Source organism: Glycine max, chromosome 13 (assembly GCF_000004515.6).
Source record: "Glycine max cultivar Williams 82 chromosome 13, Glycine_max_v4.0, whole genome shotgun sequence".
NCBI lineage: Eukaryota > Viridiplantae > Streptophyta > Magnoliopsida > Fabales > Fabaceae > Glycine > Glycine max.
Genome location: NC_038249.2, coordinates 13,575,823 through 13,707,112, shown reverse-complemented (window position 1 = coordinate 13,707,112; position 131,290 = coordinate 13,575,823). Strand labels below are relative to the sequence as shown.

The 131,290-nt window shown below is 32.4% G+C and overlaps 12 protein-coding genes and 1 long non-coding RNA gene across 21 annotated transcripts; 6 read left to right on the top strand and 7 right to left on the bottom strand.

The window, feature by feature from the left end:
• Nucleotides 1-8,914: 8,914 nt before the first annotated feature.
• LOC100782635 (zinc finger protein CONSTANS-LIKE 2) lies at nucleotides 8,915-11,933 on the bottom strand. Its single transcript, XM_003541149.5, has 2 exons — nucleotides 10,548-11,933; nucleotides 8,915-9,496 (listed from the first exon to the last, which is right to left on the bottom strand). Exons 1-2 carry the CDS (start codon nucleotides 11,277-11,279, stop codon nucleotides 9,143-9,145), a joined length of 1,086 nt encoding a protein of 361 aa, XP_003541197.1. The 5' UTR covers nucleotides 11,280-11,933; the 3' UTR covers nucleotides 8,915-9,142.
• Nucleotides 11,934-21,707: 9,774 nt separating this feature from the next.
• Nucleotides 21,708-22,103, top strand: LOC121173267 (E3 ubiquitin-protein ligase ATL31-like). The gene has a single exon (XM_041007919.1). It carries the CDS (start codon nucleotides 21,708-21,710, stop codon nucleotides 22,101-22,103), a length of 396 nt encoding a protein of 131 aa, XP_040863853.1.
• Nucleotides 22,104-29,144: 7,041 nt separating this feature from the next.
• Nucleotides 29,145-33,574, bottom strand: LOC100305388 (NSP-interacting kinase). Of its 3 annotated transcripts, XM_006593254.4 has the most exons (11): nucleotides 33,180-33,574; nucleotides 32,924-33,056; nucleotides 32,703-32,774; nucleotides 32,451-32,594; nucleotides 32,289-32,360; nucleotides 32,141-32,200; nucleotides 31,902-31,999; nucleotides 31,614-31,763; nucleotides 31,123-31,464; nucleotides 30,373-30,752; nucleotides 29,145-29,758 (listed from the first exon to the last, which is right to left on the bottom strand). In XM_006593254.4, exons 1-11 carry the CDS (start codon nucleotides 33,280-33,282, stop codon nucleotides 29,438-29,440), a joined length of 1,875 nt encoding a protein of 624 aa, XP_006593317.1. In that variant the 5' UTR covers nucleotides 33,283-33,574; the 3' UTR covers nucleotides 29,145-29,437. The 3 variants fall into 3 exon arrangements, with proteins under 3 accessions (XP_006593317.1, XP_006593318.1, NP_001238448.1); XM_006593255.4 differs by lacking the exon at nucleotides 31,123-31,464 and having other exon boundaries at nucleotides 33,180-33,568; NM_001251519.1 differs by lacking the exon at nucleotides 32,289-32,360 and having other exon boundaries at nucleotides 29,438-29,758; nucleotides 33,180-33,282.
• An 8,470-nt stretch (nucleotides 33,575-42,044) lies between these two features.
• On the bottom strand, nucleotides 42,045-42,982 carry LOC121173375 (stress-induced protein KIN2). The gene is made up of 3 exons (XM_041008684.1): nucleotides 42,876-42,982; nucleotides 42,717-42,785; nucleotides 42,045-42,323 (listed from the first exon to the last, which is right to left on the bottom strand). The coding sequence occupies exons 1-3, from the start codon at nucleotides 42,927-42,929 to the stop codon at nucleotides 42,249-42,251; spliced, it is 198 nt and encodes a 65-aa protein (XP_040864618.1). The 5' UTR covers nucleotides 42,930-42,982; the 3' UTR covers nucleotides 42,045-42,248.
• Nucleotides 42,983-44,005: 1,023 nt separating this feature from the next.
• On the top strand, nucleotides 44,006-48,776 carry LOC100789548 (stress-induced protein KIN2). Of its 3 annotated transcripts, none has more exons than XM_041008682.1 (3): nucleotides 44,006-44,112; nucleotides 44,203-44,271; nucleotides 48,610-48,776. In XM_041008682.1, exons 1-3 carry the CDS (start codon nucleotides 44,059-44,061, stop codon nucleotides 48,682-48,684), a joined length of 198 nt encoding a protein of 65 aa, XP_040864616.1. In that variant the 5' UTR covers nucleotides 44,006-44,058; the 3' UTR covers nucleotides 48,685-48,776. The 3 variants fall into 3 exon arrangements, with proteins under 3 accessions (XP_040864616.1, XP_040864615.1, XP_003541208.1); XM_041008681.1 differs by lacking the exon at nucleotides 48,610-48,776 and adding an exon at nucleotides 44,659-44,923; XM_003541160.4 differs by lacking the exons at nucleotides 44,006-44,112; nucleotides 44,203-44,271 and adding exons at nucleotides 47,967-48,020; nucleotides 48,325-48,393.
• A 1,710-nt stretch (nucleotides 48,777-50,486) lies between these two features.
• LOC100792187 (ecotropic viral integration site 5 protein homolog) lies at nucleotides 50,487-59,944 on the bottom strand. 2 transcript variants are annotated; one of them, XM_041008680.1, is made up of 10 exons: nucleotides 59,471-59,944; nucleotides 56,938-57,124; nucleotides 54,134-54,352; nucleotides 53,822-54,023; nucleotides 53,167-53,337; nucleotides 52,974-53,090; nucleotides 52,586-52,783; nucleotides 52,446-52,505; nucleotides 52,263-52,361; nucleotides 50,487-50,837 (listed from the first exon to the last, which is right to left on the bottom strand). In XM_041008680.1, exons 3-10 carry the CDS (start codon nucleotides 54,271-54,273, stop codon nucleotides 50,724-50,726), a joined length of 1,101 nt encoding a protein of 366 aa, XP_040864614.1. In that variant the 5' UTR covers nucleotides 54,274-54,352; nucleotides 56,938-57,124; nucleotides 59,471-59,944; the 3' UTR covers nucleotides 50,487-50,723. The 2 variants fall into 2 exon arrangements, with proteins under 2 accessions (XP_040864614.1, XP_006593712.1); XM_006593649.4 differs by lacking the exon at nucleotides 56,938-57,124 and having other exon boundaries at nucleotides 59,471-59,943.
• A 2,758-nt stretch (nucleotides 59,945-62,702) lies between these two features.
• LOC100814196 (probable inactive ATP-dependent zinc metalloprotease FTSHI 3, chloroplastic) lies at nucleotides 62,703-67,867 on the top strand. 2 transcript variants are annotated; one of them, XM_006593651.3, is made up of 5 exons: nucleotides 62,703-62,862; nucleotides 63,009-64,133; nucleotides 65,802-66,125; nucleotides 66,432-66,732; nucleotides 67,468-67,867. In XM_006593651.3, the coding sequence occupies exons 2-5, from the start codon at nucleotides 63,045-63,047 to the stop codon at nucleotides 67,668-67,670; spliced, it is 1,917 nt and encodes a 638-aa protein (XP_006593714.1). In that variant the 5' UTR covers nucleotides 62,703-62,862; nucleotides 63,009-63,044; the 3' UTR covers nucleotides 67,671-67,867. The 2 variants fall into 2 exon arrangements, with proteins under 2 accessions (XP_006593714.1, XP_006593715.1); XM_006593652.3 differs by having other exon boundaries at nucleotides 62,705-62,862; nucleotides 63,006-64,133.
• Nucleotides 67,868-78,205: 10,338 nt separating this feature from the next.
• On the bottom strand, nucleotides 78,206-81,927 carry LOC100797464 (proline dehydrogenase 2, mitochondrial). The gene is made up of 4 exons (XM_003541173.5): nucleotides 80,974-81,927; nucleotides 78,924-79,569; nucleotides 78,440-78,680; nucleotides 78,206-78,342 (listed from the first exon to the last, which is right to left on the bottom strand). The coding sequence occupies exons 1-4, from the start codon at nucleotides 81,532-81,534 to the stop codon at nucleotides 78,303-78,305; spliced, it is 1,488 nt and encodes a 495-aa protein (XP_003541221.1). The 5' UTR covers nucleotides 81,535-81,927; the 3' UTR covers nucleotides 78,206-78,302.
• Nucleotides 81,928-86,254: 4,327 nt separating this feature from the next.
• On the bottom strand, nucleotides 86,255-89,925 carry LOC100799056 (protein YIF1B-A-like). Its single transcript, NM_001255276.3, has 5 exons — nucleotides 89,772-89,925; nucleotides 88,975-89,150; nucleotides 87,913-88,011; nucleotides 87,663-87,814; nucleotides 86,255-86,882 (listed from the first exon to the last, which is right to left on the bottom strand). The coding sequence occupies exons 2-5, from the start codon at nucleotides 89,143-89,145 to the stop codon at nucleotides 86,495-86,497; spliced, it is 810 nt and encodes a 269-aa protein (NP_001242205.2). The 5' UTR covers nucleotides 89,146-89,150; nucleotides 89,772-89,925; the 3' UTR covers nucleotides 86,255-86,494.
• Nucleotides 89,926-91,110: 1,185 nt separating this feature from the next.
• LOC100802258 (tryptophan synthase beta chain 2) lies at nucleotides 91,111-94,523 on the top strand. The gene is made up of 6 exons (XM_003541179.4): nucleotides 91,111-91,354; nucleotides 91,676-92,006; nucleotides 92,316-92,532; nucleotides 92,883-93,420; nucleotides 93,836-93,934; nucleotides 94,036-94,523. Exons 1-6 carry the CDS (start codon nucleotides 91,288-91,290, stop codon nucleotides 94,290-94,292), a joined length of 1,509 nt encoding a protein of 502 aa, XP_003541227.1. The 5' UTR covers nucleotides 91,111-91,287; the 3' UTR covers nucleotides 94,293-94,523.
• A 6,983-nt stretch (nucleotides 94,524-101,506) lies between these two features.
• LOC100804373 (cell division cycle protein 27 homolog B) lies at nucleotides 101,507-112,504 on the top strand. Of its 3 annotated transcripts, none has more exons than XM_006593653.4 (16): nucleotides 101,507-101,809; nucleotides 103,301-103,373; nucleotides 103,559-103,668; nucleotides 103,943-103,989; nucleotides 105,341-105,438; nucleotides 105,992-106,296; nucleotides 106,545-106,700; nucleotides 107,390-107,600; nucleotides 108,533-108,738; nucleotides 108,891-108,956; nucleotides 110,166-110,285; nucleotides 110,673-110,749; nucleotides 111,105-111,224; nucleotides 111,318-111,537; nucleotides 111,655-111,936; nucleotides 112,148-112,504. In XM_006593653.4, the coding sequence occupies exons 1-16, from the start codon at nucleotides 101,705-101,707 to the stop codon at nucleotides 112,202-112,204; spliced, it is 2,253 nt and encodes a 750-aa protein (XP_006593716.1). In that variant the 5' UTR covers nucleotides 101,507-101,704; the 3' UTR covers nucleotides 112,205-112,504. The 3 variants fall into 3 exon arrangements, with proteins under 3 accessions (XP_006593716.1, XP_006593717.1, XP_003541230.1); XM_006593654.4 differs by having other exon boundaries at nucleotides 101,520-101,809; nucleotides 108,590-108,738; XM_003541182.5 differs by having other exon boundaries at nucleotides 101,530-101,809; nucleotides 108,512-108,738.
• Nucleotides 112,505-119,049: 6,545 nt separating this feature from the next.
• On the bottom strand, nucleotides 119,050-119,676 carry LOC121173374 (uncharacterized). The gene is made up of 2 exons (XR_005888108.1): nucleotides 119,538-119,676; nucleotides 119,050-119,411 (listed from the first exon to the last, which is right to left on the bottom strand). It is a non-coding gene; the product is annotated as an uncharacterized lncRNA (long non-coding RNA).
• Nucleotides 119,677-123,491: 3,815 nt separating this feature from the next.
• On the top strand, nucleotides 123,492-128,000 carry LOC100814731 (protein trichome birefringence-like 19). The gene is made up of 2 exons (XM_003543854.4): nucleotides 123,492-124,185; nucleotides 127,088-128,000. Exons 1-2 carry the CDS (start codon nucleotides 123,694-123,696, stop codon nucleotides 127,895-127,897), a joined length of 1,302 nt encoding a protein of 433 aa, XP_003543902.1. The 5' UTR covers nucleotides 123,492-123,693; the 3' UTR covers nucleotides 127,898-128,000.
• Nucleotides 128,001-131,290: the final 3,290 nt, after the last annotated feature.

Here is a 131,290-nt window from a genome sequence, read left to right as displayed (position 1 = left end):
ACCAGGGCAAGCCCATTACCATTTACGGGGACGCTTCCCTTGGCCCATCTGAGATTAGCCACGGCCAAGTTAAACGCCTGGTCTCAACCTACCAAATAGCAGGCCTTTTTCATCTCCAGCTCCAGGCCACACACCCCATCACTGCCGACAACCATACCCCTCATTCCCCGATATGCACCCTCCTCTCTAAATACCCTCGTCTCTTCCAACCTCTCCATCACCTTCCCCCTTCACGATCCACAGACCACATTATTCACCTCGAACCTCATTCCAAGCCCGTTAATGTTCGTCCCTACAGATACCCATATTTCCAAAAAACCGAAATCGAGAAACATGTTCAGGACATGTTACATCGCCAGTTGATCAGACCCAGTCGGAGTCCCTACTCATCGCCGGTGCTCCTTGTCAAAAAGAAAGACGGCACATGGAGGTTCTGTGTCGACTACAGAGCATTAAATTCCATCACCATTAAAGACCGGTTTCCCCTCCCCACCATTGATGAACTCCTTGATGACCTGGGCAATTCCTCCTGGTTCTCTAAGATGGATTTAGCTCAAGGCTTCCACCAAATTCGTATGTCTGATGCTGACATTTTCAAAACTGCCTTCCGTACTCACGAAGGACATTATGAATATGTCGTGATGCCTTTTGGGCTCTGCAACGCGCCGTCGACTTTCCAGGCTACTATGAACTCCCTCTTCCGGCCTTTCATTCGCAAGTTTGTTTTGGTCTTCTTCGATGACATTTTAGTATATAGCAGTGACCTCCAATCCCACCTCAACCATTTGGATTGCGTCCTGCGTACTCTGCAACAAGCTGATTTCCGTTTGAAAGCTTCCAAGTGTATCTTTGGTCAACGAAGGATTGAATACTTGGGCCATTTTGTTTCACGTCGAGGTGTCGAGCCCGATTCTTCTAAGATACAAGCTATGCTCCACTGGCCGCCTCCGACAACAACTAAGGCCCTACGCGGTTTCTTGGGCCTAACCGGGTTCTACCGCCGTTTCGTCAAAAATTATGCTCAGATAGCCGCTCCGTTGACTCATCTTTTAAAAAAGGACCAATTTGTGTGGACCCCTGAGACCCAACAAGCTTTTGAAGCCTTGAAGTCAGCTATGACCACTACCCCGGTCCTTGCCCTGCCGGACTTCAATATCCCATTTACCGTCGAGACCGACGCCTCTGGCTCCGGCATGGGTGCAGTCCTCATGCAGAGGGGACATCCCCTGGCTTTCTTCAGCAAGCAATTTTGCCCAAAATTGCTCCGTTCATCCACGTACATTCGAGAATTACATGCCATCACCACTGCCGTCAAGAAGTGGAGGCAATACCTCCTGGGTCACACCTTCATTATTCTGACGGACCACAAGAGTCTTAGGGAATTGATGACTCAGCCGGTGCAGACCCCAGAGCAACACGTGTATCTAGCCAAGCTCCTCGGCTACGATTACACTATACAATACAAAGCCGGCCACAATAACGCCGTGGCGGATGCCCTATCTCGTGTCCAGGAATCTCCTCTTCCGGCGGCAGAAGCTTTTTATATTTTGTCCATTCCCCATTTCAAGTTCCTCGAGGAACTAAAAAGGGAATTATCAGCATCTCTTGAATTTCAGACACTAGTGGCCGGAATCCGCAATGACCCCCAACAATACTCCGATTTTTCCTTCAGAGACAGCCTTCTCCTCCATAAGGAGCGCCTCTGGCTCAATCGCGGCAACTCGCTCATTCCATCCTTACTGGAAGAGTTCCACAAATCTCCGTTAGGCGGTCACATGGGACTATCCAAGACCCTTAGTCGTCTTCAACAGAACTTCTCTTGGGAAGGCATGCGCAAGGATACCCAGACCTTCATCCGACAATGCACTGATTGCATGCAAACCAAGTACATTACCCAGAAGCCGACCGGACTCCTTCAACCCATTCCACCACCGACACGCCCCTGGGAAGACTTAGCAATCGATTTCATCATCGGACTACCCAATTTTAAGGGCCACACAGTAATCATGACCGTCGTGGACCGTTTTTCTAAGGGAGCCCATTTTGGTACCCTCCCTACGCAATTCACAGCTCACATGGCGGCCCAATTGTTCCTCGAGCTCGTCTGCAAGCTCCACGGCTTCCCCCGGAGTCTTATCTCGGACAGAGATCCCATTTTTATCAGCAAGTTTTGGCGCGAGCTGTTTAAACTCAGTGGCACCCAGCTAAGAATGAGTACCTCCTACCATCCTCAGAGCGATGGCCAGACGGAGGTCCTTAACCGCGTCCTTGAGCAGTACCTGCAAAGCTTCGTTCATGGCAAGCCTTCCCAATGGGGAAAATTTCTCAGCCTCGCAGAGTGGTGTTATAACACCACTTGTCACTCTTCTATGAACCTTTCCCCATTTGAGATTACTTACGGAAAACCCCCACCAGCGATTCTAGATTACCTCCCCGGAGCTTCTTCAGTGGAGGCCGTCGATTTCCTCCTATCCTCACGACAGGAGATGTTCGAAACTTTGCGCGGCAAATTAGAACGTGCCCAATGTAAGATGAAGAGGTATGCTGATTCCCATCGCCGCGACGTATCCTTCGAAGTTGGAGATTGGGTGTATGTCAGATTGCGTCCTCACCGTCAAACCTCCATTGCCAACAAATATCAGAAGCTCGGAAAGCGCTATTACGGACCATACCAAATCACAGAAGTCATCGGCAAGGTTGCGTATCGTTTGGCCCTTCCTCCTACCGCGAAGATTCACCCAGTATTCCATTGCTCCAAGCTCAAGCCCCACCATGGCCCTTTAACCACAGACCAGTCACTACCGCCCACTTCGTGGGACAACAATCCCTTGATTGAGTCGTTGACTATACTAGATCACAAGTGGGATGATCAAACTCCGCCGTGCCTATCGGTTTTGGTCCAGTGGACCGGGTTACCACCCGAAGACTCCACGTGGGAAGATTGGACACAACTTCAAAGCATTTACCACCTTGAGGACAAGGTGTTTTCCGATGTTGTAGGGGATGATAAGAACGGACCTAGGCCCAGAAGAATATCCAGAAGACCCTCAGGATGGGAGGAGTTCATCCATTAGAGCCCTTCAAACAAGTTTCACAAAAACAGAATCACGAAAGGGAAGAAGGCTCACCACAGCAGGATTTCCCCCTCTTTAGAGTTTTCCTATTTTGTAATTTTGGCCGTTAGTGCCACGTAGCAGGGCCATGTGCCTTAGATCCTTCTCGAATATTGCTTGCATTCTCCGAATCTATCTAGCGAATCTTCATTCCTGAGCTGGCAAGACCGTTAACATTTGTCATTATGTATGCAAGTTCTATATAAATACTACTATGAATAAAAGAGAGGGGCACCAGAAAATTCACCAAATTTCCTCTTCTTCTAAGTTTTAGGAGGCATTCCTGACCTCGAATTCAGGAGCATCATTTCCCTTCCCATCACTCCCCCCACTCAGTAGTGTAGTTGAATAAAGATGTTTATGGAGAAAACATTGTTCGTTTATACAAGCTTATTTCTATTATATTTTCAAACTATAATATTTCATCTGATGACAGTGTATATACGTAGCCTGCTAATGTTTGACAGAAAAGCCCAATGATAACAAATTAATATTTCAAAAATTAACAAATAACTATTTGATTTTTATAAAGTGAAAATGTAAAAACGCATCTACTTTTTATTTGAAAAAATTATGTTTATAAAGTTTTTTATTTTAAATAAAGGAATAACATACCATTATAATTTAAATAAAGATCTTTAATTCATCACCATACAGTATATGGATCAACTTATATGAGATTAATCTAATTTAATTAGAAGTTTTGAATTCGAATCTTGAGTATACAATTACGTTAACTCGAACATGTGTATATATATATCACATTACACTATTTTTTATTTTGGAAGGGTGAAATAAAACAAATAATTACCAAAGTAATTAACCATATTCGTTTACATATATGTTGCATTAACACATGAGATTATGATTCATGGTTGATTACACAAGAAACTAGAGTCAAATCTTGTCATCTGCCTATGCCTACAGTGTGAACTGAGAAACGGGTGAAATATTGTATCCATGGTCAAACACATGTTAGATACGCATTAACCATTTTCATTAACGTTAACAAAAAATTTGAAGGCCAATTTTATTTATTAATTGAGGGTACACACTCCAACCCGTAATACTCACAAATTAAGTGTGTTTAGTTTTCTGTTACTGCATATATCAATGAACGTGTTGAGGTCAATCCATGAGTTTTGTGTCGTTTGAGTGCAACTGAAATTAATGTGAGGCTTTAAATCAAACATGCCCTAATAAGTTTGATACATAAAAAAAAAAAAAAAAAAAGTAGGCTTGAAACCAAAATGCATTGATCCTTGGACCAGCCTCGACCAGGGAATTCTTAGCTTGGCTTCAACCATGACATCCTTGACCTGACCTCAATTAGGGTATTCTTGACCTATGTATCTTTGGTTAAGGTATCTTCGACTCAGCCTTAACTAGGGAATCCTTGACCCAATAAACCTTGGGTAGCTACAACAATCTTGCCCTGAGCATCTTTATCTTGGTCTAGACTAGGGCATCCTCAACCCAAACATTTTTGACCCAAAAATATTTGGCTCGATTCAACTAAGACATTTTTTATCCAACATGTCTACAAGGACTCTTTGACTCGGCGTTGACAAGAAAATACTTATATATAGTTTATCAAGAAAAGCTTGCATATGATTACTTAAAAAATAAAAAAAAAAGTATGTCAAATTGTTAAACTTTAAGAGGTCTATGGGCTAACTCTACTTCAAAGCCGAAGGGTTACATGGGCTTTTTACTTTTAACCCTACTAATTTTCTAACACGAACTTTTTTATTTTGTGGGTATTTTAAAGCTTAGCCTAAGTTAATTAAGATTAAATGGCTAGGAACATGTCATTTTGATTATTCTAATTTATGGCTATTGCATCTTGTATTCTCACTATTGTATATTATATCTCGTATTACATTTTGAAAAGTCCATTTCAAAATGTAAATTTATATTACAAAATATATTTTCCGGAATACAATGAGAAGTACGGGATATAATAGTGAAAGTACGGGGTGTAATAGTGAAAGTATCATAAACAAATGTTCTAATTTATATATGATTTGTTATTTATTAAAAGTAACAAAAGGATAAAGTGAGATCTTACACATTCTCATCTCTCAACCCTTTTGTCGGGCGTTTGCAATTCTTGACTTCTTGTGCAATTTCTTTTTAGCCAAGAACTTTGAATCTTCCTATGAGTGGGGGAAGAATTGTGACTTCTAGCTAGCACTACCAATTTAACAAATGTGGTTGCAGATATAGATCATTCCAATATTCCTAACCATAACAGCCTTAAATTTAAAGTAGAAAAGTGCAAGTAAACTTCTCGTTTTTCTTTCGCTCTTTCAGATTTCAGAATATTAGTAGTACCTTATCACATAATGGGAATAAAGCAATCTCGAAGTTGTTTGTTTTACTTGTATCTCGTGCCTTCCCTAAAGTTAAAAAGTGCAGACACTTTTCGAACCACAGCCAGCTGACTCAATGATTTTTTAACAAATAGTAGTGCCAATAGTTATTGTTATTGTTATTTTTGTTTTACATAGAAGTGCCAATAGTCTCAATATGACTAGATCATTTGCTACTTTGGGACATTTTTCTAAAACCTAAGTTGTTTTGTTAATGGTTATATAATTAATGCTCCATATACAAACTAGTTGTAAACCTGAATATATATATATATATATATAATCAATGTGAAAGATATAATTATTATTGGAATACAAGAACACGTTTAGATATCATTATATCAATCATATTGAGACTCCTATTAATTAATGGAATGCAAAAACATGTATAAACTACTTGAATTTATAAGACGACTGTTTATAAAAGACACAAGTTAATTGGAATGATGATATGACTCTTCGTGAAAGACATAAATTTACTTTGAATAATCTAACTATTCATAGAATATATACCAATTGCTAGGATGACATGACTCTTTCATAGAATGTATTAATTGAAATGACATAGTTCTTACACAAGTTTTTATATATATGGACATCCTATTCACCAAGACAAAAAAACGGGGACATTCTCCATAAATAAAACTCACCGAATGTATTCAATATACTCGCGATATATTCATAATTTCATGTGTTTATCTATTAGTACATAAAATTAAATTTTAAAAACTATTATATTGCCTTCAGATTTTGGTAGTTCATGCAATACTCAATTTAAGTTCTTCATTATATCCTAAAGATAATTCATTACTAACTCTCAAATACACCTGAGGTTTAAAAATAGGCAGGGGAAAATTAAACCTACAGCAACATGAAAATGTTTCTCCATGTATTAAAGACATTATACACAACTTTCCTTTTATCTCTTTTTCTTCTATCTTCTACGGTCCACTCTCCATTCTCTGAACACGAGAGTTGAATTTACAACAAAATAGTTACAATATGACACAATACGGACATCTTCTAATATCATTGAACTAAGGGCCTGTTTCTATTGTAAGTTGTTCGCTGCAATGGGGAAAATGCTCAAATATATTTTTTGTCCTTCAAAATATTATGTATTTAAGTTATATTACTCATTTCAATTTTATTTATTTTTATTCTTTATATTTTTTAAAAATAATGTGTTAATTTGTAGTCTCTTAATAAAGAGTAAATCCAAATAGTAATTTTCAAAGAATATAAATAATTAAAATTAAAATAGTTTAATTTTAAAAATGTCATTTTTTTAAGCAAACAAAAAAAAATATTTAAATAAACACAACCCTAAATCAAAGATCATTTGACACTACAATAGGGTTACATTTCGTGAGGAGAAGAGAGAGATGGGAAGAAGAGAAAAAGAGAGTGACAAAACAATAACTGTAATGGCAAAAGGAAGAAAAATAGAGAAAGAAATCATTGCGAGAGGAATTTAAACTCGTGACTTTTTCTTATTCTTTCATCCTTAATTAAGTTCGATCTCTTTTCCGACCATCGGATCAATCCTATATATCCTAGATAAAGAGTCAGCGTAAAAATGGGGATATGGAAATGCCATTTGCACTTTAATATAAAAGAGGGTCTAAGTATATTCTAACCACTGACTCAAACCCTTTCCAGTGCATCAGTACCTCTTAGTGTCACTGCTTTGCTTGCAGCCATTAAATGTGAATCTTCCTCTGTGTGGAGGAGAATGGCGAGTATACTAAAGGGAAAATGTAACCAATAGCATTGAAGATATAGATTATTCTAATATTCGCAGACCATGACAACCCAAAATTTATGCTTGTAAGTTTCTCTTTCAGATAACATTCTCATCAACACAATGGATATAAAGCATTATTGCCCTGGCAGACTTTTCCCATATTTCCATTTAACTCTTCTGCGTGTCTTGTTCTTTATGTGAAATATTCAGTTCCACGATGGCTAAAAGTGCAGCTAAACTTTTTCTTTTTGGCACTTTCATTCACACTATGTGGCATATACCATTTAGAAAGAGCGCAAAAGATTAACCATTATATGCGAGGGTCATATTGATACCCCTAGGCATCACATCATGTTGAAGCATTATTATTATTATTATTATTATTATTATTATTATTATTATTATTATTATTATAATATGTGTGTGATATTATTTGTGTTCAATTATATTTAATTTATATTTACTTTTCAACCTAGAAATTGATATGGGAATTGAAGCAGTAGTGTATCGTATTCATGTTTATATATTTTCTTCAAATCCAATTGTGTTGTTTTTTATCAACAGATATTATATTAGTTAAGTTGTTAGGTTTTTTTTTTGTTATTTGGAAAGGTTCCAATATTGTGCGTCTACCATAATACTTAAAATTAGGAATTTGACTACATTTGAAGATTTTAAAGTTTGTTTATACATTTTTTATGTAGATCCCATTAGGCCATTACGCATGAGAGACATTTATTTGGTAGAAAATGTCAATAAGCTTTTAGATCCATTCACAGTTAATATTCCAAATTGAACGGTGACGAATCTCAATGCATTCATGTCAGCATGCATGAAAGAAAATCATGAAAATAAAAAGAAAGTCAACCTAAGCATCGGAACAACATGTTTTGACTTATTTCGAAGAGTAAAGGAGCAAATGTTTACTATTTAATTATAACTTGTGTACTGCGTTCAAATGATCATAAAGCAAAAGATATATAGTGCATGCGAAGTTCTCCTTACAAAGAGTATTTATGCACATCTATGAAGATGCATAATTAAATATAATTAGCAACATCTTGGAATTTGCTTGGATTTAAAATAACATTGAAGACAGTCGATGAAAAATGAAGTGAACCTTGTTCATGTTGTACTTTAAATTTTATATAATTTTTTTCTAGGGAACTAATTTTTGAACATGAATTTTGTAAACACAATTATATGGAATTATCGATCATTATCATTGATATTGCATGGTAGATAAAGAAATTGAGAAGAGAGAGAGAAAGATAAAGGAAACAATATTGTAATGGTTTGATTTAAGTAAAATTTATTTTTGTTATGTGCAACAAGTGAAGAAACATGGAAAATTGAACTACCGGTGCAAAATTAAACTCCTGAATTTCACTTTTCGTTTGGATTCTTTAAGACTTCAACTATAGTCTAATTGATTAGTTAATACAGTTTAAAGCATCAATAAATGAATTGAAGTTATAGCTTTCATTTTGAGGTGGAAGCGAAATATTTTTTTGCCTATACAAGTGAAAATTTTAAGTGTGATCTAGTCGTACTCATTGGTTTAATTTAATCTTGCCGCTGAATGTTACTTCAGTAGTTAATTAGATGAATGTCAATTGTACCTAGACGAGATGATTAAACAAAAATTTGTTGAAAAATATATAGATCGACACAGACAATAGAAATTGATCAGAAATTAAATTATTATAAGGCAAAATTTTGAGAAGGAAGGTGTATGTAGACAATATATTTAACGACATAAAACTATACTATATATTTATAAAGCATAGTATAGAAATAAATATAAGACCAAACTAATTAGACTACGTAAAAATGACATGAAGTGCTTCCAATGATGTGGTTCTCAACCTTCTCTTTTATGGCCTGGCCATTACTTTCTTTCCATTCTAGAAAGTGGGAAAAATGCTACCTCCAACTTCAGTGAATAGTGTTGTGGAGAACATCTGGTCCACTTCAGCTTCTACATCGGTTCTCTTTGCAAAACGACCCTTTATGCGGGGTCTAGTCTCTGCATAGGCCTTCCTTGAGGCATACCTTATTTTCTTCTCAAATTTTCTTGTCTTCTTTTTCTCCCTGTATCTTAGGACTCTTGCCTCTCTGTCCATTGGTGTGAGATGTGAAGGCATGGGAAGGGGAGGAAATAGGTCAGTTGTCCCTATTGGCGACTTTGAGTGGGACATTGAGATGTCACTTATTGTTGATTCGAGTACAACACCAACATCCATCGATGAAACCGAAACCTAAATTAAAAATGAAATATAAAAGATTAACACAAAAACGTGTATGAAGTTTGAGAGATTACAGGTAAGGCAATAAACTATTAGTAGCTAACCAATTTTGTGAAACAATAATGTTTGTCCCCAAAGTAAGAAGAAAAAGGTGAAAATATATCAAAGATGATGTAATAGAAAAAAGAAAAGATATATTAGAAAACAGAGGAAATGTAAAAGAAATATAGAAGAAAGTTTTTAAAATATTAAACCCCCCATTGTTTGGCTTTAATAAAACAGGCACTTAGGCTCAAATTTTTTAATTGAAGCTGAAAATTATGGGAAATTAATATACAATTGATCAAATTATAGTTGAAGAAATGAGGAAACAAAGTTTAGGGAAGTCTAACTATGTATGGGCGAAAATTGGTGAAAAGCTAAGTTACCCTATAAAAGTAAGTATCTGTTTATGAGGAATCACAACTATAACTAGCAAATACAAGACATCAAAAAGGGAAAGCTATTGCATACGAAAAAAATAAAATAAATGTCTCTCAAGACAGAAAAGTAGTCAATGGGAAAAGGGTAGGCAAAGAAATACGAAACGTTGTGGAATGGATCAAGGTCACATGTATGGCAATGGATCTAGAGTAGTTGACTTTATTGCTAGTTTTTCTTGTAAAAGAAACTACTTATGAAACCCACTTTGGTTTCAATCAAGATTTTTATAGAAGGTATGCGATTGAGATTTTTTAAACTTTTTTTTAACTTTTTCACGACGACAATTACAGTACAATTGTATTACAATGCTAATGTTTTTGAATAAACTATAATCTTGACTATGACTATGACTGCAGTTTAAAACCTTGGTTTCATACGAATGGAGAAAAAGAAACTGTCAATTAGAAGGAAGAGTTAGCACAGGTTTCAAGGCAAAATCTAATAAAGTAGTATAATCCAATGGATGAATGATCCAAAGAGTTTGCAAAAAGAAAAAAAAAAAAAAAAAGAAGGGAAAACCCCATTGATATAAACAACAAACCAAAAAGAAACACATAGAAGTAAAAAGAAGGTAACTTACACTTTGACTAAGAGAACCATCGTAACTGAACCCAGCTTTTGATGAGTCAAAGTCCAAACCCGGTTGAAAATGCTGCGGCACCTGAACTGGAACCACTGCATAGTTCTGAGGGACAGTGTTGCTGTAATTCTGCTGGTGCTGATCATAAACGTTGCTAAACTGGTTGTTATTGTGACCACATGAGTTACAATCAACAAGGTTGTCGAAATACTCATCACCAAACAAAAAACCCTTATCACCACCATTCTCGTCAATTTTATCATTTTTCATAGGATGTGGCAACAACCACGAAGCTGCTTCAACCTCATCATACTCATCAAAAACCTCTTCCTCTTCCTCCTCCGCTTCCACTTCATTCACGAACGCGTACACGCGTTCATGCTCTGGTTCCCCGAAGAGGGAACCAGAGATCGGGAGAATGGGCACGCGGTGGTGGCGGCTAGCGAGAGGGTTTGCTGAGTGAATGTCAGCATCACAGGAAGAACAAAGAGAAGCTGCGTCGGCTTTGCATAGAAACGCTGCGGGAGCACGTTCACACGCTTCGCACACCCACACACGCTCGTGTCTTGAGGCCACACGGTTAGCCGCATGGACACGAGCATCGCAGGATGAGCAAAGGTATGCTGAGTCTGCATGGCAGTACAGTACGCATGGCGCTGACCGGCACGTGTCGCAGACATGTGACCAGGTGCCGGTGCTGCCACCAACGTTGTTGGTGCCTTCCTTCAACATGTTGTGTCTGAAAATATTGTATGAGTAGTGAAGTGTTTGTAGAGTCTTTCTTTGCTTGGTTTATGTATGTGTGTGTGTTTGTGTTTGTGTTGGAACTAACTTGGAGTTGGAACTAATTTGGAGGAAGAGAAGTGAGTGTGAGTGAGAAGTTGAGTTCAGTGAGGAGAACCAAGTAGTGTTGGGGGAGAATCAAGGGTGCCATCGTGGCAGCAAGTTAGTGGCGTGCACAAGTTCTTGCTTATCTTGTGGTTGGTTGTGTTTTGGGGTTGAATAGGAGAGAGGTTTTTTTTTTTTTTTTTTGTTGGACCTGTGCATGTTGCTTCCTTTGCCTTTTGGAATCATTAAAGAGATGTTGAGGCTTTGTTCGTATTGCTATGGAGGCACAACTTGGAGACACGTGTAATTTTGGGTCCATGTAGATTCTATATACATGCACCAGTCAAAATCTCATGTTATCCCTTAATATATATGCTTTCCTTTCATGTAATCTTATTGGCTGTACGTAAAAGGATTAAAGCACGTGTTTAGATGATTACTGATTTTGCAGATAGAATGTGGAGTCTTTGTGATTATGAAAATAAATAGTAATTTTTTGTTGGTGGAGTTAGAAGAACTGTCAAGGTGGAATGTTTCAAATAACATGGTGTTCAAATATTATTGTTCATAATAAATTTTGTTTGGTGTACTTAGGAATAACATAGTAGCACCATGGTGGTTATAAAGGAGGGGTTTGATGGTCGCTACTTGTAAAGGCATCAACGTTCAAGTTAGCTTTTGTAAGAAATAGGCAAGAAATGAAAGATTAGATATGAACTTGAAGTTATAAGAATGCCTTATATGTATGTAGAATGCATAGGAAAAGTTGTTGATGGTTGTTGTAAATCGCAAGCCATGTGACATACAAGCAATTAATGTTATCAAACTCAGATAAGGTCGAGCTTCTTCTTGGATCGGATTTGCACTTTGAACCAGCATAAGCTATATTGACTTGGACGATCCTTAACAAAATTGGCGACTCAATCGAACGAGTTGTTTTCTTTTCGTTTTTTTTTCTTCAAAAATGCAAGCATGCCCACTCATAATCGTATCTAAGAGTTTCACACATGTCCCAAGGGAAGTTCTAACTATTGCTATCTTCTGCTCAAAGTCGTCTATTAGTGTACTAACATTTGTTGAAGTTTTAAAAAGAAAAATGTAAAACAAATTACCTACCAACAAAGAGTCAAACTTGTGTTCAAGAAAACCTTTTCAATGTACTTACCACTAGACCATCTAAACATTTTATTTAATACATGACACAAGTAATATATATATATATATATATATAACATATTATCATTATATCATATCCACCAATTTATGTGGTTTAACCAATTACTCGCTCAACTGCTATCCCATTAATCAGGGACCAATTTAGTTATGATAAAGTACATGAAAGTTAGGGTATACGAAAGATGTGTGACTAGGTCGAATTCGATTTGGGATCCTTTGCGGGGCACATGTTGGTCTTCAAAAAGGTCAGCCACCAAAAAAAACCTCTAAAGCCTTCAAGACTAATCTCATAAGTAGGTATGCCCTTGATAACTTAACAGGCTCGAATCCAAGTGAGGAATATTCCATTATTAATTGGATACTCGACAAAGTTTTGTCTAGAGTTAAGAGGACCCTGCATTATTTGTTAGTTGATTTTATTCTTTATTCATTTTATTAATAAATGAATTGGTTTTATATGTTTGTCAATTTCTGGATTTATATTTTTTTACAATATAAAATAAGAAAAAAGAAAAATAATTTCAAGCAAAGAAGTTATACATACACAAATTATCTCATTAGGGTTGAGTTGCTTGAAGAACAAATTATTAAAGAAAAAGGGAACCAACAACAAGACTTTACCTAATCTAACTCATTTGTTGATGTTCTTCCTTTACCTCAGCTTGCTTGTCATGAAAAACAGAATAGAGAATGTCAAAGATAGTCTATGGGTACATAACTATGATGGTAAATTGTGTTATTAATTTAGAAGATTATAAATAAAATAGGATTAATTATAAATAATTTTTTATCTATTTGCAACATTAATGCATGCTAATCATGACTGTAGCTACTTGTATGTTAATATGATTATCTTTAAGATTAATGCTCCGAGGGAAGCTTCACTCAATCTAGCCATAATCATATAATGTCTCCCATTGTTGTTGCTAAAAAGCCTAGGTTGTATGTTGAAAACTTCTTGGTTCTTCGATTAGATTTGTCTCAAAAAATGATTATTAGATGAGCATGGAAATATGACGGATTGTGTAGAACCTTCTCGACGAATGTACTAGTCAACAAGTAATAAAAGTGATAAGTAAAGTATTGGCTCAAAAAGACTTGATTGAGTGTCGTATATTAATTAGGGGAATTAGGAAAGAGAATATAATAATTGGAGCATTTTAATTTCTCATAAATCCATTTCAAATTGGACATCTAGTGTTTGTGCATATCTAGTGTTTCCAATGTTTGTAAATTTCACTACTACAAAATATAGATTTAAGATCGGGCATGTAATGTCAGTTTTAGGAAAATTAATGTTGACAACAAGGTTTAAATTGGTTTTAGGAAAATGGATGTTGTTAGAGGCAGTTTGACATCGGTTTTTCTAAAATCGATGTCACTAGAGGCATTTTGATATTGATTTTAGAAAAACCGATGTGGCTATAGGCAGTTTGACATTGGTTTTGTTAAAATAGATGTTGTTAGAGGCAGTTTAACATTGATTTTAGGAAAATCGATGTTGTTTTGAGACAGTTTGACATCATTTTTTGTAAAGTATATGTTGACAATTTTATATTTTTAAACTTTAAGTACATTTTCACTCTCTCGTTCTCTCAATTCGTTCCACTCAAACTCCTCGCTCTCTCAATCCGCTCCACCCAAAAACATTGAACCTTTCTCCTCTATCGTCACCACCGCTTGACCCATCCTGTTTATCGTCGTCACCGCTTGACCCATCCAGTTTATCGTCGTCACCGCTTGACCCACCCTGTTTATTGTCGTCACCGCCACTTGAGCTAAGAGCACATAAACTTTCGCACACTCCCATGCGTCCAAACCACCCTTCTCCTTTGTCGCAAAACTGAAGTCTGTCATCGAAGCTTTTTTCTTCTTCACATCTTTGGTCCCATGTTTGCATCTTTCACAAAATTGAAGTAGTTTTTTTCATTTTTTGTTTATTATAATAGTAGTTTTACATTTTGTTGACCCTTAAAGAGGTTTGTTTCTTTTTCTGTGGGGTGATGTGTAAAAGAAATTGTAACTTTAAGGGGTTAGATTGAAAAATGTTATATTGTTGTGGATGTGTAGAATAAATAGTAATGGGTGCTAAAGTTATGTTTGGTGAAAAAAAAGGTAAAATATGAGTGTGGATGTTTTATTACCCAAATTATTAAAATCATAGACGACCATTGCAATTTCAAAATTTGGTCTAAAGAATTAGGCATATAAATGAGTTTATTTTAATGCAATTAGGTAATGTACTTCAAAAATTAGATCTTATCTGTTGAATGTTTTGGAGGCAAGATTATAAGTCAAACGTTTTGGAAAAGTTGATCTTCAAGTTGCTTGTTAGTATTTTAACTTCAAGTGATGAATCTGTGTAGCCATCAATGAATACTTGGAACCTCAAGATGCATATTACTTGCTCATCAGTATGGTCTCAATATGTCCACATTTTTTTTTATCAATTATTATAGTTATAGTTTCTAAAGATATATCAATTAATTGTTGAAGTACATGCCACAACCTCATGGGTGCTTATTTTTCCTTGAGTTATTCAATTCAGGCCATTGCATCAAGTTTGAGCCATATATATATATATATATATATATATATATATATATATATTGTTTTGTGTTTCACTACAAAACAAGTCTATCTTTAAAACCTTCTCTCTATTCAAATCCCTCTTGTAATGCCTCTTTTTTAAAAATAAATAAATAAAAAGAGTTTTATTTAAAAATAATGGTGTTTTTTAATTAAACAAGTGGGTGGTAAAATGCACTAAATGTGACACTCTCTACCTCGATATACATATCTATATAATAAAATATATGGAAATGTGGAATTACATGAAAGAGATTTTATTTCTAAGTATAAAAGAGTTCATGTGGGTAAAAGATTCACATCCACGTTAATAATCAAATTAAAAACTTATCAAATAAGGGTATGAAAGCATCTCTGACTCAAAACAAGGTCATCCAATTAATTTTTACAAAAGGAAAACAAGTTAAGCAACAAAACAACATAAGTAACATGTTCAGAACATTATGCAAATAATATAGAAACTCATGTCCCAATGTCACATCCAATCAGAAACATTTTGTCCCAACGTCCTCTAGCATGAGATTCTTTAAAGTCATCCACCTAACCATTTGCTCCCACGAATACAAGATTCAAGATCATCATAGGATCCAAACATAAACAACACACAAGGAGTGAGTTATCACATTCCTAAAAAATACACATCCTTCTAAGACGGTTCTTAGCAAAGCACTGTCTTAGAAGGGTATGATGACGTCGGGTACTAGGCACAGTTCCGCCATGTCAGTAAAAGGGTTGTAGTTGTGGTTGTAGGCGATACTGAGGCCCCCCCCAAGGTGTTTGGCTGGGGTATGCCACCAAATGCTTGCCCCTCAACGACATATCCGGGGTAAGGCTCGAAGTCGGCCAGAGTGTGGTCTCGGGGTACTTCATGTGTCTCCCCCATGGGTTGAGCGACCTGTGCATGCCCAAACTGAGGTTGTTGGCTCTCAAGGGGTATAGGAGCGGAGTGGTTGACGTTCTCATCAGGCACATGTACAGCATTGGATGGTGCCTAGTTGGGAGGCAGGCCATATGGGGGGGAAGGATGCTTGCTCTGGACCTACGCAAAATGGGGGCTGCCCATACTTCCCAATACTTCGCCTCCCTGACCTACCATATCCAGGACTAAGCAACTTACTTGATTCATACCAGATGGGTGAGTTGGGTCTACCTCAATGGCAGTACTTGTAGTGGCGACTGCAGCTGCGTTGACCTCCATCATTTTCCTCATGCTCATCATGGCCTCCATCATGGTGGTTATTTGGTCTTTCATGACCTCCATGTCGGCCTTCATCTGTTCCTGCAGTTCCTTTATCTTGCTCATGATTCTAGCCTTGTCACGTGTTTGGTAAGGGTGTCGTAAAGCGCATTCGTTCTTTTTAGTTACTATGATTACTTTTTGATGACGACAATGACTGTTAAAAATAGAATGCAATGAGTAATGCAACAACTAAATAAACGGGAATGCTTGACGATGATAAGTTGCTAAAGTATTGAATTCACACAGGACATTCAGTAGAACATAGGGTCGAATCAAATCCCATTTTCATCAAAAACAACATTCTTTATCTTTTCAAAGCCAAAGTATAAAACACAACGCAGATGCATCAATGATTCCTAATTATGTGGGTCATTAGTTTGACCATGTGTTGGCAGTAATCGAAAAGATCGTGAACTTCATCTAGAGCAGAATACGTGTCAGTCATTGCCTTGGCTCTGGCTAACAACCTTGGAAGCTCTTGACTTTCATTCAAAGTGAGAGCGAATCTATTCATCCATTTCATGGCTTCCTTGTGCAATAACTCTATCACCCCTTCTCTTGCTTCCCTTTCAATCTACAGAGCTGATACCTTTGCCTGTTCATCTTCCAGCATCTGCCCGTGACTAGTAGCCAGGTTCACCTTCTCCTTATATTGATCAATGATTATCAACATATTCTCTTTTGTTTTTCTCAACTGCTCTGTCAAACTTTCCTTTGCCTGTTCATCTTCCAGCATCTGCCCATGACTAGTAGTTAGGTTCACCTTCTCCTTATATTGATCAATGATTATCAACATATTCTCTTCTGTTTTTCTCAACTGCTCTGTCAAACTTCTCTTTGACCTCTGACAACTCTTTAACTTATCCTCTAACACCATGTTTTCCATCCTTGATTTGTCATTCTCGGCCTTTCTAAGTTTGAGCTCATTACTGCTGCCCCACAAAGCCCCTCGGAACTTGTTCCTACTCCATTCTTCCTTTCAAGCATTTTTCGTTTCCCACTCTTACGCTTCAACCGTGGTCATGTTGATATCTTTCAATTCATCACATTCTTTCCTGACCCTAGTGACTGCCACCTTCAGCTTCTCCTTCACCACTCTTGTCCTTTCGAGCTCCGCTTTCAAAGCTTTCACTTCTTCGCTCTCCTTAGGAATTTTAGCCTCTTTTCCACTCAGGCCTTTTAGCTTTGGAAGCCAAGTTATCCCTTGCTTTCTAGGCTTCAATCATTTGTGATAGCCGCCTATGACGCCATTGCTACTTCTCCTAAGCTCCTTATCTTTTCTTTCCACTCTATTCCATGCTTTACGAATTCTTTAAAGTATCTTCGCATTAGCTTCATTGAAACCTCGCGCGATGAAAGGCGTGATGATTTCCTTCGTCAGTGCACCTCTCATAAGGTAGTCTAACTGTCTTATGACCAACACAGGATTATAATTAATACACCCCTCGTCCCTATCAAGAAGACATTTGAGAATCCTTCACATGAGCATAACACTCTTACCCCTCTTCCACCGTGGGAACCAACTAATGGACGTCCTCGTCATGCCTGCCAAGGAATCCAATAGTTAAATTTTAATCTCTCTTAAATAAATATAAAAAAATAATGAATTATTTAATAATAAAACTAAACTTACATATTTTTAAAATTTGAAAACCAAATTTATCAATATAATAGTTGGTGGTGGAAATTAGCTTACTGCGAGAGGGTCATGGCCCTTCCAGAAATTTTACAAATTTTACATAATTTATTGGTTGGTATGTGAAGATAATAAATTATATCTATTGGCTGGTTCACTTTGTATATAAAGGTAAAGCATTTTTGGCTTTTTGCCATCATGTGCATGAATAAGAATTGGCTTTTTGTTGCATTTTTCAAAAGCGGAAGAAAGAGAAAGAAGATAAGTTAAATTAAACATCACGGTGAGCAATTAATTATATGGAAATTACTTAATAAAAATCAAAGGTAAAAATGTCCAATAAAAATGTGTCAAAATGAGATATCTCTATTGTATTCTAATAATTTTAGACAACATATTATTATCTTAAATTCTTAACTATGTTAGTCCTAAGAATTCAAATTTGAAAATATAAATAAAGTATAAAAAATATTAATGAAATTAACTTTATAATCTTAAATATATTAATTAATTATAGAGACAAATTTAAGTGCAAATTTATTAATTTAATTAATCATCAAGAGGGACCCACAAAAAATGGGGCCGTGCAAATTTAAATGCCAACATTTTTTACTTCTTGAATTGTCTAATAATAATAACAACCCCATAGAAAAACACTCAGCACTTAAATTCACTTACAGGAAAGGATAAATTCTCCGGGGTTATGATTTATGAATTTAAACTCTTCACCTTTCATCACCCCGTCTCATGCTTCTTTTTCATCACTAATAATTATTTTCCTTTTTCTTTTTGTTAAGATAACTTCGTTATATAGGGATGGTGATTCAAAATAAATAAAATAATTTTGAACTATAATTTGTTAATAATCTTTGAACTATTCTAAGAACAATCCAATTTTCAATCTATTATAAAACAACAACAATAGTAGAATATTTGTTAATAAAATAAGCAACAAAAATACAGAAAAAAAACTAAGTAATTAATTTAAAACTATACCTCATTTATTCTTTTTTTAAACTTGCTCTTTATTTGTCTTTATGACGTCCATTTTCCTTTAACTCCTATTCTAGAGCTTGATGATAAATACTAGACAAACTTCAAAAGGACTTGCTCAACAACAACAATTATAATATATTATGACAAGAAAACAATTATAATACATTCTTTGGGTCTCATATGACTTCTTTATTCAAACATTAACAAAAGAAAAAACACATTTTTTAAAATCTAATATCATGTTAATAATTATGTATTGAGTTTGCCAGAGAAATTTTGAACATCTATCCATGTAGATCTATAAATTAATCTACTCAAATTAACTAAGCAAAAAAAAAGAGTAGAATTTAGATCATATCAGTCTATAAATTATAAGAACTTAGGCATAAAACCCAAAACCCAAAAACCCAAAAATCAACAAGAACAACTTCTCTAATTTCTCCATAAAACCCAAAAATCTATTTTAGTTCATCATTCAGAAAGGGAGAAAGGAATTATGCATATATGAGAAGTTATTAAGATGATACCTTTGGAATTCAAAATATCAAAAATGATGCCAGGTGATGCCGCCATTTCAGTCTTCCCTGAAAATTCAAATATAGAAATTACTTTATCTGGAAATTAGTTACATATTCAGCAGATGAACTGCTTATTAATGGAATACAAGTAAAGAAACATAAATATGGATACATAGAGATGTTACTGCTTTCAAAATTAGCATGATTAAAATAAACAACAAATTCTTAATAATATTTATACCAAAATCATGCATAAGCTCCAGTCCAACAGAGGACAGCATCTAAATTCATGAAATCACCATTAATTCCGCAAGCAAACAAAACATTTATAAAAAATTGGAACAAAAAATGAGAAATATTACTTTGAAATATACAACCATATTTCATCTGAGACCTGAGATAAGTAACTAAAACGAATTTATACTAATAAAAAATACTAGGCAATGAGACTTTGATGAATAGTGTGTGAATATCATCCCTAAAACTAATTCATGTGAACTGCATAAAAATATAACTAGGCAATGAGGTGAAAAGGTACCTTATAATAAACGCATTCATGCTGCTGCTGGGAGAATGGATGATGGCACAATAGAGAGTCACTGCAAAATGCTAATCTTTTGGTGGATATATAGAGTGTTCCAATTAAAAGTCCAGCGTTTGTTGATATGTAGCAAGCACATGGCTGTAAGAGCTTCTCTCCTAGAAAACCCCCAAATGTTTGTTGAAATAGCTTATCAGGACCTCCTGGTGTAAGCACCTTTGTTCCTTGAATAAGTCTAGCAATTGCAGCATCAGCTGGCCTAGAACTAACTCTTACTTAATACAAAAAATAGATTTCCATTAGAATTGAATCAGGATGTCAAGCACTTAAATGGATTCCATATAAGTAAATAACTATTGTCCAACTTGGATTAGCTTCTAGCTTATGTAAGCTTTTAGTCAAGTATTTTATTCTTAACTATGAGAAAAGTTATAGGAGTACAAGTTTTCAAGAAAGTTAGAGAGTATAAGTTAATTTTAACCTAGTGACATTTTTTTGAGAATCTTGGAAAAAAGTATTTTCTTTCTTGTAAAGTGTTTTTATCTTTGGGATTTGATACTACACCATATGTTTAAAATATTTGGGGATCTACTTTATTACATAAGTGGATTCCTGACTTTTTTATCATGAGATAAGTAGATAATTTTTATTGTATAGAGTCAACCTTAAGCACACACACAACTTTACCTGTTGGCTAGTTAGATTAAAATTTGGAATGTAGTTGGACATGGCAAGCATCATCATCTTTCGCGGACTCACGGTAACCCTTTTTGAACTAAATGAACTCAGCTCTACGCATGCATACAGAACATTCCATTAATGGTTTGAAACGTAAAACACAAATTGATTCACAATCACAGAAACATACTCAAGCCCTGTTTGGATAACTTTCAAAAAGCACTTTTAGGAGGAAAAAAACAAGAAACTGAGGACTAAAGCCCTGCATATTAGTTCCAATCATTTCGAAAGAAGTCATAACATAGTAGTATTTTTTAACACTATTACTTATTTTTTATGAAAAGGTTTAAATGGAATAATTCAATTCTTTATTAGTTGATACTTGATGGTATAAATTTATATCCACCTGTTAACAACTATAAGAAAAATATTGTGATATTTTAAGGTTTTCCATGGACTTGGTGCTGAAATCACCATTCATTTCAAGTTCTCAAAATGGAAATAATTCAAACAATAATCTGAAAAAGTAAAATACAATATAGGCTCTATGTTATGTTACCTGTAGTTTGAGTGAGCTCCAGCTCCATTCCAATCTCCCTAATAGCAACAATGTAACCAATAAAATAAAAAATAGTGAAATAAAAGAATAATAAGAGCACACAATACTTCAAAACATTAGCTCGTCAAAATAAAAGAATAATATGAAAACATGTTTTGCATGTTATCTACTCTAATTTCTATCCATCATAAAAATCATCACGACACATCCAAAACCACTTCTTATCCTAACAAGTTAAACAAACAAAATATTCCCATGTTTCTTTCTCTTCTTACCAAACTAACTATGACAACACATAAGCACATACACTTATTTAAACACAACAAAAACCACTCTCACTCAAAATATCATTAAAACCCAACAACCTTAATTTTTCACACACACTAATTAAGAATCCAAATGAAATTCATTGTACTCTTCTTCCTCCTAGCATCATCATCATCATATTCATATGCTCAATCCCCTGTAGCACTAGTAGTGGCTCATGTCCCTTCCACCAGAGCAATGCTCCCCATGTTACTCGTGATCTTCCTCTTCGCCCTCCTCTTCACCGCATTTTGCTCCATCTTCATTCGCTACTGCTCCCACGAAGAACAACCCCAGGCGCTTCCACAAGCCACGCGCGTGCTCGCCACGTGTCCCGTCACGTCCTACTCCGCAGTCAAAATGAGGACACCGCAAAACCCTGCATTTCAGTGTGCGATGTGTTTGGCGGAGTTCAACGACGCCGACGACGCGCTCCACTTGCTACCCAAGTGCGGTCACGTGTTCCACGCGCACTGCATCGATGCGTAGCTCAATAGTGTTTTATCGAAGAAAATCGAACAGAAAAAAAAATTGTGGAACGAATCGATGGCAGTAATTGTTGTGGTTTCATTAATTTCTCCGAAGGAGTTTCGATTCGAAAGAAACAAAAAGAAAAACCTAAAGAATTGAAGAGAGAGAGAGAGAGAGAGAGAAACCTAACCCTAAGTGGAAGTGAAAAAGGGGGAAATAGTAGAGAGAGAGAGAGGTTATCTCTGACAACACCACAACGTAGGGCCTTCCTCTGCGTCGCTCTTCCTTTCTCCTAAGGAGCATATTTCTCCTGGAAGCTTTTTAGGTTTAGGGGTTGTGAATTAATGAAAGTGAAAATGAATAAAATAATTAAAAATGACTTCGATCAAAAACGGTTTTTATAAAACCACATTTGTAACGTTAACATCAAAGGTGGTTTATAAAAAATTGTCATTAACAGCATAATATAGTTGGCATTTATTACAAAAATGTCACCGCACCATGTATTACATCGGTTTTTTGATAATCGATGTAGATATCGCGACGTCGAAAGCAATTTTTCTAGTAGTATATATATAAAAAGATCATGTAATAATATTCAACAAAATTTAATGAAATTAAATTTTAAGAAATTGATCATATTCTTTAAAATAGTGTCAATTTAATTGAAAAATTAAATTATAAGGAGCTAAAACAATCGTAAATGAAAGAAAAGTTAATCCAATTAAAGGTATAGAGTTCGTTTCTTGTCTTCAGAATCAATTTCGGGGGTGCAAGTAACTATCTGAAGCTCATAAGATAGTTGGTGAATATTTAGTGAGATATCCAGCAGAAAAGCATACAGAAGAGTATGAATCCGTACAGATATGTAACAATAACATCCACATTCTTTGTCCAAACTTCATTCCACGTGTACTTCATGGCTTTTAAAAGTGAAAAAGTGCATTCACTTTTGAGGACCGCCAAGTGACTCAGGCTACACTTTATTTCTTTAATATGGCATTTGAACTAACAAATTTATAGAGAAAGCAAGGTTAAACATATTTTGAATATTCAAATAAAAGGTCCTACATTTTGTACAAAAAATTATATTAGCAATGATCTCATTTTTTAGACGATGAGTATCTATTTATGCAACTAAATGTGAAGGATCACTTTAATTTGCATTAGGGATTATCTAGTTTATGAAAACTTAATCTAAAGAAGATATATATATATATATATATATATATATATATATATATATATATATATATATATATCGCCCTTCACGTGGGAGTATTTATATATGATTGTCTGGAGCTAAACTAAGAATGTTCTAACCACACAATACTTAGCTGTGCAACCGTACAAATCTGGTTTGGTTTCTTCATTGCTTTGCAATTGCAACCGTGAAGTGTGAATCTTCCACCGTTTTGGAGAAGAAAAGTGAGTGCCAACAGCAACATGTAACAAATGACATTGTAGTTTTAGATTATTCTAATATTCCTAGACCATGACAACCTGAAATTTAAAGTGAAAAAGTGCAACTAAACTTCTCTTTTTCTTCCGCCCTTTATGATTTCAGATTACCAACAGACTCTCACAATGGGTATAAAGCAATCACATGGCCGAATTAATCTCCCATGACATTGAAAGATATATACTATTATTTCAATCTTAGTTTTCATTTTTCTATTTTCGCCAAATATTCATGTCGACGAGAAGACCAAAAGTGCAAGCAAAATTTTCATTCGCACATTCAATCGTACAATATAATTGGCATGTCCCATTTAGGAAGAGGGAAAAACAATTTCCTTTATTGAAAGTTTGATTCCCCGTAGAAGAGCTCACTTTATCTAGTGAGTGTTATATTCATCTTTGTGTTATTTTTGTCTTTTATCTGGAGAAGCAGTTGTATAGTATTACTTCTCCTAAGTTGCATATAACGAGATTATTCTCTAAATAGTAACAACTCAAGTAGTAATTAAAATTGTTACGGATTGAACTTATTGCCCAACCTATATATAAGACAAACCATATTGATCTAAATCATTTTAGGTATCTTAAGAACAGAGTTGTAGAAAGAAACAACAGGCCTGTTTGGATTCAAGTTACAAGTGCTTTTAAGATTTTTTCTATTGAAAATATAGAATTTTTTTCAATAGAGAAGCTCTTAAAAGAACTTCTAGCCTTAAGATATCTTCGTAAACAGTTGATGATGCTTGGTCTAGAATAAAATTATTCATATGTTGGTTGGGTTTGGGTGGGTTCGGGCCCAAACCTATCAATCTAGATGAAATCAAACTCAACAATTTTTGGCCCACATCCGACCATTTGCATGTTCGGGTATTGTGGATGACGGTTTGGGTTATATGGATACATTCAAATTGAATCCAATTTGGGTTTGAATAATTTTTTTTTACCAAAAAAATCCTTTTTTTTAGCTTTTTAAGGATTTTGCTTATTTTTTTTTAAAGGAGGAAAAACATTGGCCATTTTCTAATATACTATTTGGCCCTGGGCCAAAATAGATTTTTAACACCAAAACACATTTTTTTTAAGGATGTTGCCTTCTTTTTTAAAAATAACAAGAAAGAAAGAAATATACCATTTTCTAATTGTACTGGCCCATAGACTAAAATTTTGTATATAATAACAACAATACTTATCAATTTTAATGAAAATAAATATATTGAAGGAAAAAATGATGAAAATAATCAGAATTACATATATTAAGAGACTAAACCTGCGAAGAAAGTATACAATATAAGTTAACATTGCAAATATTTGATCCACAATACATCCATAATGATCATACATTTGAACACACTAATTAACCACATAATATGCTTTTTGTAAGTCCTCTAAGTCAGCCTTGAAGGACCAGCCTGGAATTCATTACACTGGTTAACACTGCAAAAAAACATAATATCAGTATAAACTAATAAATCTCTAGCAAGAGTGAATGATATGAAGACACCAGAAAAAAAAAAGTACATAAATCCTCACCTTTACATGCTTGGCTAGTACATTCATTTCAAGTAGCATAGAGGAAGGGCAGTCTGCCAACCATTGGCAATAGAAATCAGACTTCACCTATCTAGAGGTAGAAAAATCTTGTTAACTAGGTTTATAGTTTTTTACCAACACAAATCAAGGAAAAACAAGAGAGACATCCATTTTGGTCCTAAAAAAAATACTTGTATGTTTATGTTCAAAACCCTTACATCTTCAAGTGCAGCTTGAAAATAAAATGTAGAATAATTCTCAGCTATCAATTAGCCTCAAGCATAAAAAAGAAGGATAAACAGAAATGTAGTAAAACTTGTTCAACTGGAGATCAATAAATGCCTAAATTCCTTAGAGCGTTTCTTTATATATTCTTCCAACTTTTCATTTCAGACTAACTGGTTAAAAGGAAAAAAAAATCCACTAAATAAAAATATTCCAAAAACAAAAGAAAAATTATTGAAACCATTAACCCAATAAAATCAACTAGCAAGTGATCAAATACAAAATAGATAATATTCCAGAAGTATCAACAGATTTAGTCTTGGCCCTGTCTCACATATTGGCTTCAAAATGACACAAAAAGTTACTTCCATTGCATTAAAAGATGAGAATCATGCTAGCACTTATAAAAAACAGTATGCTTTGTTGTCTCTCTCTAAGGAGAGTAGGCAATTTCTTTCTATTCTCTTTTCAAAGCCTATGAAAATATGTATCGATGTATTATCTTTTCTTTTATATTCTTTTTAAAAATTAAAATTAAAATGTGTGTTTTTTTGGTTCATTCTTCTTGTATTGATTTGGTTCTTGTTACACTTCATTGCTCCTTTTTTTTTTTGTTCTTGTCATGGTTCATTATTTTTGTTTTCTTTTTTTTTTTTGGTCATTCTTCTTGTATTGATATCGATCATTCTTCTATTTTGTTTCTTTCCTGTTCTTGAAAATTATGAAGCACGATTGGTGGTCATGGAAAATCCTTATCTCGAAACATTGAACCACATTGCTGTGACAATCATTTTTCTTTTTACATTTGGATTCAACATGTACAAGTTGTAATTGGTATTGTGGAATTAGAGGTTGACCTAGGAGAACTATAGAGTGCGTCGATCCAACGAATCTTGAGGAGCTCAAAAAATTATTCTAGGGACCTTTCAAAATCCTATATGTGCAACAACAGAGCTTAATTATGACATAGGGGGGTCATGGCTCCCCAAATTTCTTTAAAAAAATTAGGCTTAAATATATTTTTGGTCCCTAATAAATACTTATTTTTTATGTTTGGTCCTTAATAAATTTTTCCTTCGGATCGCATTCCTAATATTTGAAATTTTTTGTCTCAAATCCTTGTCGTTAGTCCGAAATCATTATCTGCCTACGTGACCGTTAAATGGACACGTAAGATTACATGTGTGTTGCCACATGTAACCTTTGGTGTTAATGGTTTTACACATATGATTAATTTTTTTAAAAAAAAAACAAAGAAAACGACGTCATTTGAATGAAGGCCACTATAGGTTAAAAAAATGACGTCATTTGCATCATATAGAAAAGGCGTAACGGCATTGCTTCAGAAGACAAACATGTTTCTCTGTTGCTTGCTAGGTTTCCATCAAAGTTCTTGACAGAAGGTTATTAGGGTTAATGATTTGGTTTGTTGTTGCTATCCTAGAGGGTTTGTTTAGACGACGCGTGGGTGTGACATTTGGTCTTCATCTTCATCGTTGTGGTCCCAAAAGTGAAGATCGTGATCAAGAAAGGTACATCATTAAGTGTTTTTTTATTGCATTTGTATTGTTTATTCTGTCTTTTTGTTTGCTTTTTTTGTCAGTATATGATGGGGTGCACATGGTGGCTGTGCTATTGATTAGAATAATTTTTTTTGGTGGGGGGGGTTAATTTTTTTTTATGGTTTGGAAAAGATGCCTTTTTTGTGAAGGTTAATCACGCATAGTACATTATACAACATTAATTTTTTTTTACACCTCATATCTTCCTGTACATTATATAACAAAGAAAAAACACACATATCGAAGAAGAAGCAGGAACACACACCAAAAACAATAGAAATAGACCACAAAAACACACTAGAAACCAAATATGTCAAAAGTAAACTTTTCTTACATTCCACTCAGCACATCGCCAAAATATCTTGTCATGATGCTTTTTGGTTCGAGATGTTAGTTGAATCGTCGGCTTGTTGCAAAAACAATGAACACAATTGGACCCAAATGAAGAACAAGAGGCTCACATAGATGTCATTCTCTTCTTTGGACCGTGCGAAGCCCTAAACAAAACAACCCAAAACTATACGGAGGTGTAATAGTGTGAATCTCAGACTGACATACTCATCTTCTATATCGCAATTGACACCCGATGCGAGAAGAAGACACACCAGACACAACAAACAACAACGTTTTGGCACTGCCTAAAATCCTAAATATTTTTTGGTCATGTTTTAATAAAATTATAATTTAATTAAAATATAGCGTTACATGTCAGCAAACACTTTGTCAACTTACGCGTGCATCTATTCCGACGTGTCACCACACATCACAATCTTACATGTCCAGTTAATGGTCACGTAGACAGATAACGATTCGGACTAACAGCAAGGACCTGAGACCAAAAATTTCAAATATTAGGGACCTGATCCTAAGAAAAAATTTATTGGGAACCAAACGCAAACAACAAGCATTTATGAGGGACCAAAAACATATTTAAGTCAATAAATTATTCATGTGAGTTAAGGAGATTTAACCATTTAGTGACAAAAAAATCCAAATAACAAAATATTTAGTTGTTCATTCACACACCATAAACTACAAACCGAATCTAATTAATCTAAGGATGACAAGCAACTACAAACTCAACTTATCTTGAAAATTGTGTGCGCGCATGCTAAATGTAATTTTTTATTACAAAAAATAGTAAAGTATAAATGTAATTTGATAAATTTAATTCTATTATTATTATTATGTAATCTTAAATAAATTTTAATTATTATAATCCATATATGATTATACGTTTCATATTTATGTTTATACTAATTTTTTAACAATAAAATAGTTCTTATTTAATACTTCCTTATATATAAGTATTACCATTATTTATATTTGTAATCAACAGTACTAATAAGTTTTAATAATATTTATAGACAATATATTTCACTAAATTTTTAATTTTATTAATGACATTACATCAGCCCTTAAGGACTGATTTAATAACACCTTTTCATGTAGATTTCTTATGTAGTTTTTTCCTATGAATTTTGTCTTTTTGTTTTTTGTAAATTTTTTCCATGATTTTTTAATTTAAACAGTTTTTCTATAATTTTTTAAAATATGATTATTTTATTAAATTCAATAAAAATATTTCTTTCAACTTATCCTTACAAATTTCTCGGACTCGGATCATAGACCTATATCATTCAACTTTTCGCGTAAAATTACAAACTGAAATAAAAAAATAGAGTTTTTAGGGTGCCCAAATAATTTGGGATTATGATATTGTTAATTTTTTAACCAATCAAATTACATATTATCTTCTTATTAATTACTTTTTTGTTTTTTCAAATTAGTCCATCATTATTATTTTTTAAAGCTTTAAAATTGTAACTTTTTAAATTAGAAAATATGATTAAAGATATCTTTAAAAGTTTAAACTCTAAAATCTTTTTAGTTACTTTTAACACTTTTTTATAAAATCGATGCTTAAGAAAGAATAATAAGAAATTTTTAAACCCTAAACCCCAAAAGATTTTTTTTATATAAAAAGTGTTGAAAGTAACAAAAAAGATTTTAGGATTTAAACTTCTAAAGTTATCTTTAATCTTAAAAAAGTTAAAAATTTAAAAATTTAAAAAATAATAATCAAGGACTAATTGGAAAAAATGAAAAATAATTAACGAGAAAATGACATATAATTTGATTGATTAAAAAATTACCAATATCAAAACCCCTAAAATTATTGGGAACACCATAGAAACTCTTTAAAAAATAACATAAATGACAAGTATCTCTAATAAATTATATTGAGCATCAAAAAATGAACAAAAGAAGGCAAGTAAGATCATTTAATTACTAGTTTCACTGAAAAACTAGTAAAGATTTTCATTTTCTCTTAACTTTACAAAAAATTTCACTACAAACTCATCTTCAACAAAGTCTATGTACATTAGAAATAAGTAAAACAACCAAAAGCCTTTCCAACTTTGAAGGCTTCTATATACCATACAACATACAAATGGACTCAATTATCATATGTTCTTCAATTTCATATACTTTCTTTAGTAAACTAGAAAACCGATCATATGAAAGAAAAATAAATTAAAAGTAAAAGAACTAAACAAGACTATGAAAAATTCACCTAGGGCCTGAGAGTTCCATGGCTTGGACTAACAATGAAGAATCATCAGTGAGGTCAGAATACCTATCTGATGAAGAGAGTTCTTGTGGTTTGCAGTTAGAAGTGTCAGCACTTTGTGAGGCTTCCCATTTCTCTGCCAGCCCATCACCTTCAAGCATGCGTACAACTTCGGACATTTTGGGCCTGTGGCCCGGAAGATATTGTGTGCACAAGAGTGCCACTTGAACAATTTCCTCAAGCTCAATCCGGTCATAGTTGGTCTTGAGATCCTTGTCAACGAGCAACTCAAGCTTCTTCTCTTGATGAAGTTTCCTTACCTGAATGAATGTCCACATATAAGGACTTATTACACTTTTCAGAAGAGCATAGTTTTCTCAAACATTGTTGCTCTTTATAAAAGGTTTTCAAGGAAAAGAACATCTTTGGTTATTTTTTACCGTTGGTGTGATTTTGGTCCCAAACTCAGATTAATAGTGTGTTTGGACGCGTTCTAAAGTCACATAAATTGGTATTTTCACATCAAATGTAAGAACAAATGCAGAAACTACTTAGGCAAGACACAAGCCACAACATGTAAATCCAAACATGCACGTATTTTACAATAAATAGGTGCATGTTTTACAAATCTAATGGTCTCAAAGCCATTCATTAGTTTGGAATTTTACAATAAATTTTACTATATGCTGGACACACATTTGGTTCAGCCTTTCTTTTTGCACAAATAGTCGTTTTATTTTTCAAAATTTCTTGTAATTTTTTTTTGACAAAAATAAAGGATAACTTTTTAAAATAAACTTAACAAGATTTTAACCAAAATTAATTTAATTTTGTAAAATCAAGTTTGCAAATTTTCATCCAAAAAGACAATTACTCTTCAACTTAGCAAAGTGGGAAAAGAACTTTGATGAATGACAAAGGGAAACAAGCTTACCCAATCAAGCATGGCTCCTTTTTGGTTGGCTGCTTTGCCAAATTCTAGTGCCCTTTGGCCTGTGATCAATTCAAGAAGCAGAATGCCAAATCCAAAGACATCAGTCTTCTCAGAAGATTGCCCTGTGGAAAGGTACTCTGGTGCAATATGCCCAACTGTACCCCTCACTGCAGTTGTGACATGTGAATCTTGGTGATCTAAAAGCTTTGCCAGCCCAAAATCTCCTACCACTGCCTCACAATAGTCATCAAGCAATATGTTTGCAGCCTTCACATCTCTATGGATTATCTTTGGATCACACTGCTCATGAAGGTATAGTAGTCCCCTTGCTGCTCCTAAGGCAATTTGCTTCCTTGTGCCCCAGTCCAACACTGGCTTACCTGCAAATATCCATCACTGGTATATGGATCAGCCACTCAACTTACATAGCACATGCATGTTCATTTTAGTTCTGTTTAGATAAACTTCTCTATATGCACCTTTGAGAAGAAAATAAGAAGTTAAAATCAATTTATGTACCTTAGTTTTTGGAGAAATCAAGTGATGAGGGAGGTTCTATAAGAGTTGAGTAGATAAGTTGATTTTAATTTATAGGAGAAGCTTAATTTATTTTACTTATTTTAATCTTCTATAAATACTTAGTGGGAAGTTTATCCAAACAGGGCTTAAGTCTGATACAATAACCATTATTTACTCAAAAGCTCTATCAGGGACTGTAGAAAAGGTGTCTCTTTCTACCGTTGAGCTTACCCTTGAGCCTAGAAGCAACACTGCCATTGGACATGTAAGGATAAACCAAAAGCCTTTCTGTTGGTGTCATGCAAAATCCATACAGTTTGAGGAGGTTTCTGTGCACTGCCAAGCTGATCATTTCAACTTCAGTCTGAAATTGTATATCTCCTCCAATGGCATTGCCATCTTTAAGCCTCTTGACTGCTAAAAGAGTGCCATCTGAGAGAATTCCCTTGTAGACATTTCCGAAACCACCCTTTCCAAGAATGTTTTTGTTGCTGAAGTTCTTGGTAGCAATCTGGAGTTCTCTTAAATGAAACCTCTTCAAGTTTCCAAGGTAGACTTCTTCATGATGCCGGTCTATAGTGATTCAGAGTTAAGACATAAATTGGAGGAACTATTATAATTGGACCAAATATGTTCAAAGTTTAAGATATGTTGCACTAGCACAATGTTTTGTATAGTATAGTTATGCATAATTTTAAGCTTCAATTAAATAGGAAATATACCTTTAACATCAAAGAATGCCTGTTGTTTATGCTTGTGCCTCCTCCATAGAACAAGTCCAACACCAAGAACTATCAAGCTGAGGCATCCCAAACTTAAACCAAAGGCTATGGCCATTTTGTGAGCCTTTTTTCTGCCTGATGGTGAAGCATCTAGGGAAGCAAAGAAAATTGCTGTCAACATTAGTACAATGATTATGCAGAATGTATCAAAATGCAACATAAGGAAAGTGATGTAAGGAAAAATCATTCAATTGCAAAAAATCATGAGCAAATCTGAAAGTATCTTACCCTCAGTATTGTTCAAGTTCATTGGCATAGGCATAAGTGTCATCCCATGGCAATTTTTTTCTTTTTCTGTAGCGCAAACGAGGGGGTTTCCTACAATACTGAAACAACACAAGGGAATGAGAAGAATTTTGAAGTCAGTACAAAATTCTTCTGTATTTTGCAAACACAGAAATACATTAATTAACGTCATCAAAGTGAAAGGCCAAGAGACAGAGAGAGGGAGGGAGATAAAGTTTTACCTGAATGATTTGGCCAAAATTTTAGGTATAGGGCCACTCAGATTGTTGTAAGACAAGTCACTGAAATGATGATCACAAAGAAGTCATTAGAAATACAAAAAACAAAATAAATGCAGAAGAGAAAAACAAAATTGGTCATGAAGATTACAAGAAAGCAAGCTGTGCCATGTTAGCTAGTGACTCTGGGCATTCTCCATCAAAACTGTTATTATTAAGCCTCCTGAAACCATTCAAGAAACCTGGTTAGTTTACACTGATAATATGACATATTCTAAGCTTCAATCATTGCTCATAAATGCTTTATGCTCACAAGTATTGTAGTCTTCTCAGATGACCCAAAGAGGGGGGAATTTCCCCACTTAAGAAGTTATCAGAGAGATCAAGTGTTTGAAGCTTGGAAAGTTTTCCTAGCTCTGAAGGGATTGGTCCAGTTATGTTGTTATTCTGTAGCACCCTGAAAAGTGATCCAGAACACCCAAACTAGTATTAATGGAAGTAATAAATATAAGAAGAATCGATCTTGAGAATTCTAAAATGCATAGTGTTTTCTAAGATTACTTACACAGTCTGAAGATTTGTTAGGTTTCCTATGCTTGGAGATAGAGTGCCAGACAAATTTTGACTGGGAATGCCCCTAGAAAAGCAGGACCAGGTTCATCAAACTGTTAAAAACATTTTACAACACAACCTTGATATTTGTTGTGGAATGTTCAACATTTTAAGCTTTTTGTTTTGCAAACATTCCAACTTGAAAATGCAGCAGAAGATTGAAGAGAGACTCACAGGCTAATAACAAGATTCTCAGGGGAACATGTGACCATGTTCCAGCTGCATGGATCAACTGCATCCCCATCCCAATTATCTAGAATACCATGAGGATCCACAAGAGAAGCTTTTATGCCCATTAAAGCTTGCACTACATCAAGAGAGACATAAAGACTCAGTTCAAAATTCTCACTAATGAACTGATTTGAAGACATGGAATTTTATGCTTTTGTACAAATCTGTGAAACTATGAAGGACAAAAGTTCAAATTTACCTTCAAAGTTCACACCCTTTGGAGAAAGCAAAGCATTCGAAGAGCTCCAAAACCAGAAGAAAAATAAAAAACAAAGAATCGCTTCTCCTCTTGGCTTCCCCATTCAATTGGATTGGAAAAATATCAAAGAACCAATTACAAGTACTGGAAACACCTCATGGTAGTGTAGTACTAAAGGATAAAGATAATGAGGCTATTATAGTTCCTCTCAAATGAGTGTTCTTTCAATTCTTCTGCAGTGGTTTTCAAAAAAATTAAGTGCCAGAATCCCATTCACCAAAAATCTTGTGTCAGACCCAAGAAAATAAGACAGGCTTTTGATAATATAAAGGGAGAACTAGCATAGCATGCCCTGCCATTGAGCCAGGTTTTGTAAAACAAGATAATGTGTTGTTATGGCCTTAAAATTAGCCAATTGAAGTTAAAATTTGAATGACACATGGCAGGGGAGAGAATATGCCAGGGACAGAATGGGAAATTCAGTTGTGCGTTAATCATGCACATGCCAAGGAAACAGAAAGAGCTTTTTAACAATTATTTATTCACACCAAAGTAAATAAAGCCAAAAAAACACACTGGACCATGAGAGAGAGCATATTATTTTACTAGTATAAGTGAAATTATGCAGATTCACATAACATAACAACGTTTTTTATCCCTTGTTTTTGGTGTAAAATGGTCAAAATCCTTTCATATTTTTATACATTAGTGACAGTGTCTGTTTGCCTAGATATGGGCACTTGCAAGCTACATGCTCAGTTGAATTAGTCAAAAAACTTGACCTATAAGTTGATTAGCTTATGTATGAGATGGATAATATGTGCTTGGGGCTTTGCAGAATCCAACATTCCCTGGGTTTGGACACTCAGTAAAGTTCCAAGCCCCAAAATTTTTAAAACAAAAGTATTGAGAATGTGAGAATCTCGAGGAAGTGGGGGGTTATGGGGGCTCGAAATTGATGATGAATTTGGTCACCCACTATGCCATGACCCATGAATAATTCTTTGTTGGCTTTCTATTTTGTTAAGAAAAAATTATATAAATGTATGTTTGGATGCATTAGAATTAAGTGTAAATATCAAAGACGTAATTTTAGGTAAAAAAAATTATATGTTTAACTTTATATTAAGGAATTGATTTTGAAATTAAATAATTCTATGAAGCTTTTCCATTGAATAAATATTTGAGTAAATTATAGCAACATTTTCTGAGTTTTTTCTTTTTTATCAAATTACATGTAACTTTATTTTTTGTATTTTCTTACACTAATTTTATTTAAGTTTGAAACATCTTCTATGGTTGAAAATATTACACTCACCCCTCAATACTCTCTCAAATCTTGCACTTACATTTCCTACAAGAAAGATAAATGTAATGGTTTAGAAAACAATAAATACTTATATAATTACGTGAAACATAAGAAAATAATGTTGTAATTTGCTCTCAACATTTTTAGATTGAGTTTTACTATTGATTTACTTTTATAATAAAAAATAATATAAATCATATAATTTCAAAATCACTACTTAATAAGTTAACAAGGGATCTTCAACCCACTTCTCAAAGTTGGAGAATATTAGACATCTTGATGGTAGAGTTTGGAGAACTAAACATTTTTGAATGATCTACTAGCATCTTAACCGTAGATGACAACGTGACAAATTCAACAACTATAGTTAGGATAGACTCTAATATTATCTTAAAATTATGCTTGTACCTAATTAAATCCTATAGAATTAATTTGTAAGATGAAAGTTGTACCTACTTATATATTTTATTTTGACAATATCTTTGATCGACATGAGATCTCTAACAAATATAAAATTATTTTAGATTGTTAGTGTAAAGAAAAAGTAACACAAAATAAATATATATTTTTATTTATAAAGATAAATATATTTAGTTGAGCTGTAAATGTTGGGTCATGGTAATGGCATAGATTGGAAGTACTTTATTTTAGATCCCGTAAACCACTATAAGATAACCATCAAAGTTGGGCCACTTCCGTGTATTCCCTCAGCAAACAGCCATTCCCCTAAATTTGTTCAAAATGAGTAAAATTTTCTAAAGTAAAAGCTGCCATCCCTCTCTCTCCTTTCAAAGAACCACATATATATTTTTTTCCATTAATCATGTTTCTTTCTTTTGATATCTAGTCAAGTCCACTTCAAGCTCAACCAAGGCGCATGCTCAATTATAGTGGGACAAACTTGCTTTGCTTTTATACTGGCACCAAGAAAAACAAACCTCCAAAGTATAAGTTTCGTACATAGTTTTAATATTATATGTTACCATTATATATAATACCGATATTTTTAAATATATTGAACTGATTATGATCAAATTAGTAATGATTAAATATTATATTTTACTTAATATGTTAAATAATATAATAACATATTAAAGTAATAAGCCTAACAATGTAAGTAAGTAAATTTGAGTTCAGAATATTAACACCAAAAATAGGGCCTTAATTTTTTTTAAAATTAGCAAAAATAATATATAAAAAAATTAGATACAAGTACATGGAGTACCCCAATCCATATAAAAAAAGTTCTTTTTATAAAGCTTTAGACCATTCATTCATAGAAGAAGAAAAAAACTTCACCTTGAGAGTTAACCATAGCAAAGACCTAAATATAATAAATTCATCACATACTCTACATTTGATACTTCACTTTTGAAGATAATACTATTTATAATGTATAAAAAAAATCTTATAATGCTTAAAAATTGAGATAAAGGTAAGTTATAACCAATCTTCCCTTACCTTCGTTATCAAGACATCTTTTTATAATACAGGAAAAATGTGTGCAAAGAAAAGTGGTAAAACAAAAATTCACTCCGATCCATCAATCCGCGTTTACTTTACTATAGAAGATTGATTGTAAATTGATGTGAATGTTTTGTACGAAACCGGAAGCTAGTATATGCTATGACACTATGAATGGAGTACATGTGGGGTTTGTCTAGCTTCAAAACAACGCAGTTCAATTATTGTTCTAAGCAAATGTTCGTTTGACGGTGTGACAAATTCATAGAACACCATTATTAGTCTTGTAGGAGAAAATCATTGCTTTGAATGGAATCGTGATTTGGAACATATCTTTGCTATCTTTTATGAGTTATAAGACTAATATGTATCCAAAGTGTTATACCACAAGATATATATATATATATATATATATATATATATATATATATATATATATATATATATATATATATATATATATTGCCTCTCTTTGAAATAAAAAAATGAGATGAAAAGAAATTGCAGCGACTCCGTTTAGTCCTTTTAAATTTGTTCTCTTGTCGTTTCTTAAAATTGGGATAGTTAATTACAACAATCATTTACATGGGCGCGTATGAAGATTGAGCGTATGGTTGAAATTGATAATTAAATTTTATAATAAAAAATATTATAGTAAAATAGACACGACACAGCATTAAAAAAGTTGTACAATTTCCATTTGATGAGTATGTACTTGGACTTACAAATTAGGTAAAAGTAAAAAATATATATATGTTTTGTTTTTGAAGCTATATATAGGTTCTTATCTAAAAACAGTACTACTTTGATAATTTTATTTGATTTATACCTAGATTATATATTTTTTATTAAGCAATGATTTAAAAAATTCACGGAATAGATTGATTTCTAACTAAAAAGTGGTTAGGTATACAGTTTATATAACACGAAAAATTAATGGTGTGTTGAAGAAAAGAAACAAAGTGGATGTAAATATGGAATAGAGAAATATGGTGGATGAAAATATACGAGAAATAGGAAATTTTTGTGATATTTGGTTGAAGAAAAATAAATAAAAATAGATAAAAGAAATAAGAAAAAAAATAAAAAATTTTGATAGATAAATAATTTTTAAAATCAATTATATTTTGGTGGTATATGTTTGTGAAGGTTTCAAATTACAAAAAAATGCTAAGAATCATAAAAAAAATGTCAATATCTAGCCACCACAAAATGTGAAACATATAACAAGTATATTGTTAAGAAGATATTAACAACACACTCTAATATATTATTTTTAACACACAGTTATATACTTTGTTATTGATTAAAATTTATCAAAAATTACAAAATTAATAAAAAGAATCATTAAATAAGAAGTAAGACCACAAAAGTTCTTTATTTTCAATAAACTCTTATCTATAATAAAAAGTGTATATTAAAGAGAGTGTTGTTAACATTTTTTACTGTTTATTTTTGCACACTTTTGTTGAGAAATTAAAAAATGTGAATTCTAAGTTTTGTTATTCCTCTCATCTTTCCCCTCTACAAAATAGCCCACATTTTCTATCTCTTCTTTATATCATTTTCTTTCTTCCTATTTCAATGCTACCAAATAAAATAGAAGTAATAATAAAAAAAGATAATAATTTTTTAACACTTTCAATTCTTTAAACACTTAATCAATACTTTTGATTTCTTTTTATCTCTTTCTTCTTATCACATCATATCGTTTATCACATTTATATTTTTTTCTTTCTTATCTCTTAACCTTAAGAAAATTATGCTCAATATAGTGAAATGAAGCCACATCAATATTATTATAACTTAGATAATTAGATACAAGATTTTATTTGTTGTTAAATGATATCATCCAATCACATATATGCATGTTGAGTTTTTTGACTTCAATAATAACTATATTAAAAATAATTATTTAGGACTCAAATTTTAGTTCTTATATTTTTTTATATTTTTCCCGTTATAGTTACTAAAATTAAAAATATACAAATTTATAAGGAGTAAAAAAAATCTCACAATCAACAAAATTAAAAAAAATGAACTTACATTGGCTAAATTTATTACTAAGCTAAAAAGAAAATTGTTAATTACATATGCCTTCATAATTTTCACACGCATTATTTTATTACGTAAAACTTTACATATGGTGGGGTCACCGGTAATTAATGAGCGGGTTTATGTTACAAAACGGAGTTCTCATGTTATTTCCTTAACAATGAGTATGACTGTTAGTGACAAATTTTTGTATTTTTTAACATCCTCTTTATTATTTATTAATTAAAATTTATTAGAAATTATAAATTCATGAAGTTTTACAAGAAGTGAAATTTACAAAATTTATATTTTAAAATAAATTTTAATCAATAATAAGTATATTCATATAAAGAGTATGTTACAAAATATTTATTTTTTAATAATAATGAAAATAAAATTTAAATTTAAAATCTCGTACAAACTACTCCAATTGCCCACCACTAAATTATATCATAATATGTATCGCTACTTCTATTTCACTAACTAATTAAGGAAAAAAAAAGTAGGTCTAATACGTTCCTCCTTCCCCATTTTTAGTTTTTATAAAATATTACAATCTTACAATATATTAATTAATATAATTACATATATTAATGTTAATTTTATTTTGTCCATTTCCCAAATATATATTTTTATCCGTATTGTGTCACTAATAATTAATAAAATTGGTGTTAAAAAATATAAAAAGTGTTATTAGTATAAGGAATTGCATGATGGCACTTGACCACTAAAAAATGAACTTCTTTTTCCATTTGCTTGGGGTGTGACCTTGCGTATTCTTCCAATGCAAATCAAGTAGTGCTAGCTTTGTACGTTGGAGTCTACATGCATATGATAGGGTGCTATATTTAGTTTCCCCCCAAGCAAATTAAGGAAGATGTGATTGCTTCCTGCATATGTTCAGAAGGTCGGATAAATGATGTACCAAAAATAAACTTCAACATGAGTGTTAATTAGAAGTAACATATAGACGAATCCTACTTTAGCATGAAAAATACACTCTCAAATTCTTTCCTTAGCTCCAACATACTCATTTCCACAATTAAGAAATTATATATCCTGGGAAGGATTTACATTACCTGAGTTTTACATGGTTGTAATTAGTTAATCTTAATCATTGCATTTTAAGAAAATGAAAGATTAAGACGAAGAATAAATTTTTTAAAGTTATTATTAAAGTAACTTAATCTCTCCTCACACAATAAATAATCATTTTCAACATGCTTGAATATGATCTATTGATATTATATCATATGGGTATTTGGCACAATATCATATGTTGGCAAGTGTCCGAATAACCAAAATACTCTTTAGTTGAAGGGTAATGCCACATTAATCAACTAAACACAAATAAAGAAGACATCTTGATTAATTGCAATAATCATGGTCAAGGAGCATAACCCCAAGGTAAAGTTGGGTTACCTAAAATGGTAATCAAACATAAAAGTCCACATGGTCCAAGGCCCATTGAAGTATGTATAAACGGGTGTGGGAAATTTGATGAAAGGCATAAGGATCGTATAGGTCATAAGCTAAGTATGTACTCTAGAAGAAGGGCCTAGATCACTCTTGTCCCTTGTGGGGCTTGTTCGGTAGTCACAAAAGTTCCATATCACTTAGGAATTAAGACCAAGGGTCATTTTATAAACACTTTTTCTCTCAACCCACCAAGTTGTAATTTACAAGGATAAAACCGTGATGGCCACCAGGCATATAAGTGCATAATATCTCGGATACGAGGATTATAACGATGCTTGTGGACTTGAGGTTAGTACAACATGTTTATTTATTACTCTAGGCCAAAATCTTATTTAAGCGTCACAGTATCTTTGTAGGTATTTCATCCTCCAATAAAACATTTTATGAAACTCAGTAAAAGACCTCAAAGAGAAAAACACTAAAAAGAGAAAAATATCCAATCATATTTAGACAAAAACATGTATCTTCCTCTTATTTGTCTTTCAAATTGTGTTCATTTTACAATCTAACAGACTAAACATATTTTATATTAATTTTTTTCATCTTATTAGATCATATATATTTATTCAAATTAACGGATATCACTTTACATATACATTAGAGTACTCCTTATACTCTATTTAATATAAGCTTTTCCTTAAAAAAAGATTAAATTAAAATAGAGTTAATTAATATAATGAATTATTTCTAGAAAACTTAATCCTCATAATATATAAGACATGATATAATTAATAACTTATGATTCTGAAAACTTGTGGAAGTTACAAGAGTCAACTACAAGAAATTAATTAAAGTATTATACGTACCGGTAAAAAAAATTCATTATTAATAATTTTTGTCACTAATATTTGTGTCATTAAAATAATATTATTAACGATTTTTCAAAAAATACATATAAATTGTTTTGTAACTATTGTTAATTTTTTTTAGTTAACAACTAATTAACCATATATCTTCATAACTGAATTAAAAACTGATTCGTCTACTTGATATATTCCTAATTTTATTTCAATCACATAAATTAATAAAGAAAAGAAGAGAGTTAAGAAATTAAATTAAATTAGGGCCAACACGTCCGCATGGTGTACTAACTAAGAAAAGTTCAGTTAGGAAATTAAAAACAGAAAGAATCGGAAACTAATGACCAATATTATATATACCTAGCAATAGAGCATTGAACAAAATTGACCCAACGTAAGAAAAGAATTCAACAATTAAAAACTACAAACTGACAAAATAGATACACAACCTAAGGACGAATCTGACGAGACAACAGCTAGACTGACAGTGCCCCTTCCTCGCACCAACTCGACCATAACCTTTGATGAAGTTCCAAGTTAAACCATATGTCTTTATTTTCTGTGTCTTATCTTCTCTTGTCCTTGGCTACAATAGATCACTTTTATGGTGATATTCCAATCACAGACATCACACAAGACATGCATTCTATGGCTGCCATGTGTGGGAATGCACTTGAACTTTACACGTGGCCTATTTTGATTGGAGAGGTAGCTTCTTAAAATTAAGTTGCACTAGGTCATCACCTATTCATTAGTAGAAGTACCCGCATTGGAAGAGAGAATGTAGCATGCCAAAATCAATTTTCATGGAAAAGGGCATGCATTGGTTATTATGTTCATTATCAACGTAGAACTAAACAAGGAATGTGCTGTTTGTATGAAAATTACGGCACGAACGATCCCCATCTCTAGTATGGTACCCTGGAATCCCAAGGGTCATCATGGAAGTTTGTACAATACATATGGTTTAGCTAAGCATGCATTGGATTTTGTTTTGATAAGCTAGCCAAGTAAGGATGATTTAGGTTATACATTTTCCTTTTTTCTAGTGATGTGTAAAATATTTAAGACTCACACAAGAACAATTGTATTTTTTAAGACTTAAATATGTTTTTCATCTATAATAAATATTTAATTTTTATATAAATTTTTGTTTTGCTTTGAGTATTAATAAAATAATAATTTTATTTTTTTTTATCTTTGATGCTTTTTTTAGTTTATGATAAATTAACAAATTTTGTATTTGTTTTATGATAAAAGAATTTTATTTGTAATTAGTCAGAACTAAATTAAAATTCACTAATTTATTATAGAATAAACACAAAATTCATTAATTTATTAGGATTAAAACAAAATATCAAAACCAAAAAATAAAATTATTATCTTATTAGAGAGACGATGAAAACAAAAATTTATAAAAAAATACATGTAAAACTTGAGTATTTATTTGAGATAAAAAATACTTAAACCTTGTTTTAATTAAGTAGCCATGTCCCATATTAGAAGACACAAATTAAACTAGCTGGCTAGATGTGATAAAATTTAAAGTTGAGACATGTCAAACTTTTATTGAGCTAACCGCACACAAATCTATTGAGTAGCTCGATCTAATTGCCATCCCTACTGTCACAAATTTTGGATCACATCTTCATAGTCACTTTTTAGTGTTAGTCAGTGTGTTTCCGTATGTTAGAATTTAGAACCAATACAAAATTCACCAAAAGAAAAAAAAAAGATAAAACTATTCAAATTGAAACTTGAATCTTGATCATTAACGAAACTGGTTCCGCTAAACTAATGATGGAAAATGATTACATTTGAAATAAAATGGAATCATGTTAATGTTTCTGCAAAATGAAATAAAATGAATACATTTGAAACAAAAATGAATCTCGTTTCTGCAAGATACATCAATCAGCAGTGCATAACAGGGTTTATTTCAATGGAAAACCAAGTCCAACATAATGATCCCCTAAAGCTTCATTAGTTGTTCATCCCTGTTGCATTCTTCACAGCATCAGCTGCTCCTTGTGCTTTAGCCTGCATTTGCTGCCCTGCCTGTGTACACAAAAATTTAAAATAAATTAACTTAATTTTAGGGTGTCCAATTTATTAAGATTTTAATTTTCATGCCTTGATAATGTATAATATTTTTATACTATTAACTATTTAGAAATCATGATAAATTATAATATAATTATTATAAGATTCAACAAACATATTATTTATATATATATATATATATATATATATATATATATATATATATATATATAAAATAATAAAAAAATTTCTAATCGAACGACCGTGTAATTCTTTACACGGTGTACGAATATATTTATTCATTTATTAATGAATGTAAATATGGATTGAACATGTGCATGTTATCACATCATTATTAATTAATCTATTTGATTTGGACAAAAGTTGACAAAATCAATGTAGAAGAACCTGTTGCATGGAGTTTTGAGCAGATTGAGCAGCACTGCTAGCCTTGTCCATCATGTTGCCAGCCTTTTCCTGCAATAGCACAAAAATACTTGTGCGTGAGTTCTCAATATCATCGAGCACATGAAGAAACTATTCAGATAAAAAGTTAAAGGCATATACTTGAGCTTGGCCCTTGGCTTGTCCTGCATTGTAGCTCATGTTTTGGGAGTCCATATCTTGATTCTCGTACTAATTAAACTGTTTGTGAAAATCAAGTATTGTTTTAATTTTTCGATTGCATCTTTTCTGATTCTCTGTTGTAACTTATATAGTTTCTCAATGCACTGAAGCATTCAACACGTGTTTCTTCTCACATTTTGTTACACAAACTATGGTTCTCAGTTTACTCCTTCACTTATGTTTTCTAGGGCACGTGCCATCCCAATTTTGGAAAGTGGCTTCCGCATTTGTTGATCATCATATATGCATGTGGAGGAGATTCATTCATTATTTCAATCTCCCACTTAATTAGCTAAGACGAGTTCTTATCTCATTTGCCAATAGAGAAATCTTAATACCATTTTTATAATCCATTTTTATAATCTCATTTGCCAATAGAGAAATCTCATTTGCCAGATAATGGTGATGCAATATAATTATGTTTAACATAATACTAAATATTTAAAAATTATTATTTTTATTTATATAAATAAATAAATATAAAATGATATATATATATATATATATATATATATATATATATATATATACATATAATTTAAAAAATCCTGTGCAAGGCACGATTTCAATGTCTAGTTAATATAATATAATCACATATTAACTAGTAATTACACAATCTTGTTTATTTTTCTTAACAACTCGTCAAACAAAATTAACGGTATTTACACACCTAGTTACCTTGGATAGACAGATAAATGATACTCATGCATGCATCACATTTAGTATGTCACAATTTGTTATACGTGTGTCGACCTTTCTACTAAAAGATTATAAAAATGGTATTAAGATTTCTCTATTGGCAAATGAGATAAGAACTCGTCTTAGCTAATTAAGTGGGAGATTGAAATAATGAATGAATCTCCTCCACATGCATATATGATGATCAACAAATGCGGAAGCCACTTTCCAAAATTGGGATGGCACGTGCCCTAGAAAACATAAGTGAAGGAGTAAACTGAGAACCATAGTTTGTGTAACAAAATGTGAGAAGAAACACGTGTTGAATGCTTCAGTGCATTGAGAAACTATATAAGTTACAACAGAGAATCAGAAAAGATGCAATCGAAAAATTAAAACAATACTTGATTTTCACAAACAGTTTAATTAGTACGAGAATCAAGATATGGACTCCCAAAACATGAGCTACAATGCAGGACAAGCCAAGGGCCAAGCTCAAGTATATGCCTTTAACTTTTTATCTGAATAGTTTCTTCATGTGCTCGATAATATTGAGAACTCACGCACAAGTATTTTTGTGCTATTGCAGGAAAAGGCTGGCAACATGATGGACAAGGCTAGCAGTGCTGCTCAATCTGCTCAAAACTCCATGCAACAGGTTCTTCTACATTGATTTTGTCAACTTTTGTCCAAATCAAATAGATTAATTAATAATGATGTGATAACATGCACATGTTCAATCCATATATTCATTAATAAATGAATAAATATATTCGTACACCGTGTAAAGAATTACACGGTCGTTCGATTAGAAATTTATTTTATATATATATATATATATATATATATATATATATATATATATATATATATATGATATGATATGTTTGTTGAATCTTATAATAATTATATTATAATTTATCATGATTTCTGATTAGTTAATAGTATAAAAATATTATACATTATCAAGACATGAAAATTAAAATCTTAATAAATTGGACACCCTAAAATTAAGTTAATTTATTTTAAATTTTTGTGTACACAGGCAGGGCAGCAAATGCAGGCTAAAGCACAAGGAGCAGCTGATGCTGTGAAGAATGGAACAGGGATGAACAACTAATGAAGCTTTAGTGGATCATTATGTTGGACTTGGTTTTCCATTGAAATAAACCCTGTTATGCACTGCTGATTTATGTATCTTGCAGAAACGAGATTCATTTTGGTTTCAAATGTATTCATTTTATTTCATTTTGCAGAAACATTAACATGATTCCATTTTATTTCAAATGTAATCATTTTCCATCATTAGTTTAGCGGAACCAGTTTCGTTAATGATCAAGATTCAAGTTTCAATTTGAATAGTTTTATCTTTTTTTTTTTCTTTTGGTGAATTTTGTATTGGTTCTAAATTCTAACATACGGAAACACACTGACTAACACTAAAAAGTGACTATGAAGATGTGATCCAAAATTTGTGACAGTAGGGATGGCAATTAGATCGAGCTACTCAATAGATTTGTGTGCGGTTAGCTCAATAAAAGTTTGACATGTCTCAACTTTAAATTTTATCACATCTAGCCAGCTAGTTTAATTTGTGTCTTCTAATATGGGACATGGCTACTTAATTAAAACAAGGTTTAAGTATTTTTTATCTCAAATAAATACTCAAGTTTTACATATATTTTTTTATAAATTTTTGTTTTCATCGTCTCTCTAATAAGACAATAATTTTATTTTTTGGTTTTGATATTTTTTTTTAATCCTAATAAATTAATGAATTTTGTGTTTGTTCCATGATAAATTAGTGGATTTTAGTTTAGTCTTGACTAATTATAAATGAATTTTTTTTATCATAAAGCAAATACAAAATTTGTTAATTTATCATAAACTAAAAAAAACATCAAAGATAAAAAATAAAATTATTATTTTATTAGGTGCTCAAAGCAAAACAAAAATTTATACAAAAATTAAATATTTATTATAGATAAAAAACATATTTAAGCCTTAAAATAATTAATATGTTTACCAATTGTGATGTACGGGATACATGGTCGCCTGAAAGGTGCATGATGCATTACATAAGCCAAACAACATCACTTTGAACTCATAGTGGTCGTGATGTGTGTGAAATGCGGTTTTGTGGATATCTTCTTCCGCCATCCGAATTTGGTGGAATCCCTTCCGTAAATCTAACTTGGAAAGCCAAAAGAAGCATGACCGAGTTTGTCCAGTAGCTCGTCAATGGTGGGCATGGGAAAGCGATCCTTCACCGTAATGGCGTTAAGGGCCCTGTAACCTATGCAACACCTCCAACTTCCATCTTTCTTCTTGACGAGAAGGACAGGGGAGGAAAATGCACTGAAGTTGGGCCGTATCAACCCTGATTCTAACGTGGAAGCGATTTGTTGTTCAAGCTCTGTTTTCTGGTAATGTGGGTACCGGTAAGGTTTGATGTTTACCAGGGCTGAGTTCGGAAGAAAATGGATATGGTGGGAAATTGGTCGAGTAGGGGGAAGGGAATTAGGTTTGTGAAAGATGTTTGTGAAGTGGTCAAGGACAGAGGTGATGAGGGTGGGTGTTTCAAGGTCGTGGGGGGGTGTTGTGTTGAAGGAGAAGAAGTGGGGTGGGCCGAGATTGGTGTTATATAGAACAGGGCTGAGATACTCTGTGTTTAGGCGAAACATTTGAGTTGTTCGGCTGAGGTAGTGGATAAGGTGAGGGTACATCAGCAAAAAGATGAACAGTTTGGCCCAAATGAACGAAGGACATGGTGAGAGTGTCATAATCAGTGGCTAATTGGCCTAGTGACTTAAGGGAAGATAAAACATAACGAGAGTGAATCTATGACCTTGGATGTCCATGTTCACCTATGGGGAAGTGGTGTTACACTCAAGGACGCTTCCATTTCCTACCATCACTTGGAGGGGAGGCGTTGGTGAAGACGAGAGAGTGGGAAACTTGGTGAGCCAAGATTGAATGAAATTATACGTGCTACTACCATCTATCAAAGTAATGATGCGGTGATGGCAAAGAGTTCCGAAAACATGAAAGGTTTTTGGTGCGGGCATCCCAGCCAGAGCATTGAGACTGATCTAGGGAATAGTGCTGGAGGAAGGTTCAATGGTAAGGGAGATGTCGGTGTCAGTGGTAGGAGCAAGGTTTGTGGGTTCGTAGTTGTCGTCGGCAATGAATAAATGGAGACGGGGCTTGCATCGATGATTGAGAGTTCATTTCTCGTCAAAATGATAGCAGAGGCCTTTGTCTCTGCGCACCTCCATTTCTTCCGATGTCAATCGCTTAAAATAAATTTTGGGGGGTGGGTTTCCGCCCAAAGATGGAGAAGGCAGAGTAGAGGTGGTAAATCGCAGACTGCAGTGGTAATCGTTAATTTTATCTTCTTGAAGGCAGGCTAGAGCGATAGCTTAACTAAGTGAGGGAGGTTGATGGGCTTTCACCTCACGGTGTAGTTTTGGCATGAGGTCAGAGATGAAACAACTCAACAGGAACGTCGAGGCAAGGCCGACAATCCGATTAGCCAAGCGTTCAAAGTCTGTAAGATAATCTGTAATAGTTCCCTTCTGCTACAACTTAAACACAGCTCTTTGCGGGTCACCGTAGACGAATGGAGCAAACCGAGACTCTAGAGCTTGGAGCATCATGGGCCATGAGGTGAAGAAACTGTTGCAGTTCATCCATTGGTACCACGATAACGCCTGACCTTCAATATGATTAAATTACATAAGTTTGATTTGGCTTAAACCCAAATATATAAGCACAAATTGCACTAAAGGTATTAATTTAGTTTGAATTTTTGGGTTTATCGAGTTTTTCAAAATTAATGGACTCCTCCATTTATGCCAATGCAAATTGTTTTCTGTTACTAGCTAGCTTGATGTAGCATGCTGATATGATATACCCAGGATAGATTTATTAATGCTACCCAAGCATGACCTAGTATCTCACACTTGGATGTGTGGACTTTCTAGCCAAGATTTCAGCCATTATATGGAACTGAAATTTCCCTATTATTAGTAAATAAGATATAAGAACTCGTCCAAAGCTAAGGTAGGAGATTGCAATAATGAATGAACCTCATCCACATGGATATATGTTGATCAACAACGGCCCAAGAATCGAAGAATGGCATGACATGTGCCCTTGAATACGCATGTAAAGGAGGAAAATGTGAATCACCATTGTGTATAGCAAAACGTGGGAAGAAACACGTGCTGAATGTTGCAATGTACTAGTATTGAGAAACTATATAAGTTACGACAGAGATTGAGAAAATATGCAATTGAAAAACAAAAACAACACTTGGTTTTCACAAAACAGTTTAATACAAGAATCAAGATGGACTCCCAAAACATGAGCAACAATGCTGGACAAGCAAAGGGCCAAGCTCAGGTATATGTCTTTAATTTTCTGTGTCAAGTAGAAACTGCTCAAAACCGTAGTGGTTCCGAATTATCTAATAATCATTTTATGCAGGAGAAATTATTAGATAATTTAAACCGTCAATGTCTCAATTAACTCTTCACAAGACATATAGCTAAATATTATTAATTTTTTCTTATAAATTAAAATTTTTAACCGTGTCATATAAATTAGTCGGGATGAAGGATACTTAGTCCAAGACTACCCAATAATTTGTGCTACATATGTGCTCAATTTTGATAACTCTTAGACAAGGTTTTTTGTGCTATTGCAGGAAAAGGCTAACACAGTGATGGACAAGGCTAGCAATGCTGCTCAATCTGCTCAAGAGTCCTTGCAAGAGGTTCCTATATATTTTATTTGTCTAAAAATAACTAATGCAAAATATATAATAGATTCATATAACAAATAACTTTAAAAAATTGAGCTTATAAATAAAAACGAAGGCAGTAATTAATAATGATTTCATAATGTTTATATGTTCATCAATCCATATATATATTCAATATTAAATTAAATTGCAGCCCCTAAAAGTAAGTCTATTTTGTTGTGTATATAGGTTGGACAACAAATGCAGGCTAAAGCACAAGGAGCTGCTGATGCTGTGAAGAATGCAACAGGAATGAACAAATGAAGCTAAATGGATAGTTATGCTGGACTTGGTTTCCATTGAAATAAATCCTGTTGTGCTGATATATTGATGTATTTTGCAGAAACATTATTCCATTTTTATTTTTCAAATTAATGTAATCATTTTCTAAGTTCAGCTAAACCAGTTTAAATTCAGTAATGATCAAAGTTCCAAATTTCAATGGTTGTAATATTAGGCAAACAAGCTGGCTAACACCAAAAAGTGACTAAAATTAAACAATAGCGATCCAAATCTTGTTAATTATGTCGTTGGAAATAAGATCAAGCTACTCAATATATTTGTGGGACGTTAGCTTAATAAAAGTTGGATTTTGGCTTAATTTTAAATTTTATTATATTGTATACAGTATACTCAAGTTGTGATGGATCAAGTTGAGAAAAAATTTGAAAGATTCAAAATAATTAAGATATAATATATCAATCAAATGTAATGATTTTGATAATATAATTACTTGTGAGTGATTTTAAACATTTAACGATATATTATTTAAATATTAATTACGTTCTTAGTTAATTGTCTTTATGAAATTAAAATACTTTTCTACTTTATTAAAAATATTTCTTAAGTTCTCTTTCACGACTTTTATATTCTCATTTGAATAAATTAGAGAATTCATCTATAAAATCTTTTTGTAAGAAACAAAAAATCTGTAAGAAACATTAGGTTTTTAACATACAACAAAATTTAAACGAGAATATGCAGAAAAAAAATAATTTTTCTATAACCTTTTTACAATTTAAGAAATAATCATATTTTTTTCAAAAGCATATGCAAAATAAAAAAAAATGTAAAATATATTCACAAAAAAAATCATAAAATTTGTCGAAAAAGTCTACATAAAAAATGCACGAGTAAAATATTGTTAATGCTTAAAATCAATTATGAGGGCTGATCTTATCAAAAGTAAAAACTTAAAATGGATAATAATAATAATAATAATAATAATAATAATAATAATAATAATAATAATAATAATAATAATAATAATAATAATAATGAAATGACTAAATATTATCTTCAATTAAAGTATTGCTCTATTTTTTTCATTGACTTAAAACTATTATAATTGAGGAGTAAATAGCTTTAAAGAATATTCAAAAGTAAAATTAAAAAATATCCTTATCGATAACTGATCAGGTTGGATTTTATTAATTTGATTGAGGCGGATCGAGTAAGCTCAACTCAATTTGATTTTTATATACAGAGAGAAAGTCTATAAATGAGGACTCTTATTATTATTATAATTTATTAAAAGTTGTAAATATAAATTATTCAATCATATTTAAAAAGGTCAAAATTAAAAGAAAAATACATCCGCCTTTTTAAATGATTATGCAATCACTAACTTTTAATCTTAATCATCTAGGTAAAATTATATGACCCAGATTTATAATTCTCTTTTCATTTTGAAGATTGAAGATTATTTTTACTACTGCTTGGTTGTGGTATCTATCATGTATTTTTGTCAATGGACTTTCACTAACAAGTAATTTATGACAGTTTGGAATTTGATACTGCTTTAACAAACCTCTAGAAAATATAACATGATTTACACAATAATATATAGTAGTTTCACACTTCCTCTGTTTGCCTCCTTTTTTGGTGTGCACATATTTTACCCTATCAGCTGAAAACTAATTCCTTTCACAGTTTCAATGAAAAGGATACAATCTCTTACAATAAAGATTTTCTCATTTTATAATAACAATAACCACAATTAATAAAACAAATTCATCTTTAAAGAGTTGAAAGCAAAAGAGAGAAGACCCATATCAGTCTCTATATATGCAATAGATTTTCATCTTCATTGAAGCCTCTTAAAAACACCGAATTTTGACCAAGAGTGAGCAACTAATACAATTGTACATAGTATGCAACATATGTAAACAACAGAATTTGAGGGTATGATTTTCACACTGGATTACTTTCCAGCAGAAAAGATAGACCTTTACTCGGAGGTCCTCTCAGCTTTACCAAAAGTTTTACATGTCTAGCAAATGTTGTCTGCATATGCTCCTGCTTCAGTTGCCCTGGACACTAGGAAGTATTGGATTTTCAGAAAGTTCTCTTGATCGTCTTATCTTTCCATTCTTCTTCTCATACTCTTGTTTTAATTCTTCTAAACGCTTGGATATCTGATGAGAGCCATAATCAGATGTAAAATTATATCTGACTTGAATAAATATTATATAGTCTAGTAACATCCTGGCCATGCATTATTGTAGTGGCAATTATGTAGTGTGTAGGCAATTAGTTTTTTTTATTGGTACAGAAGAAACAGAATTATTAAAGGAAGTGGAAACAATTCTGAAACAACTTGTAAATATTCAATTTATATATGGTAAAGAACTAATTAAGCAATAGTGTAATACATTTCTCAATAAATGTCATACCAATATCTCCTCATATGCAATCACTTTGTATCTTGTCCTTTCTAGGGTAGCCACACATCCATCTTATCATTCTCATTTTTGTTACTCCCACATTTTTTTTCTTCTTGTCGCTTATAGTCCAACATTTACTATAATAGATAGACTACAGTGGTACAATAAAACTTCTCTTTGAGCTTTATATAAATTCTTATTCTAAGAGTTGGCTCCACTTTAAGCTCCTTTTGTAGAGGAGCTTAAACTGCAGAAGAGTTTATGTAAAGAATTCTACTGCCAACATATTTTTTACTTTCAGGGTTAAACCATCCCTTTGATTCACCAAAAACTACTTATGTTACCCTCTAAACCCCTTATCCTACTAGCAATCTCTTCTTACACTAGATTTTCAACCCCCAGTGTCCTCAGAAGGGATTCTGATAAATTTCTCTAAATAGTTATCCTTCATTCAATCCTATATTTTGAAGTTAGTTTCATTTATTCATTCGTATTCATGGCATGCACAAAAAGAACTAAAACCCCATCATCCTAGGTAGTTCGGATCTCTCTTGTACGCGTTGGCAATCCTTGCAAACCCTTTTGTCCCTATCCCTCACTTGTGTTTCTGTCATTGAAAAGACTAACATCCAATTTGTTTTACTATGAATTTATGAAAAATGCTAGAAAGCTGAAAAAATATGCATCATATTGTCAGCCAAGAAGCAGAACTTCTCAATATACAACTACAACTATCTTGACATGGAAACTACCAAATTAAAATGGTATTTAAACCGTGCTCTATATTTGAGCTGCATGTTCAAGGTAATGAACTGATCAAGGTTTGGCCCAGTAAAACCTTTTTTGCTCAGACTCTGCAAAAAAACTAAATGGAGACACATTTTCTACACATGGATTTAATGTAGTTTGATATCTTGGAACAAGACCAACTTTTAGGAGAATGTATCCGTAATACAATTAACATCACTTGATCAACTACATCAATAAATACGAGATTTAAAAGTAACAGATTATGTAACATTTAATTTTAAAAGTAACTTTGGATTTGACAAATAAAATGTATGCGGAAGTTACGAAGTGAAGGAAAACGTGCATCCTGCTCCAATTCATATCATTCATAGTCCATAACACAGTTTTTTAAGTGAAAAAATTAAAATGCAGAGAAAGGACGAGAACCTTGATAGAATAAGCCAGTGGTAACAATGTATCTGGATTCATTGCATCCTCGGGGAAGTTTTTCAAGGCATATATGAGTTTTTCGAAAGGTAGTTTAATCTGATAAAAAAAAAACAGAAACAGTGAGCAGAAATTTGCTTTGGTTTATAAAAGACACGGGTCACAAGGTCACATGATACTAACCAAGTCATCATGGCAGTACTTTAATAGGGCCAAGCCAACTTTAAAGACAATTTTAACACCCTGGAAGGATAAGAAAGTCATCATTATAGGTCCATATTTCTAACCAATAAATGGTTCTTCAAATGGAAAGCATAGCTAACCTCATAGAGAAAGACATCCCAAATTCGAAGAGCCAAATGAAATGGAAAGGAGTACGAAAAAACAGTTATGAACCACTGGCTAGCATACATGCTAGGATTTATCATTTCGTTCGAAAAATGTTCTCCCAACTTCAGTAGATGCTCCCTCACCAAGCATTCAAATTGAAAGAGGTATTGCTGTACCAGAGGCAATCCTGCCTGCAGTCAAAAAACAGTAATTTTGCTGAGAGTTATTATCATCAAATAGTATATAATATTAACAAGAAACGAGCAATTTAATACATATCCAGTTCTTTCCTCATAGAATATGTATCTTATATAAGGCAAGGATAATACATTGACACCATCAATAATCGAAACAAATAAATGCATGAAACAAAATAGCTACCAGATACAAGCCCTCCATTGGAGCATGAACGGCTCCTTTTAGCAATGCCACCAACAACCAAAATGCATCCTCCTCGCTCATATAAAGAAGCAAAAGTCCCGCTAAAAACCCCATCCCCTGTAGTTTTAAAATGATCAATATTATGAAATACTTTGTAACAAGCACAGAAAGGTGATGGGTTCCTGAGTAAAACCTGAACATAGCCTACATCTCTGTCAAAGACAGAGTAAGCTTTTAGAACATTGTAGAGGGACCGCTGCCCAGGTCCATGTCTCTGTTGGAAGAATACATGTGAAGGGAAGGTTCGAGAAATATCTCGAATTATATCCAGTTCAGAGGCAGATGTCTCGTATATGACTAGTTGCTGCAATAGGTATAATGTCTTGTCAATGCAGACTCCAAAACGTGGAATAGTAGGGTATTAAAACCCAAGATAATTTCAAAAAGTAAAGGAGGAAACCTCATTATAAAAAAAATGATTCTTTTAGGAAACAACTCCTGACTAGGATTTCATTGGAACAGCCAAATTAAATTTGATCAAATAACTTCAAATAATGTACACATCCATATTCAAGATAGTCTATAAGCTATTTATTACGATGACAAATATTGTTCAACTTAAAACACCCAGCATATAAACCATGATGATGGGACTGACAGCAAACACAAATACATACAGTGATAAAATAAAAAACGAAAGATGTGCAAATTAAAAGGATGAATATTCTTTAATTAATATTTATAGAACCATAACAAACGATAGACAAGCATTGAATCACTGTTCATATCTTAAAATTTATTCTACAAAATATATCTCAATTTTTCAAAGTATAAATTAAATTCATTACCTCATAAACTCCAGGGTTCATCAGCAACAGGTCTCGACTTCCAGATATCAATTGCCAAACAAGGCCCCTTAAGCAATCAGGAATTCCTTTCCTTATACGCCTTTTAACAACATGAGGTTTTCTCCTTAAATAATGCTTCCAGTCACTGCCACCAACCCCAATCATCTTCCTCCATTTTCTAACCCTTCTCTCCTCCCTATATCTGATGAGAGGTAAATGGTAATACAGGTAAAATCACTGGCCATATTTTATATACTCATTCATGCTTAAAACACAGAAAAACACAAATCAACAGGTGAAAAACAAAAATACCTCTCATACTCATAGGCTGCTCTATTCTTGAATAAGCCTTCAGAAGTATTAACATCCTGTTTTACAAACCCAAATCTATCTAATGCTCTTGGTGAAGGAACAGGACCTGGTTCATAGTCATCTAATCTTTTCTTTTCCATTCAAAACCACAAATTAGCTCTCTCAAACAAAAAGACAAATGAACTAGCTGGCTTCCCTAAACATCACAATGAGGAAAACCTGAAAAATAGAAATGCAAAAACCAAAAAATTGTGTCATTATGATTATCATTTTAAATTATTGAAAAAAATAATAAATAAGTTTTCCATACACAGTTGCAGTATTTGCTCATTTAATCTAAAGCATACACAACAAGTATGCAATATCAGAATAAAATGTACACGAGATTACAGTTTGCTCTGCCATAACCCATAAGCGTAATATTAACAAATAAAAACAGTGAGAATCCACTGGTTTGCCTAAAAACAAACAAAAATATCAAAAGGGGTGTAACATCCCAATTTTTCGTAAATAAATTTAAAAAGCTTTTTAGTAAAATAAATAAATAAATATAGAGCAAATAATAGGCTGAGTACCCTAGGTATAAATAGTTATGTTAAGTCAGCTGCCTCCTTTTGGCCTCATTTTCGTTTTTCCCCTTCTCCTCTCAAAACCCTTTCTTTTTCCCGCAGCCCACCAAACCAGTCTCAGAAAAACGACGATCTCGAACCCGTTCACCGTTGGATCGTCGTGAAATTTGAGTATCATGTTCGAAACAGAATTCCGAGCATTCTCACCGTTGGGAATTTTGATATCATGTCTGAACTGAGAGAAACACCCTTCGCATTGTAGCCTTTTTCTTTCCCGCAGAAACCCAGAGCTGTCTTGGTAAAACTACGATCCCGGTTTCGATAACCGTTGGATTATTGTGAAATTTGGATATGTTGTTCGAAATTCAATTCCGCACGCTTCCACCGTTGGGATTTGCGAGATAATATTAGTGGAGGGAGAAAAAGGAATCGCATGAAGACAGTATAAGTGGAGGTTTCAATCTCTTCTCCGTCTCTCTGACGTTTGGGAATTCTATCGGAGCAGTCGGAGGAATAACTGAAAGAATTTCAGGGAACCGCTAAAGATGTTGCTATCCCTGGCTGAAGACACGTGAGTCCGCTCAGAGGTAAGGGATGAGTTATTCACAGTTGGGGATTAGTGAGAACATGTGTAGGGATCCTTAGAGGATTAAATTGGGGTTTTATTTTGAGATGTTTATTAAATTGCAATTTTTCCTTTATGATTATAAATAAAATATTGATGTCCTAATGAAAATTGCTTGATAAATTGTGTTCTTGATATTTGTATATTTTGACCTATGATTTTGATATAATTGTGTAATATTAGTTAAGGGGTTTTAGTCCTAATGTTGTGATAGTGTTTTATATAAATTGTTATATTGAGGATATGAAATGATGATTCAAATTGTGAGTATGTGATGAATTGTAGAAGAATATGTTGCTTTGAGATTATAATATTGTTATTGAGATTGAGTATAAGTGTAAAGTTTAACATGTGTTAATTTGTGAGATACGTGTAAACATGTGATAGTGGATTGTCACACTATGAGAAGTGAAATTGTGAATGAGTTCTAGTTGTGGATAAGTGTGTAGTTAACACTTGATGTGAAATTACTTGTGTTGTAAGCTATGAATTGTACAATAACCCGACCAGTGTTATCTTGAGAAAAGCGTTGATGCGCAGTGTTATAGAGAAAATGTAGGTTTCCTATTTAGGAGCCAGTGTTAAATCATAGTGCGATTGTGTTGAACGTGTTTAAAACACGAGTGTAAGGTCGTGGGTATTGTATAATTCATGAGCAGTGTCTGCATGTAAAAAATTATTTTAGGGGTTGGACCTGAATCAGGAGGGAGAGGCCCTGACGGACTCTTCGGAGTGTAGGCCTTGGGGGTCACCGGGTTTGAGTGCTCCTTTAAGCCTATGCTGATCTCATATGGTTGGAGCATTCTCGCAAAAACATCGTGACCCTGACTGGTCTCCCTATGATCTTACTTAGTGAGAGTGACCTGACAAACCCATTGTGTGGTGTGTCTTGTTATGTACTCCTAAGCGCCCCAGGGTGGTTTTTCACTGACATGGTACCACATTGCATATAGGATTGAGTCTTAGCATAACTATTGCATATGCTTGCTAATTGATGTGTTATTATATCTTGATCGAAGTGTGGGATTCTTGTGTAATGTGATTGATAATTGAAAAGTGAATTTTGAATGATGAAATAGTGAAGTTACGTGAGCTATGTTTAAGCAAGTGGTATCTCATTTATATAATATGTATATTTAATTATCTTGTTTCTCTATTAGCTAGGAATGTGATAACTCACTCCCTGTGTGTTGTTGTGTTTGGATCCTGTGATGATCTTGAACTTGTGTTCGGGGGAGCAGATGAATAGGTGGATGACTAAGAAGAACCTCATGCTAGAGGACACGGGAACACCACGCTCTGATAGGATGTGACATTAGGATATAGGTTCTATATTAATTGTATGAGACTTATATGATTTTCTTTGAGTCGAGATGACTTTATTATTTATTTGGACAAATTTGAATATGATGTAGAAGAAAGTGAATGTGAGCCTTTTATCCATTTGAAAAGCTTGTATTTAAAAATGTTTTAAAAATACTTTTAATTAATATTTGAATTTTTATTCCTTTATTAATATATATGTGAGGGGTAGAGGGTGTCACAAGGGGAGTCGGAGATTGAATCACAAAGAATCAAAGACAAAATTGAAGGAGAACATAAGCTGTTACCAGAGCAATCTGACAATGCATGTAGCAGGATTGGGATTTGTCGCAAATGAGGCCGTGGAAAGGAGGATTAGGTTTCGCTGCTTAGTCAATTAGGGTTCATAGCAAATGAGATTGCAGTCTGGATATTAGGGTTCTTCATTCACTTTAGATATGCAGCCACAGGCTCCTCATCATGCCTCGTGAAGGACTGAAGGGTGTGTGTGGTTACTGTCTAGTTAGTTGATCTATACTTTGGAAAATCAGACATAAAACAAAAAACATTTGAAAAATAAATGGGTCAGTCTAAATATCCCATTTTGAAAACATGAACAGCCCTAATACTCAACCATTAGACAATGTTAGCATATTGTGAATGTTGGGCCTTTAACCCATGTTTATAAGAGAATGTCTACATGGCAAGAGGAGATTGGAGAGGAATATTCTGCCATGATGGGAAAGATAGTGGAGGACATGTTATAGGGGAGAAAGTGTAGGGAGTGTAGTTTGGTAGGGGAGAAATTTTTGTATGCCCGGGAATCATGATTCTTGGGAATCGTGAATCCTGGGAATCGTGTTTCTTGGGAATGAAAAAAAATTGTTTTTGTTGATCATTGGGAATCTTTAAATAATTTTTCTAAGAATCAAAGAGTTCTCTCTAACATCAAGAAACCAGAAAATTACTAAAGAACAAAATATATCAATAAAATATTTTTCAAATCATACATGAAAGTGAAACCCCTAGTGAGATATAGACTAATATCAAGTGCACTGCTGGTTGGATGATTAATGAGCATTAAAAGGCCAAGGATTGAAGAACAAAGGGATGTGATTTATGCTGTGGTGATATTGTCCCATGTGTCATGCATAAGCAAAAAATGTGTATTTTGGTATGTGTCTATAAGTTAGGTGTTAATGCATTGCCCCTTTGATTGATTTGAGCTTAACGAAAAATAGAATCCTAAAACATTGGTAGCCTAAAATTGATACAGGTACTAGATGCCATAGACTGATGCACAGATAAAAAGTAAATGTATTTTTTGCAGGGGGGGAGGGGGGAGTCCTCTTCCAACAGTAATACTTTCAAAGATTGCCAGAATAGATTCTTAACATCTAAGCCCCCTTATTCACTAATTAAGCATTCTGTCATCTAACACAGAATACATTGAACTACAGAATTCACTCTCAAAAGTTCTCCAATAGCAAAAATCAAAATCTATTAAAATAAAAATTGTAGCATCACGTATAATACTTAATAGCATGTTCTGCAGCCATGTATGCTACTGTGTTTTATTAAATTTTTCAAGGCATACTTAACATGTGGACATAATAAAAATAATAGAATAACTACTTACCAATCCTAATAAAAACTTCGTACCCCATTGCCCAGAGGCTCTTCGCTATGCGAAGGTATGGGGGAGGGATATATTGTACGCAGCCTTACCCTTGCATATGCAAAGAGGCTGTTTCCGGATTCGAACCCATGACCAACAAGTCACCAAGGCACAACTTTACCGCTGCACCAGGGCTCGCCCTCTACTTACCAATCCTAATACCCAGAAATAATTATTAGATGGTTAGGTGATTTACACCTTATTATAAGCAAAAAATACATGATAGAAAAGAGGATGGTAAAGCATAATTGAATGTATCTAGAGTAGCAAAAAACACAAACAGACCTGTTAATTTCAATCCTTTTATGAACCAAAGTGCTAACTTAAGGTTCCATTCTAAAAATCCATGCCCCTCCAAATATGATTGGTACAAAAAAGAAAAAAAACACTACTTTTCCCTCTTTCATATTCTTCAGTTTCAGAAAGTAACAAAATTTAGGTGAAGTTAGAAGGAAATTTGACAATTACACCAATTATGTAAAAGTACTTAGTTTCAACAACACTGATTTTTCCCAATATTCAAGAACTACAGTGATTCATTCATCTATACAGCTAACACTAATTTTTCTTCATAGTAGAACATGCATAGGTGCACTACAGTAAAAGAAAACTGTTTTTCTCTCTTTCATATTCATAATTTTCTTTCACACATTGCTCAAGCAAAAAACAAATAAATAAAAGACTAGCACACGCTCATATCTTCTCACCCAAGCACCACCGGAGCAGGGATCACTCACATTTTTTTTTGTCTTATTCAATCTCATATTCTTGTATCACACAAACATTGATCCAAAAAGGAAACATATTCCACATCATTGACCAAAATATTCACTTCAAATATCAAATGAATTCAAACTGATTCCAATATCAAATTCTTTGAAAAAATGAATTCCCCATCTAAACTACCCCATCCAAACACACTATAAGATCATTAATGAAAAACATACTTCTTTATTCTTCACTCAGTTACATACAAGTGAATGCCTGTTCTAAACAGAAGAATATGTATATGATGTGCTCCCAAAGACGCCTTATCTCTAAATTTCAGTTTTTTTTTTTCCATTCAACATTAAGCACAAAACCCAATACAGATAGAACAGTAACGGTGCTAAGAAAACAATACCCAACTAAAAAAGCTTGAATTTTTCATTAACCATACGTACCATCATTCCGTTGGAACCCAACTCCCGTTGCTTTTGTCAATTGAAGAAATTGCAGATTATACGGTCCAATGGTGAGAGAAGAAACAGAAGGAGCACCCAAATTGTGAATGTTGCGAGCAAAGAAGAAAAGGGTGAAAAGATCAAATGATCAAAGGTTTTGAATTGGTGAATATTGGGAATTTCAGAAATGAATGGAGGACTGTGAGGATTGTGATTGTGAATTTTGAAGAAACACACAAACACAAGAAAAAAAGAAAGAAAGAAGATAATGGCGTGAATTGGGGTGGCCGGCAACAACCTCGGAAATGGGAACGGAAGGGGATGGGGGCGTTTTCAACAAGAACGAATCAAAATACTAAAATTAAATAGGCTTAAATATTTTAGACATCCTCAAATATATATGAATTTTCCAACCAATGCCAAAAAATATTATGTTCACCTGAAACTTCAAAAAAAGGTTTATGGGAGGTCTTCGTTCAAAGCCTATGACGTGTATGATAGTTTCACATGTCAGTCATACACGACGGAGCCAATATACTTTTCACATGACGTGTCACATAAATTTTTATTATTTTATATTTAATTTAATTTAATAAAGTTAAGGGAAAATTGCAAATTTTTTATCTCCCATTTTGTCTTTAATTTTGGATTTTATCCCCAGATAAATTAATTTATAAATTTTGTTCTCGTATTTATTAAAATCATATAATGTTGGTCCCTCAAGTCACAATTGAACTTTAATCGTTAGCAAGTGACGTTGACTCACACATGTCAACGTCTAAGAGGCACGTCAACGACAGATATGCAATGTGCTTCAAACACTTCAGCAGCGGCAAAATCACCAAATTGGGTCCTTTTTACAAATTAATTATCAAAATGGGTCTGTTTCATTTTTATTTACCAAGGGGATCTGTTATTTTACTACAAAGCGCTTACCTGAGGGGCGCGTTCTACCAGAACGCGACACGTGGCGTGACTTGACAGGACGATGGGACATGGGTGGAAGTGGTGGCCTGCCAGGCACGACCACTAGTGGTGGCCTGCCAGGCGCTACCAGTAGTGGTGGGGCCCCAGGCGCGACCACTAGTGGTCGTGCCTGGCAGGCCACCACTTCCACCCCTGTCCCATCGTCCTGTCATGTCACACCACATGTCGCGTTCTGGTGGAACGCGCCCCTCAGGTAAGCGCTTTGTAGTAAAATAACAGACCCCCTTGGTAAATAAAAATGAAACAGACCCATTTTGATAATTAATTTGTAAAAGGGACCCAATTTGGTGATTTTGCCCTTCAGCAGCAGCTATTGAACTCATGCCCACCTTAAGTTCATGACCACAAAGGGAGATCTCAAATCCTGCAAATTATAAGATAAATGAAAGTAAATAAACAACGCATTAATATTGAATAAATAATTGCAGAATTCAAGTGCAAATCATTTGCAGCATTGGTCTTATCCAAACCCAAATGGCTTTGATCCCCTTTATTTGAAGTTTCTATTTGAGGCTCCACCACCTCACTTGTAGCCCTAACATCTTTGAGTGCAGGGATTTGTTGACTCTCATCTAACTCATCATTTTATATTGACTTGTCAACATGTTCATCATTTTGTTTAGTATCAAATAGTAATAGAATGAGAGCCAAAAGCAGTTTCAATTTTTCCTGATGCATTTTCTCAGAGATCTATGGCCATTAGAAGAAGTAAAACCACTATGAGGTGATAACTCATCACCGTTTTTAGATATTGCAATGCTCTCTTGTTCATTTTTATCAACTGCAGGACAACTTACATTAGATTCCTCTGTTCAATTTTGAATCTCCAATGAAGAACCTATATCTTGTAAATAAGCATTTCTAGCCTGCTGACCAAAATCTTGTAGCTCCAAATAGCTTTTGAAAACATTCTCCCTCTTGATACTTGATGCAACCCCTTCTGAATCAGTTTTTAGGGTTTTCTTTAGGGTTACCGTAAAAAAAATTACCACAATGGGTTAAAAAGAAGGAAAATTTTTAAAAACAAAAAATAATAAACCAAATAAAAAAAACTCAAATCATTTTTTGAATTGAGTTTTTTTTATAAAAAAAGGCATGTTTAGAAATAGATTTTCCAGGGGCCGATTTCGTGTGTTAAAAAAAATTAAAATATAGTTTAGAAATTAGGTATGTTTTAATAAATGCAAGTAAGAAATTGATGTAGAAGGGACCGATCTCTCACTATCAATAATAAAATGTATCATAGATACATATATTTTTTGGGATATATTATTTAGATAAATATTTTTTTTATATTTCTGGGATGAAAAAATCCAAACCAACACCCATTACAAGAATATAGCAACACTCATAATCATGAGGCTTAATTATATAATTAGTCTCTTAATTATTGATAAAAATTTAATTGGATCGTTTAATTCTTAAAAAAAATCAATTAATCAGATCCTTTAATTATTAAAAACAATACAATTGTATCATTTTCATCCAATTGGAGCTGATCCCGTCAGTTGCAAGTTTTGGCGGTTTAAAATTACTATTTTACATAGTTTCTTATTTGAACATATGTAAAATGAGCACATGTGCATCAATTTATATAAGAACCGGTGTAATATATCTTTTAGAACTTGCCTCCCACTTTTATTTTTACCTGCTACATTATACCATTTTATACTTTAACGACGTGTCAGTTACAATCGTCCATTTTTTTTTTGTCAATGTTTATCATTTAAAAATATCATTCCACCAACTGATATAAATAAGGATAAAATTAAAATGTAATATCTCAGTAATCCTTAAGTATTGTTCTCCAATTAAAATTAGAGTGTTATCTTACTAATTTAAGTACTATAGAGTTGAATTAATTATTAGATAGGTTATCAAAGGTAAAACTTAATTTTGATTAGAGACCAATAAAAATACATAAAAAAGTTTAATTAACATACATGGACAATATAAAATATTTTTTATATTATTATCCAATTATAAATTATCATGAAAGATAAAATTATTAATTTTTAAATAATCATTTTAAAATTCTAATTTAGATAATTTTTAACTATTTAACAATGTAATTTTTTTATACTTTTTTTGGGTGAAAATTAAAGTCTACTAAGAAATTACATTTAGATTTTATACTTAATAATGGATAGAGTAACACTGATGTATCGATGCTTTTACTAGATCAAATGGAGCGATTGACATGTGAAAGATTGAATCTTGGAGTCCCGAAGACTCAGGTACGAGATTGACACGTAATAGACTAATAATACTACTAGACTAGATATACCCAAAAAAGAAAGAAAAGAAAAGATATACCAGCATTGAAGAAGCACTCTGTTCACCTTCCTCGTCCACTAGAAACAGTTCCTGCCTTCATTTTACATGACATGATATCATGAGATCAGGTAATAATAAATGCCCTTCTTGTTAATGTTCTTGTTCATGTTACTGTATAAATGTTTCTGTGCAATTCTTTATCTCCTCATCCTCTTGTGTTTCCAAGCTTCAAACTTTCTTTATGGGGGTAATGCTGTTTATATGCCACTAGCAGGTTTTATGGGTTTATAGCTTTGATTGTGGAAGAAGCATGGCTTGTTTTTCTCTACCTTGCAATACTGGGTCATTTGCTACCCCAACTTTGACTCAAAGAAGATATTTGGGTGTGTGTGGAGGTTTGTGCACTAGGTCATTTGTTTTTACTTCTCTAGGGTTTAACCAATGCTTCAAATTTCAACATGAGTTGGTGTGGAACAAGGAGCTAGGGTATTGTGGTAGTAGAAGTAGAATTCCCTCATTGAGGGTTCCTTATTGTTGCAAGACTCCACATGGTGTTTCAAGTAAAATTGAGCCACTTGTGAGTAGAAGCAAGGGTGAGAGGAAGACTCACTATGGTAAGGGTGGAAGTGATGGGCTGAGGAAGAGATTTTCGTTGAGACTGCGGCCAAGGTTACGGTTATTGGCTATGAGAATGAAAAGGGCTTCCATTAGGTCCATTTTGAATGAGGTGGGGATCTTTATTCGTAAGAACATTAGAGCAGTGACATTTTCTGCTTCAATTTCTACCGTGTTCTGCCTTTGTTTCTTGTTTCTAAAATTGACTACACTCCCCCCTCCTAAAAGTGTTCCATATTCCAACTTGATCATCAGCCTTCAGAATGGATATGTTGAAAAGGTTTTAGTTGAAGAGGGGTCGCGACGCATATATTACAATATGAAGTCCCAGCATATTGAAAATGATGGGGTTTCTGGGGAAGAATCTGAAGTGGCAGATGTTTCAATTGATAAGGATGTTGATAAGATTGGGAGTGAGGGTACTTCTGGAGCTGGCCAAACTCCAGTGGGGAATGTACTAAAGAAATTCTCCAAGACTCGAGCTTCAATCCCTGAGTGGCAGTATTCCACAAGAAAAATAGATCATGATGAAAAGTTCCTTGTTAGTTTGATGAGAGAAAAAGGGGTTACATATAGCTCTGCCCCTCAATCTGTACTAAGGTCAATGAGGAGTACTTTGATCACTGTGATAACACTGTGGATACCTTTAATTCCATTGATGTGGCTTCTGTATCGCCAACTTTCTGCTGCTAACAGTCCCGCAAGGAAGCAGAGACCGAATGGTCAGACAGTTGGATTTGATGATGTGGAAGGCATTGATTCTGCAAAAGTAGAGCTCATAGAGGTAATTATTTCATACTATAATGTTTATAAATTATAATAAATATGTAGCATACTTTTGTTAGTTTGGCTAAGAAGTGACAGTTACTGCTGACATGATTTCTTTTTCCTCCACTGGGGAAGTATCCTGTATTCCTGTTGTATTCACAACTAAGTACGAGTTGGGTTTGCAGTTAGCAATCCTTTGGCTTTGTCAATTAGTTTTTAAAAAGATTAAGAACGCTGGGGGTACTAATTGGTTAATAATGCTAGTATTGTTGTACTTTACTTTTTCTTTAGAATTCTCAAAACTATATGGCTGAAAATTATGTGGCTAACTGACTTGGTAGTATTATAAACTGATAATAGTGTCGGTAGATAATAATAGTTTGCTAGATATGATGAGCATCTTTTGTTTTTTATTTCATTTTGCATTTCTATTAATTTATCACTTGGAAGATGGAATCAGTGATCAATAGTACATAATTTAGCTTATGACATGGTACAAAAGGCATAAAAGCTTTAGTATCAGGAGCTAAGAAAGTGCCACTAACTCCATGGTTTATAATTTATGAGATGTGACAGTATTTATAGATAATATTCTGGTTTTCATATAACCAAATCCAGAATTTATTATCTTCAAATAATAATTGTGTTCAAATCCATTTGACTGTCCAGATAAAGAAAACTGTTATCATGCAATTTTTTTTGCGTCAAAAACAAAATCATTTCTTCCTAAGGTTCTGTTATGCACTTATGTTAGTTCTTTTCAATCATAAAATATCATGTAGTTCTCTGCATTGATCTTATCTGCTTTACTATTGAAATATTCTAGGATTGGCTCATACTTCTTGATGTTGCCGTATGAACATACTAAGTAGGGTTGGAAAATTAATTAAGACATTGAAACAAGGTTTCACTGCCAATTAGATATGCTTAGAGGTTGTCATTTAGAATTACTTTTGCCTCATAGTTATAAGTATAGCCTATGGCAAATAGATGCATTATCTTGAGAGTAAACTTGAATGCATCAAAATATTGTAGTTGAAATGTTTTATTTGTATGAACTATGAACTGAATAAGGACAGGTATTAGAAAGTTTGTCCATTGGCTTGTTAGTTACAAATGTTTGATTAGGTACATAGGGGAAATCAGATTTGAGGGATTCATTATGTGAGTTTGATAGTTTTTGTGTGAAAGTAGAAATCTTAGTGAAGGGGAAAGGTAAGCCCTTGGAGAAGAGACCTCAGACCTCTTTCTTACTCTCAATGATTTAATAAAATTGTTCATTTGGTTTCATTTGTTTCTATTGATTTTCCATTTCTTCTCTCTTGGTTCATAACATATTCGCTGATTAATGACCATTGACCAATGTATATTGCTTTGAGATATGTAACCATTTTGTTGAAAAATATTAGATAGAGAAAGTAATGGTTTGGAAGAGTTAGGGAGAGAGAGATAGAAAAACAAACAACATGAAAAGGTTAGGATGAAGCATGGAAGAATATTATATCATATTCTGTTAATTAATTGGCCGCATCCAATCATTGAGTATGGAGGACTAAATTGTAACAGCGGGAAAATGGATTTCCAATCATATTATAGTGGATTAAAATACTTTTTAGTAGAATTTTTCTTATCAATGGTTAAGCAACTTTTTGTGTTGTTGTTATCGACATAGTCCCTTTTGTAGATAGTTTCATGTCTGCAAGGGGATATAAATTATCAAAAGCTAGGGGCAAAGTTACCTAGAGGTGTGTTGCTGGTTGGTCCTCCTGGAACTGGGAAGACACTACTTGCACGTGCAGTGGCAGGGGAAGCTGGTGTACCCTTTTTCACTGTATCCGCCAGTGAGTTTGTGGAGTTGTTTGTTGGAAGAGGGGCAGCTAGAATCAGAGACCTTTTCAATGCAGCAAGGAAATTTGCACCATCAATCATATTCATTGACGAACTTGATGCAGTTGGAGGCAAGCGTGGAAGAAGTTTCAATGATGAACGTGACCAGACGTTAAATCAGGCAAGTTTACTTATACATTGTGCCTTTAGCGAAACCAATGATCTCCAATAGGATATGGCTCACTACTGAATACTCAGGATTGTCACATTCTGTATATATTGAGTTGGTGGGAAGATAATGTTCAAAAGTCCTGTTTCTTCAATTATTTCACAGTACTAGTATATTAGCATATACTTTCTACATGAAGAGCAAATACTTCATATGTTGATTGTAATTTGAAGCATTGAAGATAGAAATGTGTCATATGCTCTGAATAGTTGTTATATGCTCTTAAGCTGAAATTCAAAGTATTTTCTGTCTATGTAGTTGCTGACAGAAATGGATGGATTTGAATCCGAGATGAGAGTGGTTGTCATTGCAGCAACTAACCGGCCAGAAGCCTTGGATCCAGCTCTATGTCGCCCTGGTCGTTTCTCAAGAAAAGTATATGTAGGTGAACCTGATGAAGAAGGAAGGAGAAAGATATTGGCTGTGCATCTAAGAGGAGTTCCTTTGGAGGAGGACACTAGCATCATTTGCCATTTAATTGCTTCTCTTACTACTGGTTTAGTAGGTGCTGATCTGGCAAATGTTGTCAATGAGGCCGCTTTGCTTGCTGCTCGTAGAGGTAACACCAATTACAATTTTTATATTTAATGTATGATTGCTTCAATTTACTTTAGAGAAATAATCACCTATTTTTTTTAGTTTTCTCAGAGAATTTTCGAAAAATAAGCGATTATTTCCCCAAAATTAATCCAAACCATACATGCTCTAAATCACTAGTCACTAAGCTTGCTGCATTCACAAATTAGCATTTCTCAATAGATTGTATCTCAACTAATGTTTAACTATTTGACCATATATATCAAGTGTTGTGACATCTAATCCTGGATAAATTAGTTTTAGCTGCCTATAAAGAGGTGACCAAATGGGCTGCCTGACTTGATGAGGGTTGTGGGCTGTAACAGGCTAGGTAAAAAAAAGTCTAGATTCAATTCAGGCCTCTAAAATGAAGCCCAAGCCCAATGAAAGTCCAATTTTTTGGACTTTTGACGGGTTTTGTGGGCTAAGCCTGAATCAGGCCATGATCAGATAGATCAGACTAAAAGGTTTGTGTTTAACCCAGGTCAAATTTAAAACCCAAGCACTACATTTCATCGAGCAGGTTCAGACCAGCCGCGTTAACCTGATCCATTTTGCTGCCTACTATCTTCCCACTACACACATTCCTTCTGCTCTCTCCACCTTTATTGACGATTTCTTTTAGTTTGCTTTTGCTTAAACAATGAAATGTATACACTTTCAAGTCTGCTGAATTTAGGAGTGACCAGTAAGTCATGTATATATTTGGACTTTGCAGGTAGTGAAACTGTGGCAAGGGAAGATATAATGGAAGCTATTGAAAGAGCGAAATTCGGAATCAATGACGAACAATTGAGGTCTAGTAAAATAAGCAAGGAGCTAAGCAAGCTATTCCCTTGGATGCCATCATTGATGGGAAAAAGTGAGAGGAGACAGGATGACCAGCAAGGACCATTAGGTTATCAATCCCTGAGTTCATGAATTTGCTTATATTTTCCCTCAATATTTATTCATTTCATTGTTACCCTTCACACGATGCTCAACAATTTTTGCCTCTACCAACTTCATTATGCTTTTCTAGGATTAGGATAGGAGATTCTTAGCACCCAAACGCTCGTTATACATATCACTAGCTGTACCTTGTCAAGGAAGAATATAAAATAAGAAAGGGTTAAATATGTTTAGTTGTTGCAAATAGGGAAATGTTCTTTTTTAGTTCCTAGAAATTTGCCTTATTTTAAATTGTAATTTATGAAAATGTTTCAGATGTGGTTCTTGTCTTTCCCTTTCTCTTCATGTAACTGTTATTAATAGGAATCACATCTAATACATTTTCTATAAAATGAAAGATGAAAAGGAAATGTTTTTTTTTTCTTTTTCCTTCCTTTAGGAACTAAAAGTGAACATTTTTTTATTTGTAGATATTAAAAATATATTTAATAAGAAAACACTCATAGCTTGACATTTCACTACGCAGCTGTGAATAAGTTCTCTCCACTATGGTATTGAATAAGTTCTTTGCTATAAGGCATATGGCCACTTTGGCTGTTCTAGATTCCACCTTCTCTACTGATTTACAAAATGTGGTGTCTGCATCAACAGGTTTGCCTTATCGTTTTATTCAAGGTCCTTGACATAGAGCTTGTTCTATTGGTTTTCATGGGGTTAGCATCCCCCCTTGATATTTGGTTGCACATTTCATACCACAAATTTGATAAAGAATTGGTCTCTCTAGATAAGTGAACCAGTGTAGTTGTGCGGCAATTGCAACGAAATTTAAGTAATAATGATAGTGGCAAAAAATAAAAATAAAAATCTAGTCCTTGATTTTGTGGTAGTGGGGTAACGTAATTTTTGGCACACACCTGACATACCAATTAATTTTATAACTTACCAGTTGTAACCTAGCTTTAAAATGTTAATTTAATTATAATGCACTGATCTAATTATGGATTACCATTTGCACGTTTCTATAATAATTATTTTAAAAGTTATTTGGGATTATTTTAATTAATAATGTAAAAGTATTTATATTCAAAGATAAATTAACCATAGCAAAAGTCATTGACACACTAAGTTTTGTATTTGGTTTTCTTAATCCAAATTTGGGATTTGATCTTTAATTTGGATATGGACTCGCGATTGAATGTATTATTTTATTTTAAAATGGACCAACTTAGAGTCTTAGACGAAGGGAAATTAGTTAGATGTTATATAGAAATTGTAGATAATTTCTTATTATGTAAAAAATGATTTATTATCTTTTTAGTTTTTAAATTTTTTAAAATTTCTGTTTTTAGTCTGGGTAGGATAGGGGAAGAAGGGAGAGAGTGGTGGTGATGGTTGGTGATAAACCATCGGATGCAGTGGAGTGGGGGCCAGAGATGGTGGTGACTGGTGAGGGAGGGAGAGCAAGGAGGATTTATAATAAGAGTGCATTTCTTAGATTAATCTAAGGATTTGGTGTAGAAGGTGTATAATAATAGCGTGTACCTTACATTAATTTAAGGGTTCTTAATAATGGTGCAAGGTGGATCACTTAGGAAGGTGTTCCATCCTAGAAACCATCCTAAAAGTAAGGATAAAAAAAAGTTAAAGGAACTAAAAATAGAAATAAAAAGTTTAAGGATTAAAAATAGAATTTAAAAAAAATTAAGGGATAAAAAAGATATTTAGCTTAAGCTTAAGGGAGTGTTTGGTAGAGGAGAAACTTTTAGTTTCCTGATAGTTTTAGTTTCTCATTTTTTATATTTATTTTAAAAAATTAACATTTTTGGGAAAGGATGTTTATTGGAAATGTTTTTAAATACTTTTCCACAAAAACTTTCCCATGTGGATGTGAAAAACTTATTTTTTTGAGTTTAATTTTTTTCTATAATAAAAATATCATATTATTCTTATTATATTAAGGTAAATGATAAAAATAATATGTAACTATTTAATTCTTGGAAAACTTATTTAAATATTCTCAATGATATATCTCACAGATTTTATTTATTCCTTGGAAACATGATTCTCAAACATTAAAAAAATTTATTCTACCAAATGCTCCTAAAAAAGGGATAAATTAACCATGACTAAATAAGTGGATATAAGATTCCATAAAAAAAAAATGGATATATAAGATCAACTCTATTGAATTGTACTACATTGATTTATGAGTGCAATCCTTGTATTAAATGACCCAGATCCAAACTGAACATGATGCCTAACCCAAAGTTGAGGCGCATGTTTTTCCAAATTTGCTTGATGTTTCACTCTTCTTAAGTGTTGGGAACATCGATTAGAACACTGATTGTGCAAGTTAACAGGCAATTTGGCCAAACAAACATAAAGAAAATCAAATCGTCTTGTCAAAAATAATGTATGATTTAATAAAAATAATGCATATCATAATGTTCGGCCATCATTATTGAAATAATGCATATCAAAATAGACCCCACTTTTGAGAGACCTTTATGCCTAAGCTAGGAATGAAATAGAAATTAGTGGTTAGAAGTTAGGACAGAGAACTCGTTTTTATTTATTTATTTTTATTTTGACAACTCAGAACTCGTTTGCTAAGAAAGTGTTATGTTGCAAATTGCAATACGAAAATTCTCTCTTGCAAATTTCTCAGAGAACTCGAAGGTGGCCAAATGGTATAATTGGTCCCTAAAGCTAATCAAGCCCAATAAATGTTCGTGTGGTTTAATCTATTTTAAAATAATTATTGTTTTTAAATTCTTGAAAGAAAACAAAATGATTATTTTCTCTTGACAAGACTTTCTCAAAGATGCACTCAAATTTTAACTGCCTAAGAAAAAGGCAATTAAAGGAATATATATTAGCTGAAACTTTGTCATTTAGAATATACTAATTTAGGAATATACTAACTTCGCGCGGGTTGTTATTTTTGGTTGTTTAGTATAAAAGATGTTGTGTATATTTAGGATAATGTTGCAAAGAAATTTAGAATTTTAAATTAGTTTTTGGTTAAGGAATTTGTTAATAAATTGAAATAGTAGGAGTTATATAATTGTAGGGACAATTTAAAAAAAAAAAAAACCGGAATAGTTTTTCAAATTTTGGAATCTAATCTAATTTGATTACAATTTAAATGATGAACAAAGGTGTTTATAAATTATATTACAATGAAATAACTAAATCATGATAATAAATTTTTTTATTCAGTTCTCATGTTTTGGAAAGTTAAACTTGGAAAAATTTATAATTGGTGGATATAAAAAATCTCTAATGAATAAAATAAGTAGATGTATTGTTTTGTTGGATATAAAAATATATAATACCTATTCTATAATTATGAAGTTTGCAAAATTTAATTTAATGATTGGTAAAAATAGAAATTATAGGTGTGAACGTAGTAATTGGTATTTTAAAAAGGTATTAACTAATCGATAGTGTGGAAATGTATATAGAAGGAGATAGAACCAAGATAGCATATTAACAGTGGATAACATATTCAAACCCTTGGAGAGTTGGAGTATTTACCAAGCAGTACATTATTAATGTGTAGAATATGGGAAATCCAGTGGTAAAAAATGAAATAAGATGGGGCTGTAATTTTGCATCGGTAATATACTGGTTGATATAAGAAATAAAACTTTATATAAAAAAGCATGCCAAATGTTTGTTGAAAATTAAAGAAACCATAAGCAAATGTAAAGTTGTTCATATACAGCAAAATAGCAAATACAGATGCTGAAACCCAACAGTTTGCCGTGCAGATGTACAGATAAGGCTGGTCGATATGCATTTTTTTATGAATACAATTATTTGTTTAAAAATAAATAACTAAATATGAGATAAAACTAAAACATTTTGATCAAAATCAAACCATAGACGCATCTTATATTATTTAAATCTTTAAAACTTAACATGATTGAAAATGAAACAAAATTTTCAAAATAATACTTATATGTCTAATTAATAAATTTTATTTAAAAGTATCATTTTATAAGTTAGTAACAAAAATTAAGTGTATTATATTTTTAAATAAAATTTTAAATTTAATTAAAATATTTTTTTATAAAGAATATTTTTTACAACATACAATCATTCTTAAATTGAATTAAATATAATTATTATAGACAACAAAATTTTATTTTAAATGATTAACACAATTATATTTATAGGACTCGAATTTAAAATCTTTATTTCTACAATAATCCTATGTCATATCAATTAATACATGCAATAAGTGATTAAAATTTATTACATAACAAATTAATTTAAAAGTTTTCTTTTAAGTATTTAAGTCCACTATATTAATGCATTAATATTTCCTATTGAGTAAACAAATTAATTAATGAAATCTACTTTATTTAATTAGATATTTAAATTTAAATCCTTAAAAATTAAACTATATAAAAATGTATCACATATTATAAATTATAATCTTATAAGTAATTAAATTTAAAATAATTATATATTCATTTTCACCGTATGTGATGAGTACAGGGTTCCGTAGCAATATGGTCTAGGTCACAAAAAAAAACTATACTAGTGTCTAATATTATTTTTGAACTATCAGACATTTTGATGGTTCATTGCTCATAAATGTTATTATAATATTCAAGAGATGAGAAACTAGCTATTAATTATTGTAGAAAATTCACTATTTGTGATTTACTTATGATTTATTATTTACTTTACTTCTGTTTTAACCCTTCCTCCCCCATCACCCACCAAACCATATTTTTCTTTTCACGATGTTAAATAAAAGGAAAAGAACGAAAAAATATATCAGTAATACCATATGTACATAATCATGATTTTTTGTTTCGTGGGCATAATCATGATTTATTTTGTAGTTTATACTATGTTTTCCCATCAACATAAATCCCGTTTGCAAAAAGTTGAAAATTTGTTTGGCATCATTAAGTTAAGTCTCAAGCCAAACTTGATTCTAAGACCCTAAATGTGAAAGTTGTATTTTGTTAATTTATAAAAAGTAAAAGCACATTTGTATGCATATTTAGTTTTATCCTTGTAGTTTGTTTTTTTTTTGTTTCTTTTCTCTGCGTTACCAAAAAAAAAAAAGTACTAACAAGGATGTCCTCTTAGATAATATTGTATTATAATTTTAACCATTATTTTTTTTTAAAAATGTTATCAAAGGTAAATCATTAAAATCTCTTCTAAATAAAATTAGTTTTTTAAAATCAAATTTATTTAAAACCAAATTGTAAAGTATAATTTTAACACACTAAGGCTGCTATCGTTGAGTTATGTACAATGTTTTACACAAAAAAGATAATTTTCTCAAGATTTTGATGTAATTTTCATAATAATAATAAAATAATTTTAAGGTTGTTAAAAAATACAAAAAAAATAACGTATAATATAAAAATATTTATGTTGTAAATAATATATTCCAGATATTCAAATATAATTAATCGCAGTTGTCTTGACCTCTAATATATCATGCCAAAAAAATGGATCTGGAAATGCATGTGCAACTGCCGCTCTGCGTCTGACCTTGGACCTTCTTGTCGTTCAAAAATCAAAATAAAGGCTACAGAGATAATCTTTTTTATGTTTCCCCCTTTTAATATATTATCTCATCAAACATATATAGGAGTACAACGGAGTTTTTTTCATCATATTTAAAAAACAACTCATTGTTTTATAGCACAAATTCTAATCATCAAATTATACAATAGTAATATAAGATCACTTTGAAAATATATATATATATATATATATATATATATATATATATATATATACGTTGAGTAGAATTTGACAGAGTTGAATTAACATATTCTGAATACTCTGACACTGAAAATCTTCCAATCATGTTGGATTCCCATGAAAAAGCACCACATGTTACTAATGTTAACTAGTGGAGAAGGTATTTTTCTTTTCTTTTCTATTTCTGCATGGAGCAACGGAATGTGGAATCCAATTCAGCAATGGTGGGCGATGGAATCTGCAACTTGGACTTCAACTTTTGTCCTTTGAATTGGAACTATGGAATATTGGAATTCAACTCCTTGAGGCTATGCTTTGTTTACTTTTCGGCTGAGAGTCACTTTCCTAACGTAGGAAAATTTGCAAAAACATTCGCCTCACCAACTTTGGTTATTAAATAATTAGCTTAATAATATAAAATAAATATTTTACTTATTAATTTAAATTTAAAGACATGTTTTTAATTATCTTTACCCACTTAATTATATAAAATAAGGATTTGAAATAATAACATTTTAAGAAAATAATAGTTAGTTATTATTTAGAAGAATAGGATATGTATATGAAATTATAGTTGAATTCTGATTTTTAAAGTTAAAAGTATAAAAAATTGGAACATAAAATATAAAATTGATTAATTGTCGATGCAATCATCTTGGGAAAATATGCAATAAGAAGAAAAATACTTGCAAAATAATAAACAATAAGTAATATTTTAGCCATGTCAACGAAAAAAAATGCCAATGGGAGTAGAGATCCTATTAAGAGTAATCTTCAAGATTCTTTGGTAGAGATTAGTAATCACTTTCCTGTCAAAGATTAAAATAAGAGAGTTTCTATGGTGCTTCCAATAATTTTGGATTTTTTGATACTGATAATTTTTTAACCAATCAAATTAATGTTATATTCTCATTAATTATTTTTTTTCAAATTAGTACTTGATTATTATTTTTTAAAATTTTAAAGTTACAAATTTTAAAAATTAGAAAATATGATTAAAGATTACTTTAAAAATCTAAATCCTAATTTTTTTTTAGTTACTTTCAATATTTTTTTATAAAACTTATGCTTAAGAAACAATAATAAAAAAATTTTAAACCCTAAATTAAACTCTAAACTCCAAAAGTCAAAAGATTTTTTTTATATAAAAAGTGCTAAAAATAATTAAAAAGATTTTAGAATTCACGTACACTTTTAAAGTTATCGTTAATCATATTTTCTAATTTTAAAAAGTTACAATTTTAAAATCCATAAAAAATAATCAAGGACTAATTTGTAAAAACAGAAAAATAATTAATAAGAAAATGACATATAATTTAAGTGGTTAAAAAACTACCAATATCAAAATCTCTAAAATTATTGAAGAAACCATAGAAATTCTCTTAAAATAATAAAGAATAAGTGATATATATGCATTCTGGATTAAGGGTCAAAGATTAATAAACAATAAGAGATCAGCATGTGATAAACAATGAGTAAAAGTGACATTAGTTCCACTTGCGTGTATTATATTTTATACAATAATATAATTTGTTTTATCTGTATATTATATATATATATATATATATATATATTGGTATGGTTTTTCTACAAATTCCTTCGGTTCTTAATTACAATGTTGGGTGCTTAAGAATTAATGGTCTCCGTTGGAAATCTGTTTTAAAAATAAAAAGTAATTTTGGTGAAAATTTCGTGAACTACCAAACTCCCAACCTAGGAAGGATAGAGACTCTCAAACCTTCGTTTTCGTGGAAGTTGTAATCATTTTGATGCATGAAATACGGGTTCTTTTTGTCTTCTATGAAGTTGCTTAAACGCTTTTTATTTTTTCATTTTCATTAATTATTTGAATACTTATATATATTTTAAAGTAAGAAATTAAAGTTGATCTAGTATTCATTCTTTCTTTTACATTTTATCTTTCTCTCTTATTATTATTATTATTATTATTATTATTGAATCTGATAAGGAGCTTTTCACTAGCTTTTTGTACATGATGGAATCGGTTCCTTCTGATCTTATTATTACAAAAGAATTATGAGTGTTTGGCACTCTTTGAGTATATACCCATGTGATGGAAGAGAGATAAAATAAAAGAAAGAAAAAGAAAAAGAAGGTGCTAGATGTAGTATATATTATAATGAAAAAGAAGAAATTAAATAAAAAAGGAGTAAAATAAACATACAAAATAAAGATGTGATGTTTTGCATAAATGTAGCCACTCAATAAGCACAGCTTATATTGGATTTGGTGCGGCAGGAGCAGCTCATTCCTTCTTATCTTCAATATTAGATAATCGGGTATGGGTTGGAAGATTAAAGCATTTCTACAATTCTTTCTAAATTTAGTGAGAATGTAATGTAATTTAATTAATTAGTTATAGATCATCATAGTAAGATTAATAATTTTTATAACCTTTTTAAAAATTACATTTAAAACGATTTTTCAGTGATTGATAATATAATTTTTATATTAATAATATAGGAAAATTAAACTATTTTTTAATCTACGGTTCTTATACTTTGAGGGAGTAAATAGAGTAAGACAAAAAACTTCTTTTAAAATTATATTACTTATGTAATTATTTTTCATAATATTTTTTACAATATTATTTTTTATTACATGAATTATTCCATTATATATAATAATCTTCTCTTTATCTTGTTTATTGTAAAAAAAAGGTTATGATAAAGAGAAGATTATTATAAATGAAGTTCTCTTTCTTATAGTTTCTCTTTCTTATAAAGAGAAGATAAACTATATTACTATATAGTTTCTCTTTCTTATAAATGAAGTTCTCTTATTGGTCAATATCTATCAAGTGGAGCCGTGGAGGAACAATCATATATCCCTCATAAAGTTCACTTCAATTTCCTTTCCATTAAAGCGATAGGATATGCTCCCCATCTATGTATCAACCAATTAAATAAAACTATAAAAATATGCAATTGATGAGACCAACGTGAAAGTTCACCAATCATATCAATGAAAGGAAAACGAATAATATAGTAAATATAGATCCACATCAGTCTTATGTCATATAATTCATTTTTCTTTCCTCAGCAAAAGATAACTTCATAGATCCACATAAGTCTTATCTTATGTCATATAATTTTTATAAATAAGATAAAATGATTGTGAAGTTTTAAATAAAGTATAAAGTAAAGACAAAAATTACTCAATTACTTACTATATATAAGTGCGTACGTGATTGTGTATATAAATATTATAATTATAATTAGAGTAATCATGATACTGATTTGTTTGGAGGTTATCATGTTGGACCAATCATATCTTTTTTTAGGGAAAAAATAAAGTATTCAAAGTTCTTCCGCGATAAACTTGCATAATCACTGATTATTCAAGAAGTTATTCTTTTCTAACCTGACCTTTCAATGGAATCTAGAAGCATTTGGGATGGAGATTCGTTTTGCACACTGTCTGGTTAAAAATCCACGTATTATTTTATTATTTATTAAGGAAGAAAGCTCATGATCATTAAAATCATGAAAATATATTACTCATAAAAAAACTTAATTCTTAGAAATTGGAGACCGTGATTTAGAAATTAATATTAATTAATTATCCCTTTTGATTTGAATGCAAGGTTGCAATTGAGAGAGATGATCAAACCCTAAACTTGTCAAAATTATCTTTAGATTGAAAATTAGAACTGGGGATGGGTCATGGACATCTATACATAATTCATTGGAAACATTTGGGTAAGTATGCTGCTCAAGGCATGGAAGGACTAACTAATCTTTCTAGTCAAACTACAAAAATGGATCACCTTTAATATTCGAGAAATCTTAATATGACATTAGTTAAAAAAATTAAAAGTACACAAATTTTGTAAGAAAGTATTATCAACGCGCCCCTAATTTCTAATGCACCTTTATTGTAATTTTTAGTTTAAATATGTCTTTATCTTTAATAAATATTTAACTTTTGTGTTTGATTCTTAATAAAATTTTATTTTGTGTTCAATCATTAATAAAATAATAATTCTTTTATTTTATTTTAGTTTCTGATAAATTAATAAATTTTGTGTTTATTTTATGATAAATTAGTAAATTTTATTTTAATCCCAAGTAATTACAAATAAAAAAAAATTAATGAGAGAAGATTACCGGTTCCAATGTGTGCTGATATACAATAACCATTTAATCTAATGACAGACAATTCTTGTCCACAATGAACCACATTTCAAGTGTTCTGCGCTAACGTTAGCCTTAATTTGATTGTTGTGTTAGTTAACCCATTGCATCCATGGCACATAACGAATCAATTTCAAGTCTTTGAACAAGTGCCGTTTGTATAAAAAACAATTGAATGGAACCAACTTGATTTAAAGCTAGGTTGAGAAACTTGGCAGTTGACAAATCCAAGCCTTATAAATTACTATATCTTTTTCTTATTTTTCCAAGGTGACACTTAACCATTTTTTGCGCTGTACGTAATCTCTTATACTAATACACTTTAATTAAAAGACTTTTCATTTAGTAATTGTTTTCTTTGCAACTTGATAGTGAGAACTTTAATCTGATTGTTGTAAGTTAGCACACTTGCATCCATTGCAATTAACATTATGAAGTATAAATCAATTTGAAGTCTTTGAACAAGGGACGATTGTATAAAAATTAAATGAACCGGACTAATTTGAGTTAAAGCTAGATTGAGAAACTTGGATAACCCATGACTTGAAAATTATTCTTGTTTTTTTACTCATTTTTCGAACTTGATTTTACACTTTCCCAATTTAAGCACAAGCTCATTGCTCAACACAAAAGCTTGGTTGCATTTCCAACAAAACACCCTAATAAAGCAGAATTTCATTTCATTGAATGCACAATTTCATCACATTACAAAATTCTCTAATTCGTACAAAAAGTCAATGAATCCTGCTTCCTGATTAATTTAGAACACTGCAGCTTTTAGTCTCCTTCCCAACTCCTTTCTGTTCATTAATAAATTACCATTATTAGCATAACATCAAAGTAAATATTTCCTTTGTTACATGTTAATAGATTAATGAAGTGAAAATCTTAGCTTACCTCATCAGTTGTCTATCAAAACCTGAAGCAGCTAAGAGCCCTCTATTTTCTTCAGCCCTTCTCAAAAGGTAAGGCATAACCATATCTACTGGCCCAAATGGCATATACTTGCTAACCTGAAACCCTGCATTGCTCAAACCAAAGGAAAGTGCCTCTGACATTCCATATAGTTGTGCAAATTCTAGCTTGTGGTTCACCTTTCCAACCCCCAATTCATATGCTTTTGTTGCAGCCAATTTTCCTACACAACATTTTCGCATCATATCAGTCATTTGAAATTGAAATGTTAGTCGAGACATTTATTTAAATTATAAAGAGTAAACATTCAATGCATTATTTACACCACCGTTGAATCTTAGATAATCATGTATTTGTTAAAGGTTATACTAAAAATAATTTTTGATTCATTGACCATCTAAAAATTTAAAAATAGAACTCTATTATAAATCATAAGAAAATGAATTTGCTTGAATATCTTAAGTACCTGATTCAATATTGTGGGTTGCAAGAACAACTGAACCAGGTCCGTTTGCAATTTTCTCAAGCAGAAATGATGAACAATCATTGAAGCAATTGTGTGTATCTTGAATGGTATTGTGAATTGGAGATGCATATCCAAAAAACTCAGCCAATTTACTCTCTGTAGACATGTAGGCACCCCTCACCAATTTGAACCCCATTGGAACTCCCATTTTCTCTGCTGCCTTTGTTGTGAGTAACAACCTCTCCTTGGCATCTTTCAAGTAAGTTTGAATGGTTCCAAACACAATGGGGTTGTCATCCTTGTTGTGCCTTATGGATGAAGAGTATGTGAAGTAATCAATAGCCGGCTGAACCGTGGTGTGTTCTGCATCAACCAACAAAGGCATATTGGCTTCCTCACATTTTTGGCAAAGTTCAAGGAGTCTCTGGTTGGCAAGTTGAAGATCACTCTCTTCTTCTGGGGTTAGAGGCTCCGGTCTCTTCTGTGTGTGGTACAAAGGACTAGACTCAGCGAAAATTGGAAGGGAATCTTGCTTCCATGGCAAAACGAATGAAGGGTCTTTTTGTTGCCATCTAAGAAGGTCACTCATTCTTTCTAACAATGCCATGGGGCATATTGCAGTGATTTTCACAATGACAAAACTCACCTATCACATCAAAAATTAAATCAGTCTCCATAAGTTCAACATTACAAAACATAAGTTAAGAAAAATAGATGACAAATACTGAAAAATACAAGCAAACACATGAACCTCGTGGCCTACCATCACAAAGCAAAATAATTAACAATGAAACAACTAACTAAAACCTTTTGTTAGAAAATGATAATGGAACACACTTCTCAACCCTGCCCCCATTTCAAGGACTGAGTGACATGACATGGCATCAACTTTTTCTCCCAATTTAAACACTAGTTTACAATTTTCATGGCATGATAATGGATCACAGTTCATATGCAGAAGCAACGATCCCAAATTGCCAACCCCATTGTTCCTTTCGTGAGTGGGACCAACATAACACATCACTCATCATTGCAAAACAAAAAAGAAATAAGGCAAGCATGACCTTAATTGGCACCTCAAGTTGTTGTACTAATGCCTGATATGCTGACACTTATTTATGCATGGTGCCCACTTGTACATTTAAGCACAGAAAATAACACCACCACACCAGCCGCACCGTACGTGTTACCATTGGAAGGACCACACGCACAACCATATTTACTCTACCAGATCTTATTTTGATGCATTGGTGAATAAGAAATTAATTAAGTTGCAAAATCACGTGGTAATAAAAAAAATACAGAAAAAGGATTCAACAAGCGGAAAAGTGGGGAGAAAAGAAAAATAAGTGTCAGACGCTCTTTTTTTTTCCCTTACGTTTCATTTTATAATAAATAATAAATGATATGCATTTCAAAAACTATGATCTGAAATGTCTTTAAAAGAAAGTAAAGATAAAAAAAAAAAAGTAAAATAATTACAAAATAAAGAGTTTCAGAAATCAAAACATCCGGACTTGTTAAAAATATTAACGTCTGATAACCATAATTAAAAAAAGAAAGAAAGAAAATTTGCTTCACAACACTTTTTTCACCCTCTTTATATTTCCCCGAAAAAAATGTCAAATTCTTAAACATTTTTATCGCGAATGTAAAATTAAACATGAAAATAAAAGTGATCAAAAATTACTGTATGGCTCAGGACCATTAAGTGGCCAATCTTTTTATAGCACGTTAATATTTCTTAATTTTAAAAAAAAAATTATAAAACTCAATTATTTATCAAGAGAAAATTAATTGAAATTGAAACTATTTTTTGATTTAACGTGTACTGATAAAAATTAAAAAAACGTATGATTCATACGAGACCCATTTACCATAAGCGTGCTTGGGAGAAAAAAAAACATAATTTAGGTGGGATCCATCTAATAGTAATGCGTTTCTCTCTTTGTGAAGAATCATGAATAATTGAAAGAAAAAAAAAAACAAAATGAAGCTGTTTGAATCAAATTAGTGCTGAAGATACAAATTAAGGTGAAGAGGCACTTACAGAGGATGGTGGAAGCGATTTGCTAACATCCACAGTGTGAAGGAACCCATTGAGGTTTCTGTCACACCCATCGTTTTCATGCGCGTCTTCCACACCATACCCCAGCATGCCACGTAAGCCGGCGTCGTTGAGCGCGCGGATGCTCCGTCCGGCGGAGGCGGCGTCCTCGCCGGCGCAGAAGTGCGAGAAGAACGTCTCTTTCGTGGCGGCCATGACGAGATCCTTCAGCACCCCGCTCTGGAACACCCTCGACTTCATCATCCACATTCCCAGGTCCACCATGGGCCCCACCGCCGTCGCGTGCAGAACTGCGGACGACCGGAGCAGCCTCTTTGTCGACACCGATGCGAATAGCCGCTCCGCGTCGTCCAGGTTGAGCGCTGCCGTCCCAGCCGCAGATGCCGGAATGACGTCCGCGGCAGGAGGGGACGGCGACCTCTCGAAGAGCGACGGTGAGGCGATGGCCGGAGAGATGGAGGGTTGGGCGGCGTTGAGGGGCTTGGTTGTTGTGTTGTAACGAAGATTCTTGAGGATTCTTGGAGGGATCACGCGTGTTGCCATTAAAATATTACAAGTTTTGATGTTGAAGAGGTTAATGAACTTAGAGGGTGTGTGTTTTAGTTTGTTGTGTTGTGTTCTCTCTTTTCATGTGTGAGAAATGGTTGACGGTGTGATGTGATTTATAGGCGCGAAGGTGAGGAAATGGGTCTGGTTAAGTAGGGAAAGTACAACACTACAACGTTTAAGTTGGGTAAGTTGCATGGTGTAAGCCTGTGTGTAATAAGATTAGAGTGGTCAATTTGGCCTATCTTTTTATTTTTGGTAAACAATAATCGATCTTTTTCTTACTTTTTCCTGAAATAGTCTTAACAGATTCGATGTAATCTCTTCATATAGGAGAAAATGAGTTTTGGGGCATTTGTAGAATAAATTAAGACTAAATAGGTATTTTGGTCTTTAAAATTTTTGATTCCTTTTACAAATTAGTCTATATCTTTTTAAAATGTAAAAAATAGTTTCTATCTTTGTCTAAATTTTGTAAAATAGTCATTTAAAAGTAATGTTACTGATGTGCATTATTGATAATTGATAATTTTAATATTACATATACTATTCAAAGTTGTCAAATATTTTGTTCAAGCTACAAATAACTGCTTGCCAAGAACGAGAGAGAAGCTCTAACACTGGGTGGAAGTAGAAGGGAACACGTGCAAGGCACCTAATTGCAACAGCATCAGGAAGTCTTTCAATCAGTCCAGACATTATAAATTTATAACGGTTGTTTCATCTATTTCTGATAACTTTATACCACTAACTTTCTGTTTTTACAGAAGGTGCACCTGCAATCACAATATTTATCCATTAACGCAAACTGATATTTTAAAATTCAAATTTAATATGTTAGATGCAGTACTAATTTGAAAGACATGGTAATGGTAGACTTTGAATGAAAATGTTGTCTACAAAGCTTGGTATATTTTCTTGGATATTAGAACAAATTAAACAAGAATTTTTTTGTTGTGAAAATGAAACATCAAGAATAACAACAAAAAGTAGTGCAGTTGAATATAATTTATGATAATATTGACTCCCTTTATAAGTGTTTTTTTCATTAAACTATCTATATTTTAGAACTTAGAAAAGATACAGGACATCAAACAAACAAAGGTAAAAACAAAATGTTTTCATTAAACTATCTATATTTTAGAACTTGAGAAAAGATACATGTAATAACATATTTTATTTTATATTTATTCATTATAAATTAAAATGTTTTCTTGTCATCTGATAAACCCAAGAATACTTATATTAAACCTTCAGATGCAATGCAGTTGCTCCCAAGCAAAAACAAAGGTAAAAAAAATAATTTTTACATAGGACAATAAGTTGCATTGGAAATTATATGACATAGCAAACATATGTGACCGAAAGCTACAGCCAACATGAAAACAGTCTATTGCAGGGAGAACCCAAAAGCAAATATGATCTCATTTGAATGCAATGCAATGCTTTCATAATAGGATGTGCATATTTTCTAAAGGAAAATTGACCCCAAAAAAAAACTAATTCCCAGTTTCAGTGCACAACCCAAAACAAACGAAACTGAAAATTTGTAAAAATATCTCTTTAATAGGGAGCAACAAAGAAGTTAAATTCACTTCTACAAAGATAGAGTTTCAAAAAAATAGAAATTAATTTGTAGAAGGAGTCAAAAGTCAGGACCAAAATACCTATTTACTCAATAAATTAATATAATTAATAGTATTAATTATAATTATTAATTGATGCAGCGAGAAAACAATTAACGACGTTTTTTAACAAGCTACCTAAAAACGACTTAATGCACGTTTTGATTGTATGTGTGTTTTGAATTGGAAGTTGTAAGTGGCAGTTAAGATGCATGAGCTGAGGCTAAAAAATGATTAGTGTTGGGAAGAGAAAGAGTAGAAACTGAGTAGTTGGTGGGTGCTATATTCAGGCACAAAGAGAAGAGATAGTATTTGTTGATAATAATAATTGATATTTGGTAAATGGAAAACGTGTAGTGTTTCAATTCCAAGCAGATATGAGTTGGCTACATAGGTCGGTGGAATGGGCTTGCGTGGATCCACCTTATCATGCTCTTAATTTGTGATCATCTTCTTCTGAGCTGTGTCCATTACCATTGCATATGAGTCAGTCATATTATTCAAAATTCAAACACCAAATAAAGAGAAAAATAATAAATTAAATTAAATTAAATATTTTTGTGTTGACTGTCATTATCATCGCGCCATTCTTGGCATGGGAAGATTCTGAATGAGTCTATTCAAGACTTAAATGAATTCCTACTTCCATTGCTGCTTTATATAGAAACTTCTCATTCAAATAGAATCTGATCAAGATTCTGTATCGTTCTAAGGTGAAGTTTTGAATTTCTTGGTACACCAATGTACCACTAAAATGACTGGCAGCAGCAGATTTTTTTACCCAACGAAAAAAAATAGAAGTTTTTTTTTCAACTCTCTCTATCGTTCAGTTTTTTTTTCTTCTTTCTCTTCCAGTCTTTTCACTTTCAGATTTGAAAAATGAGGAGAGTGTGAAAAATGAGGAGAGTGTGTTAATGACCGGACCGAGTTTCTAACTATATGAGATCATGATTTGAGAAATCATGAATCCTGATAATAATATTTTATTAGAATAAATAAAATTTGTTTAATTGAACATTGAAATCTTAAAGATAAATTTTTTAGAAATCAAAGAGTTATATAATATTTTTATAATATTAAATTATTTAAGATGATATTTTTTTCATGTAATTAAAAAAAAATTATTTGATTTTCACTTCATGAGAATTCTTTTATGAAAAACTAATTAAAAAATATTCTCAAAAAATATCTTTTTCTATGTTATTTAAAAAAACATTGATATCAAACATAAAAAACTAATTGAGTTTCTCGATTCCTAACAAATAAAAAATTTCTCTCCTAATGAACATTCCCTTAGGGGAAAAATAATCTCTTATTCTTTCATCACTTTTACCTTTTTGATTTCTTTTTATATAAATTTACTGCACATTTCGGTCAACTTTCCCTTTTTCATTCTCCTTGCACATTGTTCCCCGGCTTGGACTCCAGTGCCGACTTAATTTCCAGTTTCTTCAAATCTTATTTTGAAAAAAATATGCTGATTAAAATATTTCTTACCTTCTATTCTACATTTCATATGAAAAAAAATCAAGAAAACTTCATATTGATTGAATCCTGACTCTGAGGATTAAAATTATCATTGTCGATACGGTCACCATAATATGATGGGGTTATTCTTCTTCAAATGTCTTTCCATTTCCTTTTTTTCTCATCCTTTTTAATATCTGATTTTGTTGTAGATTTGGGCTATACTTTTAATTTATCAGGTAAAAGCAAAATCTTGATAGGTGATTTTAGGTTACTTGATTGCACACATCTAACGATGGTAGGCATCACCATTTTCTATCAAATGGGTAACTTTTTTTTTATATTATTTTTGTGTTCTCTTAATCTCTACTAAAACATTTTTTTATTTATTTTTGAGTAATTAAATTATATTTCTTTGTTTTAACTTTTATGATTTTTTATTATTAACAAAATCATCAATGAAGGGAGTCAATTGAAACAAGTTAGCTTGCTAGAGACATTGGAGCTTAAGCAAAAAAAAAAAAATGTTGGAGATGGTTAAGTATTGTGAATAGTGTTATTCAATTAATTATAAATTAAATAAAATATCTGCAGAACTAGAGAGGAGAAACTATCTGCAGAACCAAACAAGGTGAAGATTACATTCTCAGCATTGCAATGGTTAACCCTTTATGGCCTTCCAAGCCTTGGATGTTTCTGTCCAAGCACTTGCCATTTTGAGTTGCCATTCTGCCATGACATAACCATTACAGAATGTCCTAAAATGGAGGCTTGTCATGGAGCCAGAGGCACCTCAGAACTTACCTTTCTCTCAATGAAGACAAATGATTTCAGGTATGAAGAGAGATCTTAAATAAATGAAGAATGGAAATTCACTCTGAAAGATAGATGATAATGATGATGAGCACTTTATTTTAGCTGAAAGTTGCGAAGCACAAAAAATTGAGCATATTCATGATTCGTGTTGAATCTTATGCCCAGTGGATTTAGAATTACTCAACCAGACAACTTCAAATTTGCAATCTAAATCAAGTGTTGTAAATTTTGGGTGTTCACACCCAAAATGGAAACTTGTGCTTGTTACTTTTACTACTATGAACCTGTGACAGATTATTACTCCTCATTTCTACTCAAGATTTTTTTTTTTTTATTCTACTTAAGATATGATCCGTCTAGAAAGCACCCCCAAGTAAATTAAAGATTGCAGGACTACTCATTTGGTGTCCATATCCCAATGTATTGGTAAGTCGAGTCTGGTTACACTCCACTATGTATACACATTACTAGCACTTGCCGAAAGGGGTAGTTTTTCAATGGTCAGCAGCTGAAGCTACATACACAAATAAAGAAAATGTTCCCCAACTCAATACAAGTACGAGTAATGCATGTGTAAGTGGTATGAAACTAGACTCACTTCCCCTTGATTAAGGCCCTAATTGTAATCTTTGCAAAAAAATAAATTCTCTGGATCCATTTCTAATGAGTTATGGAGCTAAACAGCAGAAATCATGTCATACATTTAACACTGGCAGAACAATGATTACTAGACAAGCCAAACAGCAAAATGTATGATATTAGGTAAGAGATACCAAATCAAAAGTAAATAAGGTATACAGACACAACTACAAAAATCTAGCATCACATTGTTTTCAGTGGTATACATACATTTTTAGAAAAGAATAATGTTTCAATTATCATGTATCAGGAAAAATACGCACACGTAAGGCCTGTAAATATGCATTTCTGAAAACTTACCAACAGGTAAAAACAATGGGGAAATAAAACGTCCATATATTACAATGCTCCAACATCAACCAAAAAAATTCACTAAGAATCGCTTCTAGTACAGTGTAAAAACTATCACCCTACAAAAGCCAATTGATAGTAATGTTGCCAAGCCATGTGAACAATGGGAACTGAACCAAAGCAATAAAGAGCAAGAGATAGTGGTGTCTGCTTGAGTCATAACTCCTGACTTCCGCAAAAAGGACTCTCTTCATTGTTTTCACCAAGAATACTCCCATGCATAAACAGGTCCATGGCATCAAAAAGTAGTACGAGTAGCCCAATATTATTCTTCCGAGAACAGCTAAACATATGCCAGTGAAAGTATACCCAGCGTACGCTATAATGTCCAGCAGGGGTGCTTCCCCACTTCCCAATGAAAGCAGTGTCACCTTAAGTAGTGCAGCTTGCATAAACCAACCGAGCAGTCCCTTGATGAATAATAAGTTCAAAGCTTCTGGACTAAACCTGGACATAAATACAGCATCTTTAATAAACCACAGTTCATGACAAACTACAGGGGGGAATGGAAATATCAAAATTAGTAAAATGAACTGAACATAATTTTAAGTAACTTGCTAAAATGCAAACTGTGAATTGCAGAAATAACAACCACAATGAAAATATAGTTAGCAATCTTTGTAACATCTAAGAAGCTCAACACTTCTCTGGCTTCCAAGAAAGTACAAGCAGCTTTTCTGTTCTCAGTTGGAAATGCAACAGAAAATTATATTTTACAAAAATAAAATTAAAACTGAAAAAACTTGTGCATCTGATGAATGGAAAAATAAAAAGGAAGAAAGGGGAGTAGAAATAAACACAAATCACACTGATGCCAAAACCTCTTACAACAAAGTTGCCAACATTAGACACTGCTAATAGAATACCATGCATTTAATTGCAGCAGGCAGGAGGCAATTTGTAGTCCCCTCCCCATGACACCCACATCATACTAATCCTCTTCACATAATGATTTACCAACACTTCATCATAGACCAATTAAGACTCACGGCACAAACTTGAGACAATAAGAAGGAAAACAGATTTCTCTGTATTCCTTTAAAATATCTTCCTAAGGAAATAGCATATAGTTGACAACGTAGTAAGAATTCATCGCAATTCAAGAAAACAAGTATGAACAGGACAGTGAGGAGCAATATTTTTAACTATAAATTTGAGAAGAATAAGTAGAACACATGACAGTACTATACTATTGGATTAAGGCAGAGGAAGAAGGGGAGTACTTACTTTCCGTGAAGACCCAATGAGAGGCCAGCAAGAATGACATAGGTACCAAATGCCATTAACGGAATGTAAAGGTCTGGTGCGTTTATGTCATAAATTGGTGGCTTATAGGAAAGCCTACCCCCCACTGGCTCAGTAATTCTAGTCCAATGACCCTGAACCAGAAAACAAAACATCAACATGAAGATAAAAATAAGATAATCAAATGAAAATTTACAGAGAAATGCATAAAATTGTAAACATTACTGCTTACCCTGTGCAGGAATGGCAACAAAACCACCTTCAATTTGTTCTTAACATACTGGTCATTCACTTGAAAGTAGTATTGGGGATCAGAGAAATACCGACTTATCTGTAATTCAATAAAGATTAATCGAAAAATGAAAATCTTGTATTAACGTCTTAAGAGACTATCTATACTCGAGATAATGATGCATAGCAAATCAAGGTCCATTAAACTATTTAATGACATTTTTCAGCTACATTAGTATCCCCTCTATAATCAGTCAAGCCTAAATTGATTGATATAGTCATGATTGAAGGTGAGTGCATGTACCATCTATGAACTACATTTTAAAAGTAAACCATGGAAAATTTTCAAATTTTATTCATAAGATTAGAAGAGAACTCCAAACACTAAAGTGCAAAGTTGTGCACACAACAATAGTCTCTGAAAATCAATAGATAAGTATTGCTAAAGATGATATACCAACAGCTTAGAAACAGGGATTGAATTTGTTTTTGAGAGGTTATACCACTTTTTTTGCTGAATGATCAATTGTGAGACACATTTTAAGCATCAGAAAGACAGGGAAAAACAAAACAATTTGAACTTTGAAATCCGAAAATTAACAACTGCATACTCAAATTGTTCCTCCAATGATACAAAAGACAAGTTGGTCTTCCAAAGATTTTGGAAATCAATATAGGCCCTTGTATTTATTCGGACATCAATATAATAATTAAATGTATCTTTGAACATCAATTTAGACCCTAAATGCTATTTTTATGCTATCAACTATGAAGAATGAAATTGTCATGTAAAAATGTTTAAAGTAACAAGATGTCTTCTGAATCATTGAGATCCCAATTTGAGTATCTACTGAAATAACAATTTTAAAGAAACATTAAAATCTCATGACCATACAACAACAACAACAACAACAAAGCATTATCTCACTAAGTGAGATCGACTACATGGATCACATGATGTCATTCAGCACAGTTAAAAACTAAAGCTTCAATCAAGAATATCATGAACCATACGGAAAATTAAATCATTGGGCAAAAATTTTGCAATGCTACTTAGCCTTACATTGCTTTGGACATACTCAGAGCTCGATCCTAATATTTTCCCTCCATACGCACCCAATCCACCTCGAATGAGTCCTGAACCAGCAACATTAAACGCGCTCCCAAAAGGATTTGGAGGCAAACTTGTTTGAGGCTGCTGTACTCCGGGTTGGGATCCAACATTACTATACATTCTCACTGCCACCACACACGCACACAGAAAAAAAAAAAACAGAACCAATCAGAAAAAATCTCCAATGTGCACATAAAATCAACATAACATAATACACAACTACGCAAACCCTCTTCACACGAAAACCTATTATTCCAAATACTACGCAAGATCCATTTCAGACACAGATTGCCACACCATTATACATAAAAACCAACAATTAACAAATCATTACCAATAATCAAATGCATCAAAAGGTTGAAAGTAAAAAAATACTAAGCATGAATGACAGAGAATACCCCATTTTACCTAATTTCATATATTAACGATTTGAACAGAAATTTTCATTTATATTAATGATTTGAAACGCTATCAGAAATGCAAATACACACCAAAATAATCGTAGACTCAAAATCCATATAAAAAAACGGGCAATGAAATTCGGAGTTGCGTGTGAATTTGAAAACGACCCAATAAGCAAAAGACGGAAATGTTTAAACTTTAAACCCCAGAGAGAGAAAAGGGGCACGAGCGATAATGGGTATGGAGAAAAAGGAACAGATTTTGAATAGAAATTATTAATTGACAGAAAAAAAATAGTGAAATTAAAAATCTGTGAATATGTTTGAAGGAGAAGAAGCAGCAACCTCGAAGTGAAAAGAAGTTTGGAAAGACGAATCACGGTGGTGAGGGAATCAAGAACTATGGCTCCGGCGAAGGAACTGAGTGAGATCTGAGAACAGAGAAGGAACCCACAGCAGAGGCAAAAACGGTAATTGGGACGAGCTTTCTCTTTTTTATAAAATGAAATGGAAATATATATATATATATATAAAATTTAAATATTAGTCTAAATATTTTTTTATATAAATTGACACTGATTTATAGTTTTTAATTTAATTTTTTCTTATAATTTGGCCTTTTGATTTAATTTACAGTCGCAATTATTTCGTTAGTGTCAAATTCGTTTTTTCTGTTTAAGAGAAGTTTTTTTTATCTTGTTTAAAAAATATTAAATATTTTATATTAATTCAAGAAAACCACTACATTTCCTAAAAAAACCAATTAATTATAAATATATTTTAACTTTTAAAATATACATTTTTAAAGCAAATTATATTGATATTCAGTGTGATCTTTGTTAATCTTTACATTAACTCTTTTTAGTTTTTTTTTACAATAACTCTTTTTAGTTATTTGTTGTTTTAAATATGAAATAGATCACACTGACATTTTTTATTATCTAAGAAACGCATTGAAAAGATAGAAATGCGGTTATTTTTAATGTGTGTAGTGTTGCATAACATAAGAGTCATCGATGCACTTTTTTTAAATACATTCTTCGATTAAACGACCTTCTTTTATGATTTTTAATTTAATCTAAATTAGGTCCTTAAATTATTTAAGGATCTTTAATTGCGTCCAGTCAACAGTGTGAGAATGGGTTCGGGTCCGAGCAAGCCCAAAATTGTTAATTTGTTAATGGTCAAACCTTTCTTACATTACACGTACGCACAAACAAACAGAAGAGAAGAGAGAAAAAAAGTAGAAAACCTAAATGGCAACAAGCCAACAAAAATTACGAAACCTAAATCTCTAATAATGCGAATTGCGAAAATTGATCTGGCGGCACCTCCACCACACGAGCCATCGACGGTGACGATGACCTCCAAATGCTCGTTTTAGTCGTTTGTGCCGTCTTGTGGTCGACCTTCCATAATTTCTCTCCTATTTTAAGTTGTTTGGAATAATTTATTTTTTTTTACAAAAAAAAAAACAAAAAAATGGGTCAGTCCGCATAACCTACCATCCCGTGGTGGCTGGGCTGGGCTGGGCTGACATTTTGTTAACTCACACAAAAATGAGCCGAGTTGAGTTAGTCCACTTTTAACTTAATCCGTTGCGGGCCAGCCCACATGGGCTGGGCTGACCCATTTTGACAGCTCTATTTTCAAAGACTATAAAATATATGGCATTGGGTGGGACAAAGTCAACGCCTTAAAATTCTAAAACCAACTATTTTTGTTTTTTTTGTTTCTTCCTTTAATGCTGCAGTTATGTTATAGACTTATTAGTACAGTAGAAGGTTTTAGTTCTGCAACATTTATCATTGACTAGTAGTCTTCCATGTTTTGAAGATCCAAAAACAATAGGAAAAAATAAATGATGGCTCACTGTGTTTTCCCTGTTAATGCACTTCCTACTCCTTCACCATGTTTCCACTCCAAAGGTACTCCCCTTCATACTTTCTATGATCAGTATTGTAATTCTCTACAAGCAGTTAAATCTGCATTCCACTAATTTTCAGCAGATACAGCTAAAGGGTTTTATAATAATTGAAATAAACAAGGGAGAAAAGAAAACCCAAGTCAGAAAATTTGTACAGAGGCAAACTTAGATTTCTAGATTTAATTGTGAAATGGTATTTAACCAAATGGGGTTTGTGATTTTGTTGTTACCTTTGATTATTGGCGTTATACTTTCCAGTTCCACTGTTTAGTAGTATAACTTGGTTATGACTTATCACGTGTTCTTGTGTTGTTAACTTCAGTTGGAAAGCAATGGCCTCAGGGATTTGCCTTGAGTGTGAGGCCAACGAATCCGAAGAGGCTTTCAAGTGCCTGCAAAGTGAGAGCAACTTTGGGTGCTTCTGATAAATCAATTGGAATTCCCAACCAATGGTACAATGTAATTGCAGATCTTCCAGTGAAACCACCTCCACCATTGCATCCCAAGACTTATGAACCAATCAAACCGGATGACTTGTCACCCCTTTTTCCTGATGAGTTAATCAGACAAGAGATCGCCAGTGACAGATTCATAGACATACCAGATGAAGTTCTTGATGTTTACAAGCTTTGGCGCCCGACCCCTCTCATTAGGTATTTAGGTTTGATTGTCCATCACTATGTTAGTGCATTTCCTTTTTGTTATTTGGAGATATGAGAAATGCTAGTAGCATACTCTTTTGAACACATTTTTTTATTTTTAGTATTAGCTGAAATTTATTGAAAATCACAAAATTTTATGAGTCAGACTTTTTTATTTAATGAGCTCTACTCATGATTTTGTATTTTAATAATGTTTAACTAATAGTAAATAGTGCATTAGAAAGACTGTGTTAGATAGTATGTTGCTATCATTCCTCTTGGAGCTATTGTCTGAGGCTTATATATCTCTGTTGAATTTAGAGCCAAGAGGCTGGAAAAGCTTCTTGATACGCCGGCTAGGATTTACTACAAGTATGAAGGTGTAAGCCCCGCTGGATCACACAAACCAAACTCTGCTGTTCCACAAGCCTGGTATAATTTACAAGCAGGTGTCAAGAATGTTGTGACAGAAACTGGTGCTGGACAGTGGGGAAGTGCATTGGCCTTTGCGTGCAGCATATTTGGTCTTGGCTGTGAGGTATTGCCCTATGGGGATTGAATTCATTAAGAATTTAACTAACTGCTTGCTAGTCTTGGTACATTTAACTATTTGTTATAATGCGTTTTGTTTACAATTAAGAAAAAAAAATGTAATTGAAGTTATATACAAGTAATTGTGCACTTTGAAAGAAGTCATCAATGGTAGTTTCTTGTTTAGCACCTCATATAATCTTTTGAGTATCATTAACCTGTTCAACTCCAACACCAACAAAGTTAGTGCTAATTGAATAATTCAAGCCTCAAGGCAATAATGGAATTGTGCACATGATGTTATTCGAGTTCAAGTTATGAAACTATGATGTTTAGTTAAATGGTTTATATATATAGGTGTGGCAAGTACGTGCTTCTTATGATTCAAAACCATATCGGAGATTGATGATGCAAACATGGGGTGCAAAGGTACACCCATCTCCATCTATGATTACTGAGGCAGGTCGGAGAATGCTTCAAGAGGATCCATCAAGCCCAGGGAGTTTAGGCATAGCCATATCAGAAGCTGTGGAGGTTGCTGCTAAAAATGCTGATACCAAGTACTGCTTGGGGAGTGTACTCAATCATGTTTTACTCCACCAGAGTGTTATAGGAGAAGAGTGCATCAAACAAATGGAAGCTATTGGGGAAACCCCAGATGTCATTATAGGATGTACTGGTGGTGGCTCCAACTTTGCAGGACTTAGTTTCCCGTTCCTTCGAGAGAAGCTCAATAAAAAAATCAATCCTGTTATAAGAGCGGTTGAACCTGCAGCATGTCCTTCATTAACAAAAGGGGTATATACTTATGATTATGGTGATACAGCAGGGATGACTCCATTGATGAAAATGCACACACTTGGACACGACTTTGTTCCGGATCCAATTCATGCTGGTAATTATTTGTTATGCCGAGAGAGTTTGTCACTATACAATTTAATTTTGAATAGTGAGGTAACTTTTGTTGATTTGGTCCTCAAAATTATGTGAGTATACAATTTAGTCCTTCAATTTGTTAATAGGACAAATTAATCCAAATCTGTCAATATAATTTTCTAATGTGTCTGCTTCATGGCAATTTAAGTCTTGAATCTATCAACTTCCAAGACAAATTGAGTTCCCAACTTTGTTCAACTTCATGGCAGAAACATTAATTTGTCATGAAGTTGACAAATTCAGGAACTAATTGTACACACACAAACTTTCAAGGAAGAAATCTTCCTAGGTTTCCATTTTCGTTTATGAAATTGTATGTTCACTATCACATGTACTATGTGAATCTTTCTATTAACATGTTTGTTTCTTTGTAGGGGGTTTGCGTTACCACGGTATGGCACCATTGATCTCACATGTTTATGACTTGGGTTTAATGGAAGCAATTGCAATTCCACAAACAGAATGTTTTCAAGGTAATTCTCATTTTCCATTCATTGGAAACAATATGCAAGTTTGGATATATAGAAATTAGAATCATATAGGATGAAATTGTGTTGTGTCTTTTTGGTTACAGGGGCTATACAGTTTGCCAGGTCTGAAGGGTTGATACCAGCTCCTGAACCAACTCATGCCATAGCTGCAACCATTAGGGAAGCTATTCGTTGTAGAGAGGCTGGAGAGGCCAAGGTTATTCTGACAGCAATGTGTGGACATGGCCATTTTGATCTGCCAGCTTATGAAAAGTACTTGCAAGGTAACATGGTTGACCTCTCATTCTCAGAAGACAAGATGAAAGCTTCACTGGCCAATATTCCTCAAGTGATTACCTGAGTTGAGGCTCATTCTATTGTAGTACAGTGAGGAACAAGGAAGACATAATAGTACTTTACTTGGGACCAAAATGTATGGTTCTCTGAACACATATATGTATCTGAGTTTGTTTTAGGCAACATTTGATCCATGTCAAGGAAGGTACAACTAGTAGTTTTTATTATTTTTTTTTTCCAAGATGGATGTGAAAATATAGAGTCTTGCATTTTCAACGTGTGTCCAACACACTTAGAGCATGTTTGTTTCCTTGTTCTAACTGCAGTGCACGAATTCCAATGAGTAAAACGAAAAAGTAACCAAGTTATTCCTTGTGTTTTGTGCTCGGAATGATAAAAGTTCCGTTGGAAACGGCCAGACAAACATGCACTTAGGTTGTGTTTGATTTGCATTTTTATTTTCTATTTTCATTTCTTGTTTTTCATTTTCTGAAAACTGTTTTCATTTTTAAAAAATTAGAATTCTGAAAATATGTTTGGTTTGACTTCTTATTTTCTGTTTTCATGAAATAAAAATACTGAAAATTTATGATATATTGACTTCTTGTCTTTTTGTATTTTTAGATTTGCTTAAAATTACATTCATTGTCATCACAATTTCATTTTACCCGAAATGAGGTTTCTGTTCTCAACTGAAAACACTGAAAACGAAAATTTATTGTTTTCATTTTCATTGAAAATGTTTTCAGAAATCCAACCAAACACATTTTCATCACTGTTTTCTGTTTTCAGTGAAAATGAAAACAGAAAACAACCAAACCAAACACCCCCTTAATGATTAGAATAAACTCTTCATCTCAAAGCGGCTACATTTTGGATTGTGCCTTGTCCATGTATACTTGAGAATTGATTTATTCATATATTCAAAAGGTGAGTAAAGCAATAAATTGCAGTAAAACAATGTTGAATTCCTGAATTTGATGTAGTATGGTACAACTCAAAAAATGAGTTAAGCAACTCAGCAATAAAAAAAGTGTTCAAAAAGTATGTCAAAATATATTGTTAGCATTTTTTAATGTTCTTATGTATGATTTTTCTTTAGATACCGTAGGATATTTTTTTATGGGTAGATACCGTATGAATTATTACAACTTAAATAAAAACTATTTAAATTTGATGATTATTGTGTTTTTTTATAAATTTATTAAGAGAATAAAGACCAACAATAATATGACATCATAAATCTATAATCTATAACTATTAGAAAGAATAGGCATAAAGAAGTGTAAAAGGGTAAGGGTAATTAAGTGAAATATAATATAAATTAAAATTAAAGTAATTTAATTATTATATGTGTTTTATAAATATGGGACGAGTATTTAAAAAAAAAAAAAAACAGGTATTACTCCTATCTTTTCACATCTCCTATCAAAATAAGTATTTTCCTTCAAAATCAAGACAAGTTGGTGGTGGTACCCAAAAGTATGGGTTTGTTTGTCATGTTTAATTTTAGCTAGTTTTTTTTTTTACCAATTTAACCCACTCTTAATTGATTGTTTGTTCTATTTATTTTTTTAAAGTTCTCTTGACTAGTGACATGATTTATTACTAAATCAATCGATCGATGAAATAACCGGTCTTGATATGATTTTAAGGATATGAAATACATGAGTAATTTTTTTTGTTATAATGTCGAGAGTTAGAAAGATTAGGATTATACTTTTATTTATTTTTGGTATAGAGAACAATAAAACTAGCTCCGTAAGTAACCTTACCCCTAAATAGGGGTGAGAATGAACCAAACCTAGTCAAACTTTACTAGACTTAAATTTAGTTTGGGTTGAATATGTAAGGCTTGAACTTGACTCATTATTTGTCATAGGTTTTTTTCAAAGGCTCGGCTCGGCTTACATAAAAGTCTGACTTAGCTTACAAGCCTATTTAAAAGCTTGCTTAAAGACGTCTTTGATCAATTAATTATTTTAAAACCTAGTGAAATACTAACTAACAAAAACAAACTTATAAAATTTCGTATAAGTAATGTACAAATCCAAAAATAATTGATAAACAAATTCATATTGAATTCAAGTCATTAAAACACAAAGTATATCAAAAGAAAATAAAAAAAAGAGAGCATAATATTAAAAAATGTATGGATTAGAGATGATTTATACTAATATAGCCAAACAAAAATATTTAAATTGTCTGAAAATGTTTTTACAAAATATTATTATTATTACTTAAACAAACCGGTTTGTCAAGTTTAACAAGTTTTTTTTTATGGTTTGGGTCTGACCTTTTTATCTAAAAAAACTTTTTAAAAAGTTTGAGCTTGACCTTTATAGTAAACAAGTCAAGTCGAGCCAAAGGCCTTTGACAAGTTGCTCGGCTCATTTCCAACCCTACCCCTAAAGCAAAGATATGTTGGAAACTCTAAAAGTCTTCCACGACACTAGCCCATGTGATTCACAAACCAATTTTTTTTTTCATAGGACTCAACATCCTCCGCCTTTATTTTTCATAGGACTCAACGTCGTCGCCTTTATGTTTCCATAGGATTCAACGTTCTCTATCTTTATTTTTTATAGGACTCAACGTCCTTTTTCTTTATTTTTTTCATAAGAATCAATGTCCTCTGTCTTTATGCTTTTATAGGACTCAACATCCTCGCCTTTTATTCCATAGGACTCAATATCCTCTGTCTTTATGTTTCCATAGGACTCAACGTCCTCGCCTTCATTTTTCATAGGACTCAATGTCCTCTGTCTTTATTTTTTAGAGGACTCAACGTCCTCGCCTTTATTTTTCATAGGACTCAAAGTTCTTCGTCTTTATGTTTCCATAGGAATCAACATCCTCGCCTTTATTTTTCATAGGAGTCAACATCCTCTGTCTATATTTTTCATAGGACTCAATGTCCTCTGTCTCTATTTTTCATAGGACTCAACATCCTCATTTTTTTTTCATAGGACTCAATGTCCTTTATCTTTATGCTTTCATATGACTTAACGTTCTCGCCTTTATGTTTTCGTAGGACTCAACGTCCTCACCTTTATTTTTCATAGGACTCAAAGTCCTTTGCCTTTATGTTTCCACACGACTCAACGTCCTCGCCTTTATGTTTCCATAGGATTCAACGTTTTTTGTCTTTATTTTTTATAGGACTCAAAGTTCTTGCTTTTATTTTTTATAGGACTTAATGTCCTATGCTTTATGTTTCCATCGGACTCAACGTCTTTGACTGTATTTTTCATAGGACTCAACGTCCTTTGTCTCTATTTTTCATAGGACTCAAAGTCCTCTATCTTTATTTTTCATAGGACTCAACGTTCTATATCTTTATTTTTCATAGGACTCAATGTCCTTTGTCTTTATGCTTTCATATGACTCAACGTCCTCGCCTTTATGTTTTCGTAGGACTCAACGTCCTTGTCTTTATTTTTCATAGGACTCAAAGTCCTCTGTCTTTATGTTTCCATAGGACTCAACGTCCTCGCCTTTATGTTCCGATAGGATTCAATGTCCTCTACCTTTATTTTTTATAGGACTCAACGTTCTCGCCTTTATTTATCATAGGACTCAAAGTCATTTGTCTTTATGTTTCCATAGGACTCAACGTCCTCGCCTTTATGTTTCCATAGGACTCAACGTCCTTGCCTTTTTGTTTCCATAGGATTCAACATCCTCTGTCATTATTTTTTATAGGACTCAACGTTCTCGCCTTTATTTTTCATAGGACTCAATGCCCTCTATCTTTATGCTTTCATAGGACTCAACATCCTTGCCTTTTTTTTTTCATAGGGCTCAACGTCCTTCGTCTTTATTTTTCATAGGACTCAACGTTTTCACCTTTATTTTTCATAGGACTCAATGTCCTTTATCTTTATGTTTCCATAGGACTCAATGTCTTCGCCTCTATTTTTCATAGTACTCAACGTCCTCTGTCTTTATTTTTCATAGGACTCAATGTTTTCTATCTTTATTTTTTGTAGGACTCAGTGTTCTCTGTCTTTATGCTTTCATATGACTCAACATCCTCGCCTTTATGTTTCCATAGAACTCAACGTCCTCGCCTTTATTTTTCATAGGACTCAAAGTCCTCTGTCTTTATGTTTTCACAGGACTTAACATCCTCGCCTTTATGTTTCCATAGGATTCAACGTCCTATGTCTTTATTTTTTAAAGGACTTCACATTCTCGCCTTTATTTTTCATAGAACTCAAAGTCCTCTGTCTTTATGTTTCCATAGGACTCAACGTCCTTGCCTTTATGTTTCCATAGGATTCAACGTCCTTTGTCTTTATTTTTCATAGGACTTAACCTCCTCGCCTATATTTTTCATAGGACTCAATGTCCTCTGTCTTTATGCTTTCATAGGACTCAACATTCTCTCCTTTTTTGTCGTAGGACTCAACATCCTCCATCTTTATTTTTCATAGGACTCAACGTTCTTGCCTTTATTTTTCATAGGACTCAATGTCCTCTGTCTTTATGTTTCCATAAGACTCAACGTCCTCGCCTTTATTTTTCATAGGACTCAACGTCCTCTATCTTTATTTTTCATAAGAGTCAGTGCCCTTTTTTTTATGCTTTCGTAGGACTCAATGTCCTTGCCTTTATGTTTCCATAGGACTCAATGTCCTCGCCTTTATTTTTCATAGGACTCAAAGTCCTCTGTCTTTATGTTCCCATAAGACTCAACGTTCTCGCCTTTATGATTCCATAAGATTCAACGTCCTCTGTCTTTATTTTTTATAAGACTCAAAGTCCTTGCCTTTATGTTTCCATAGGATTCAACGTCCTCTGTCTTTATTTTTCATTGGACTTAACGTCCTCACCTTTATTTTTCATAGGACTCAATGTCCTCTGTCTTTATTTTTCATAGGACTCAATGTCCTTGTCTTTATTTTTCATAGGACTCAATGTCCTCTGTCTTTATGTTTTCATAGGACTCACCGTCCTCGCTTTTATTTTTCATAGAACACAACGTCCTCTATCTTTATTATTCATAGGACTCAATGTCCTCTTTCTTTATTTTTCATAGGACTTAACGTCCTCTATCTTTTTCGAAGGACTCATTGTCTTTTGTCTTTATGCTTTCATAGGAATCAATGTCCTCGCCTTTATTTTTCATAGGACTCAATATCCTCTGTCTTTATGTTTCCATAGAACTCAACGTCCTCGTCTTTATGTTTCCATAGGATTCAACATCCTTTGTCTTTATGTTTTCGTAGGACTCAACGTTCTCGCCTTTATGTTTTCATAGGACTCAATGTCCCCTGCTTTTATGCTTTTCAAAGACTTCAATGTATTTTGTTTTTTACGCTTTACAAGACTAGCTTCAATGTCTTCTGCTTTTATGCTTTTCAAAGACTTCAATGTCTTTTACTTTTATGCTTTTCAAAAGACTTCAATGTCTTATGTTTTATGCTTTAGAAGACTTCAATGTCTTCTATTTTTATGCTTTCAAAGACTTCAAATGTCTTCTATTTTATTAGTTTCATTATTTTTTGTTTTCTCTGGCATCCGGTTTTGAATAGCCCAATCGCTCGAATGAAATTAATGTCATTATCTTTACTTATATTTTATTTTTAATAAAAGATAAGTAAAGAAGGACAACTGTTAGACCCTAATTTCATCCGGGTATAATACTTTTATAATTTGGATATGATGTTTTGATAATTGCTAATCGAATTACGATGGTTGGCACTGGTTACAACGCAAGGCCAAAGGGTCGCTCAGGGTTTGATGGTTGTTTGTCAGATCTAGAAACAAAAAGCCACAAGGAAAGGGGGAAAATGGTCATTTCCAAGAATTTTCTGGACCTAAACTCACCCAGGCTAGCATCTGGCTCGCCTCGGCCAAGAAGAAGCTTCAAACCTAAGCAAGCCACTCGCTTAGGCGAGTTAATACCTTTAGCCCTAAGCAAGCAACTCGCTTGGGCAAGCTCCCCCTACACCAAATGGCTTTTTCTATAAATAGCCATGTAGGGGAAGAGGTTTAGGGGTGGAGAACAAAAGAAGGAGAGGAAGAAACACAGAAAGAGAAAGAGAAGAAGAAAAGAAGCAAAGTTGAGGCGTTGTCGAATCGCAACCGCTCTCACTAGCCTTGTACCTCATGCAATAATCGGTTAATTTTTCTTAAGAGTTAAATGTAATCTATGTACCCTTATGGGTCCTCTGTGATATTATGTGTGTATTTATCTTCTCCCCTTTGTTGTTGGTAATTTCTTCTTATTCGTAAGGCTTAATTCTAGTCGATCACTAGTGTCATGAAATTGGTTTTTTTAGTGAGACCGGAAGGCAATAAACAAAACCAAAATGAAAAAAAATCAATTCATAACCAAATTTCTTTTCGTCAAATATCACTTGAGATCGTTTCAAGGTCCAACGCTTTAACGATTCCCTTCGCTTTTCAAAAATTAAAACGTCGTTTCAAGATCCAACGTCTTAACAACTCTTTGTTTGCAATTAAAATAAATCTTTTAAAAAAAACATGAACATTCTTACTTAAAGAACTAAATAGGTCTGATTTCTTCATTGCACCTGGGGATACATAGGAGTAAGGACAACACCCTTGTAGATTTGAAAAAAAATAATAAAAAAAACAAAATAAATGATTTTGAAGTCATGTTTTGCACACTCGATTAAAAGTTGTTGTCTCTTGTGATGGAAGCGCGATGTGTTAATATTTTCCCTATACGTAAACAATTTCTGAATTCTTCTTTTCAAAATTCGCAAACCTCTTCTAGATTTTTCTAACGTTTTTCTCGAATAAACGTTGATGACGACTCTCACTCGTTTTCTCCTTAGGAGACCAAGTGTTTTTATTTATTTTCTTTTGTCATCCTGACCTAACATTTACTTTTCAAGCTCAATATTTTTGGCAATAGAGTAAGTTAATAAATAAAACAAATTAATCTAAATATGCAATCGGATATTTGATATGAAAATTAAATGTACATATAATATGTATAGAAAAAAAAAGTAGAATAATGAGAGATAAAAAGCGACGAATGCAATGAATAAAAAAAAAATATTATATTAACGATATATCTCATTTTGATTATTAACCTTGTGAAACTCTCCTTTGTGACGTTGTGGTTTGTGGACCAGGTTTATTATTTATTCATTTTTTTCTTTTCTTTTTGTTCTCATTGATGATTAGGAATCTGCTTATAGAATTTCTCCAGCCACCATTATCCGTCCAACCCGCACTTTCCACAGTTGACAGTGATACCAACGGCGCGTCATTCCGCAAAACGCACCGCATTGAGCGATGCCATGTCACGTGACCGAATTTCAAAAATGAGAGGTGCACACGTGCCGCTCCCAATTTGAACCAAACCAAATAAAGAATAGAAAAACCTGAAACCCAAAAAACCCCCCACTCAGTCACTCTTGTGTTCGTTCAGTTCAGTTCCTGCTTTTCTCTGAGTGAAGAAAAAAAAAAACGAACGTTACGAGAGAGAGAGCCATGGAAGCAATACTCGTAGATTGCGCGCAGAAGAGTCTTCGCCATTTCATGCACTCCAATGCCATCTTCATCTCGCAGCGTCTCTGTGCTCAGTTTCCCTCCGAGGTGTTTTTTTCTTCTCTTTTTCAACACTCACATTGAAAATTTTCTTTTATTTTTTTTATAATCTCTGTTTGGTTTCTCAGATAATCGAAGAAAACCTAACCGGAGAGGAAATTTAGTTACTAAAGCCTACGAGCTTCAGGAATTTAAATTGTTTTTCCTTTTTTTTTTTTAATTTACGTTTCCCGGCGCTCTCTTTCGCCGTGTTACCTTTGTGATCGATGTCTTCTGGTTAGGGTATCGGTAGCTGTTTGATTCGATTCCTGTGTTGAAGTTTCTCGATGGAGCGTTGTTTGCTTTGAGTGATTTGGATTCGGTTTTGTTTTCATGTTGGGTTAATTGTTTGAGTGAGTGAATTGAGGTTTGGAGTTTCCTTGAGTGTCTTTGATAGGTTTCTTTTGTTTTGAAGCGATAAACTGTGGATGGTGATTTTTCCGGTTTTGAAAATTGAAGTTTGTTTGTGCTGAACCACTGAAAGGGATACTTGGAGTTATAGCCTAGTTCTAGAAATTTTGGCATTACTTTTGTTGATGCTAGAGAACACACTTGTCAAATACTCCTAAAGTTCAGTATGAACTCAAGTGTCCAGTGAGCTCCATAATGTGCGACTTGGTGTGACCTAGGTTGGTGATGCCTATTTAACGAGTGTGTTCTCTGTTAACTGTTCCCACCATTTTCGGGGGTGGTGCCAATTGTGCCTTTGCTAGTTTCCTGCGAAAGTTCTAGACACCGTTATATTGGCCACCAAGGCCCGGTGCCCCCAAATTCTTTGTGGCCTTCTAGTGTTTTCGCACAAGGGTTTCATAGACCATAACATCATATTGGTTCTGTTAGTATAGATCAGCCGCAAGACCAAGGATGGGCCCAGTCGGCTGCTTCCTCGGACAGTTATGGGTGGGACATCGGTCGGTTTACCCATAGGACTCGGTCAAACGATTGACAATTCCTCAAATGCCAAGTCTGTTAGGTGTAGGCGATTATTCGGTCAGAAGTTTCAACATGAAGCTGTTTTTGCAGATTTTTAAGGCTTAGGATTACATGGTGTTTTGTTCTGTTGATAAAGAAACACCCTTGTTGCTCAAGACATAACGCAACCAACATTAATTATAGTCATTTACGAAAAATGTGAATCACACAGATCTCTTAGAAAGAAAATGTCCATATTTAAGCTTCACTATTGTGATATGTTTTATTATTAATTTATTATTGTTATAAATTTTGGCATTATCTTTCTGAATTAATAATATGGATAATGTATCCTCCATATTTGTTGTACTTGTACCTAAGATACATGTGTTTTGAATGTGCCTCTGATACTTGTATTGGAATGTGCCTAATCAACAATTTTGTACTGTTATAACACTGCTAATTTTATTACTTATCAAATTGGTTTGCACCCTTTATTTGGCCATTTATTAAGTGAATGTCAATTGCTAAAGGACATCTTTTATACTTTCTTAGTCAGTGTTTGATAATTATGTTTGTTTTATACAGACAAACTTGCAATTGTTAGCTGGCTGTTATTTGCAGAGCAATCAAGCTTATTGTGCATACCATATCTTAAAGGGTATGTTTTTTGCCTTAATTATTTATGTCCTATTTTTTTTTAATATCACACTTCCTTTCCTACCCCTTTTATTAGCTTTTTAAAGAATGTTTTATTTCCTTTGGTTGCTATTATTTTGTAACAATGCCTCTTATTATATTGCTTGACAGTTGACTCTCGTTATTTTTTGTCTTTATTGCTTGAAGGAACCCAAATGGCTCAATCTCGGTACTTGTTTGCGATATCTTGCTTTCATATGGATCTTCTTAGCGAAGCTGAAGCTGCATTACGTCCTGCCGATGAGCCTGGTGCAGAGGTATAAAACGCAATTTAGTATGTATTCTTATTAATGATTATCTCCCAATTATTAAATCATAAAAATATATAGGTGGCCATATTTTATTTCCCAAACAATTTTAAATTTTCTATCATTCTTATTTTGCTTATTTCTAGTCTAGTTTGCTATTATTGGTTCATTTATCACATAAGTTCTGACATCCTCTCTGTTTCTAGTTGTTTTTATTATTGTTTGTTGCTGCATGTTTTGGCAGATGAATGATTTTGTTAATTTTGTTTTTCTTACTATGTAGGTTCCAAACGGTGCAGCTGGTCATTATCTATTAGGGCTCATTTACAGGTAACTGAACTGTCTTCTCATCAATGATTGACCAGTCCCCCCTCCCAAAAAAATATATTATTTGGCATAGATCACATTATGCATACATGCAAACATTTAACAATGACCGACACCAAATTATTTTACCTCTTCTCACCTCTTAGTGGAATGTACAAGAGGCTAAGAAGAGTTGTACTTATACGACCTTCCCTAGATTATAGTTATGAATAGGATGCTATAGCAGTATAGCAGTGCAGAGCAGCTGTGAGTTGCTACAATTTTTAGTAATTTTGATTAGAGACCATAGTGGCTGCTGCAGTCGCGACCAAAATAGTGCTCGTTGCCATACTATAGTGGCACTAGAATGAGGCTTTTCCAAAAATCCCCATTTTCTCCGTAAAAAAACAGGAACATTTCTTTTGGGGGTGCTAGGGGATAAGTTGAAATTTCCGCCCCCTTTTTAGAATTAAAAAAATCCCTCATTGTTTGTATTTTTGCATGCACCCATATTTGAACCCTCATCCTTCTCTGTTTTTTCTCTATGCAACACCCTACCTCTGTTTTTATCAAATTTTTAAGATTTCTTATATTTGAAATATGAATGTCTTTTGAATTTTGTTTGTTTCCTACCTAGACCTTTTATTGTTAATTATGAATATGTAACGATTTTTCAGTATTTTTTTAAATTTTTGAGCATTTATATGCATATAATATATAAATATAAATTATTTAATCTGTATATCAAAATTATTGAAATTAGCCTCCCACTATGTGCTATACCATTATAACGTTTTTGGGGTTGGCTGCTTTGCGCTGCTGTCCAAGATTTGATAACTATGCCTTGGAAATGTTAGTAAGTTGTAGTGAAGTGTTTTGGTTTTTGTAAACTATCTTCTCTGTGAAGGATGGACAACTCCAAGAAGAATCTATTGAGAATTGGAGAAGGCATATTGTTAACACATTTTAAGTAGACAACAAGGCGTGATTTCAATCCTTGAATTTTATAACCAGTTCTGTACAAACTATTTTTGCTAAGCAGCCTAAACTTTATTTGGATTGATTTTGCTCTAGAATTTCGTGAAGGATTCTATAACATTTTGTGATAATCTCACTTTTCTCTATTAGCACATCCCTTTGCCAAATCTCTTGCATGTTCACCTCACAGTCCCTTGGTTGTCATTTGGTGGTTGATTCCCATTAAGTATTTGGTATTGTGCTTAATGAATATTTGGTCCATTGTGTTCCTTGAACTGATTTCCATTGAATTGTCTTTAAACACCTGTCTTTGCTTTAACTTGTAATTAGTTCGTGCTATTTTCATATCTATATTCATCCTTCTATATTTCCTTTAATAATTATTCTGCCTTTTCAGATGCACTGACAGAAGGAAAAATGCCATACAACATTTCAAGCAGGCACTGTCAATGGATCCTCTTATGTGGGCTGCATATGAGGAGTTGTGTATATTAGGTAATGTGAGATGATTTCACTTAATTCTACACCGAATATACTTGATGAAGCAAATGGCAAAACCTATTAGTTTAAATGGCTGCTTGCTAAGTTGTTAAGTGTCTGTTTCCCATTTGGATGAGGTTATTTTTAGCTTTGATCAAATAAGAAAGCTACCTAAAGCAAAGCAAACATTTTAAACTGTATGGTATGGTTATGGGCACTTATTGTTTAAACATTTTGTTTTGGTAATGGAGCATCATACATAGTTTATTGTGGTTTGCACATGTGATAGATGAAAAAACATAACAGTAATGAGCACTAGAAAAAGCATTTGTTATTCTTACTTTTTTTTTTTTTGCTTGGCATTTGTTATTCTTACTTAAGTGCTTATGGCTATACCAAATACTGAATCTGTCATCTGACTCAACAGAAAGCATACATATGCCAGGAAACCAATGCAAAATTAGAGTTGGTGTAATTAAATGACTGTTTCATTTTTCTAATATATATTATATTGTTTTCTTATGCTCATTCATCAATATTATCATTTCACTGTTTTCTAAATATCTAGGTGCTGCTGAAGAAGCAACTGTAGTTTTTGGTGAAGCAGCAGCTTTTTGCTTACAAAAGCAATACCTGAATTGTTCAACCTCTCCAAACTCACATATGTCACCTGAACATAGTAATGAAGTTGCCGCAAGACCTTGTATGTCTGAAGAAGCGAGTCCAAGGCAACTCAAACAAATGCAAAGTCTCAAGGATATTGCTACATATCATCATGGAGCATCTATTTTAGGAGGAGCTGCTGGTCAACCTATTAATAGCAGTTCATCTAACATGTCATATTATAACACCCCATCTCCAATGGTTGCACAGGTGACTGTAGTTCTATATTGTGTATGCGTAACCGGATAACCCAATTCTAAAATCCTTAAGGCTAGCTCATAGGGTGAGGGTTTCCCTTATATACTTTATCTTGGTACTATCTCTAGCCAATGTGGAACTTGGGTTTTTTCCAACAATATATATGTATATATGTGTGTGTGTGTTCTTTTGTCAATATGTGTTTGATGTCCATTTTTCCTTTTCAAATGAATGACATGTTCTGTTCTTGTTCTTTGCAGTTGTCAAGTGTTGCTCCACCGCCGTTGTGTAGGAATGTGCTGCCAAATGGCCAAAATCTTACTACACTTAGTACTGACAGTTCTCCTAAGTCAACAGTAAACTCTCCTATTCAAGCCCCTCGAAGAAAGTTTGTGGGTGAAGGAAAGTTACGAAAGGTTGGTTCTGTTGATCAACCTCCATTCTTGTCAATAGATAAACATGTCAACTGTATGACATTTTCTCTTTCATTGGAGATTGATTTGATCATTTGATTACGTGGCTTAATCTAGAGTAAACAATGGCAGTATTGGATAGATTGTCTTTTTCTTCTTTTGGAAGTAATTAGTGATATTGATTTGTACAGATTGTTAACATCAAAACTGGCAATCTACAATGCATTGAGCTCGGCGACCCTTATATTATGGGAATGGCACTTTTTTCTATCAACATTATTGAACATCAATTTTGTTTCCATCTAATAATGATATTCTTCTGAGTATCTGAGTTTACCTTCATGTTACCAATTACCATTGATTCTCATTTATATGCTTGCAATATTGTTACTCAATTTTTGGCATACCCTCAGCATCTCAGCTTAGCTATAGTTTATTTTTCATTCTGTTCTTTGTGGATTTTTACTTGGTGCTATACATCATAAGATGAACAGTTGAATATATTTTGCATATTATGACATGTGAATTAATTGACCATTTATTCTGTTGAGTAACTTGCTTTTTTGAAGAATGTTTTGCATGATTGTAATAATATGTACTCTGGGTTGAGTGCTTGACTTTTCCAGACTATATGATATTATATTCACTCATTTGTTTACCATTCATTTTTCCCTAAATATGTATTGTTACAGATTTCGGGTAGATTGTTTTCTGATTCTGGTCCTCGGCGTAGTTCACGACTTTCTAGTGACTCAAGTGTAAACACAAATGCTAATTCAACTGTTGTATCTGGAAATGGAACCAATAACTCTTACAAGGGAGGTTCAAAGCTAAACCATATGGCATTTCGTACCATGGCAATTCGTAAAGGGCAGTCATGGGCCAATGAAAACATTGATGAAGGTGATGAATGTTTATATATTTCATTACTCTGTTGTATAAGTTTATTATATTATATGGAAATGTTTCCCTTCGTAAATAGTTTTATTGCAATGTTTGTGAAGTCATTTACTTGTACAAGTTGCATTCCCCCAGCTGATGATGTTAGATTTCTTGTCAATTTTCTTCTATGCTATAGCCTTTCTAAAGATATCAGAAGGAAAATTCATATCATAGATGGTCTTGTTAGCTCCTTTAGCCTATGTTTGGTAGAGAGGGATGAAAGTGTGAGGAATGAAAAGACTTGAAAGAGAGTAGAAAGTAAGGTTGTTTGATTGGCGTGAAAGAGATGAAAGATTTGAATTAAAGTATTTCGTAGATATGAAAAGAAAAGAAAAAAATATTATATATATATATATATTATTATAATTTTATGTTATTTTTATTTATTATTAAGGGGGGGGGGGGGGGGGACTGGGAGAGGGATAATGCATGTTTGCATAATTGGTTATGCTTATGCCGAAAGTGAGACTCCGTTCCTCTCTCTCTTCTGTTACACATACTGTCATCCTTCTCTCTACTTTCACCTCTTTTCTTCTCAATTTGCGATGAAAGTTGAAGCATGAGGACATATTTTTCAAAACTTTTCAGCTGCCTTTCGCACACACCAAACATCCTTACCCAACCACTTTCATCTCCTTTCAGCTTTGTTTCATCCCTTTAGACCAAACACACTGTTAATTTCTGATTATTTAAATTGGTGAGCCAGATTGTAATAGTAATCCTTGTCAACATAAATATGCTGAACTATATTAACCTTAAGGTTTGCATATCAATTGTTGATCATGGTTAATTCATTTTTTTTCTTAAGGTGGTTATTGCCTAAAAGTTTCCTTGTTTCAAATACTTAATATTTTTCATTTCTTTAATTTTAGGAATTTGTAATGATGTTCCAGATGATTCTTCTTTAAATCGTACATCTATAAATTCTTGTTCATCTCCTGTCATTGAAGCCAAATCTTATGAGCAAGAAGCAGCAACTTTTCACATTGGTGGGCAAGTAACAAGTGGTTCTAAGGTCATCACTGGCACTTCAGAAATATTAACCCTTCTAAGAGTTCTTGGTGAAGGCTATAGACTTGCCTGTTTATATAGGTGCCAGGTATTAATTAAATTTTTCTGGGGAAAATCCAGATAATATTTATATTTTTTTAATGTATTGTAATTAGGGATTTGAAATTGGAAAAATAAAATGTGGTAAATACCTTGTCCCCAGTTGCATTTGTTTCCTAATATCTTTTTATGGTAGAGCAGGATGCTCTGGATACCTATCTGAAACTTCCACAGAAGCATTACAACACTGGCTGGGTTCTTTCTCAGGTAATTTTGGTAGCTCGGCATGCTTTCTCTGGTCTTTCATTGGGATTCTTCATACATAAATAATGATACAGAGATATATTGCATTCATGCTCATGAATCATGATGTTTTATTCCAATATTTTGTTTGGCGCACATAGAAATTTGTTCTTTATTGTACCTATTTTTTTCCCACTTTGTTTGATGGATATCTTGTCTGCCCCTTAATTACACTACTGCACTTTCCTCAGTAATAAAAATAGTATTTTTCTGTATATGAAGTCTTGTTGCTGAGGTTCTAACTTCTAAACTCAAATCAAAATTAATCTCACTGTCCAGTATCCATTTTATAACTAATAACCAATCTTTACATTCACGACTTAATCCAATGAATAAGATGTAAAGTAAGTCACAACTTTTTCAACTTTTGATGAGACTATAAATACAGAAATAAAAACAAAGAACAAGAGAAACTCAGTTAAATTAAATTTCAGAGACTAAATTAAATCTCAGCACATTTCTTGTGCCTTGTTCAGGCTTCAAGCCTGGAAGACCCTTGTGTGAGGGGTTGTGTAAATATACAAATTTTTAGTAGGCTTCCTCGTCCTGATAGACGATAGGTTAATCTTTTTAGAGGGTTGGTCTTTGACAATAAGTCTGTTGGTGGGAGAGAACAAGGAGATGTGAAACTGACCTATAAAGAAAACATAACTATTTGCTGTAGTTTATATATGCCAGGCACATGTCTGACATGGACACATGACACAATTATGTGTCCAGTTTTCTTTTTTGGAGGGGCTTACAAAATAGCAAGTATTGGCACATATGAATTATGATAAGTATCAAGATATTGTAAATCTTGGAGCTACATACATACATACATATATATATATATATATATATATATATATATATATATATATATATATATAACAAAGTATAAATGATTTTCCTTGAATTTTCAATTTTATGTTAAGTACCAACAAACTGATATCTTAACTGCATACTACAGATCTGTCACACGCACACCACATATTAAAACTCACCATAAAACAGAAGGTTCCCAATTAACACAAAATAACTGCCTAATAGAACTTGGCCAATCAATGCCTCCTTGTACAGAAATAGCCTTGGCCTAATAGAAACAAGCTATCCCTTCCAGATTAGTGTTAGGATTTGGTTTCATCAGTTCAACTCTTTGAAATCTCCTTACTTGAACATGTTTTAACGCAGGTTGGGAAAGCATACTTTGAGCTAGTTGATTATTTAGAAGCTGATTGTGCCTTTAGTCGTGCTCGTCAGATTACACCTTATAGTTTGGAAGGAATGGATATACACTCGACAGTCCTTTATGTGAGTTGACATATTTTCTTTGTAAAAAGCAAACCATTTATGTTTCTTTGTTGCATTTCAGACTTGCACATTTGGTCTATTCAAAATCTCTTGATAAAAGATATTGCCTTAATCAACATGTTTTGAATTTTAATGCTCTTGTTTTGGGCTTCTAGGCTAATGTTACACCTAGAATATGTTTGAGGCTATGATTTCTATGATGCTACATGCTATTTATGAAAATGTTTCCTTTGTTGATGGTTGTCATCTACAAATTTACAAAGAAATCCTGGATGTTGATATGTGACACCTAGAATATCCTTGTATTTCTTTAGCTTCTTCCCCCCACTTAAAAGTTTAAAATTTTAAATGATTACTACATGACGAACTGACTTATATCTGGTGCAGCATTTAAAGGAAGATATGAAGCTAAGTTACCTGGCACAGGAACTGATTTCAACTGATCGCTTAGCTCCTCAATCTTGGTAGTGTTACATTGAACTTTATTGTAATTCTCTGTGTAACAATTTTCAATTTTTGGGACTGAAATTTCTTCTTAGAGGTAATTTTTTGCATACTACTGTCTTCTTTTCAGATGGCTTAAAACTGTATCATTTCCTGTATATGTGTGCAAACTAAAGGTTTATGTATATTATGGTTTACTAGATTTGGTTGTGAAGCTGATGATAATATTATCTTGCTGCTCAAAAGGAATGTTATTTTGGAAAGTTGAAAGCTTGAGAGTTGAACATTCCCCCCCTCCCGGGGCTGTATATCGCTGTTCTATTTTAATCATTGTCACTTATCCTGGTTTATCTTTTCTGTTTAATACCGTGGCAGGTGTGCCATGGGTAATTGCTACAGTCTACAGAAAGATCATGAAACTGCACTGAAGAATTTTCAACGAGCTGTTCAACTGAATCCCAGATTTGCATATGCACACACCCTTTGTGGACATGAGTATGAACATTAGTCTTTCTTTTATGATACACATGCGTCCACACAAGTTTTCGGCAACTTTTTATGATCGTGATTCACACTTTTTTTTTGCAGGTATGTTGCACTAGAAGATTTTGAAAATGGGATTAAGTGCTACCATAGTGCACTCAGGGTTGATTCAAGGCACTACAACGCATGGTATGGACTTGGAATGCTATATCTTCGCCAAGAGAAGTATGAGTTCTCTGAACATCATTTCCATATGGCCTACCAAATCAACCCACGATCTTCTGTTATATTGTCATACCTTGGAACTGCTTTGCATGCTTTAAAGGTTAATAATCTCGTCCCACTTGTTGTAGTGGTACAATATACAAACTACAATTGCATTTGTCTTTTGCTCGTGTTTCTGTATCCAGGGTTCTGAAATTATGCTTCTGTGATTTGTCAGAGAAGCGGGGAAGCATTGGCCATAATGGAGAAGGCTATATTGGAAGATAAGAAAAATCCACTTCCCATGTATCAAAAAGCCAGCATACTCGTAAGCTTAGAAAGAATTGACGAGGCTTTGGATGTCCTTGAGGAGCTGAAAGAGGCGCAACCTCGTGAAAGTAGTGTCTATGCTTTGATGGGCAATATCTATAGAAGGCGTCACATGCATGAGAGAGCAATGTTTCATTATGGTGTTGCTTTGGATTTGAAACCATCTATAACAGATGCTGCTATGATTAAGGTGAGTGGCTTATAACAGCTTTACAACAATCCTTTTTGGCTCTAAAATCGTTAGCAGTTTTTACAAATAACTGATCTTTCTGCTCTTTTGATTGGTTTGGTAAATGTTTAGTTAATTTGTATGATCACTATAGTATACGTAGGAACTTATGGTTGCTGTCATTATTTATTTATTTTCCTATGTGACTTGAAGCTTCTTATTTTTTAAACAGGCTGCTGTTGAGAAATTGATTATACCTGATGAGTTCCAAGACGAAGATGACTCTTAGCTCTACCTTTGAAGTGCAAGATTTGAATTATAAGGATTTGATTTCCGGCTAGTTGTGTATACAAGCAGCACAAATGCTCGAGTGAGTATTCATTCAATGTTCAAACAATCATCAGTCCATCTAATTTTCGAAACTTTAGAACTGCACACAGTTTTGTAGGAAAGTCGAATAGGGTTAGAGATGATGTAACAGAGGTACCGAGAAGCTCCTATACTTGTACAAATAGTTGCATTAGGGATAAATAGGTGTACCATAAGTTTATCTATTCATTTGTCTATAAATCAATGCTTTAGTCTATCATCTCTGGTTTAAATCATTGGTAGCGTCAAATGTTTCATCTCAAATTCATTTTATAACGTGGAGTATTAGCAACACTTATATGTAAGTTAAAAGTTATTGAAAACTACAAAATTGTTGGAAGGTTTTTTAAATGAGTATAACCTACACAATTTTTTTATATTCAATAAATTTTAACTAATAGTGAAGTGTTAGAAAGTGTGCTTCTAGTATTTCTCTTATGATTTTTCAACTTCGATCCTTCCAAATGATGATGAATATCTTTTTTGCAAAATCATTTTATTTTTATTTCTCCCTTCAAAAACCACAAAAGAATGGAGCTTAAACTATTTTGTGCAACCACAAAGGCAATGGTCAAATCCAGAAATATTTTTCTAACGTTGAAGGAGTACAATGACAATAGTTATACAACGATCAAACAAATATACAATGTAAAAAATGTTTGCAGTTCTTCCATAAGAGATAGTAATACTGAAATACAACAACTAATGACGCTTCTTGAACGAGACTAATATATTCATTGGCATAGATTAAAGGATGAAGATGTTGTGCGTGACATATTTTGGAGTTATCCTGATGTAGTCAAATTAACCAATGCATGTAATTTAGTATTTTTGATAGACAATACCTACAAAATAGATAGGTATAGGCTGTAGTTACTTGATATATAAGAGACAGTAATACTGAAATACAACAACTAATGACGCTTCTTGAACGAGACTAATATATTCATTGGCATAGATTAAAGGATGAAAATGTTGTGCGTGACATATTTTGGAGTTATCCTGATGTAGTCAAATTAACCAATGCATGTAATTTAGTATTTTTGATAGACAATACCTACAAAACAAATAGGTATAGGCTGTCGTTACTTGATATTGTTGGTGTGACACCAACAGGGATGACATTCTCTGCTGCCTTTGCTTATTTGGAGGGAGAACGTTTGAATAACGTTGTTTGGGCTCTTCAAAGGTTTCGTGGTCTTTTCCTCGGACGTGATGCACTCTCTGGAGTTATTGTTATCGACAGAGATCTAGCATTGATGAATACGGTGAAAACTATATTCCTTGAGTCTATGAATTTGTTGTATCGGTTTCACATTGATAAAAAATGTGAAGGAAAAGTGTAAAACCATTGTTGGTCAAAGAAATGCATGAGATTATGTAATGGAAGCCTGTGAGAGTTTAGTGGATTGTCCTTCTGAGCAACAGTTTGATGAGTGCCTTAAGAAGTTTGAAATTGTTTGTTCACCATGGCTAATGTTTGTTGACTCTGTCAACCAAACATGAGTCATTCCTCACAAAGAAAGATTTGTTAAAGCCTGGACAAATAAGGTCATGCATTTTGGAAACACAACAACTAACAGGTATGAAATTTTTAAATATGTAAAGTTGTCAAGTTTTACGATTGAATGCATAAAAAAATAATGTGTTTCTTCTATTGGTTGTGTATCTCATATGCAGGATTGAGTATGCTCATTGGGTCTTAAATAGACTACTACAAAATAACCTTGGAGACCTATGTAGTGTTTGGGAAGCCATGAACAACATGATCACGCTACAACACACTCAAAATAAGGCATCTTTTGAGGCAAGTACACATGTGATTGGACATGTGTTTAAAGTTACCTTATACAAGAGACTACTTGGCATGGTATCAAGGTATGCTTTAAATCATATTGTTGCTGAGTTTGAGCGTGTACATTATGTTGGCAAAAACCCTTCTCGTTGTGGATGTGTGATGAGAACTACTCACGATCTTCGATGTGCATGTGAGCTATCCAAATATGTTGTTGGTACCATACCACTTGAGACAATCCATATGTTTTGGCGGAGACTAAGTTTTTCAGACTAAGGGTTATCTGAGCCCCAAGTAAGCATAACCGAAGAGATAGAAACCATTTCTAAGCGATTTGAAGAGCTTGATGTTTGTGGCAAAATTACTTTGAAGAGTAAATTTTGGGAAATTGCTTACCCTGATCTAAACTCTATGTGTGCTCCTCCAGAAAAGGTGAAAACAAAAGGTGCTCAAAAGAGATTGATGACCAAGCAACAAAGATCTATAAAGCTTGATCCCTCGTACTGGGAGTATGTTGATGCATTACATTCCGTGCAGAATAGTAATTTGTCAGTGAAACATAGTGCATCATCATCATCTGAGCAACCATTTGAAAGAAGGACCATGCCGATGTTGGATCAATTTCATCCATGCATTCATGATTCCATTGTAAACATTGTTGATGTGAAAGCTGATGGTAACTGTGAATATCATGTAGTTGCTGCCCTATTAGGTATGGGTGATGATTCATGGTCATTGGTGCACAACCATTTGCTTAAAGAACTTCCAAATTGTTTGATGACTATATAAACTTGGTTGGTGGTATAGACCTATTTGAGGAATTAAAGCGATCCCTACTTGTTGATGGATTATCCATGGTATAGTATACAACTTTAATGTTACGTTTTGTTTGATTAAATTTGCATTAACTAAATTCAATTTGTTGACTTTACATGTAGGTTACCATGGACAAGTGAATGAATATAAATGACATGGGATATGTCATTGCATCAAGGTATAATGTGATCCTTGTCTCTCTTTCACTTAGACAAAACATGACATTTTTTTCTCTTAGAAGTCAACCACCAACAGATTCTTCTGTGCATCGTGTGATATGTATAGGTCATGTGTATGGTAATCATTTTGTTCAAGTAAATGCATGAGTCATCCTCTCTGTGTAATTATTGTGAAAATATTTGCACCATGGTATTTTAAATGTGTATGTTCTTATGTAACAGGTATTTCTAAGGGACCATTGTCCGTTACCGCCAATAGCGTTGTTATGGTCTACACATTGTCATCATCAGGCAAAACAGTAACCCACACCATATATTAGTAGAATGCAACAATATACAAATTTGTCAAGGTTGAATACATAATATGTTGATTTAGATGAAGATTAAACATTTACTTACTTGTGTGCTTGTGATCTAAAATGATAATATACATGTGTTTCATTAGATGTTGACATTTACTTAAGTGTCTTTATGTCACATTGAATCCACTAATCACATTGTTAGTGTTACTTAAATAATTAAGTTGGTTTCACTAATTAGGGTTACTAAAGGATAAACATAATAATGTAAATTTGTTATTAATTTAAAATTAAAAATACAAATTAAACAACTAACGTTCTTCAATCATATAAAACCATAAATTATATAAAACAAGGTAACTGAAATAACTCTTCATGCGTCTTCAATGCGCCGCCTTCGTCGCGACCGCATATATACATTGCGATCCGCAGTCACACCTTTAGCGATCCGTAGACAATCCTCCATGATATCGTATGTCTCTGTGCCTTTAGTGACTATCGTATGTCTCTATACAAATTATCTTTTAGAAAATATATTTTAAAATTTTAAATTATGTGGTGGAATGTTGGTAAATATTTGTGTTATAATTTAAAATTTATAAATATACATTACTTATATTAATTCTATTTTATAAAATAAAATATTTATTTTAGATTTTCTTAAGATTTCATTTTAATGAATCAACTAGTTTGTTAAGTTTGTTTTGACAATTGTAGGTTGGTTTCCAACAGTCATATTTTGTTGTTGCATAAATGTCTATATATATCTCTTTCCTCTTTCCTAAAAAAGACACTCATTTCTTTCTCCAAAAAAAAAATTCTTTCTTTTCCTATATAAAAAACTTATTCTTTGAGAGCAAGAACATTGATGTCTAGAAGGTTCGGGGATCCTTTCGTTGCACACGATCGGAACCAACGGGTTGTCGTATCTTGGGAGAGAAGCGCAGTCAAATTTTTCTACTTCTAAGGATAGCGTTTGCGCGCTTTAACCCAGAATAAATATTTCTTCCCCTAATTTATTTTTTCCTTGTTCTTATTCTATGATATAGTGCATTGTTGATTTATGTGGTGTCAATTAAAATTATTTTACTACTGTTATTTTGTTATTTAATTAAAGGCTTTGCATTTTTCTTCTTATTTATTTCTTTCATTTTTTATTTTATTTTCTAACCGTTATTTGGATGTTTTTAATTAGGGTATATAGTTATTTTGATTTTAAAGTTAAGCTAAATCTGAATAAAAAAGAAAGAAAGTAAAGCTAAACCAAAGATAGCTTGTTTTGTGAAGTATTAGGATAATAATTTTTCTCCTAATACATGACAAAACAAGCTGTTTGCAATTAATTGGGCAGATATTAAACTAAAAAAAATGGAATAAAAAGTAACAAATTTAACAAAAATTACGAAAGGTTTCATATTCAGTTTTCGTTGAATTAATTCGTGCAATCCATTCGTACTTACCAGCATTTTTTCTTCTTTTAACTATAGGTGTATTTCACTTCACTGAACTAGCTAATATTGCAATAGTGTCATGCCAGCCAATTGAGCAGTGAGTTTCTAAGCACAACATATTTTATTTAGAAAATTACAAATCATCCAAATCTAAGGATCTAAAGATTTGTTCTGTGTCACGAATAAATATTTCTTGGCCAAATTAAGCTGTTATTAAGATGTGGGGAATGTACGAATCTGGACTTGGTTTTTTTGAAGGAAACAATTATGCTAAGTCGTTTTTTCATTCTGAAGTATCTTGGTACGTGCCCACTTTGATGTTTCATTTTCATGTGCAAACAATGCATATTTCATGCTTTATCCTCCTTTGTCCTCTATCGTCAACCTCGCATCAATAGTTTCACGTGCAGCCAATTGCCACATCACTATTCCTCAACTTTAGTCTGCCACTGCACTAACTCTGCTTACACCTATAATTATATATCTTGCTTTATAATGCACCAGGAAAAAAATATGTTGCTTTATATAATTAGGAATGTTTGTCCATGTCTGAATAATTTTAAGAAATTAAAAGTTACTTTTTTAATGAAATATATTATATTTATTATTCTTTTTTAAGATATTATTATTCTTAATAATGTGTTTTATTGTAGTTTTTGATAATTTTTATTTAATTATTTAATAAGTTTTGTTAAGACATTTATTAGTAAGATTTTATCATAAATTATTAGAAGAGAAATGAATTTTAAATAAAAAGTACTCTTAATTATTCGAAATGAAAAGTACTTTCGGACTAAATTATAAGCAATATTTTTTTTATTTAAATATAAATAAATTTTAAATATTTTATCTTATTTAATTATACAATCTATAAAATACTCTTCAATTAATTTTGATTTTATTTTTAATGACTCTTTTTTATTATTATTCTTGATATCACATTTTTAAGGATACTCTAGAAAAAATATTTTTAAATGTTTTAATAAAACTAAATCATGTTAATCAACTTTTTTAATGTAAAGTTAAATTATTTTGCTTATATTTCAATATGGAGGGAGTACTTTATTTAGAAAGAAAATTTGACATTATACGAATTCACAAACTATTAATCACTTTAGTAAATATGTTTTTAAAAGAGTTTTATTAAAGATTTAAATATATTTTAACACCATACAAATATATCAATTTGTTTTGTTAATTGTACGCGTATTTGTTTAAATGAATTTTATCATTATTTAATGATAATGTGTCACATATCTATAAAAAATAATTTAAGATCTTAAGATTGAGATTTTGGAGATCTTGAAAGTAATGCGACTTACTGATTAAGATCTTAAATTGAGAGATGATCAAATGGAGATGTTTTATCTTAATAATATTTATTAAAAAAGTATAAATTAAAAGAATTAATATAAATCTAACATTTAATATATTTCTTTTAAAAAATATTTAATAGATTTGAAATATTCTTTTTTCAATTTAATACGTTAATGTATCTTTAATACTTTTTTTGTAATACTATAAAATATCAAAATAAATGTGAGTTACCATAGATGTAACCGTTACAGATAAATACACAATCTTCAGTTTTTTCATAAATGCAGTGGACTCGGTTTCAGGTCAATCTTATTTAATGTTGTACTATATTCATCACTTATTTTGATCTCAAAATCTGGAAAAAAACTGACATGACATGATTTAGCACAGGAATTATTTCCCTCGTGTCTATCTAGTTGGAATTTGGATAGAAACTAAATTTAATTAAAATTTAAAAGAGACTTATATAATATTAGGATAATTAACGAAATTCTCCATATTTTTCAATTGATATTGGTAATAGGAAGAGAAAATTAAAAAAATGAAAAAATATTAATAATTAATCTAAAAAAAATAAAAAATAGAAATGAAATATATTTATATTCTGTAAGATTATTTATTATTATTTTACATTGTTATTCTTTATCTATTACACAAAGTATTTGAGACATTCCCTAGATGAAGAAAAAAAAAATTCATTTGTTAGGCAAAAATTAATTATCGATAAAATCGATAAATATTTTATGAATTTTCTTTTTAAAAAAAATGTGTTATGTGGGGAAATGGCCTGAGCAGAATTCGCACATGTTCTTCCCAGGGTATCCAAATTCCCTAAGTATATTCACCACAAATGTTACTAAAACTTGGTTTTTGGTGGATGAGCTTGATGGAAAGAAGAGACAGAGAGCTCAAGCACAAAGATAAACAATTATCTCATTGAAACTACATATGGTGTGCATGAAACAAAATTTGAGAGAAATATTGAAGCAACTAATAATAATAATAATAATCTGAGTACAAATGAAGCATATATCAGAAAGCAAAAGCTTTGGGCTTTGGTGAATCAGCCACCTTGAGGGTCTCTTCAATGAGCTTTCTGGCCTTCCTGCTCCTAATCTCCATTCTCATGCTCTCACTCTTCTCCACCTTATCATAATCAGGCTTCTTCAAAATCTTCAAAGACCTTATCTTAGATTTCAGAGTCACCATCAATCTTCCCAGACCCATCACTTGTTTGTTGTGCTTCCTTGAATCCTTAAGTTGTTTGATTCTGCTTTGGAATGAGAAATCTATCTTTATAGTTCTCCACTAAATGAACAAAAAAATAAAAATAAATGAAGAGAAATAAGAAGAAGAAGAAGAAAAGGACAAAGAGAAGGAGGAGAAATTAACAAACCTTGTGAAGGAGTGATTTGTGAAAAGTTTTGACCCCTCTTTTGTTATTCAGCAGTACAATTCCTCCACCGAGTGAGCAGAGAATGTGAAAATGGTATTTTGTCTCTATTTATATTTGTCAATGGAAATGAATGCATTCAATAAATGGATGGTAAGGATTTTCCAAATTCTGGCTTCAAAAACAAAGTCAGTTATTTGATGATATGGGATTCTGGGATTCGGTTTCCAACTAAAAAGATTGACTAAAAAAACATTTTATAAATTTAATTTAGTATATGACAACAAAAAATGGTAATATAAAATTGATTGTAGATTGAAAAATATAATACATGTATTACTTCAATAATAATAATAATAATAATAATAATAATAATAATAATAATAATAATAATAATACAACATTAATGAAAGACATAGTTTATTATTTTTGGTAAATATTAATATTATAAAATTCTTATAATAGTATAATAGTTATCTTTGTAAATATTTTTGATAAATATTAATATTTTTAATTTACTTAAAATTTTGAAGACATTTAAGGAATATTTTTACATATTTAGTTTATTTCTATTTACAATTAATTAATTATAGTGAATTTTCAAACTTTTTATTCATTAGTATCTTTTCATTTTGTCAATATTTGAGTATTTTACTTTCTTAATCCTTTTTTATTTATTTATCGAAAAATTCCTTTTAATTATTTTAAAACTTGTTTTCCTAATTTTTATATTATTACTAGGAGAAAAGATGCACTTTCTTCCTCTCTCTCTCGCTCTCTAATATTTTTTTTAAAAATATAATTAAAATAAAATAGAGATGATGAAGGTTAAATACGAAATTAAATAAGAGTGTATTGTTATTTCGAAATTGGACTTTGAGTTTAATGGATATACATAATTGATACGATAAATTTTATATTGTTAATCAAATAAATATAAATTTTAATGCGACTTTTAGGATGATTATTATTAAAATAAAAAAATTTATTATAAATAATTATTTGTGATTAAAAAATATACACTAACAATATATATACTTTTTTTTCTTGGATTTCATATGCAGTTAGTGGAGTAGTTTTTAATTTTTAATTTTTAATATCCAATTAAAATATAACGACAATGTAATTTATAATATTAGTTAAGATATAAAATAATCTAAAAATATGTAGTCAAAAGTATTACCATTATCAATGATAATTTTTTATTTAGTTGATAGTGTAAAAGTTTTATATTAATGATGTATATTCATTCAACTCTATTGAATAATAGTTATAGGTTAAAAAAAAAGTTATACTGTAAAAAGTTTGACACAATCACTTAATTACAACTTATTACTCATTATGTATTACTTATTATGTATGATAAATTTATTGATTTTTAAAGTAATATAAACAATTAATTTTTAAAATAATTATTTTAAAGTAATATAAACAATGATTTGTGATTGAATGATATTTTAAGATTATTTTACATTATCACTGCATAAGTATTAATATCCATAGATCATAAATTATTATTGTTGTTGTTAACAATTTTAATTTATTTATTTTATCTCTTTTTTATTATTTTTATTGATTTATTTGTTCTAGAAGAATAATGATAATAGATGCTTTTAAAAAAAATGAAATGTAAGCAAAAAATATGATCCGCTATTAAACATGACTAGCAAACACTATTTCAATAAAGTCGGGTTTTCTTGAAAAAAATGTTTTTATTTATTATTTTAAGATAATACTAATTATTATTTTATTAATTACGTAGGAGTGCATCCTTACTTTTATTTATTTATAATTATTTTTCTCATTAATCATAAAAGTAAAGAAAAAAATTAAATAATAATTTTAATTAAAACAAAAGCATTATTATATTCTTAATTTTTCTGTCAGTTTTTACTAAGGTATAATAATTAACAACCCAAAAGAAGAAACAAGAAGTCATAAGTCATAACTCTCATACGTTGCTGACTTCTATTCTCCTTTTCTTAATGTCAACTATTTTCCTTTTTCGTACTGTTAAAGTCTTGAAGTTCACGCCAATTAAAATCTTAGGGGTTTTGATTTGGGCTCAGGTAGATTTGCTGATACACCAAGCAATTTTTTTAAAATCCCCATTATACCCATTCATTATAAGTAGTGTTTTTCCTTTTTCACTTTTGTTCACGTGATATTCTTTTTATTTTTCGTTCATCGTCATTCTCGTGAGAGGTGTTCTATGAGAGTTTGTCATTCGTTCTTGTGTCCTATTTGATCGAGGTACATTGTTTATGGAGGTTTATCAACTAGTGGTGGTTGCTTTGATCATTAACAGTGAAGGTAAGTTGTTGATTTCATTTTTTTCGCGTAATAATTATGGATTGATAATCCGTAAGTTATATAAAACTTATGAATTGGTCATCCATAAAAAACATAGAAATTGGCATCCCGTAGAGCATACAGATTGTCAATCCGTAAGCTTCATACGGATTGGTAATTCGTATTCTTACGAATTACCAATCCGTATGAAGCTTACGAATTGTCAATCTGTATGCTTCTTACGAATTGTCAATTCATAATTTTGTTTCAAATTTATTTTATTGTTTAATTAGAAAAAATTAGAATTTTTGATTAAAAAACTTTTAAATAGATATAGTTTGAATATTCATTTGATCCTCGCTCAGGACACATGAATGCTGCCAACATTCTGCTAAGATACCTCAAGCACACAGCTGGACAAGGGGTCTTCTTTAAGACCAAATCAGACACATCACTCCATGCTTATGTAGATGCAGATTGAGGTTTATGTCTTGACAGCCGGAAGTCGACAACTGGATATTGTATTTTCTTAGGAAATTCATTGATTTCCTGGAAGGCAAAGAAACAGAAGACAGTTAGTAAATGTTTTGCAGAAGCAGAATATTGAGCTTTATCATCTGTGTTAAGTGAGCTTACTTGGTTGCAAAACTTGCTAAATGATTTCAACATTAAGATATCATTTGCAGCTGTCTATTGTGATAGCAAAGCAGCAATCCACATTGCTACAAAATCCACATACCATGAAAGAACCAAACACTTAGAGATTGATCTGCATTATGTCAGAGAACAAGTTGATAAAGGAGCACTAAAACTGATTGATGTCAGGAAACATCATTAACTAGCATATGTTTTCACAAAATCTTTGCTTCGAAGTGCTTTTCTCAGCATAATTTCCACAAGTTGGGTATTGAGAATATCTTTCTCCCATCTTGAGGGGGTATTGACATTGTTAGTTATAACTAATTATAATTAGTTTGTTAGTCATTTTCTGTTAGAGTTTGTTAGTTACTTCTGTTAGTCAGCTTACTTTTATATATACTTACCTAGGATCTTTTCTGTAGATAGTTAACAATTTACTCTTTTCAATATAGTTTTCTTCCTCCTAATATTTTCCTCTGTTCATGAGTTTCAATAGGACATCTAGATTCTATGTTAGTCCCCAATCTTTTGATTATTTACCTGATTGTATCAATTATATTCTTATGAATGAAATGATTGAGCCCTTCGGAGTAAAAAAAAATCATGTTATGACTAATTTGAATCAAATGAGTAAACATTTTTACTTTTTAGTGGTGTCTCTTATTCTAATTATATTTTTGGGTTAATTAAATATTTAGTCGCATAATTTAATTTTTCAAATTCAAATTTATAGTCCATAAAAAAATTTAATGGCTTTTTGTCCTCCATTAAGTTTGCATCAATATTGTTTTCAGTCCCTCTAAATATTTTTTTTATATTTTTAGTCCTTAATTTAATTTTATTACTTAAAAGTAGTTCTAAATATAAAATAAGTGAGAGACTGAAAATAGACCAAACAACACTAATTTGTCTTTTTTCTTATTTTCTAGCAATTATTGTGAAATAATTTTTAAGTAATTAAAAATATTCAATAAATAATTAAATACTTTTTAACCATTATCTGAAAAGACTAGTTAGTCACAACCTAAATTCAAAACTCTAAAGTAGAGAATCTCAACATATATACATGAACATGATTAATTGTTAAAAAAAAAAAACTTAATCAGAACAGGAAACAGCTCAGAGACAACTTCCAAGTCACTATACACACGATTTATAGATCAAAATTGCTTTCATTACCCTGTCCCATTTCCCTCTTCTTTTCTCATATTCTCCAACCCTTTACAAGATGAAGTTCCAAAAGATTGAGCTTCTCTTTGGGAACAAAACCCCAACACAAATGCTCCCAAAAGTGACTTTACTTGCAATCTTAGCCATACTTATATTTGCTATCACCCCAATGTGTTATCCTTTGAGTTACTCTTCACTCTTGAAGATCAATAAATATAAGCAGCCTTCAACTACATATGATGGGACAGAAAGCTTGCCTTCAACATCTGTGAAGAAGTGTGACATTTTCAGTGGGGAATGGGTGCCGAATCCAAAGGCACCATATTACACAAACACAACATGTTGGGCAATTCATGAGCACCAAAATTGTATGAAGTATGGGAGACCTGATTCTGAGTTCATGAAGTGGAGGTGGAAGCCAAATGAGTGTGAACTCCCCATATTCAACCCCTTTCATTTCCTAGAAATTATGAGGGGGAAATCTATGGCTTTTGTTGGAGACTCAGTAGGAAGAAATCATATGCAGTCTTTGATTTGCCTCCTTTCAAGGGTAAGTCTTTTTTCAATTTTTCAACTCTGAATCCACATCATTCTTTTATTTGCGTTTGTCTTTCTCTTTGATTTATTGATGCCATTTTCCTTTCAATGGTATTCTATATGCACTGGTTTTCACTCTGGTGAAAAGCCATTATTATTCTTCTCAACTAAGCTAAGTTCATCTCCAATGAATTCGAAAGGTGTTTGATGAGTTTCTTAAGATAAAAAAATAATTTTCTATTTTCTTTTGTTGTTAGAGAAGTCCAATAAGCATTTTGGATTTCTTAAATTTTAGTCTAAGTATTTTATATAAGCAATTATTCTCTAAAAAATTTTAAAAATAACAAATAATTTAATATGTTCTAACATACTAGAATTTTGGATTTGTTAAATTTTAGTCTAGGTATTTTATATAAGAAATTAATCTCTAAAAAAATTTTAAAATAAAAAATAATTTAATATGTTCTAAGATAGTAGAGGCAGATATCTTAAGTTTTACTATTAGAGATGCCTTATATACATAATTGAGAAGAAATAGTCATCAATAAGTTTCAACCCTCAATTCTAAATCTCTAATTTAGCTTCAAACTAGCGCATTCATTAACGGGGAAATTTATATACAATTTCAATACTCGTTTAAAACAGTTAATTAATATAAACTTTAAATGTTATATTTTCTGGGAGGAAAAGTTCACCTAGCTAGTCCATAATCCTATAAGATATAAGCACATTATGAACACATTTTTCAGCATACTTTATTATTATTTTAAAAAGTCATTAGTCGTCTCGAAACCCATGACTTTTGAAAGTACATATTTGATTTTTTTAAAGATTAGACCAATAATATATATATATATATATATATATATATATATATATATATATATATATATATATATATATATATATATATATATATATATATATATATATATATAACATGCATGCCAGAAGGAGTGATCGAATATTTGCACTGGAGACAAGAGATTAGAGATGCTGAAAATTAAATCAAATTGTTTGTAATTCGCTAAATCAATTTAAAAAAAATAATTAAAAACCACTCAAACAGAAAATTGAAAAATAAAAAATCTTAAATTTTTTTTTTTTTGGTTTAGTTCGATTTTGAGATTTTATTATAAAAAATTAATTCAAATAGAACAAATCACATGTTATATTTATATTAATTTTATTGTGATAATTGATAATAAATAATAAATAATTTATTATTTTTTCTTTTTTTTATACCTAAAATGCTTATTTTAGTTTTATATGTTAAAAACAATGTATTGATATACTTTTATTAAAAAATAATACTAAATATAAAGTGATATACAAATTATTATTTAACAAAAAATATATAATATCATTTTATATTAATACTAAATAGAATTAAAAATAATAATTTTCAAAAAAATATATTAAATAAAATTTAATAAAAAAAATCAATTTTAAAATAATATTATATATTTTTATTAAATTTAGTTGATAAATTTTTATATAAATTTAGTTGGTAAATTTTAAATTATAAAAATATATTAAAAAACCATATAATCAAATCGAATCCAACAAAAAATATTGATTTGATTTGGAATTAATATTACATCTTTATTATATATTCAATAAAAATTGAACTAAACCACCACGCGAACACACTACTGGATATCACATGCATTGAATATAATACTATATGTCCTACCTGTCCCTAACCCGCCACATGAAACATAATCAATTTAGTGTTTTTTATTCTAGTTCTTACTTTCTTTAATTATGACTTCCGAGCAAAACCTAGTGTCTCTAGATTAATGTCTATATCTTAATAATATAAAATAATTTTATATAATTATTTAATTATAAATCATCATTTAAATTATTTTAAAATAATTATTTTAAAAATTAACAAATTTATTATATATAATAAATTAAAATTAAATCATTACATAAAAGTTTTTACCGTCTATAACTTTATGTGTGTCTATGATCATCTTATATTTATATGAAGAGGTCAATCGTGTCACTGAACCAGCCCTTAAGTCTACAATAATTATAGAATCCTACCAAAGCCCACTAATATGGATCTGGTTTTATTTTTTAAATGATTTTTTTTATTGAAATATTCTCATAAATATTACTGTGGATCTAACTCAAGCACATCATTATTAAAAATTAAGAAGCCTTCTCAATAATATTTTATTTAAATTGTCAGACCTGTAAACCAAATTTGTGTGGAACATGTACAGTAAATTATTAATTAAAATTTCTTATTCCTTCACCAACCCAAACATACCTGCACCCGATACACATTTCATTTTTCTATTTTCTTTTTATCACGTTATATCATATATCAATTCCTTGTCTTTCTTTCCTTCTCATCTTTTGACGTGTCTTCAAGAGATATCCACTAATCTTTTTTATTATAGCTCAATAAATTCTTTGCTTAACAAAAAAAAATTAAAATAAAATAAAAACAATCTTAATATTTGAAATTTTGTCTGTCAGTTAAAAAAAAAAATTGTAGTATATATTTGTGCATAGAGGGTTTAATTTTAATCTAAAGGTATTAAAGAACAATTTTAAAGTAATTTAAAGCATTTAATAGAGTGTATTTCGTAGTTCATGTATCCACAAACACACAATAGAAATCTCTTTCTTTTTCCTAATTTATTTACCTAAAATTAACGGTCATGTTTTACGTTAAACAACAGCAACAACATTGGGAGAATTCAAAAAATAATATTCTTTTTCTATTATATGTGCTCTCAAGCCAAAGAACTAAATCAAGTTTAATTTGGGTATTTTGATTGTAGATACGTGGTTTTATCCTTTTGTAAACTTGTGCATGTATATTTTATTTTATTTTTCTTCTTCCATTGATAATTTATAAATTTTCATATTAATCTTAAATCTTAACATTTTAGGTGGAATGGCCCATAGATGTTTCACCCACAACAAATGACTATTTCAGGCAATGGAAGTACCCAAGTTATAACTTCACCGTAGCAGCTTTTTGGACACCCTATTTGGTGAAATCTAAAATGGTAGATTCAATTGGACCTAGTCACAATGGCCTATTTAACCTTCACCTTGATCAAGTTGATGTGACATGGGCAACCCAAATTCAGAAGTTTGACTATATCATCATGAATGCGGGGCATTGGTTTTTTCGTCCAATGATATTTTATGAGAAACAAAATATTGTTGGATGTTGTGACTGTCTGTTAAAAAATGTCACTGACTTAACCACGTACTATGGCTACAGACAAGTTTTTAGGACTGCATTTAAAGCCATCAATAGTTTACAAAACTTCAAGGGAATAACATTTCTTAGAACATTTGCACCATCTCATTTTGAGAATGGGACGTGGAACAAAGGTGGACACTGCGTGAGAACTAAGCCATTTAAGAGCAATGAGATACGATTAGAAGGTACTAATTTGGAGTTATATATGATCCAATTGGAGGAGTTCAAAATTGCAAAGAAGGAAGGTAGAAAGAAGGGTTTGGAATTTAGGTTGTTTGACACCACACAAGCAATGTTATTAAGACCAGATGGCCACCCAAGTATATATGGGCATTGGCCACATGAAAAAGTGACACTTTATAACGACTGTGTGCACTGGTGCTTGCCTGGACCCATAGACACATGGAATGATTTTCTACTAGAAATGCTGAAGATGGAGGACATGAAATTTACTAGAAGTGAAAGAGATCATGTGCAAACAAATTGACAATTTATTATATGTATAATTATCCTTTGTATGTCTAATTATTTTTTGAAACCATCACATGCAAAATAATTATCTCCCTACGTATCACAAAAGTGAAGACTAGTGGAAGCTTAATTAAATTGATGTAATTCTCGTAATTATTTTAGCTTAGTGGATTTTAATTTAGAAAAAATATATAATAATAGAAAAACATCTTAATTTTTAATAAGATTAGCAAGAATTATTTATAAGATTAGCAAGATATCAAAATTAAATTAACTAATTTAATGTGGATGTAAATATATGATTTCTGTAATATTTATCCATTTTGAATCTCTCTAAAACTTTATTAATATATGATTTCTGCAACAAGCCTAACAGCCCTTGTGATCTATCATGGAATATTTCTATTCCTATCACATAACCCGCCTCACCCATATCTTTCATTTCAAAGTTATTAGAGAGAAATTTCTTAGTCTCACTTAATAGACCAAAATCATTAGTTGCAAGCAAAATGTCATATATCAACATACAGAATAAGAAATATAAATTTGCTCCCACTGACCTTCAGATATATACACCGATCAACAATGTTTTTCTTAAATTCAAAGGACGTAATAGTATCATTGAACTTAAGATACCATTGTCGGGAAGCTTGTTTAAGTCCATATATTGATTTCTTAAGTCTACACACCATGTGTTCCTTTCCTTCTTCAATGAACCCCACTGGTTGGTCCATATAAATATCTTCCTCTAAATTCTCATTCAAAAAGGCAGTTTTAACATCCATTTGATGCAACTCAAGATCATAATGAGCCACCAGTGTCATGATAATCTTGAAAGAATCTTTCTTAGAAACTGGAGAAAATGTTTCCTTATAATCAAATACCATTTTTTGAGTAAAACCTTTAGCAACAAGTCGAGCCTTGTGTCGTTCAATATTGCCATGAGAGTCACGCTTAGTCTTAAAGACTCATTTACACCCAACTCTCTTGCATCCTTCAGGCAATTCTACAAGGTCCCATACATCATTTTGTGTCATTGATTTAAGCTCATCTTTCATAGCATTTAACCATTTTCCAGAATCATCACCATTAATGGCTTCTGAAAATGAAATTGGATCATTATCAATGCTTAAGTCATTTTTTGACTCTTGTAGATAAATCACATAGTCATTCGAAATAGCAGATCTCCTTTCTCTTTGAGATCTTCTTAATACTATTTCTTGTGATTGTTCTACTATAGGTTCATTGTTAACCTCAGGATCATTAATTTGTTGTTCTTGATTGTTGTGTGGTTCAACAGTATAAGGAACAACAATTCTTGAAGTATAAGCACTAGTTAAAGGAACTTGTACTCTAACTTCCTTAATCTCCACATTCTGTGAAGCTTCACTCCCATTGGTGTCACCATTCTCAATGAACCTGACATTTCCAGTTTCAACAATTCTTGTATCATGGGTAGGACAATAAAATATATACCCTTTTGACTTTACTGGATAACCAATGAAATATCCACTGATTGTTCTTGCATCCACTTTCTTTTCTTGTGGATTACATATTCTAATTTCTACCTGACAACCCCAAACATGTAGGTGTCTCAAACTAGGTTTCCTACCTGTCCACAATTCAAAAGGTGTCTTTTGAACTGCCTTATTAGGAACCATGTTCAACAAATACTTGGCCGTTTTTAAAGCATACATCCATAATGATACATGTAAAGATGAATTACTTAACATGCTCCTAACCATATCCATTAAAGTTCGATTGCGCCTTTCTGACACACCATTTTGTTGTGTTGTACCTGACATTGTGTATTGAGCACAAATACCACGTTTTTCAAGGAACTTAGCAAATGGACCAGGATGTTGTCCATTTTCACTATATTTTCCATAATACTCACCACCTCTATCTGATCTGACAATTTTCACTTTTCTGTCTAATTGTCTTTCCACTTCATTTATAAAAATTTCTAAGGCATCCACTACTTGAGATTTCTCATGTAGTAAATAGACATACCCATAATGTGAAAAATTATCAATAAAAGTGATAAAGTATTTTTCTTTATTAAAAGAATTTACATTAAAAGGTCCACATATATCAGTGTGTATAATTTCAAGAAGTTGGTTGCTTCTTGTGGCTCCTTTCTTTGTGTGTTTTGTTTGTTTGCCTTTAATACAATCCACACATACATTCAGATCAGTAAAATCCAAATTTGAAAGAATTTCATTCTTTACTAATCTTTGCATCCTTTCTTTGGAAATGTGTCCCAAACATTTATGCCATAAGTAAGCAGAACATTCATTCACTAAACTACGTTTAGTGACAACATTATGATGCAAGGTCATAAGAGTTTCAACATATAAATTATCAAGATTTAATTTATATAAACCATCATAAAGTGTACCAGATCCAATCATACAGGTATGTTTATACAAACTGAAACAACCATTCCCAAACCTAAAAGAGCATCCAGCAACATCAAGTTTAGACAAAGATACTAAATTTCTAGAAATATTAGGTACATAAAAAGTATCAAATAAGTCTAAATGAAATTCAGTGTCAAGGATTAAACGATAAGTCCCAACAGCTTCCACTAGAACTTTCACTCTATTTCTCATAAAGACAAATTTCTCATTTGGGTTTATGGTTCGGGTTGTAAGGAATCCCTGCATCATATTAGAAACATGAGTTGTACATCCAGAATCAATCCACCAAGTATTATGTGAAACTTCAATTAAATTTGATTCAAAACATACATGAGCATTATGCTCACCTTTCTTTTCGAACCAAGCTTTACGTTTTAGGCAGTTCATTTGGAAATGTCCAAATTTCCCACAAAAATGACATTTGTCATTTTTATTTTAGATCTTAGTAGAGGACTCGACAATCCTTAATGATCCTTTGTCCTTTCCATGTTTCTTATTGACTTTCTTTCCAACTCCCTGATTATTCACATAATGAATGGAGTGGTTTCCTTGATTCTTAAGTCTGGTTTCCTCCTGAACTAACATACTATGCAATTCATGCACATTTCATTTGTCTTTCATGGTATTATAGTTCATTTGGAATGGACCATACTCAGACAATAATGAATTCAAAATGAACTGCACAAGGAAATTTTCATCCACCACCATTCCAAGAGACTTAAGTTTTGCTGCAATATTTGTCATCTCAATGACATGTTCATGCATAGTACGAGAACCATCAAACTTCATGGTGGTTAAAGTACTCATTAATGTCCCCGCAAGAGACTTATCAGCAGTTTGGGAGTGGTTCTTCCACAAATTTCATAAATTCTTTTGCACTTTCAGTTTTGGGAAGAACATACTTAATGTTACTTGCTACGCTCAAGTGCATAGGCATCAATCAAATTATGTTTGACCTTTCCCAGACCTTATAATGAGTTTTCTCT

Bases quoted from the DNA above. Each gene is read 5' to 3' on its own strand.
- LOC100789548 (XM_041008682.1), top strand. From the start codon at position 44,059: ATGGACTCCCAAAACATGAGCTACAATGCAGGACAAGCCAAGGGCCAA. The intron at 44,113-44,202 runs GTATATGCCTTT...GTGCTATTGCAG, and splicing joins AAGCCAAGGGCCAAGCTCAA to GAAAAGGCTGGCAACATGAT. The intron at 44,272-48,609 runs GTTCTTCTACAT...TTGTGTATATAG, and splicing joins CTCAAAACTCCATGCAACAG to GTTGGACAACAAATGCAGGC.
- LOC100814731 (XM_003543854.4), top strand. From the start codon at position 123,694: ATGAAGTTCCAAAAGATTGAGCTTCTCTTTGGGAACAAAACCCCAACA. The intron at 124,186-127,087 runs GTAAGTCTTTTT...TTAACATTTTAG, and splicing joins TGATTTGCCTCCTTTCAAGG to GTGGAATGGCCCATAGATGT.
- LOC100305388 (XM_006593254.4), bottom strand. From the start codon at position 33,282: ATGGGGAAGCCAAGAGGAGAAGCGATTCTTTGTTTTTTATTTTTCTTC. The intron at 32,595-32,702 runs GTAAGTAATCTT...ATCACTTTTCAG, and splicing joins CTAACAAATCTTCAGACTGT to GGTGCTACAGAATAACAACA. The intron at 29,759-30,372 runs GTAAGCTTGTTT...ACATTCATTCAG, and splicing joins AAGGAGCCATGCTTGATTGG to GTAAGGAAACTTCATCAAGA.
- LOC100802258 (XM_003541179.4), top strand. From the start codon at position 91,288: ATGATGGCTCACTGTGTTTTCCCTGTTAATGCACTTCCTACTCCTTCA. The intron at 93,421-93,835 runs GTAATTATTTGT...GTTTCTTTGTAG, and splicing joins TCCGGATCCAATTCATGCTG to GGGGTTTGCGTTACCACGGT. The intron at 93,935-94,035 runs GTAATTCTCATT...TTTTGGTTACAG, and splicing joins ACAAACAGAATGTTTTCAAG to GGGCTATACAGTTTGCCAGG.
- LOC121173267 (XM_041007919.1), top strand. From the start codon at position 21,708: ATGAAATTCATTGTACTCTTCTTCCTCCTAGCATCATCATCATCATAT.
- LOC100814196 (XM_006593651.3), top strand. From the start codon at position 63,045: ATGGCTTGTTTTTCTCTACCTTGCAATACTGGGTCATTTGCTACCCCA. The intron at 64,134-65,801 runs GTAATTATTTCA...TCCCTTTTGTAG, and splicing joins CAAAAGTAGAGCTCATAGAG to ATAGTTTCATGTCTGCAAGG. The intron at 66,126-66,431 runs GCAAGTTTACTT...CTGTCTATGTAG, and splicing joins GTGACCAGACGTTAAATCAG to TTGCTGACAGAAATGGATGG.
- LOC100799056 (NM_001255276.3), bottom strand. From the start codon at position 89,145: ATGTATAGTAATGTTGGATCCCAACCCGGAGTACAGCAGCCTCAAACA. The intron at 87,815-87,912 runs GTAAGCAGTAAT...TTTCTGGTTCAG, and splicing joins TGTTGCCATTCCTGCACAGG to GGTCATTGGACTAGAATTAC. The intron at 86,883-87,662 runs GTAAGTACTCCC...ATTTATGTCCAG, and splicing joins TCATTGGGTCTTCACGGAAA to GTTTAGTCCAGAAGCTTTGA.
- LOC100782635 (XM_003541149.5), bottom strand. From the start codon at position 11,279: ATGTTGAAGGAAGGCACCAACAACGTTGGTGGCAGCACCGGCACCTGG. The intron at 9,497-10,547 runs GTAAGTTACCTT...TTTTTAATTTAG, and splicing joins ATGGTTCTCTTAGTCAAAGT to GTTTCGGTTTCATCGATGGA.
- LOC100804373 (XM_003541182.5), top strand. From the start codon at position 101,705: ATGGAAGCAATACTCGTAGATTGCGCGCAGAAGAGTCTTCGCCATTTC. The intron at 106,701-107,389 runs GTTGGTTCTGTT...GTATTGTTACAG, and splicing joins GTGAAGGAAAGTTACGAAAG to ATTTCGGGTAGATTGTTTTC. The intron at 111,937-112,147 runs GTGAGTGGCTTA...TTTTTTAAACAG, and splicing joins CAGATGCTGCTATGATTAAG to GCTGCTGTTGAGAAATTGAT.
- LOC100797464 (XM_003541173.5), bottom strand. From the start codon at position 81,534: ATGGCAACACGCGTGATCCCTCCAAGAATCCTCAAGAATCTTCGTTAC. The intron at 79,570-80,973 runs GTAAGTGCCTCT...TTGATGTGATAG, and splicing joins AATCGCTTCCACCATCCTCT to GTGAGTTTTGTCATTGTGAA. The intron at 78,681-78,923 runs GTACTTAAGATA...AATGTTGTGTAG, and splicing joins AACCCACAATATTGAATCAG to GAAAATTGGCTGCAACAAAA.
- LOC100792187 (XM_041008680.1), bottom strand. From the start codon at position 54,273: ATGGAAAAGAAAAGATTAGATGACTATGAACCAGGTCCTGTTCCTTCA. The intron at 52,506-52,585 runs GTTAGCTATGCT...TTATCCTTCCAG, and splicing joins GGGATGTCTTTCTCTATGAG to GGTGTTAAAATTGTCTTTAA. The intron at 50,838-52,262 runs GTTCTCGTCCTT...GGCTCTCATCAG, and splicing joins CACTGGCTTATTCTATCAAG to ATATCCAAGCGTTTAGAAGA.
- LOC121173375 (XM_041008684.1), bottom strand. From the start codon at position 42,929: ATGGACTCCCAAAACATGAGCTACAATGCAGGACAAGCCAAGGGCCAA. The intron at 42,786-42,875 runs GTATATGCCTTT...GTGCTATTGCAG, and splicing joins AAGCCAAGGGCCAAGCTCAA to GAAAAGGCTGGCAACATGAT. The intron at 42,324-42,716 runs GTTCTTCTACAT...TTGTGTACACAG, and splicing joins CTCAAAACTCCATGCAACAG to GCAGGGCAGCAAATGCAGGC.